The 136,241-nt window shown below is 37.0% G+C and overlaps 1 protein-coding gene across 1 annotated transcript; it reads right to left on the bottom strand.

Moving 5' to 3' along the window:
• Positions 1–15,621: 15,621 nt before the first annotated feature.
• On the bottom strand, positions 15,622–113,083 carry ENPEP (glutamyl aminopeptidase). The gene is made up of 20 exons (XM_024741950.1): positions 112,193–113,083; positions 97,957–98,098; positions 95,563–95,694; positions 72,288–72,408; positions 69,819–69,973; positions 69,276–69,389; positions 64,565–64,699; positions 62,571–62,636; positions 57,526–57,591; positions 57,238–57,389; positions 46,344–46,423; positions 36,189–36,325; positions 36,008–36,063; positions 29,113–29,263; positions 28,012–28,085; positions 27,796–27,900; positions 27,537–27,707; positions 25,511–25,651; positions 17,434–17,512; positions 15,622–16,400 (listed from the first exon to the last, which is right to left on the bottom strand). Exons 1-20 carry the CDS (start codon positions 112,846–112,848, stop codon positions 16,254–16,256), a joined length of 2,880 nt encoding a protein of 959 aa, XP_024597718.1. The 5' UTR covers positions 112,849–113,083; the 3' UTR covers positions 15,622–16,253.
• Positions 113,084–136,241: the final 23,158 nt, after the last annotated feature.

The following is a 136,241-nucleotide window of genomic DNA, read 5'->3' as shown; positions in this document are numbered from 1 at the left end:
GGGCGCCGGGCGCGGCTCGGGCCCCGCCAGCCTGCGCTCCTGTCGCGTCGCGACCCCGGCGCGGCCGGGCCAGGAAGGAGCGGAGCAGGCGGTGCTCTAGGCTTCAGAGAACGGGAAGGGTATCCATACACCGGGAAGGCGAGCGACGCTTGCGGCCTTCGCCGTCCCACACGTTCCCAAACGGTGGGGCCTGATTACAAGTCGAGGGAGGCGACCGACGTCCAACTGGGCGGAGAGTGACCTCCGTCTTACTCGGAGTCTGCAGTTCGTGTCACAGCTCGCAGTGACTTTCCCAATTCCCGGGCTCTGTCCTTTGTGGAAACTTAAAGAATGGCTGCCCCTGAACGTACTTAAAGCTTTCTGGTTGTCCCTGTGTGGAGTGTTGAACGTTGGTTTGCTCCAAAGCGGTTGAGCTATCACTATGGGCAAACCTCACATCCCAGCACCGCTCGTTGAGTGACGATGAGTGTCCAAAGGTGACATCGGTGCCTTTGTAGTAGTAACTGAGGAGGAAGAACATTTTATTTACTTATTTATTTAAATTTCATAAGTAGAGAGAAATCAAGGGTTTGGTTGAGTGTATAAGAGTTCAGAGGAAGGAGAAAGGCAGGGGTATAAAACCAGAAGACATTTATTTGGTATATTCCCGGTCTTTCTCTTGCACTGTCCGAGAAAAGGGCCCCCTTTGAAAAGATGAAATGAGATTCAGGAAAGTTCATTGTTTCTCAGATGGAGAAGATATTTATGTTTTCCTCAGAATATTTCTGCTTTTGATCACCCTTGATTTAGGGAGATAGAAAGGCTAAGTACGAATTGGACTTCATTTCATCAAACCTATCTGTCTTCATTGAGGTTTTGTTAGCCGTTTCGTTCCTTACAGTTAAATACGGCACCCCTCTCCCCCCACCAGTGGTTCAGATATAGCCCATTCAGTTAATAGTCTATCTCTGTCTACAAAGAATTTGATTTGGTTTTTAAAACTACACATACGGAAAAGAATACAAATAAAATAACTATTAAGACTCAAAGTGGGGGTGAAATTATTGTTGGCTAAAGTTGATTAGCATATTTGGCTCTGAGCTTCCCCATATTCCTTGGACGAAATGTATTGATACTTTCTGCTCAGACTGAATAGTAAAACAACTAGAAGGCATTTTGGTTTCTGCGAGGGCATTCTGTAACATCCTTAACCTGCCACTAGAGGCTGCTCTTAATTCTTAACATGAGAGGACTAATCACCGTCAATAAGGAACAGGAAGTTACTACTTTGGAAATTGCATTGCTTTGCTATTCACATGTTGATGTCTTTTTCCCACTAACAGTTCTTTCTTTTAAGAAATATTATTATTATCATATATTTTTGGACTCATATCAATTCTGTTTGTTTGGTTGTTGGTATCCAAATAGAAGATGAAGACAGTCTTACTTTTGGCTTATACTCTTGTATTTCAGCATGGTATGTAGGTAGGCCTGGGTTGCTTTTGGTTGCTATTACTGAATTTCCTTTTATGCAGTTAGAAAGAAAACTCACTTTTTATTAATGCACAATTCATGACCAAAATGCATTGTGTCTATCACTTTTCTTATTAACCATTATGGTGAATTAAATGGTTATTCTCATTTACCCGCTGTCTTTTTTAATAAAATAAGGGATATTCAGAAAGGACTTTTCAAATAGGCAAGATATAATTAGGTCTCAAATAAGCAAAGAACGAATGAGTACAAGGTGAAGACTTATGAAAAGTTCCGACAGCTGAGAGAGGCTTTATTTCTCATCAGAGGCATATTGCATTCAAAATATTTTAATTTCTGAGAAGTGAGATCCACCACTTAAGTGTCATATGGCAAAGTATTAAGCTGAAACATGAGTCTTAAAGTAAACATTCAGCTTTCTACATGATATACAAGACCTGCCCTTTTTGACTTCCAGGTCTCATTGCAACTTGCAAAGGGGATGGATTTTAGCATTTATTGAGCTCCTGCTATGTGCCAATTACTGTGCTAGGTGTTTTATGAACAGTTATTTCATTTTATCCTTACAAGTCTTATGGAGCAGATATTAGCACCTTTTTAAAATGAGGAGATAGGCTTAGTGAAGTTAAAAGTAACTTGTTCAGGATCCAGCAGCTATCGAGGGGCAAAGCTGAGATCAGATCTGGTCTGGTTGATGACAAAGCCATCTTTCTAATTCATCGTGCTTGAAGAAGTTTAGCAAGAACAAGGGTACTATTAAGGAATCATTCATATATTTGATAAATAGTTCTTAAATTTTATTTTCATCAGTTAAGTTCCATACTTATTCAGATTTCCTTCATTTTTATCTATTGCTCCTTTTCTGTGTCAGGATACCATATTGCATTGTTATATGTCCTTGAGGCTTCTCTTGGTTGTAACAATTTCTCAGACTTTTATTGTTTTTGATGCCTTTGACAGTTTTGAGTACCAGTCAGCTATCAATATTTTGTAGTCCGTCCCTCAGTTGCAATTTGCCCCATGTTTTTCTCATGATTAGATGAGGGTTTTGGATTTGGGGAGAATGACCAGAGCCGTGAAGTGCCACCTCATCACATCATATCAAAGGTGTATACTAACAGCATGATTTATCAGTGATGTTGACGTGGAACACCTGGCTGAGGTAGTGTTTGCCAGGGTCTCCACCTTAAAGTTGCCTTTTTTCTCCCTTTTCATGCTGTACTCTTTAGAAAGAAGTTATTATGCATATCCTGCACTTAAGGAGAGGGAAGCTATGCCCCACCTTCTTGAGGGTGGAGTATCTACATCAATTATGTGGACTTCTGTACAGGATATTTGTGTACTCTTCCCCATTTATTAATTTATTTAATCACTTATTTATGTCAGTGTGGACTCATGGTTATTTATTTTATACTTTGGGTTATAATTCAGTACTACTTCATCTATCAGTTAGTCCAGCTTTGGCCATTGGGAGCTCTTTCAGTTGGTTTCTGTGTCTCTCTCTTTTACATACCCCCATGATGGTGATGCGCTGTTTTGTTTTGTTTTTGAGCACTTCCTTACTTTCTGGCATTATAAGATGCTCCAGACTCATCTTGTATACTTCCTGCCCTAGTCCTAAGATCAGCCATTTTTCCAAGGAGTCCTGGTTTCTTTTCTTGGAGAACAGTATTAGAAATCAAGATATGGGTGCTAAATGTGCTCAGTACTACTGGGGTGTTGTTGCTTCTAGTCTGTCAGCTGACAGAACAAGGAAAGCTATGTGTGTATACTGACCTCTCTATATACACATATCTATAAATATCTCTATATGCAACCATCTGTCTCTGTATGAAGCTAAACATGAGTTCATACTGATGCCTCAAACTCGAATCCATTATCACATGGATCATTCTAGCCCCCTTCCCTTCCTTATTTGTAACCTCTCATTCCCATAGTGCAAAACCTGGCTCCCACCATCTGCCATCCATTTGCTTATTTGTTCAGTTCCACCAGATATGTATAGCAGAGTCAGAATTGTTAACCAGAACTTCTATGGGAAACAACTTTATCAACTAAAATACAGTGCTTATATATAGTTTCTTCTGCCCTTAGTCTTATAGAATCCACTCATTTTCATAGTTACAGAGGTCAGCATGTTTCCCTCCACCCCATTCATTGAGGTTGTAAATAAATTTGTAATTTTTGGTCACATTCTGTATTCAATCTGGCATCTTCTGACCTCCTAAAGGTTTTTTTTTTTCTAATTTGCACACGTTAATGTTTATTCTTTGTACTGTAAAGTTCTGTGGGATTTGATAAATGTAAGGGATATAGATTTTTCAGGTATAGATTTTGGAGGCATCTCTGTATATACAACAGTTAAAGTCATGCAGGCGTGGCACCCCAAAGGGTAACATGTGGAATAAAAAATAGGAAGGAGTACAGAACCTGGGAAACATCAACACTTAAGGGGCAGGTGGAGGAAGAGAAACCAGATAAAGAGAACAAGAAAGAGTGGTCAGAAATGTATGAGAGAGAGAGAGAGAGCTCTAAGGAAGCCCAGGGAGGAGGATGTCAAGAAGTAGGATGTTAGGGGTTCAGTTGTGTCACCCCAAAAATTCATATGTTGAAATTCTAACCCCCAGTACCTCAGAATGTGACCTTATTTGGAGATAGGATCTTTACAGAGGTAATCAAGTTAAAGTGAGATCTTTAGGGTGGGCCTAATCCAATATGACTGGTATCCTTTTAAAAAGGGGAAATTTGAACACAGAGATGCACAGGGAGAGTGCCATGTGAACATGAAGATAGCTATCTAAGCCGTCAAGAGAGGCTTGGGACAAATCATTCCTCCACAGCCCACAGAAGTAAACAACCCTGCGGACACCTTGATTTCAGACTCTAGCCTTCAAAACTATGAGACAACAAACTTCTGTTGTTTAAGCCACCCAGTTTGTAGTACTTTGTTATGACAGCTTTGGCAAACTAATACAGGAGTGGTCAGTTATCTTGGTTGTTAATGATTGTTCACGTAAGATAAGGAATGAAAACATGCCCATTGACTTAGCAGGAACGATTTCAGATGCAAAAATTATGATGTGGTGGATTGAGGAGTGAATAGTAGGTGACCAAGTAGAGACTAATCATAGGCTTTTGCTTTAAATAAAATTGGTGATGCAGGAAATGAAGGCAGTTTGTTGAGGCTCGCACCACTTCAAACTTCCCACTTAGTTGTACTTGATTCTCTTTCTACTTCTAAACACCTTACAGTAGAAAAATCAAATTAGTATTTCTAATTCTTTATTTTCAGTTTTTTTTTTTTTTTTTTTTTTTTGGGGTACGCGGGCCTCTCACTGTTGTGGCCTCTCCCGTTGCGGAGCACAGGCTCCGGACGCGCAGGCTCAGCGGCCATGGCTCACAGGCCCAGCAGCTCCGCGGCATGTGGGATCTTCCCAGATCGGGGCACGAACCCGTGTCCCCTGCATCGGCAGGCGGACTCTCAACCACTGCGCCACCAGGGAAGCCCGATTTTCAGTATTTTATTTCTCTATTAAAAAAATTTTAGTGGTTCTGCCATGACTTTGTTAAAGTAAAATTTGTTAAGTAGAGCACAGGGTGCTGGATGGTGAATCATGGTACAACAGACCAGTAGAGAAACTGGAAGAGAGGAGTATATTGCTCACAGGTCCTGGAGGAAATACAAGGCATGTCTTGAGGGGCCGCATGGGGAGGTCAAGGCAGAGTGCAGACAGAACAGTAGGAGCTGGGGAAAATGCTTTCGTAAGGGTTCATGGGTGGAGTGCTTTGGGGTTCCCTGGGCTAAGGCAGAATCGGTCAGTTCCGACCAAAAGAGCGGGGTTTTGGTAAATTCCATGGGGGTTTTATCTAAGAAACACACAGGGTCCTGGGAGGAGGGTAGACTGTTGCTTACAAGGGCTATTGAGGGAGTCATATCAGGAACTTAATTTGTGACTTTGTGGGTTGTTATCTAGGGTGTGTGCTTGCATGAGGGGCTTGTATCAGTTTAAGGTCCCTCTAGGCCACTTGGTCAAACAAAATGATGCCAAGGCAGCAGTACCATGAAGTAGTTTACCTGAACTCTTGACAGTTTCCTTAGTTGCCTGTGGGATAAAGGCCTCAGGTTAACTTTCAGGACTTCACGTATTCTGGACCCTATACATAAATTCAGGTTTGTGATCCTGCGTTGTGATCCTCGTCCCTTCCTCTCTTCTACATTATATCAAGTTTGTTAAAAACTCTGGCCTTTTCCCCCCAACTTTGTTGTGTTCCTCTAGCTGTATCTTACTCATCCTTCAAGGTAAAGTTTAAGGCCTAATTCAGTTAGGACTTGGCCAACTCTTTTTTTTTTTAGTTTAATTTAATTTTTTTTTTTTTGGGCTGCGTTGGGTCTTTGTTGCTGCACGCGGGCTTTTCTCTAGTTGTGGCGAGCAGGGGCTGCTCTTTGTTGCGGGGCGTGGGCTTCTCATTGCGGTGGCTTCTCTTGTTGTGGAGCACGGACTCTAGGCGCCCGGGCTTCAGTAGTTGTGGCACTCAGGCTCAGTAGTGGTGGCTTGTGGGCTCTAGAGTGCAGGCTCAGTAATTGCGGTGCACAGGCTTAGTTGCTCTGTGGCATGTAGGATCTTCCCGGACCAGAGCTCGAACCTGCGTCCCCTGCATTGGCAGGTAGATTCTTAACCACTGCGCCATCAGGGAAGTCTGGCCAACTCTTTAAATTACTGTTTAAGGCCAACTTTTGTTATTAAAATATCAGTTTAAAGCTAACAGCTTCTATTTACGAATATACATTTAAAGATGTATCTTCAGAGGCAAATAGTAGAAAATCGGGAATATTTCTGAAAAATGCTAGTCAAACAGCCCTACTTTTATCTAAAAACCTCACATAGTACATCGGTTTAGCTGATGTGGTTGAGCAGATATAGTTTCGTGCAGCCCTGGGAGGGACTTCATGTTGGTGTCAAGTTTCAATCCATCAGCAGTTTGTATGCCTCCTTCCTCCTAGCTGAATTCTCAGCCAACTGAGAGACAAATAAGGAGTTATTACAGATAAAGACTAGGTTGGAGGACATAGCTTCGTAAGCAGTAAAAATAACAAACCCAGAGAATTAGGTAGACGCACCACTCTGCCACGACTCCCTGGGCAACTTCATGTCCACTTCCCCTACCCCACAGGGAGCCTTTATTGCTAAGTTTGTTTTATTTCTGAAAATGTATCAGAACATTACACTCTCTGGACAGGTAGACTCCTAGAAGAGAAAAGAAGTATGAATTGACCCAGGTATGCCCCAAATATGAGGGGAGAAGTGAGTAAAGAGACAGAGAAGGGTCCTACTCCTAAATATGAGGGGAGAAGTAAAGGGGCAGAGAAGTGTCAGTACTTTTGCTCCGTTAGAAGATACCTCTGCATTGAAGGACACATTAGGTGTTGGAAATACATTCATTTCTAACATTTGGGGAGAAAGAAAAAGGGATTCTTGCCAGAGAAATTTCCTAGGGACTTATAGCACTTGCATCAATAGTCTTGAAAACTTCAAGAAAGACTCTTTCTCTTCTACCATCTCTGAAATAATCCAAAGATCACCCTAATTCTTTTTTTTTGGCTGCATTGGGTCTTTGTTGCTGTGCACGCACTTTATCTAGTTGCAGTGAGCGGGGGCTACTCTTTGTTGTGCTGCACAGGCTTCTCATTGCGGTGGCTTCTCTTATTGCAGGGCACAGGCTCCAGGCTCACGGGCTTCAGTAGTTGCAGTATGCGGGCTCAGTAGTTGCGGCACGCGGGCCCCTAGAGCACGTGGACTTCAGTAGTTGTGGCTCGCGGGCTCTAGAGTTTAATGTCCCCTGCATTGGCAGGCGGATTCTTAACCACTGCACCACCAGGGAAGTCCTTGTCACCCTAATTCTTGAGTTTGCTTTGTGGATAGCTACACCCTTGACTTAATATTTATAATTTCCTATTATCTATTGACAGTGTCTGGTTTGAAAAAGATTGGCAGTTAACAAAACAAGGCACAACTAAAACTATGGCCATATCTGTAAGGTGTATATGAAATCGAAGTGCCCATGTTGGAACTTGTATACTTAAATCTTATTCTTTATTGTTTCAAATTAAAGACCCTCCTTCCCCAATACCAACATGAAATATGAAAATAAAAACGTCCATGTGAGAAAATCTAAGCATGGCAGTCAGAACCAGAACTTAGGGTAGATTCTGGGGCAGTGTTACATGCAGCATGAATTTGGTGAATGAGGTTAGAAGATCAGATCCCAGTTGACCACTAGGACTCTTCTCAGCTAACTGCTGAAAATGTTGTAGATCCCATGTTGCTCTGTTCTATTCTCAAGTTATGACTGCACATTTGATTTAAAAGTTTAACCTAAACTTTGATAATTTATATACAGTCATTGACTAATCTTAGCTGGATCCAGAGTGTAGCCTATCACTGTATATTTGAAAGAAAAAAAAAAGCACAGCCTTTTACTTACCCCAAATTATGCATGTGTTAGTTTACCAGGAATTTTGTCTAAATTTTTTATAGCTTCCTTCTTGATAAATTTCAAGTTTAGACATTCCTGAAAAATCAGAGCATTGAATCTCCTTATTGTCATGTTGTGGGTAAATTTTTCAGGAACAGCATACATTTATTTGAGCTTTTATTGATTCTTATACCTAGACCTTTAATTCCTTGGGTAGGAATCATTTACACCACTCAGGGATAATCATTGTCATAATGTTGACATAGATCCTTCCAATTATAATACATCTTTAATTTATCTTGAAGTGTTGATTGCAAAGGTATATTAATTAAAGTTATAGATTTTATGATACTGTATCAAGAGTTGTTTTATTTTTTCCCCTAAGAGAAGATAGCTGAGGAGGAAGCTTAGCAATATTTTCTTTAAATCTTTTACAGGCTAAAACAACTGGAGCCATGCTCTACATCCTATAATTTTGGACCTTAATAATTAGCCTATGTGTTAGATGCAAAATTATCTATCTGGGAAAATCTTACCTTTGTACAGTGGTTCTACTTTTGGAATGGAAGTCTATTCATACAGCTGCTTCTCAACTTTCATAAGAATATGTCAACATTTCTCTCAGTTTGTCTGTCTGTTAAAATAACAAGAGAGAAAATCTGTATTCAGACTCACTACTATTTTGATAAAACTCAGTTGAAAATAGTATTTTGGAGAGGTTATCTGAAGAATATATAGTCCATTTCATTTGTCTAGAAGTCTTAAAATTTAACTTTGGATTAAGTCAGATATCAGTTAGCTGAGAATTGACTTTTGAATTTAGCAAGTCCTGACCTCAACAAGCACACTTTAAGTGGAATGGTGGGGATTAAAGCCCGATTAGAATGGGCTCAAGGGAGAAATTTTAGGTGAACCTAGACAATTGTTTTGTTTTGTTTTTGTCTTTTATTTGCTGATAAAATCTTGGACATAACAAATGCTGTATAATATTGGTTGAATGAATAAATGAATATCTCTAAGTATTTATCTAAAAGGGATCCCTGATATTGGAATCGCTAGGTCTGATGGCATACCCATTTAAAATCTGATAGTTTCTGCTAAATTCTCCTCTAAAAAAGAATGGACAACTCTTTAGAGAAATTTGCAGTAAGTAGGAGAGATCTGGAAAGAGAAATAGGGTTAAGAGATTTTGGGAGGGGAGGTTATTTTGGGGGAAAATAATACCATGGTTCTCTGCTGATGCAAAGAATCCAGTAGATAAGGAAACACTGATGGTATGAGAGAGGACGTAGATTTATTAGTGCAGTGCTTTGGGAAGTTGAACAAAGATGAGACCTAGTGCATTGGCCTTAGCTAGGAGCTCAGCTGTAATGGAGGAGAAGGTAGAGCATATGGGAATGGGAATGCTGGTATCTTATTCTGGTGTACGGGAACATCATAATTTATTTAACAAGTTTAGTAACTGCTATAAGTTTTTCACTTTCAGGAGCTCTGAGGTGAAAATCCTTTCATCCCTGTATACCATGTGAATGTCTTTATATAGCATCTGAAGGATAAATCTCTAGAAGCTGTATTGCTGGGTCAAAGGAAAAGCATATTTAAAATTGTAAAATATGTTGCCAAATTCCCATTTAAAACACTGTTCCAATCCACACTGCTACCAGCTGTGGTGAGAGGGCCACTTCCCCATCCCTGCATCAAAGTGAATTTTACCAATCTCTTTAGTTTTGGTTGATCTGGTAGGTGAAAAATGGTATCTCTGTTTTGATTTTGTGTATTTGGGGATATTCTTTCTCTATTTTCAATTTCTGGGTGGCTTTTAAAAACATATTATTGAGACATGATACACATACCATAAAATTCACCCGTTTAAAGTGTACAATTAAATGATTTTCAAAGTTCATATATGTTATATCATGTATCAGAATTTCATTCCTTTTCCATAATATTGCACTACGGGTATATATCATCTTTTTTTAAATCCATTCATAATTTGATTTGTTTCATTTTTGACTATTACGAATAATATTGCTATAAACATTTGCATACAGCTTTTTGTGTGGGCATATGTTTTCATTTTTCTTAGATATATACCTTGGAGTAAAATTGCTGGGTCCTATACTAGCTCTATGTCTACTATTTGGAAGAACTGCCAGACTTTTCCAAAGCAGCTGCAGCATTTTAAATTCCTACAAGCAATGTATGAAGGTTCCAATTTCTCCATATCCTTGCCAACAGTTGTTATTGTCTGTCTTTTTTAGTATTGCCATCCTAGTGGGTGTGAAGTGGTATCTCATTGTGGTTTTAATTTGCATTTCACTATTGGTTTGTAATGTTGAGCATCTTTTCATATACTTACTGGATATTTGTTTATCTTTAGAGAAATATTTATTCAATTCTTCTGCTCATTTTTTATGGGTCATTTGTCTTTTTATTATTGAGTGTAAGAGTTCTTTATATATTCTGCATACCAGTCCCTAATCAGATATTTGATTTACAGAAAGGATTGTCATCACTTTCCTGATCGATTTACTTGCATTTTTTATTTTTATTTTTTAGCAGTTTTGTAGTTTTATCTTTTAGGCCCATGATGCATTTTGAGTTAATTTTTGTGTATGGTGTAAGAAAGTGGTCCAACTTTATTTTTTTGCATGTGGATATCCAGTTTCCCAGCATCATTTATTGAAAAGACTATTTTTCCCCATTGTATTGTTTTGTCAAAAATCAAATGACCATATACATAAGTATTTATTTCTGGACTCTCAGTTCTATTCCATTGACCTATATATCTGTCCTTATGGCAGTATCACATTGTATTGGTCACTGTAGCTGTGTAGTAAGTTTTAAATTTGAGAAACGTGAGTTCTACAACTTTGTTCTTACTTTGAAGATTCTTTTATTTATTCTGTGTTCATTTCAAAATGAATTTTATGATCAGGTTTTCAGTTTTTGCAAAAAAGCAAGCTGGGAATTTTTAGGGATCATGTTGAATCTGTAGGTCAATTTGGGGAGTATTGCCGTTTTCACAGTATTAAGTCTTCCATTCTATGAACCTGAGATGTCTTTCTGTCTGTTTAGATCTTTACTTTTTTTTAACAGTGTTTCCTAGTGTTAGGTCTACGAGTCTTGAACTTCTTTTGTTAAATTTATTCCTAAGTAGTTTATACTTTTAGATGGTCTTGGAATGTAATTAATTTTAATTTCATTTTCTTATTTTTCATTGCTAGTATATAAAAATACAATTACTTTTTATATATTGACCTTGTATCCTGCAACTTTGCTGAACACATTTAGTGGTAATCGTGTGTGTGTGTGTGTGTGTGTGTGTGTGTGTGTATTCCTTAGGATTTTCTATGTGCAAGATCATGTCATCTGATAATAAAGATCATTCTCCTTTTTCCTTTTTCCAATTTCTATGTCTTTTATTTCTGTTCCTTACATAATTTCCCTTGCAAGAACTTCCACTACAGTGTTAAGTAAAGTTGCAAGCGAGAACATCCTTGTCCTGTTACTGATCTTAGGGGCAAAGCATTCAGTCTTTTACCTATATGTATGATGTTAGCTGTTGGTGTTTCTTTATTTATTTTTTTAATTAATTTATTTTTGTCTGCATTGGGTCTTTGTTGCTGTGCGTGGGCTTTCTCTAGTTGCGGCTAGCGGGGGCTATTCTTCGTTGTGGTATGCAGGCTTCTCATTGCGGTGGCTTCTCTTGTTGTGCAACATGGGCTCTAGGCACACAGGCTTCAGTAGTTGTGGCACATGGGCTCAGTAGTTGTGGCTCGCGGGCTCTAGAGCACAGCCTCAGTAGTTGTGGCCCATGGGCTTAATTGCTCCACAACATGTGGGATCTTCCCTGGGCATGGCTCGAACCCGTGTCCCCTGCATTGGCAGGCAGATTCTTAACCACTGCACCACCAGGGAGGCCCCCTGTTGGTGTTTCATAGGTGCCCTTCATCAGGTTGAGGAAGTTCCCTTCTATTCCTAGCTTGTTGATTGTTTTATCATGAAAGGGTGCTGGATTTTGTCAAATGCTTCTTTTGCACCATTGGTATGATTATGTGGTTTTTGTCCTTATTCCATCAACATAGTATATGATGTTGATTGATTTTCATATGTCAAAACAATCTTGCATTCTTGGGTAAATTCCAGTTGGCACTTGGTCATGGTCTTTCATCATTTTTCTTTGTTGCTAGATTTAGTTTGCTAATATTTTGTGGAGGATCTTTGTGTATACGTTCGAAAGGGATGTTGACCTGTAGTTTGGGGTTTTTTTTCCTTATGATGTCATTGCCTAGTTTTGGTATCAGTTTTGGTATCTGTGATCTCATAGAATGAATTGAGAAGTTCCCTCCTCTCCTATTTTTTGCAAGTTTATGAAGGATTGGTGCTAATTTTTCTTTAAATGTTTGGTAGAATTCATTAAGGAAGGCATCTGGTCCTGGGCTTTTCTTTGTGGGAAGTTTTTTGTTTTTTGTTTTTTTTTATTACTAAATCAATCTCTTCAGTTGTTATAGGTCTGTTCAGATTTTCTATTTCTTCTTGAGTCAGTTTGATAGTTTGTTTTTCTAGGAATTTGTTCATTTTGTCTAAGTTGTTGACAACACTAATTTGTTGGGGTATGGTTATGCATATTCTCTTTCTTTTTATCTCTGTAGGTTTGGTAATGATGCCTCCTCTTTCATTCCTGATATCAGTAATTTAAGTCTTCTCACTTTTTTCTTGGTCAGCCTAGCTAAAGGTTTGTCAATTTTGTCGTTCTTTTCAAAGAACCAATTTTCAGTTTCATTGTTTTCATTCTGAAATTCAGGCTAACAGAGCAGCCTCTATATGAAACATTGCTGGATGTAGGGTGGCAGAAGAAAAATGGCAAAACATGTGCTGACTCCGTATATTTCTGCCTGAAATCAACATAGATCACTTTCATTCATATTTCGCCAGCCAAAAGCAACATACCCATGTTAGACTTCAGTGGGGTAAGATAATGGAATTCTCTCCAGGGAGGGCCAGTGACTATTAATGAACAATAACATAATCTGACACACTGCCTTTCCTTAGTGCCTTTAGTTGCTTAGGTTTGGTTATTCTTGAACCCAACCTTATTCTCCAAACGGGTGTCTTAAATGGGGACTAGGAGATATCATAATAGTAACAATAATAGCATCTAATGTTGAGTGATTATCATTTCCCATACATGCGTCCTTTACATGTATTTTTGCATTTAATCCTCACAACAACGCAGTGAGGTAATGATTATTTTTATCCCCACTTTATAGATGAGGAAACTGAACAATAGAGAGATTAAAGGCAAGTAGTTGAGATTCAAACTCAGGTCACTTTAATTTTAAAATGCATGTTTCTACTTTAATATGTGGTTAAATACATAGATTCTGGTGATAAACTGACTAGGTTCAAATCCTGGCTTATGTCAGATACTATTTTTTGGCCTTGGGCAAGTTTTGTTACTTCTCTGTCTGTTTCTCCATCTGTAAAATGGGGATATTAGCAGTACCTACCTCATGGGGTTTTTGTAAAGTTTAAATATATAAATTGATGTATGTGGAGTGCTTGTGTTTAGAGCAGGGCTTGGTATAAAAAGGAGTTTGATATTATTAGCAGTATTAGTATTATTACTACTATCACTATTATCATTATTTAGCAGAGCTTTGGAAAGCTCCACTGGTTATCCTGCTTTCTTCCTTCTGTTCCCTGCTTCTTAATCCCCTTTGAGAATTACCATTCTAGATTTTTGTTCTCACCTTGTATTTATCTATTTTTGGATTAACACTTCACCAACATGGAGGGGAACTGTAGGAGTACCGTTGTCTTCAACCCAGCTGTATATCTCTGCTTCCCAGAACTTCCCTGCTGGTCACTTTTATATTCATAGTTTATTATTTAAACTCCTACTTTATATTTATGTGGATGCACAACAGTGATCTGCAATATAGAAGTAAACTGCCTAGGGGGAGGCAATCATTATTACTGGCACTGCTTCTTGCTACATGACTTTGCTGATCATTTCTTCCAGTTAATTCTTTAAAGTTGATGGTTTACCGTGGTCTAATTTTGGATACAACGTACTAAATTTTTTCGCTGTAAAAATCATGACACAACCAAGAAAGCACAGTAGCAAACTGTTCTTGGCATAGATCTGTCTACTGGTCATCAGCCCTTTAAAAACCAGATGCTGTTTGAGAAAGGCCTGATTAGCTAGTGGTGTCATAGCAAAGTGTGCACCGTTCTTTTTCACGTGGGCTAAAGAGAACTAAGCAGTTCATTCTCCGTTTTAGTGCTTAAACTAGAATGGAACAGAATGACTTATAGGCAAGTTGGAATCTGTTTCATTTACCATCCCCCTCAAATTTATATTTTTCTTTTAAGAATTTATTACATAAAGCAGAAGGATAAACGATCCCACTTCCTTATTGATACAATACATAGACTTCAAGTGCTAGTTTTTTTTTTTTTTTTTGCGTTACGCGGGCCTCTCACTGTTGTGGCCTCTCCCATTGCAGAGCACAGGCTCCGGACGCGCAGGCTCAGCGGCCATGGCTCACGGGCCCAGCCGCTCCGCGGCATGTGGGATCTTCCCGGACCGGGGCACGAACCCGTGTCCCCTGCATCGGCAGGCGGACTCTCAACCACTGCGCCACCAGGGAAGCCCTCAAGTGCTAGTTTTGATTGAGGTCAATTTGAAGTTAGGGTGTTAATCCCCATGAGGATAGTGGGATATATATATATTTTTTTTTTCCCTGATGATTTATGATGTTAATGTGTTTTTTTCTTCTGAAGTAATTTAAAATAATACTTTAAAAGTTTTAGTCTGAAAATTTCTTCTTTTTTTGTCTTTTTTTGCCCTCCAGTCTACATTTGAATTTGCCAGTTTAGCTATGTGGATTGAAACGTGATGATTAAGAGACAGCGATAGGAAAGGTTACAAAATTTGAGAGTCCTTGATTAGGGCACATTTTTATGTAAAGTCAAAGCTAAGATTTTGATTGTTCCCATGTGCTTCAATTATCATCAAACCAATCTTAAATTATCTTATACTTCTGAAGCTTCCAAATAAATTTAGATTTCCAGATATAGCAGATTGGAACATAGTAATTTACCATCTTTTCTGCCTATTGGACTTGTATTGTGGATCTGCTAGGCATCGAGTGCCATATTAAACATGTTCTTGCCACCAGCTTCTACAAAATTGATGTCTTTAATCAAGTCATGAATATAAATTTGATCAATGCTATTCTGTATGAATTAGGATCTAAGGATTTATGCATAGAAGTTATATATAAGAAGATATATCCTCACATATGCAGAGTCATGTTGGAGACATCCATGGGTTTCCTCATTTTCACACTTAGATTGCTAGGTTAGGTCAAAGCTAAATTCTAATTCCATATAGTTTTATGGAATAATCAGCCTTCTCTCTTTCCTAATCAGTTTCCAATTATTTAGCCCTTTTCCCCTAAAATCCATGGAGTAGAGTTAAGCACTATCTTCCCTTTAATTTCATAGCTTATTTGAAGGAGCTTTGTAGGGAATGGAGCAAGATGACAGAGTACCAAGCATGAAAAAGACTGGGTTCTTGAATCTTATTTGCCTCCAGCTAAATTATTTGGGGGATGCTGCAGTCATTATTATTCAAGAGTAAAGTGACACTGGAAAACAATGTATTTTTTCAAGGTAATCGTTCAGATTTATTTTAAAAAGGAGAGGAGAGTTCTTTTTTGATATTATGGGAACAAAGGCAACAGTCAGGCATTTCTTTGGCTAACTCATGCAATCCTAGAGTAAAATATAAGCCCAGGTTACTTTGATAGGATTTAAAGGAGTAAAAACATATGTGAATACAATGATACTAGATCTGTGTAATTCTGAATAATAAAATAAAGATTAAGATGATACTATTGGTCCCTCAAGTACTGGTATTTAAACTTTAAAAATCAATCAAGAGAGAAGATTAAGTGGTTTTTCTTTGGTACAAAAAAATGTAAAGCTAAGACCAAATTGTTCTATTTTCACAGATTTAAGATACAAAGAATGATATTTAAAGACATTAAAATGGCTCTTAAATTCTCTTCAGTTTGTAAAGAATCTCCTATGAAGTACACTTAGAAGAAATCCCTGAGTACATTAACTACTCTATTAGTATCTTCATAAACAAAGAGGAACAATTTAAAGTACTTAGCAAAAGCAGTATCTATGTATAAGACTCCCTCCAGAGTGCTTGTAAATTAGGCCACCAAATATTTAACGGGAGAAACAATACAGTCACAAAATTAAAATATGATAATTTGAACACATTAACCATTCAAATCAAAAAACCAGTCTCTTATGGTGTCTCTGTTTTGTTTTAGCCACTCGATATTGTTTTTCACTGTTTCCAGCACTTGCTGCCTACGTTTTTCTCCTGCTCCAGCTTCTGGATATCTTTTGAAAAAGCTCTCCATCTATAAAAGAGAAGGAAATAATTAAGAAAGTAATTTTAAGCCCAATTATTCTTCAAGGATTTTCTTTACACTCTGGATTTATTTCCTTCTTCCCTGGACATTCAGTATCACTGAATAACACTGAGATACATTTTCTGGTGAATCATTTAGATTGAGCCCATCTCTCAGATTAGCAATCATTACCCATGGCTTTTGGACACCTGGCAGCATGTCACACAAGAAAGGCCCTGATGTATTGGGGAAGGAGAGCAGCACACTGGTGGCTGGCATGCTCTTTCTGCTGCTTCGGGTTTCTCAATTTTCTGCACATTCCCCAAGGTGTTCCCTGGAAAATCTGGTCTGTGGAATGATGGCTTTGCTTAGCCTTTCATTCCAGGAATCTGGAGTATTTTATTACGCGTTCAGTTCATTTATTGAGGGCTCATCAAAAAATCTCTGTTAAACTTGGTTCATTTTCCCTCTTCCCTCCAAAAGCCTCCCCCAAACTCCACCATAGTAGTATTTGTTATTTATAAAAATAAGGATTATTCTGTTTCTTAATACAGAGGAATGTAACATTCCAGTATCTAATACAGGTACTGAAAATTCATACAATCTCTATTTGTGCAACATTAATGAACATTCCCTACCCCCCTGGGAATTGAGATATTTGAAATCTGAAAGATTTGGGCTTAGTTTTGAAATTCCAAAACTATGACTTCAGAAAGGAATCAAATCTTGACCAGCTTATCCCAGGATTACATTTACCTGGAAAGGGGAGACATACTGTTCATGCTTTGTTAAACCAAATGGTCTCATGGAGCCTTCTAATCCTCCCAAGGCCTCACGTTTCTCAACTTTTAAACTTTATTTATTTCTTGGTTGTTTGAATTTTTTTCAGTTTAGAAAAAACTAGGTGTACATTTAATTATATATAAGAATTATTTCTTTTTTCTTGTCTTCTGGGATCTGAATAGAGAAAATACCACTTCTCCTAGAAAAAAAATTAATTCTGTTCCTTCCTTGACAAGTATAGACGAATTTATCTTCATACCTGCCAGAGTTGTAGTTCAGTGTTGAATGGCTCTGCTATAGTGACAATCCGGCCAAGGTTTCTGTCATTGAGTGTATATCTGAAGAGAAATTTAGGGGAGGAAAAGGGTATGTAAGTGCCCAGAACTTTAAATATTTTCTCTAAATGCAGACATATACTTTTTATTTTGGGAGTTTTTTAAAAAGTAATTTTCAAAGTACAGAAAGTACAAAACACAGTAAGTAAACATATTTAATTTAAAATCCAATTCAGGAGAAATTCTCAGCAAATTCTACACTTCTTTTTGTAGACATATCCACACCACTTACTCAGAGATGGTAGACTGCTTGTTACATTCCCCAAATCTGTTCTCCTTTTTTCCTGCACACATGAGAACCACAGTCAGATGACATTTCTCAGCCTTCCTCATAGCTAGGTGCAGACAGGTGATCCAGTTCTCATCAGTGGAATATGAACAAAAATGATATATTCGGGGCTTCCTTGGTGGCGCAGTGGTTAAGAATCCGCCTGCCAATGCAGGGGGCACGGGTTCCAGCCCTGGTCCAGGAAGATCCCGCATGCTGCAGAGCAACTAAGCCCGTATGCCACAACTACTGAGCCTGTGCTCCAGAGACCACGAGCCACAACTACTGAAGCCTGTGTGCCTAGAGCCCATGCTGCACAACAAGAGAAGCCACCACAATGAGAAGCCCGCACACCACAACAAAGAGTAGCCCCTGCTCGCCACAACTAGAGAGAGCCCACGCACAACAACGAAGACCCAATGCAGCCAAAATAATAAATAAATGATTAATTTTTTAAAAAAAGAAGTGATATGTTCAACTTCCACCTCCTTGCTTAAGTAAAGGGAAATTGCTTGCCTTGGACTTTTTTTTTTTTTTCCCCTCCCCTTTTTCCAAACTTCAACCACACAGATAGAATAAGGTCAGACTACCCTAACAACATGGAATGCTCATTTCAGGAGACCAACCTGAGTGAGAAATAATTATTTATGTCCTTTAAACTGCTGCATTTCTGTGTTTCTATTACAGCAGAATATCTCTATCACCTTTATCCTAACTAACACTTCCTGTCTTCCTGCAGGTGCAGGAATTTGAATATAGGCTATTTATTCTGCTTTCAAAAAGCTTTATTAGCTGCTTGCATATTTGGGGTTATGATCTATATCAGTCTGCTAAGCAAAGACACTTGAAGCTGGGTGCAAAGATAGCACTTTAGAGATAATATTCTATTCCTATCTCTTTTGCATTTTCTCTCTTAAAGAACAAGAATCAGAAATTTCTTTATAGACCAAAATACAAATCATTGTAATACAGGTAAAAATTTCATCCCAATTAATCACAGTGTAAGAAAAATAATCACAAGAATTATGTATAAACCTTGAACTGTTGGAATGTTGGGGAAAGATAAAGGAAAATATATCAATATATAAAGAGGTAAACAAACAGGAGAAATTTTACATTTAAAATTTATCACATAACAGAAGCAGAAATCGTGAAATAAAAAGTAATAAAGTCTGTCACATACACATTACAAAATTTTATACTAAAGAAAAACTGCCATAAAATTAAAAATTTATTATTTTGTTTTAAAAAGGGCAAATATTTTCACTATAAAAAGAACCCTTACAGATTGATAATAGGGAGAAATATGCCAACATGAAATTAGTGAAGGAATGAATCAGCAGTTTTCAAAAGAAACATAAAGAGAAAATGTATTAATGGAAACAGATGAAATGTTCTAATAATTATCCACAATTTCAGTATACTAGGTCCAGTGTTCACTCTTATCACAGACACCATTGAATTTAAATCCATTATGTCTTTCATCTTTCTTCTCTTAGAAACCTAAGGCAAGCAGTTTCCCTTTACTTAATGTCATCAGCCATTATTCAAAATGTGAGAATCTCAGTCATCTATGCTCAACACTGTCCTTATAATGTGTGTACCTCCTTGCCTCTGACTTAGCTGTCTAGAGCTGCCCAACCTCTCAAACCCGCCACCTGACCCTCTGGAACTGCCCCTTTACAGGGAATACTACTTATTTGGAGAATGTTTATTTTCCCACATCCTCCATAGCACCAGGTCAGAAAGGGAATTGGTGTGGTCATGCTCCCCATTGTGGATTCCCAACCATTATTCCTCCACTCTCTCTTTAAGAACCTCTGTTCCTTCAGGTTATTCCCCTTCATCTCATTTATGATACACTTTGGCACCTGACTCCTATCATCCTTTCTACTTCAGGCCATGATTTCAAGGTCCACATGGATGAAGATATAACAGCTTAGTGCCTTAGTTTCTTGACCTCCTCATTTCCAATGGTATTTTCTCCACTCTACTCCAGCCACCAATTCCCATCATCATACCTTGTGATCATCCATAGGTACTCTGACTCTAAAATTATTAATTTATGCATGCTCCATGACATAATTTACCATTCACTTTCCACTATGACCATTCTTTGACGTTATCTGGATTTCTGACCCATTGACCATCCCTACCCCTACTTTCTTCTGGATCATCAGCTCTTCCTTTGCTTTCATTTGTTTCCTTATATAGTTTAGATTCCATGGTCTACCATTTTCGGTAACATTTTTGCCTAAGCCCTAAGCGCCCTTATATTTCAGTAATTTGAGTCTGGCAAAACTCCAGCTTTGGGTGAAATTAACTGCTCATTTCCTTTGTTTGTACCACCTAGACACATTCTGTCAAGGGAGGTCACCCAACATTCCCCATATTGTTTCACTATAAATTCATGGCTGTCAATCTTAAATGGGCCCTTCACATTGACAGTCCTGCATTATCCTGGTCAACTCATTCTCTTCCTCTTTGAATTGCCTTTTGCAAATGTTTTCACTCTCTTAAAACCTCCAAACACTCTCCCTCTTCCCTTCCTCCTCAGGTGATCTTGTCTTCTAATTCACGGAGAAAATACATAGTAACCTCTACATCTTTTAGCTTACAAACATATAAATATACCTATTTTCCTTCTATCATCTGTGCTTTGGTTCCTATTTCTCCCTCACTTTCTCAAAAACATTAATTTTCAAAAAATCTTTTTCCTGTCTTACATATTAAATCTCTCACTCTTCACTGGATCTGTCTCATCAGCTTTTAAGTATATTAAACATATTAAAATATCTTCCATATAAAAAAAGGGAAAATCCTCTCCCTTGATCTAGCATAGCTCTCTTAATATCTTCTCTCACCTCCCCATTCATAGTCAAACTTTTCAAGAGGCTTCTCTACATTTCTTGCCTCCATTGTCTTACTACTGACTGTTATTTGCTTCCATTTGAGTTTTGCCCCCACCACTCCACTGAAAGACTCTCTCTAAGTTATCAATAAGTTTAGTGAGCATTTTTATTCTTTGATTTATTCAAACCTTAAGCAGCATTTGGCAAGGGACTCTAACTTCCTTGAAACAATCTCTGCTTTAGCATCTCAAAGGAGACTCAAAAGGCAGATATATAGATAGATAGATAGATAGATAGATAGATAGATCTGAACTCATGGTTCTTCTGCAAACTTTTTCTGGAAATTTAGACATTTAATTCTTGTCACCTCACTTGCCTCCCATTTCTAATCTACCAAATTCTAAATGTTCTTATCTTTTCATCTTCACCATTACATCCATAGTACAGTGTCTCACTGTCTTTTGCTGGGACTACTCCAATAGCTCTGTAATTGCTTTCCTCAAATTCGCTCTGGTCTGTGCTTTACTTTACCACCAGAGCTTTCTTTTCAGAGTAAAATTGATCATTTTACTTTCTTACTTAAAACCCTGTAGTGACCTTATCATTGCTCTTAGAACAAAAGCCCAAATCTTAATGTGACCCTGAAAAACTTAACCCTTATCTTTCCTCTTTTCTGATAGTAGGCATTCAACCAGGAAAGCTTTGCCTCCTGTTCATATAATTCACTCCTGTCCTTCCTTCAGAATTCAGCTCAATCATCACTCCCTTAGGAAAGCCCTTAACCTTCAATTTCTCTTGACTTGGTCAGTTTCCCCATTACACTCTTTCAGTGTGTCCTGAACCTCTTCTATTTGTAGTTATTACAGTTTTAACTGTACTACATGTATTTGTGTGATTCTTTACTTAATATTGATCTTCATTATTAGACTCTAAGCTCCATGAGAACAGGGAACCAGATGTTTCTCCTTGTATACTGTTGTACTTTGAGTACCAAGCACTGTGCCTAGCACATAGTAGATGCTCCACAATATTTACAGGATGAAAGAATTATAATTTAAAATGAGATATCAGTTTTCATGTACTCAATTAGCAAGAATATTTTTAAATGACAGCACTGGGTATTGTCAGGGGTTGGAAAAATAGTCAAAGTTAATAGTAAATTTTGTTGTGGATGACAGTTTTGCAGCACTCATCAGAAACTCTAAAAATGAACACATCCTTTAACACAGCAATATTACTTCTACTATTATTTTTATCCTAAGGAAATTCTCAAGGATGTTCAAAGAGAACAGGGGTTCAGTTTCAAAGATGTTCATCAGTACATCATTTATACAGTGGAAAGTTTGGAACAATTTTATTATCCAACAGATGGAGACTGGCTAAGTAAACTAAGATGTATCTACACATTGAAATATGACTGAGAATTTAAAATAACATCGAAGAAGCATACTTAAAGACATGAAAAGATATCCACAATATAGGATAATGTAAGAAAAAGCAGGTTATAAAACCGTATGTCTGGGCTTCCCTGGTGGCACAGTGGTTGAGAGTCCGCCTGCCGATGCAGGGGACACGGGTTCGTGCCCGGTCCGGGAAGATCCTACGTGCCGCGGAGCGGCTGGGCCCGTGAGCCATGGCCGCTGAGCCTGCGCGTCCGGAGCCTGTGCTCCGCAACGGGAGAGGCCACAACAGTGAGAGGCCCGCGTGCCACAAACAAAACAAAACAAAACAAAAGCCATATGTCTAATATAATAAATAAATGAACAGCCATAGAAAAATGGCTCAAGGAGAAACAGTGTGACAACAGAGGTTATTTTTAGGTGGTGGGTTTATGGGTGATTTTTGTATCCTTATTTTTGCTTTTCTGCATTTTGTGCAAAACAATACACACCTATTTTATAATAAGAAAATTGAGATTTTAAAAAAGGAAATCACACTAAGTTCCTGTAATGATATTTTACAGATTCAAAGAAAGTCTGTTATTACAGGTAAGAAAACAGTTTTTCCAGTGACTTTCTATAATTTCTATAATATTTCTGTTCTTTGTGACTAAAAATTGAAGAATATATTTAGAAACTAGTAATGAATAGATTGAATAAAAACTGCAACTACCTGTATAAATATCAGAAATATAAAAACAAAATATGTTCATTCCAAGAAACCATCATATGAAGTGTACCATTTAAGGGGAAATATGCTGTATATTTATCATATTTGATTACTTTTAAAACTAAAATAAGGATTTAATTATATCTTAAATATTTTGAAAAATAATTATGTAAAAATAATCTTCTTGGATTTAATATGTATGTAAGTACTATTATGTTATCCAGAAGAAATGGTTTTGATGCACTTAAAACTTTTAGTTAAGTGCTTATTAAATTATCTTGTTTATGAGATACTGTTTAGATGACTTCAGTCATGTCCCATTGACTTAATTTTTCATTCATAGTCATAAATTTAAATCAAACTTTATCACACCACACTATATTGGCTTATTGAGTTCATTCAACTTCATAGTTTCATGTAAGAGTTTAATGGAATAAACAAAAGCAAATAATTTCTGAAGTATCTTTGGAACTTTGTGGTTAAGTTTCAAAGTGGAAAGGACATTAGTGGTGTGGCCATCAGCTGTCATAAAAATCACGTAACAACAGCTTTATAAAAAAGCAGCTTATTTATTTTAAGATGACAATAAATTGTTCAGAAACAAAGGCAATAAAACCACACATTCTGAAGTCTGGAAAACATTTAAGAGTTTGAAAATATTTGGCTAACGCTTGGATCATTTCTGTTTAATTTGTCTTATCCAATTTTAATGGGGAAATTATATATTTTTCAAACTAACCATAATTAATATTGGGCTTTTTTGTATCTGACATGTGGTTATTATATAATTTTATGTTTTAGGCTATTTGAAATGATATGAGACTTAGATCATTAGACTATGAAGAAATATTAAAAGCCTTGGGAGAGGGTTTTGGAACTAGCACTGCAAATACTTCATCAATTTGTTTTTCCTGAAAATTTCAACATTAGGTCTAATAGATTTAAGGCCAACTGTTTATGACTTTATGGCAATGTAACACCTATTCTTTTTCCTACTTCTTAATTCTCAAGAGGTATAACAATGAGCTAATTTTTAAAAATGAAATATGCATTATTTGAAATAACTCACATGACAGCAATTCAAATAAGCCTTGAGAAATATTCTGTTTAATAAACAATAAGGAAGTGCCCACTTTATTATGTAAAATATTATTTACTTATATTTTCACAATAATTTAATAGTAAGCATTTTTTTAATCTACATAGGCTTCTTACAGCATGTACCAAAAAAAAAGTTGCGTAGTCTTTTCGATTAAAACAAAATACACAGTACGTGTCATTAGCCATATATCTTTCAAAATGGAAAGTACTACCTTGCATAATATGAACTATTACCTCCAGATAACATGTTCTCAATAGGTAGATTTATTAATTCTAAACCAAATAGTTTATTGAAACAATTATAAACAGATGAACAGAGCATCATATACACACCACACACACACATACACAAGCATGCCAATCAATCTTCATAGAAATGGATGAGCAGTTACATTCAATAGTTGCAAGAATACAAAAGACAAAAATTGATCACAAGTAAGCAAAAGCAATGTAGGGTATCTTTGCTGAGAGCTAGAGATATAATTTGGATCTCAGAAGGATAAGAAATGTGAATGAACATAATGGCACACTGGTTAATTGTAGGGTAGAAAAGAGTATAGAAATAAAAAGTTATCTTTGCAGTTAGTATTTCTGATAAGGTGGTCATTATGCACTAGGCAGTGCTGAAGGGAAGACAGGAGAGATTAGGAGGAGATGACAGAGGCCATTTCTTGGTATGGGGATTATAGATGGTATAGTTCTTTGGTCAGTGTTTACATATTTGTTTGGGACATATAATCTATATTTTATACTCTGTCAAAGAAGTATCTTTTTAATGGAAATAAGCATTAAATTTAGAGGATCAAGACCAAGAGTAGCAACATTTCTTCCATATGAGGCGGAAGAAATAAGAAATTTAGGAAACCATCTCTTTAGCTCATTTGTTCATCTCTTGTCCTTGCTCCTTATTTTAAAACTGCTATTGCCCGGGAAATATAGTTTGCTTTTAAGAAGGGAGGAATTAGGAGATTGGGATTGACATATATACACTATTGATGCTATGTATAAAATAGACAACTAATGAGAACATACTGTATAGCACAGGGAACTCTACTTAATGCACTGTGGTGACCTAAATGGGAAGGAAATCCAAAAAAAGAGGGGATATATGTATATGTATAGCTGATTCGCTTTGCTGTACAGTAGAAACTAATACAACATTTTAAAACAACTATACTCCAATAAAAAATAATTAAAAAAAAAAGAAAATTTCAAAATACCTAAAGCTTAATTATCTGGTTAAGGGTGGCAAAAGTTATCCATATGAACTCAGTAAGATGTAGGGCTCTAATGGGAACCCAGGTCCAGGAATTATCATTTCGTTTTCATTAAAAATTAATTGAGAACTAAATATGTGCCTGGCATTATGCTAGGTGCTAGCACAATAGGCAGAATTAACTTGTTTTAACCAAACTAAAAATAATGCTTAGTCATCTTTGCAGATTTCAAAATTCTGTTGATCAGTTGGAAACGCTACTTTCCAGAAAATGAATTATGCTTAAAATTAACTAGTACATTGCTTCCCTGGAAGGAAAATACCATGATCCTTACCTCTGATAATATGCCATTTCAGATATCGTGTAGATGTCAGAGAAAGCACAGAAAAGAGAAAAAGAAAGAACTTGTAGGTGGTATCAGACAGAACAATAAACCATTATCTGATCATCCCACCTGTTGACTAGATATTCCCAGTTGAGCTGTATCCAATTCCAGGCCATAGTCTTCCCATAGCTATTATATGAGATGTATCGAATGACTGTAAACACATCCTGAGTTTTAATAAGATTTGAGTCCTTGAGCAAATCCAGATACCTAAGAGAAGCCAAACAGAAACACAATTCAAAATGAACTTTCAGTGTTCACCCTTAGCTAAATTCCAATAGAACATCGCTTTCATTCCAGTAATTCAATTCTTGAGTCACCAGTTGACACAGTCAATTAAGTAAGACAAATGATAAAACACAATTTAATATTTTCTAAAATATTTAACTTTTTAAAGAACAACCTATAATTTTGAGGACTAGTGTAATGTAAACTTTAGGAACATTTAAATTATTTTGGAGGTACTAAAAACAACCACAATTTCAACTATTAATTTAAAAAATTATTTGTATTTATTTAATAGAAGTACTTCATCCATTTTACCTGGTTATTCAATTATACTAAAAAACCCCCCAAAAACCAGCAAATTAAAGGAAAGTACTTATTATTTTATATGGGATTACAGTTGTCTTATTTGCTCTTCCCTAGATTGTAAAAAACAACTTTCTAATGTAACTTGTATGGTTGGATTAGTTGGCTATAATTATGGTATAATGCAAATAAGTGCAAGATAAATTAAGTGACCAAATCAATAGATTTTTATTAAATTTATGCCGTGGCTGTAGCCAGAGGGAATATCTGAACGTGCTCTGGTAAACTTCCAGAAACTGCACTGGTGTGGTGGGCTCCTGAAATTTGTACAATTTATCTCTTATCCTCTAGTTCACAAGAGTCTTAGTAAGGCATCTAAGTACTTGCTAATTTTCTCATCATATACAATAAGCACAATGCCATCAAAGTAATGAATCAATATAATGTTTTGTGGAATGTCAAGATGATCAAGTTCTTGATAGACTATCTTAGGGCAGAGAGAAGAATTCACATATAGCCCTAAGGTGAGATGGTGAAAGTGTATTGTTAGCCCTGCTAAGTAAAAGCAAACTGCTTCTGGTAGTCCTTACAGATTGGTTATTGCATTGTAATTTACTATTTATATTCTGCTTCTCCCAGGAACCTTTAAGTTTCTCAAGGATAGATTTCATTCTTGTTCATTTTTATTCCCACAACCTATATACCTGTACATAGAAAGGACATCTTAAGTGTTGTTTAAATGAATGAAGTAAATAACTCAGAAACCATAACTAAGCAAAAAATAAAAAAGGCAGAAGCTAGTTGATTTGGGACATAGATGTGGAGTGGGAGAACATTCATAAATGGGCTTCAAGCAGTCTTTGTACCTTCTGAGTGGAATGTAAATACCTTTTGGGTGTGTGTCTGTGCGTGTTGTGGCAGACACTCCTCTGCTGACAGAGACCAGTTTTGTTCTGGGCTTGGGTCAAGATATCCTTGATCCTAGGGAAGGTAAACTACTACCCCATCCTCAGAGTATCATGATTGACCCAAATCAGTCAAAGGAATTCAAGTTCATCCTAGTCAGCAAATGATCAAATGGTAGATCCAGAGTATAACCCAGAATGATCAAGGGTGACTTAGTTCTGGATTATGAGGGGAAGTGGAGATAACTGACCTCTTATCATAAAAGACAGAGCCTTGTGAGGAGGAGCTCTTTTGCTCCTGTCCTTCTTCCATTGAATGTATTTGTGTGAAGGCAAAATGCTTGGAGCTCTGGAAGTCATAAGACGTCCAACATGTAGAGGATGGCAGAAAAGAAAAAGAAAGAGCCTAGGTCTTGGATGAAAATGTTGAACCACTGTACACAACTGGAAGCTCCCTACCTCCAGAATTTTTTATATGAGATTACATGTCTTTATTTTTTAAGCAACTCTTACAGGGATATTTTGTTTCTTGCCAGGAAAATAATTATTTAATAGATTTTCTTGGAAACATATCATCCATAATTAGCATTTTAAAGAGACTGTGACATATAAATTATCAAGTACCAATCCACGTAATTTTTTCAAAAGTTCCAGCTTACCTTGACAAAATAGTAACATTCTTCACTGATGCTAATCCGTACAATAGCTTTTCTTTTTCTTGAGCTAATGAAGTTTTCTGGTATTGCTGAAGAGTGTAGTTCCATGAAGTCTCATTGCCAGAGTTCTGCATTCCATACCGATATACCAGAAGCCTGAGATTTACAGGAAGACTAGAAGAAGAAACAGTATTTCAGAGATTTTAATTCCTCATTTCTCAGTTTAAAGTCTTCCAGAAATGAAAACATGGTGAACAGTCACCTTACAGTCCCAGTTAGCCACGCCTGAAATAGCTGGGAAGCGTTGTTCAAGGCATCGCTGTCTCCCATCTTGCATGCGAGCCCTAATACAGAGGCACGGAGTAATCTAAGAAAAGAAACACACACAGAGCTGGGGCCTTGACCACTTTTCAACATGTCTTAACATATACAAACGAATACTAAATGAATATTAATTTTTAAAAAGGTAAAAAATAACTTTGTGAGGTGGTCTCCAGTATCATTCCATCCCAGAGAATCTGCAATGGGCTTCACTTGATCTCGGAAGTATTTCTGAAATAAAAGCACCATGCAGAGTGAGTAATAATTTACTATTTAGCAACAGTCTCCCGTTTATTATAATCCACAGTTCCCTGTGGTAATCTTTTCCCCTACTAGCTCAGAGAACTTTGGGCCTGTCCTAGGAAAGGGATGTATTAAAGTTTTTATAACATTGTAATTTTACTTCAGTCCCGAACATAAGAACATCCTGGATCACTCACTCTCTAATGTTTTATAGAACTTTGGGTAAGCCCCTTTTAACCTCCACTTCTTAGTTAACATGTGTAATAAATAGAATAACACCTAACATACTTACCTCACTAAGGAAGATTGCTCAAGTATCGATGAAATGATAACTAATATTTGTATATTGGCTTAGGATTTAAAAACGACATTTATATTATATGATTCTCACTATTCCATTACCATAGGCAGCCAACTGCTGACATTCCTATTGTACAAAGGAAACAAAGACTCACAAATATGAAAGCATTTGTCCAAGTTCTTTCATAAAGAAAGTGGAAGAGCTAGAGATTGGAATCCAGAATTTGTTTAAAATTACAAGTGTCCTGCAAAAGTGCTGCAGAAATCACAAAGCCAAGAAAAGCATTTAGAATGACTATCTTATAATAAAATCTCAATGTGGAAATAATAGCAGTAAGAATAAGGAAAAGTTATGTCATATTTTTATGAGAATAGATTCATTTTAACATAGATAAATCCATTAAAAATAGGATCTAGTTTGTATCTATGGTTTAAAATGTTGTTTATTTTAAATAAAATATTAACTATTGTATTGCTTCTAACACTAAAATACACCTTTAAGTGGTATACTGAACCAGAAATACTGATACATTTCAAGTTGAAAAAACAAATAGCATCTCTTTGATTTGATTAGTCAAGTGATTATAATTTCCTTTGATTTCACTTGGCAGGCAAGATATGCTTTTGTGTTTCCCAGGAGCTCCTTCTCTCAGAAATCTTCCTATTCTGCTAATGGCTAAACATCTCCTTTCATAAGATATAGCATTAACATTACCTCGATCATAGGGTATAGCTCTTTATCATCTTCAAACATGCTAATAATATAGGTTACAGCTGAAATGACTCTCTGCCATGGTAAAAATTCCTCTTCCATTTTGAGATACTTGGTCAAGTTCAGAGCCTCCTTGTAATTTAGAAGTTGAGCTCTAAGAAAGAAAAAGAAAGCCCACAGTAAATTAAAAACCACAGACTAGTTTCCTTCGACTGAAAGTACTAATATGGGGATCATAGACTTCAGTGTTAATGAGAACCCTTCCATTAAACAATTAAGAAAATGCATTACTGTTAAGGCCCAATCAAAGAGGTTTGTTCACAATGATGTATTAGTGCTTTCATATGTTCAGTAATAAAGGGGAAGAGAGAACATTAAGGTGTGCATTTGAAAAATTGCTATGGCAAAATTTTAGATAAAACAAAAGCCATTTAGCTATACAGTTAATATTGACAAATAGAAACTTTTAAATTTTAGGTTCACAAGCTGATTGTAGTATACAAATGCACCTTTATAAGTGTATTGTATTGAATTTTTTTACATTTGACATGAATAGGAAATATAACAGTACTCGAGAATCGTGAATGTTTAAAACATTCCAATTAAACTTATATTTACCATAAAAACATCTCCTTTTTATACATTTCCCAATAATATTGATAAATAAAAATAGATTTTGTTTCTCAAAAAAATGTGAAGTTACCATCGACATTTCAAAGTTTAAAGAGTTTGATTTCTTCCTCCTTAGAAAAGATTTTGGAACCTTTTGAAATAATGTTCTCAGAAATCTGTTATGCCTCAAATTTCAGCCTAGGTTTTGGAAAGAATCTTAGATAGGAATCCTGTCTTTCCAAATTACATTTTGAAAGTTAAAATTAAAGAATAAACTTTAAATTATTGAGAAAGTAATACTGATGCATTGAGTGCTAGTATATTTGAGGTCATTTTTTGTGAATGGCAAATAATGTAACCATATCTTGATTTTTCCCCTGAGAGTTGATAAGATAAACTGGTATTGGAGAGCTAGATAAGAATAAACACCTTTGGTATCATATGATTTGCACTAATGTGATATGATACAGTTTGTTTTCAGTTCAGAGAGCTGATTTCTTCTATTTTCTCAGTTCCTGATCTTATTTAGAAGAATTTATATTTTGGAGCATTCAGCCTGTCTTAATAAAAGTATAAATAATATTGAGAAATGGAGTGTTTTATTGAGAATGTTTGTTGAGTAAAAAAAAAAACTGTAGAGTTTTATGTTGACGGTTGAAACTTGAGAATTTTCTAATTTTAATGATTCTCTTATTTTCCCGGGTGGATAGCACAACAGTCAGTTGTGCCACAGTCCAGTCAGTATTTTCTTAGACTACTTATGAAGAATAATTGTTGCTCTGAGGATCAAATTAACGAAAAGGCTAATGAAAGTTCAGGAAGAATGGCAGGTAATTTGGTTAGAAACCTCGTGGGCTGCACATTTATAGTAGGTGAAAAAATTAGAAGGAGTGGGTCTTGGTTACAAAGGCCAAAAGAATTGGCTAAATTAGCATAAGTAGAAGTAAGGAAGTAATCCAAAAGTTAGAGGCCCTGATGAAATACTATATATTTAACTGTTGAAAAAATCAAGATCCTATCCTAGTGCCTTGTTTTTTCAACATACTTGATAGCTATGCAGTTGTTCCACTTTGGTATCACTTGTTTAAGTTTGAGTCACATGGTCAGAACACTGGACTGAGAGTGAATTTTTTGCTGGTTATTATAGAGATAATATTTCGAGAATTAAGTTGATGCACTTTTCATTTCTCACAAATCATGTTACTCTGTGGTATTTGATACTTCTGAGGAAGAGCAGTATCATGTAGAATCACGATTCTCAAGTTTGTGCATGTATCAGTAACACCTGGAAGGTTTGTTCATCACATACCCTTGGGCCCTATCCCTAGAATTTCTGATTCAGCAGGTCTGGAGTAGGGCCTAAGAAGTTGCATTTCTCATAAGTTCCTAGGCAATGCTGATACTACTGGGACGACGAGTGAAGAATCTGTTTTTAGAACAAAGACATGTATAGTGCCCTTCCCTCCCAGACCCCCTTACAGTGCTGCGTTGGCTCATAGCTGCACTTTCCTCAGAGAATAGCCCTTGGCCAAATACATCCATCTGGCTTAAAAGGTTATGGCCTTTAATTGTCTGATTTAGGAATGCAACAGGCCAGCCTGCTTCCCTCAAGTTGGATCCACTCTGTAGTACAATTCATGGATATGGCTTCCTACTGGAATCTGGCAAAGCTAGACTCCAGCTGAGACCATATTGTCGCTCAGCCTTTTTCCCTGCCCCAGCCTGCTTCTCGCACTCCCTATCTCACGAGAGTACTCTCTCAATAAACCACCTATTCGGGAACCTCCATTTCAGACTCTGCTTTGAGGGAACTCAACTTAAGACAGCATTTTTACTCAGCTTTGAGTCTCAAACTCTGTTAAATCCATAGACCAGCAGCAGCTCTGAAAGCCAGATTTGGTTGAGAATTTTCCTTGTTCAGAAATCTTCCATTTATAGTAAGAGTCCAACCTGAGGAACTTAAATCCTAGAATTGTCCTATAATCTATAGTGTGGAGAGGATGGAGGCTATAAACTTAAAGTTCTCACAAAATGCTGTAAAGAAGAAGAAAACAAAGAGGTCCTTTGAGGGAATTCTTACTTTCCTGTCTTGGCCTGAGGTACCCAGAAGATTGGGGAATCTGGAACAAAAGGTTTGTTTTTGCTTCCTCCGGTGTGACCTGGAAAGACTGCACAGTCCTTCTCCAAGAAGTTCAAATTAAACATAGTGTCATGGCTTTCGAATGGGACATTAGAAATGGTTGAGAGAGGTGGTTATGTGGATAGAACTGACTCCGTGGTCTCTCGTTCTTCAGCAGAGCCTTCAGATGGTGTGGAGACTTTTGAAAACTTCCCATGTGTCTGGTCTCTCGATGTTAACTTACTAATTAAATTCAGATTTCTGGCTTAAAACAGTCTCTTTGCAATCAGCTGGTTCCCTTTTGGAGTCTTTCCGCATTCCCCTACTTCTCCCTTCTTTAAAAGGCAGTCCTTGATAGGGTGGGAAAAGTTGCTTATCTAGTTCTGTGTTGTGGTCTGGTCAGCTCTGTTAGCACCTGTAAAATGGTAAATCTGGTGTACCTAGAAGTCTGTAATCTCGGTGTGGCTGATGTTCACCTTGTGGTCTTTATTTGCTAACCTGGCCCTCACCTTGGAAAGCACTGGAGCCACTACACCTTGAAGCCTGACCGAAAGTCTGTTTGGATCATTAGCTTAGGGGGCCTTTGAAGCCATCCTTTCTGCCACTCCTCCCTTGCTTAGGGACTCCTGGTCCCTCCCATGTGCCTGCTAGCCTGCACTCTCTGCTTTCCCTTGTGCTGTTCCTCACCCACTCTCTTTGTCACACAGTGGGCTGCAGAGTGCCATATAAGCTACTGAAAAGGTAAAAAATCTGTAACAGGTAGACAAAAAAAGGATTTTTTCTGTCTCAGTTTTGGCAAGGCCTCCAAACCAAGCCCCTTAACCTACACTCCAAAGTAAGATGCAGGCCCATCAAATTAGGACTGACATGGTTAGGAAGAGGTTTCTGTGACCCTTAGCTGATAGCCCACTACCAGCCTGCGAAAGAGATTGGAGCGGCAAAGGGGGAGAGGGAGACATTTTAGAAGAGGGCTTTTGGAGGATTCTGTCAGTGTACTGTGAATGCTGTCCTCCCACAGGGGACAGGAGGGTGTAGGATGCTTTTCCCCTCACATGAAGCCTAGAAAAGGGGCTTTAATGGAACCACCTGAAGAGTTTTATCTGTGTACCCTGGAGCTTGGGGGCACAGTGGTCTGGTGTCTGATACCCCAAGAAATCTAAAGGATGAGAGGCTGTGGTTGCTGCTGCTCTGACATCGGAGTGAAGACAAAGGACTGCATGAGGTTGCCCATCCTTCCAGACCTTGTCGGGGAAAGGATATATGAATACTTCCTGTAGACTGGATGCGGTTCAGAGGTTTTCACGTCCTCACCTCAAAGAACTGCAGGAGAAAGACCCTTGGCCGTGGAATGTGTGTGGATGGTACATATTCCGCGAAAGCACCACACAAGGAAAAGGATCAGTGTTAAACATCTGCAAAGTTCAGAGGGGACCAGAAGTAGACAGCATGTCAGGATCTTTCTTGCCTTCATCTGCCCTCCTTCTGCTCTCCTTGCCTTAACACTGGAGGAATCAGAGGCAGCATGGTGAGAAGTAGAAGTTCCATGCAGCAAAATGGAGAGGAAATCAAGCGCTTTATACCCATTGCAGGGGGCTGGCCTGAAACTAGCCTGAGCTGGGGGCTGGGAGGAACTTGAAATGAAGTTGAACATTTGAGGGTTTTACTGGGCAGGGCATATAGTTGAAGTGAGTCTGTTGTGGGGACTCAGAAGTGACTGGGTGAATTTTTACTCCTTATCTTCAACAAATGTGCCCAGCTGGATATTCCATCCAGGGCAGTAAGAGTACTAGCTCCTCAAACCTGGGGGCAGGGGTATCAAGCATATTTTTGTTTTTAGATCCGCCCTTTTAGTCTTGCTGATGAAACAATAGTTCCATTTCTTTTTGAATACCAGAGTAGAATTGTGTACATTCTAATGCAACCACATGCACTTACCCATCTAAGTACGCATTTCTGCTTTTCTCCAAAGTTTCAGAGTGATCTGGACCTGACTCTAACCAGCACAGGTGGGGTCTGTTTCTCTTTGAGTCCCTTTTCCCTCATGCATTACAGAAGGAAATTGGGTGATAACTCAGTAGCTCAGGCGATATTTCAGGTGATAGCTAAGGTATTTTCTGGATTGGTTGCTGTGTGATTCTACATGTTTCTTGGCTTTCAAATTTGTTTCACTTTCTACCTTTCTGAAGCTCTTCAAAATTGTATGGGCTATGGCCAAGGAGCTGAGCAAATGTGAGAAAGTCGTTTAATTGTGTGAGTTATCTGCTTTGTACACAGTTCCTCAGAGAAAGCTGTTCAAGAGGCTTTCACTGCTTAAAGCAAAAGAACTGTCTGCGTTGTGTTGTGATGGAAATTAAACTATAAGGTTATTACAGCTCTGTGTAATTTCTAACAGCCAAGATTCTAAGCTTTGGAAGAGATCACTATGTTTCCACAGGAGAGAGTTTTCCTGAAAAAGAAAAATCTAAATGGTCCTATTATGTTTTAAAATGTTTATTTTTTGGCTGCACCACATAGCTTTCGGGCTCTTAGTTCCTTGGCCAGGGATTGAACCCGTGCCCTCCACAGTGAAAGCGCGGAGTCCTAACCACTGGGCCGTCAGGAAATTCCCTAAAATGTTGATCATTTTCTTTCACCACTTAATTTCCCCAGTCTACACAGTACCAGGTACAGAGTAGGTGCTCAATAAATATTTATTAAATGAGTGATTGACATACCATAGCATAATGAAAATAATTAATGTTACATATCCAGGAGATTAAACTTGGAGATTCACCAAAGAGAATCAAGTTGTCTGTTACCTACAAAGGGAATCTAGATTGCAAATTCATAAGAGCTTTTCTTTGCTGCTACTAAACAATGGTGGATGCTTTTTCATCAAGTAATACAATCTACTGAGCACTTCCTAAAGACCAGACAATGTTTGGTGTCCCTTATGTGCATTATTTCATTTGCTCCTCATGAGAGTCTTATAAGGTCATCTCCATTTTACTAACAATAAAATTGAAGCAGAGACAGGTTAAACTTTCTCAAGGTTATTCAGAACGAGGATTTTAACCTGGTTTGAGAGCTTGTTTTTTAACCCTATAAATTCCCTCCTTAAAAATGTCACAAATGTTTTCTGACTTCCAGTATACTATCTAGGGAGTCCATGTAAGTCCCATGCCTTTAGTGCTGCTATAACTATCCTTCCAGCCATGTATTCAGCTCATATTTAATGAACATCTACTAGGGGCCGGGCACAGTTAGGAGCTGGGGATAAAATGAATAGGAACATGATCTAGGTGCCTACCTTTGTGAAACTTGCAGTTTGGTGGGTGAGATGGATAATTAATAAGCATTGACAATATAATATTATTGGAAATGCAGGACCCCATAAAAGGGACACCTAACACAGACAAAGGGGCCATGAGGCTTCCTGAGGAACTAGCATCTCATTCTCAGTACCTTGCTTATGTCTAAAATGAGGCCACTACAAAGCCAGCAGAGCAAGTTGGCTGTGTCCCTAGCTCCTACAAAAGTGCCAGAAATTCAAAAAATACTTGTTGAATTACTAGTGTTAGACTACCTGAGAAAAATGTCTCAAAGGTACTGTGGTTACTATTCTTACATTACCCCAATCTATGTTGATTATTTTTTTCAAAGTGTAGGTTGTTTTTTTTCTAAGTGTAAGTTACCTTCAGGCCATGAGAAAAAAATTCAAATTTCCTAAACAGTACCTTAATTCAATCCTAGGGTGCCATGTCTCATACTTCTTACCCCAGTGACCTGAATAAGATTTGGCAACTCTAACCATAAAATCTTACAATGGGCTTGGGCTCACAGAGATGAGTTAATGAAACACACTGTTCGTCTTTTTAATAAATCAAATTATGACAGTACACTTTTGTGCATTTGCAAGTGTCACTCCTAATTAGCTCAAGGACTCTGATTAGACAAACCCTATCTAACGTCAATAGGGTAGGTGAGTTTTTGTGTATGTTGAGTTGATATCAATATTTTAGCTATAAGGCTCATATTAGTTTTAAAAAAAGTTATGAAAAAATAATGTAAATAGTGGCTTCAGATATTTTAAACTATAAATTAGTACTTTGTTGTAATTCATTTTTAAAAAGATTTATGACAAGATCCACAGTATTTTAAACGATTGAATCTCATTCCAAAACCCACCTTGCCAAGGCAAAAGCGTCATCGATAAGACTTGCACGATCAGCAGAAGAAAAGTACTGGGAAGAGAAAGAAAAAAAGGTAAGAAACATGAATCTTAAAACGAAACGTGTTGAAAAATTAATGTCATTATGATGCTGTTCTTAGAACAAAAAGAAAACAATTCACAACCTGCTATTCTTACCTTGTGGTTGAGGGAAAGATTGGTAGCTATCCATTCCCAAGTTGATACTTCATAATTTACACGATAAAACCCAATATGGTCTGGGTTTATTTTGAGAAAAGTGTTTCCACTAGGTTTAGGAGAGTTCAAAGTGATTCCTGTGGTAGTAAATAAACACTAATGAGAAACATGTTGGCACATACTATAAACACAGAGAAACTAGACCCAGAGGGTAAAAAGAAAAGAAAAGAAATATTAGCTCAAGGAGTCAAGTTTGATTTGGATCCAAAGCCCCAAAGCCTAATTCTTATTTAGTTGCCTAACTTTAACATGTCATTGTAGTGTGTGAGCTGAAAAAGAAATAAGTAATGTAAATAAGTGTCCTGTAATTTGTGACTTATTATTATTTCTTACTGGCAGAAGCTTGTCATATGGGTGAAATAATTCTGTGCTTGTCAATCCTTCAATAAGTAAAACAATGCTTAAAGACAGAGAGGTCCATGCCCTTTGGGGGTAATCCATATATTCTTAATCGTGATGGATTAACTACACAAAGAATATTCACTGGGGCAGCCTGGGGAGGGGATAAAAATGTAAATATTTAAAAGAATACTTTGTTTATTAAAATCAACATTCAAATTGATGGAAATGGTGATTGCTAAGCAGAGCAATGATTTGAGGGTCAGTAATGCTTTTAAAATGTCAAGAAGGCTTGCAATAGGACTAAAATCCAGATAACAACATTCTTGATTTTGTGGTCCATTTCATGCTCGTTCTCCCAATTTTATTTATCTTTGTAAAGTCTTCTGCTTCCTTATTTCAACTGATTACATCAATGTTTTTTCATCAGTGGATTTACCAAATTAACTTTCTGAAGTAGCATTCAGAATTTACATAGGACTCTAGGAATAGATTTTGGAAGTTCAAGATTGAGGAACAAAGACTTATGTTTTAAGTAAAAACTACTCAAAATAATAGTTATGCTCTGACATGACCAGTGTTTGTTAGCATTAGCGAACGAACATTAGAATGTTTGTTAGCATCCTGTACTTTTATACTTATATACTCTTTTGTTTGTGTGGACAGTATGCAATTTAAATAATGATGTGGGAATACTTAGTATATTTAAATAATTTCAAATAGTTTAATGTAGTGATAATGTGGGATGTGATATTGGAAAATAGGAGATGAGGCTGGAAGTAAAAGTGAGGCCTCAGTGTGAAGAGCCACAAGCTGTGTTAAGTTCATCTTCTTTTTTTTTTTTTTAATTTATTTATATTTATTTTGGCTGCATTGGGTCTTTCGTTGCTGCATATGGGCTTTCTCTAGGTCTTTTGTTGCTGCGTACGGGCTTTCTCTAGTTGTGATGAGCAGGGGCCACTCTTCTTTGCAGTGCATGGGCTTCTCATTGCGACGGCTTCTCTTGTTGCAGAGCATGGGCTCTATGCACATGGGCTTCAGTAGTTGTGGCACGTGGGCTCAGTAGTTGTGGCTCATGGGCTTAGTTGCTCCACGGCATGTGGGATCTTCCCGGAGCAGGGCTCAAACCCGTGTCCCCTGCATTGGCAGGCAGATTCTTAACCACTGAGCCACCAGGGAAGCCCAAGAAGTCCATCTTCTGAGAGATGGTAAGAATAGAGAAGATTTTTAAGCAGGGAAATAATATGCTCCAGCCTGTTTCTAGAAAGATAATTTTGATGGTGGTATGGGAAGGAGATATTGGAAGGAGATCCTAGAGTCTACTGTAATAATCTAGGGCAAGAGAGAATGAGGGCTTACACTAATGTGGAGATGATGAAAATAGGTGATGTGTTCAAGGGACACATCACTGGTAAAATCAACACTGTCCTTTTTCTGAGTTGATGAGGACAGTTACAGGAGGGAAAAATAGCTTGCATTTTTTTTTGCATGATTGGATGAATAATGGTGTTGCCCTTACAGAATAGAGAAAGATGAGTCAGTTTGGGAGGAAAGATGATTTAAATTTTGGAAGCATTCACAAGGTTTGGAGGATATCCAGGACACAGTAGTTTTCCATAATATATAAGTAAACTCTTCAATAAAGTTTCTTTAGGAACATTCAGAGTAGGTTCTTGACAAATTGTAAACATTTACCTCACTCATATAGTATTTATCTTTCTTTGTCATCCTCCCATGGACATGTTGTTGAAAGGAAGCTAATCTTTTGGCAGCCATACACTTTGAATGTTTGTATTGGGAGGACAGCCTCTTGCTTAAGCACAGAGCCATATATTATAGGAGAAAGAGCATGAACTTTCCAGTCTGAGAGACTGAGGATAAAATCATTGCTCTATGACTTACTAGCTGTGTGATCTTGGCCAAATCACTTGACCTCTCTGTGTCTCAGTTCATCATGAGGGAAGTAGGGATAAAAATCCCTCACAGGGCTGTTGTGAAGATTAAATAAGATAACATAGGTAAAGTGTTGGTCACATAGTTATGTGTCCAACAGATGGTAGCTATCCCCATTATTATGAAAGGGGATATGCCGCCAGTTCTATAAATAGCAAAGCAAATATAAATAACGTTGAGAAGTTCCTGGCAATCCATCCAAATACTGCAGTATTTTATAAAGTGTGCTTTATATATACCTAGTTAAGCCTGTCTAGAGTTACAGTGATTTTTCTCACTTTATAGATGAGGAAGCTGAGATCCAGGAAGTCAGTAGTTACCAGACTTTCCAAGTTCATGTTACTCTTGGAACAGTTGTCAACAACAAAATACTGTTGGGTTGTTTAGTTATATAATGAAGTAAATAGGACTAAAATATTGATGCCTATTCCAGGTGGTGCATAGAAGTAAGGGTGTATGTTTCATTCTGTTTCTCCAATTACTATTAAGAATTTTCTGATTGTAACAGTAGTATGTGTTCTTTAGGTTCCAAATATGTATTTGGAAAATACAAAAAGAGTATAATGAAGAATACAGAAATTACCCACCACCAGTTGACATTATGTTTTTATCTTGTGTGCATGTATGTATCTTCCATATATATGTACATATGAACACACAATACACGTACTGGAACCTTACTGTGTTTATTATTATTAATCCTTTTCATTTGAAATTATATTGTAAGCACTTTGCAATTTCATTTTCTATATATGAAGATTTAAATTTAATGGCCATATAGTACTCTATCATTCAGTTTATAAATTGTTTTGTGCTATTTCTTGCTAGTTTTACACATAAAAGTGGTGAACGAATTCTTTCTGGGTAGGGGCTCTTTCTAGAAAAATTTTTTCCTTCTATTATTTGTCTGATAATTATCTTTTCAAAATTTCATCCAGAGGCTAGTTTCAACTCAGATTTCAATAACATAGCATGCATAATAGTTCTCTAATAGACTATTTTATATAAATAATTATAACAAGCTTCAGTCAACTAGACAGCTTGTGACAGCCTGAAATTTTTAGAGAAGGAAACATTTTTCATTGTGGACATAAATACTGTGTTGCATCGATCCTTTAAGCAAGTTATTTTTCTGTGTAAAATGACAGTTTATATCTATCTTATTAAATTTGTGTATCAGTTAGTAGTAAAACAGCTGAAATACACAAGAGTAGTATTTTTTGACTAATTACACACAAATTATATTTGGAGACCTAAAAATTTCAAGTAGGATGCACTGTCAGAATTTGGGGGCACTTCCCTGGCCGTCCAGTGGTTAAGACTTCACCTTGCAATGCAGAGGGTGTGGGTTCGATCCCTGGTCAGGGAGCTAAGATCCCACATGCCTTATGGCCAAAAAACCAACACATAAAACAGAAACAATAACAAATTCAATAAAGACTTTAAAAATGTCTCACATCAAAAATATCTTTAAAAAATTCCACTAGTATTCTGACTAGTTACAGTTTAAAAAAAAAAAAAAGGAATTTGGGGTCAAGGAAGAAAAGCTCAATCTCTGAAACGAAGACTAACATGACCCATTGTACAAATGGATTGGTTCCATTTGTGACAATGTTTTCAACAAATTACTTATTCAAGGAAATATTATTGATTGTGTTAATAATAATTATAGAGTCCTGTCTAAATCTCAGCAAGTAGCCTAGAGAATCTCCCTGAAAAGAAAGATGTAGGATTAATATGTAATGTATAATAAGTAGGAATCGGGAAAAAATGCAATCTATCATGATGAAGGATTATCATAGGCAATGGTTTTGGTGATTGTGAAGAAATAATTGCAAAGGAGAGTTGGATAGTGAAGATCTGTTGATGTGTCCCTAGTCTGCCTAGGAAAGCAGGTGCCCAACTTAGTTGGTACATGTGTTCCAGATAATTTGACAGATCTGCTCTTATAGAGAACAGTGTATATGGAGAAACCTGTTGGTTGTTTGCCATACTGTTCCCTTTTCCTCCTGGGTACACAGCTAGACTATATTTATTAGCCTCCCTTGCAGTTAGGTGGTAACATATGATTGACACCGAGACATAAAGTGTGGGGAGAAATAATAGATGCATTTCTAGTTCTGGTCCCTCCATATCTTCCTCTGTATTCTGATCAGATGCAAAAGATTCAGCAGAGAATTATTTAAAAAGGATAACCAACAAGGACCTACTATAAAGCACAGGGAACTCTGCTAAATGTTATGTGGCAGCCTGGATGGGAGGGGAGTCTGGGGGAGAATGGATACATGTGTATGTATGGCTGAGTTACTTTGCTGTGCACCTGAAACTATTGCAACATTGTTAATCGGCTATAATCCAATATAAAATAAAAAGTTAAAAAAAAAAAAAAAGAGAAAAAGATCCAGCAGAGAAGTCCAAGATTGGGTCGAGGGGAGGGAGGAGGTGGAGCCATGAGAAAGAAAAAGCCAGGAATTCTAAGTCATTATCTGAGAGTGAGCTACCTAGGAGAGATGGTAGGTCAGGAACACCTCCATTGGAGTGTTGCATGAATAAGAAATTTTTATTGCATGGAGCCACCCCTGATAGCCTCTCAATGCAATAATCAGACTCCCCTAGTTAATGCAGTATATATACAAAGCAGTCACAGCTTGTGACCTCTTTAAAATAATTAATATACCCCAACTCTCTATGTACCCTTATTAAGTAAATTTTCTTCCTGGAAGAGATATCTAATTAGCTGAAGTGAATATTCTGTTTCACCTTGGCCAGTATGTTTTTATTTGTGTAAATTAACAAATTAGCATTCTTATATGTATGGTTCACGTGAATAAGATTTCTGAGACTTGGTTGACCAGGGCTGAATTAAACAAACTGAGCTTCTGAATCTGCAAAACGGAATCCGTAATGATTCAATCAAAATTCGAAGATTCCATGAGGCTCAGTTTGGAGGAATGAAGAAAGTTTCTCTCTCTCTCTCCCCTGCCCTATTTGCCATTAAATTAAAAAATATATGCCCATCATTATTTTGATATGAAATATTTAAGTATAACTACCATCAAATTTTAGTAATATCTTATTTATATGATAGTCAGAATTTGGTTATCTAAACCAGCCAGAATGCATCCTCAATCTGAAAGAGTTATGAAAACAGTCATCACAAAATCTATTCCACCTCCTATGCCCTAAACTGTCTTTTAGACCCTATGTGCTTATGAACCCCTCTTTTTATTTATTTATTTTTTTATAAATATTTTTTAAAGCAATTAAAAATTTTTTTTCCTTTTTTAAAAAAATTAATGAATTTACTTTTTGGCTGTGTTGGGTCTTCGCTGCAGTGCATGGGCTTTCTCTAGTTGCAGCGACTGGGGGCTACTCTTCATTGCAGTGCGCAGGCTTCTCATTGTGGTGGCTTCTCTTTGTTGTGGATCACAGACTCTAGGCGTGCCGGCTTCAGTAGTTGTGGGTCGTGGGCTCAGTAGTTGTGGCTTGTGGGCTCTAGAGCGCAGGCTCAGAAGTTGTGGCGCACGGGCTTAGTTGCTCTGCAGCATGTGGGATCTTCCCGGAGCAGGGATTGAACCCATGTCCCCTGCATTGGCAGGCAGATCCTTTTTTTCTTTAATACATTTATTTATTTATTTGGCTGTGTTGGGTCTTCATTCCTGTGCGAGGGCTTTCTCTAGTTGCGGCGAGCGGAGGCCACTCTTCATCGCGGTGTGCGGGCCTCTCACTGTCGCGGCTTCTCTTGTTACAGAGCACAGGATCCAGATGCGCAGGCTCAGTAGGTGTGGCTCATGGGCCCACTTGCTCCGCGGCATGTGGGATCTTCCCAGACCAGGGCTCGAACCCGTGTCCCCTGCATTGGTAGGCAGATTCTCGACCACTGCATCACCAGGGAAGCCCCGAGTTAGATTCTTAACCACTGTGCCACCGGGGAAGTCCCCAGTCCCTATTTTTAAATACTATGTTTTAGCAAGATTGGTTGTCTGATATCATGTGATAATCTACAAGTCTTCTAAATGTTAGAAAGCAGCAAATTAGAAACAAAAAGGTGGTATACTACTAAATGTAGGTGCACTGACAGTAGCCAAAATAGTAGCTGATGCTAAAGTTAGAGGCATTACTATACACAGTCAGCCTCTAGAAGCACAGCGGTCTGCAGGCAAACAAACGTTCATTAAGCAAGGACTTCCTGAACTCTTAGTAACTCTTAGGGTGCACACAGAACCTTGTTGGGAATAGGGGAGCAGGAGACAAGGAGTATGATGTGTAGTTCATATCTTCAAAGAGCTTATAATTTACTTTAAAAAGAAAAGACAGAGCATATGAATCGTAAATAACCATGCTGCTGCTTAAAATCTAAGGAATAATACTAAGAACAAGGATTGATGAAACTAATAGCATAAAATATACTCTCAACAATGAGAGGAGAGATTATTCAGGGTAGGTTAGAATAGCCAGAGAAGCATCTGAGATGGAGATCCTCTTCTTTTGTTATAAAGTACATGTTTAATTTAAAATACCGTGTGTAACACAAATGTAAATAAACGACCTTAGGGGAAGTCCCACTCTTGCCTGGGAAATTTCTAACTGATGAATCACCAAAGAAAACGAGAAGAGGAAGGTGGGGCTGGTAACCTGAGCTGATTGCCCATTCAGTACACTCAGGACATGTCATCTGTGCTCTGAGCTGAGAGCTGAAGATGTCCCCAAACAGGAAACCGGAACTTATTGCATAGCCTAAAAATGGAGCAGGCACTTTGAAGTAGGAAGGGATGTCTAGTTTGCTTCTGGCTAAGTGACCAGTCATGATTCTGAAGTTGCAGATAAAGATAGGTTTGTCATCAAAGCTCTGTGAACATTAGAGCCACTTCATTCATTCATTCATTCAATAAACAATTACTAGGTACCTGCTGGAGATATAGAACAACCACACAACAACAAAAAATAAGCTCCATTTCTCAAGGAATATTCTACAGAGAGGGGAGAGACAGATAAAGTCAATAGTTACAGCAAAAAATGTCTTAAATGTAATGACAGAGGGATAGAGCTTCCCCTAAGAGCCCTTTGCTTTCTCACTTTCATACTAGCATTTTCTGTCTGTAGCACTATTTCAGTCTATACTCAGTCAATCCTGTCATCCACTTAAACTCTACCTTTAGCCCCCCCTAACTCTGAGACTAGATGTCCCTTTCTTTAGTAACTTTCCTCAACCCTTAAATCTCCGCTGGTGCTTCTCCTGCAAGTGCCTTTGGCTGTTACCACACCAGGCCCTTATGACATGGTATTATGTTTGCCTGACTCGTCCACACCCTCCCTAGACAGTAAGTACCACAAGGTAAGGATTGTGGGTTCCCCCCCACCCAGCATTATCTCCATACCTATCCCTGTGTTTGGCCCATAAGTTAGTTCTCAGTAAATACTTGTTTGAAATAATTAATTTAATTCATTATTTAATTCATTATTCAAATATTCTGTCTAATAAGTACATAATACATACAAGAAGAATGTTTATTGTTAACTTCTGAAATCTATTTTACAAAGCACTTGAATAAGCTTTAGTTATCTGGAAAATTTACTTTTGTGGAAACCTCATTTCATGAAAATGCTAGGTACATTGTGTTAGTGTATATTATAAATTACTCATGCTTTTAAATTTGTAAACAACAAATCAAGCAGCTTCCCAGACATTCCCCCAACCCTCAGTTAACCAATGGTGACCAATGGGGAAAATATGTAGTAATATTTAAACCAGATCCACTGAAAACCTCCCAAGGGAATCCTAGCCTCATTATGCCTTTTATCGGTGCTGTTGCACATTTTTAAAACTTTTTTTCTGTCTTCTCCATTTTCCTTTGGCTTGAGTAATGTACTTGAGTAAGAAAATGGTCAGAAGACGGCCCACAAAAGATAGAGCTTGGTACTCAAACACAAAATTATTCTATATAAAATACTAAGACAAAATGGCATTGATCTGGGTATTCTAAAAGAATTCAAGAGAAATTGCTGACTACATCAGTTAAGGTTAGCCTAAATGACCAAAAGAAAGTTTTGTTGTAAAGGCAACAGAAAGGGGTCTTACCTCGACTATAGCAAAGCTGATAGAGTTTATAGTAAAAATTAAAACTCACAAAATAATTTATAGTAAAAACCAAAGCTGAAAAAACTATATCGGAGCCACATAAAACCTTGTTCACAAATGTTTATAGCAATATTATTCATAACAGCCAAAAGGCAGAAACAATTCATATGCCCATCAACTGATGAACAGATAAACAAAAGGTAGTATCAATATGATACTACCTTTGTAATATCAATATGATATTACAAAAGGTAATATCAATATGATGTGAATATAATTTGGCAATAAAAAAGAATGAAGTACTGATACATGCTATGACATGGATGAACTTGAAAACATTATGTTAGGTGAAAGAAGCTATCACAAAATGCTACATGTATCATTCCATTTATGTGAAATGTCTAAAATAGCCAAATCTATGCAGATAGAAAGTAGATTAGTGGTTGCTTAGGGCTGGGGTTATAGGAGAATAGAGGAGTTGATAGCTAAAGGATATGGTGTTTCTTTTTGAGGTGATTGAAATGCTCTAAAATTTACTGTGATGATGGTTAGAAGTATCTGTGAATGTAATAAAAACCATTGGATTGCACACTTTAAATGGGGGAATTTCCTAGTATGTGAATTATATCTCAATAAAGTTGTTTTTTAAAAAAAATCTACTGGAAATAGTGTAAAAACTTACTTGCCAGAGGAAATTAATTACTATTTTAGAATATCTTACAGGAGCAAATAGGCATATGTAAATAGAGGATAGATGATCTACTTTTATCCCTGAGAAGCCATGGGGGAAAGTCCATGCCAAATGCTATTCTGAAACCAAGTCCTCATGGGAAGGGATGAAGAAGAGTCTCATTTGTCTTAGATAAGAAGTGATTTTGAAACACAAAACAAGCACAATAGCAAAAGTATAAAAAGCAAGATTCTTCTGGGATGGTTGCAAAAACCTGTCTTATTTTTTCAGCGATCTGTAGTAGAGAACATGTGATAAGGTCTCCCATGTTTTTATGTAACTCTAAAATTTTTCAAGAAGGGAAAAGACAAATAAATGGAGATAGAATACAGAAATATATTTCTAGTTGGTTTAAGTGAGCAGAACAGTCACAGCTGAATTTAACACAGGCAAGTGCCAAGTCATTCACTTAGGGAGATGGTTAGATGGATGGATATAGATATAGGTAATGCCTTGAGCTACTGGTGACAACTTGACAGCTTAGAAAAAATGATTTGGAGTCATTAAAGATTCTAATGTTGTGCTAGTTGAAAAAATGATAGGTCTAATTTAATGGCAGCATTTTAAAAATCAGGCTTGTTACATAACATTCTAAGAAATTCAGTGGCTTATCTGATATTTAAAAAGAAGAAAGGAAAAGAGAAGGAACAAAGGAAGGAAGGAGAAAAAGCGAGGAAAGAAGGAAGGGAGCAAAGAAAGGATGAAAATTGATACATTGATCTTCCAGTGGTTGGGTATCGGACCCTTCTCCTTTGGATATGGGTATTTATTATTGTACCAGTCATGGTAAATCATTACAAAGAATTTCTTAAGGTAAAAAAAGTTCTCATTATTATAGATAAGGATTTTGGCTCACCAGTTAATTACTTAAAAGGTTTCTTTTTGCTGAAGTTTACATCATACGTTCCATCTTTATTGTTGTTTCTTTACACTTCTATTCATTTAATGTAGTACATTAATTCAAAGAAGAAATAAATCAATTGATGATATTTACCTCTTGTTTCTGACCTATTGTAGAACGTAATCCTTGATTCGTTATCTTCAGTCCATTTAACTGGAATATTCCATGTGTAACTAAAGTTTTTTAAAAAGAAAAATTTTAACTTTTATTACTAAAAAATAAAAACATTTCCAAAGTAAAAATAGACAAGCATAAAAAGCAATAGACAAGCATATTTTCCTCATAAGCAATTGTCCAGTGTATAGTATACAATTAATACAGTTAATACAGTACTCTTTTGTGGTGAAGATAGGCTATGTAATTGCTTTCAATTTATATAAATCTCTAAAATTTGGAACTTTGTATCAAAAATTAGCTAAGGATGAAGAAGATTATTTCAAGAAAAATGGCTTGAAGCTTTGGAATAAAGATATTGCATAAATATAACACATATAAAATTGAGCATTCACATACATACTTGCACAGACTTTAATATGCTATAGTTTCTGTCAAGGAACACAATACATTTTTAGAATTCAGAAGACAATATTAAAATGCTGTGAAGGAAATAATGCATTTTAGAAATTATGTTGCAATGACACCACCACCATCATCCCTTAAAGCTTATCATGCTCTTTAAATATCTCCTATTTACAATCATGTGAACCAGTGTGTTGCAAAGAAAACTCACCAGGCAAGCATGTTTCAGTGGGTTTTAGTGTTCTTTTTAGCTTCTTAGTATTTTCTTGTAGAGCAGGGGGAGGAGGTTAGCTTTGTACTTTGATACAGTATATACTTAACATTTTAGTCTTGAAATCTCATAAAAGAGGTCTTAAATGTCTTTTAGATCGTTCTCATATCGTATCTTACCAGTCAGAAAACACAGGAGATCTAGAGAAAAGATGAATCTGTGTTTGGGTTTAGGTTTCAACTCAGAGTTGGCCTTGTTTTTCTTCATCTGTGATCATTCAAGTCCCTAACAGAGAATGGGGGAATGATATTTCTCCCTTTCAAGATACAATAAAATTTATGTAATTCAGGGAGAATATATATTTGCCATCTACATGAAAGAAGTCATCCTTTGTTGTCTAACTAGTGAAATGTTTTATAAATTGAACTTTTACTAGCTCTCTTGAAAGAGTTTATTGCAGTGGAATGTTTCTGGATGTAAGTTGCATAGAACCAGTACATAAATTGTTTCTTGGATCCTATAGGAGACATTGTCAGTGCTCCACCCTTATCCCCTTGAATTTCTTTGTCATTTTTGTACACTCTGGATTCCATTATGCTTTCCCTGCCCACAGCCAGCACCTGGGTCTCTCTGTTAGAGGACTGCCCTCTGGCTGCCTGAGCAAGGAAAGCTAGAAGTTCCTGGGAGTTTACATCCTTGGATGCAGCCCTTAGCCAATGATGGATGGGCATGGAAATGTTCTTTGCCCCATCTGCAGGACCACACTGAAGCACTGTCTCTAGAACTTCCCTGCAGGGTAGTCACCCTGGACAGAACCTGTTTATTGTTGCACCTTTTCTGTTTGATGTCCCTCTTGCCAATCCCCCTACCAGCCTTTCCTAGACTTCCTAATGAGTCACTTTCACTTGAACGATCACCTCAGGGTCTGATTTTAGTGAAGCCAACCTAAGAATGATCCCTTTACCAGACTAGTACTTGTAGTCTAGTAAAGTCTGTCTGTAGTTTAGATAGACTAGTAATATTGCCAGAGCTTCTCGACAGATAGACAAAGAAGCATTTTTTTAAAGTCACATTCTACCTACAGATTGCACTCTTTCACTGCTCTGCTGATGTGGTGTTGCCATGTAGACTAACATTTCATTCCTCCTCACCTTTCCCCAATGCCAACCCGACTGAAACAACAGAGTACGGAGTATCTTGATACACTATATGCACAGTTAGGATTTCACATTTCCACTGTCCCCTCTAAGACACGGTCTCTGGGACTAGGCTGTGCCTAAGAGTAGGCATAAGATATACTGCTAAGGTCATGTAAAAAATATTACTCTGAGGTCTGTAAGAGCATCATAAGACAAAAAAGGATGCAGGGTTGAGGCTATATAATTTTATAGTTTTGGAGCCACTTACAGGATCTAATGTGAGTAAAATTATAGATTGGAGAGTACAAAATGTCAAGAAATAGAAATTACATAAATGAAATGATAGCGTTTCCTATATGTTTTCTAAAATTCAAGAGTATCAGATTTAATTTTTTAAAGGTATAATTCACTTTTAAAATATCTAGCAATATAACAGTTTCTGACAGTATAAATATGGCCAATCTAATTTTCACTAATGAAACTGACTTTGCCCCAACATGACATACCTACTACCATTCTTCCACCGGTTTACATTGACTGGACTGCCAAAGACACGTAAACTTGTCCCATAGAGAACTCTCCCTGATGGAGATGTGAAACTGGCCCATTTCTAAGAGATGGTTGAAGCCATAGTGTAAGACAGTAACTTACAAATGTGTGGTCCATTTAAATTATAAAAAGTTTCTGGTCAGTAAGAATTCCCTAATATTGGAATATTTAAGCAGTGAGAAAAGGGAAGAGGCCGTTTAGTTTATAATACAACTTAACATTGTCTACCAGATAGTAATATACCTGAACAGAGAGCAGGTGAACACTAGGGTTGGGGAAAAAACTAATTCCTTTCTGGGGGCATTACGCCCCATATAATCTAATCTGTAATTAGATTATATTATGATCTAACTTTTTAATCAAATGGAAAAATAAGGAATGATAACTTTCTATATAATGTCTTTTTCTCTCTTATTTGTTCAAGAGCCACTACAGATTTTTAAGAAATGTTCTCAAGAGGATAGCCTGTCTTTTCTACGTTTATTTTCCTATGCATATATAACTTGTAACTTTTTTTAAAAAAACAGGGAACACGTAGATTGACTTTATGATAAATGGTCACTAAAAATCATGCATCTATGAATCTAAAATTTTTTTAAAGTCTCTGAAGGTTAAAACTAAAAAAAAATTAGAGAAAAGTGTAAGTGTTAGTATGGTTCCATGTTCTAAATCTTGATGAATACAATTTAAAGATTTATTATAACTTTAAAAGTGATTTTAGACCTGTTGATATGTTTAGTTCCCTTGGTAATAAAGTTTTTTGTTTGTGTGGAGAGGAATCTATAACCCAGGAGTAGTCTTTAAAAATGTAATCCCACAGGTTTAAGAACAGTGTTGGCTATGTCTCTGGCTTAACAAATCAGTGGATATGAAAGAGAAGGGAACAACTACTGTGAAGCTTTCCCAATGGAAGTTTGTTTCGCAAGAAAGAAATATATTTTTTAAATTTTATATGTGCAAACACTATTAAATAGCAGGGTTAAATATGGCCAGTCTGATTTGCTAGAACATAAAACAGTAACTGTAAAAAACAATTTATGGTTAACAGAATGATCACAGAAATTATGTTGATTTATGTAATTGAATTATCACCTGATAACAAGTCAGATCTAAGTTTCAAATCATTCATATATTATGAAGAGGAAAGAGTGAAAAACAGAGAAGTTTTCTCCATCATAGTCTTTCCTCTCCAAAATAAAGATAAAGAAGGAAATACAGACACTCCCTGACCGATTTCATTGGGTCTAAGACCTCAAATTTTCCTTTGTTTTGGCATGAACTATTAATTTTCAGAACCTGCATTCCAGCAAGATATCCAGTTTCTCTGAATTTCATTTACTGTGGAAGAGCTGAGTGAGGTTTCCAGGGGGAGAGGCTGGTAACAGGTTTCAACAAGGTGAGCACCACTGGCTTCTCCAGTTCAGGTGCCAACCAGTTTCTTTTTTATTTATTTATTTTTTACATCTTTATTGGAGTATAATTGCTTTACAATGGTGTGTTAGTTCTGCTTTTCTTCTCCCTTTTTTTCTTGATGAGCCTGGCTAATGGTTTATCAATTTTGTTTATCTTCTCAAAGAACCAGCTTTTAGTTTTATTGATCTTTGCTGTAATCCTTCATTTCTTCTTCATTTATTTCTGATCTGCTGTAGTTCCTGTTGTTTTTGATGTCTGTCCCCAGTGGCTAAAGTTGGTTCAATGGGTTGTGTAGGCTTCCTGGTGGAGGGGACTAGTGCCTGTATTCTGGTGGATGAGGCTGGATCTTGTCTTTCTGGCCAACCAGTTTCTAGAAGTAGCTAATTTAATATTTCTGAGTGTTCTTCATTTTCGATGACAGGGATAGAAAGTTTTTGGCAATTTGAATTTTTGGAATCATCTGAGTGTGCTGTTCACGTAACAATTCCCAAAGCCCTGAATTGGAAATCAGGAAACAGGTTCTGTTACCTGCTGCATGTAGTACGGTATCATAAAGTGGGTCTATAAAGATTTTTCAGTTCTCTAGAAATACGGCTATGAGCTATATAGAGCAAGATGAGAACAGTATTCTAAAAGGAGATTGTTCTCTGTAAATTCATCTGTTTCAATTCCCTGCACACTGTTTATTCTTTAATTGGAAATTTTAGCTCAACTCAATCTTTGGAACATATGCCACACATCCCCAGCCTGGCCGTTCTCCTAGGGCAGGCCCCATCAACTCCATCACCTCTCACATGGGTCACTAGCTACAATATCATCCTAACTGGTCTCCCTGCATCCACTCTTGTCCCACCTGATCTGTTCTCCATAGTGCAGCCAGAGGGGAACTTTGAAAAATGTAAACATGATCCTGCCAGTTCTCTCCTTAACATCCTTGAATTTTCACACTCTTTTGTTTAAAATCTTTAACATGGTCTGCATGCCTGCCCCTGCCTTCCCCTCCAACTTTATCTCCCACCAGTCTTCCCAGTGCCTCTCTGTTGTCTAGTTCTTGGAGCCAGACTGCCTGCATTCAAACCGAGGATCCATCACTTATACTCTGTGCAACCTTGAGTAAGTTATTTAAAAATTTTCTGCCTAAAGTTCTCTATCTGTTATAATAAAATACACTGAAGTACTTAGAATAGTGCCAGCTACTTAGTAAATGCTCAGTAAGCATTGCATATTATATGTATAATGCTCCTTTTAAACTTTAGAGCCTTCATATATGTTGCATTTTGTTTTGAAAACCCCAACAGTCATCCCTCAACACCAATTTACTCAGTTTAAATATCACTTCCTCAGGAAAGAAAGTCTTCTGTAGTCGTCTCTACTCCACCACACCTCCTGTCCCACAATTAATTCAGGCTCAGCATATCAGTGGGCACACGGCAGGAGAGAATTAATTCCTGTGAAACTTCCAAATGGAAGCTAGTTTTGCAAGAGAGAAATATTTTAAAAATTTTAGTATCCAAAGGCTCTAGCAGTATTAAAATGGGCCAAATTTAATTTGCTAGAACATAAAACAATAACTGTAAAAGAACCAGTTTATAGTTATTAAACGATTCCTGAGACACCTTCTACACTGTATTTCTCCTTTCTCATGTTATTTTAATTGCTACTGAATAATTGATCTTGTGATGATTTATATATGAGACTGTAAAATGAGGTCAGTGAGACTATTAAAAAAGGAAGAGGGTGAAAGGTCTTTTCGGTGGAAATCGGGTAGTGGAGATTAGAGGCCACCTGGAGTGTGGTGAGTGCAAAATTCTCTCCACCCAAAGCACGTATTAAGAAGTTAAAAGACAATTTAAATCGGCATGTGTGAAATTGGAATGTTGTCCAGGGGACCTAGGTGTTGCTCTCATTTAGCCAGGATCCTGTCTAGGAGGGGCCTCAGCTGGGCAATGAAGGTCGGAGATGACATCCCCAAAGTGGTACACCCAGGTTCCTGTGGCCAGCTACAGTGGCTAGGGGGGGCGTCTTGAGATTGTGATTTTGTTCTCTTCATTTGGGACCGGTTGGCACCCCGCAAATGTATACAGAAATAACTAGTTAGTTATACAGAAACGGCTATATTATTAATACTTTTGTAAAAGTTGTAGTCATACAAGTGTAATAAGTTTTGAAATCACTGGCTGTGTGGCACGTGTTTTCTCAGCTTTTACAATATTTGGTATGTTTTAAAAATCTGGCAAATTAGAGGAAATGATGTATTGGATTTGTAATTTTATCTGACATTCTTAGAATACCTTAACTCAGTAGTCATGTTTAAATGCCTATAAAAGTCTGATTTGGGTGAGGTTTTTTTGTTGTTGTTAATTTTATTGGAGTAGAGTTGATTTACAACGTTGTGTTAGTTTCAGGTATACAGCAAAGTGATTCAGTTATGCATATACATATATTCATTCTTTTTTCAGATTCTTTTCCCATATAGGTTATTACAGAATATTGAATAGAGTTCCCTGTGCTATATAGTAGGCCCTTGTTGGTTATCTATTTTATATATGGTAGTGTGTGTATGTTAATCCCAAACTCCTAATTTATCCCTCCCCTGCATGTTTCCCCTTTGGTAACCATAAGTTTGTTTTCGAAATCTGTGAGTTTGTTTCTGTTTTGTAAACAAGTTTATTTATATCATTTTTTAAATTAGATTCCACATGAGTGATATCATATGATATTTTGTCTTTCTCTGACTTACTTCACTCAGTGTGATAATCTCTAGGTCCATCCATGTTGCTGCAAATGACATTATTTCATTCTTTTTTATGGCTGAGTAATATTCCATTGTATACATGTACCACATCTTCTTTATCCATTCCTCTGTTGATGGATATTTAGATTGCTTCCATGTCTTGGCTATTGTAAATACTGCTGCAATGAACATTGGGCTGTGTGTATCTTTTTGAATTATGGTTTTCTCTGGAATATGCCCAGGAGTGGGATTGCTGGATCATATGGTAGTACTATTTTTTGTTTCTTAAGGAACCTCCATACCATTCTCCATAGTGGTTGTACCAATTTATATTCCCACCAACAGTGTAGGAAGTTTCCCTTTTCTCTACACCCTCTCTGGCATTTATTGTTTGTAGACTTTTTGATGCTGGTCATTCTGACTGGTGTGAGGTGATACCTCATTGTAGTTTTGATTTGCATTTCTTTGATATTTAGTTATGTTGAGCATCTTTTCATGTAATAGGAAATTCTGATTTTGTAAAGTTAAAGGTTTGATTCTTTTTTTTCCTTTTTGGTTTTTAAGGTTTAATGTGTTTGAAAATCCCAAGAAATTTGATATACTATATTTATGATTTTTAATTTGTTAGATTCATAAAAATGTATAGAAAACTCTTTTTAGAAATTAGATTCATAAAACTGTGTCTTTCGGTGTTTATATTTGAAATTATAAATGGAATTTAATAAAATTTTAAGTGGTGATGTTTAGAAGTCTCTTATAAAATATGCAAAATAATTTGATTGATTGAGTGTGTAATTGCTGTTAAAATGTTTGGAGAATTTCATTTATGCATTGTAAATAAAAACATCCTTAATCAAAAACTGGGAAAACCACTATTGAAAAGCTACTGTCTCCTACACCCTTTCCACAGACCAGCACCTCTCTCAGAAGGAGCCCCTTTTAAATGCTTCTGGTTTTGGTTCTTCTGATATCTAATACTGTAACTCTAAATACCTCTATATTTTTTAGATAGTATTTATTAACTCACCCATGAGAGAGGGTGACTTAGTTCACTTATACTACTTTCTTTTTCATTCCCCCTTTAACATTCAAATTATAATAAAGCAAAATTATTATTATTAGACTTTCTATAGGTTACAATTGTTCCTTTAAATAATATACCCATACTGCCTTTTCTTGTTTTATAAATTTTAGTATTGTTACTCTCTCCTAACTGTAGAATAAGGTTATCTTGTGCAGTGCTGATAAATGCTTAACAACCAGCTCTCAGGGCAGGGGTGGGAAGTGGAATGTAGTATTTGCTGATTTCCATTAACTCACATCATGACCAATTTCAGGCTACTGGAATGATGTCACTGAGTTGGGATTAAAGCCAGCTTCGGTCCACCACTGAACCAGTATCCAGTATCCTTTTTTTCCACCTTTTCTTCCTCTTCCACCTCCTTTCTTCTGTCAGCTGTTTTTTCTTGTTACAGTGTTAAGATTGTTTATATTTACAATCTAACCTGTCACTATAGCAAACATTAACATGTTATCCATTGGTTGATTATAAAATAACACAAACGAAGTTATGCTCTATACATATTGCTGGCCGAGAAGTGTGTTGGAGTCATATTTCCTTCTCAATGGTCTGATTTCATGGCCCTTGAGTCCCTTAAATGCAAATTTCCCCTAACAAACACCCTAACATAAGGGTAAAATAGACTCCTCTTCCTTATACTTTATCAATGGCATAAAATCATTCTACCTGCTTCTTATTTTTGGATCACAATTTTTACATACAGCCTTGATTTTGTTTTTTGCTAATTTTCTTCTTTATAGTTGGCCAGACTGATGGGCCTTCACCAATTCCCCAATTCTGCCATCCTCCCAATTATACTCTCTTTTCCCTGGGGATCACCTAACTCAGCCCCAGTCATCCTGCTCTTGCGGCACTGTGAGCCCACTGGATCGCTGTTGGTCTGCATTTCCTTTCATGGCTCTCCTAGGTTGGATGAACTGTTTCCTGGATCCTATGTCTTCCTCTTTTTTGGATTCATTCATATTTTTTTCTCTCCAGGCTCCAATCCCCCTGGACTGTAGCCTTAGTAACTTTCTAAGAAGTGCTGTGTGGAAAGCATTTTCTGGGGCTGCACGTCAGAAAATGTCTTCACTGTGCTTATACGTTTGGTTTAGGGAACTGCCTAGAGAATTAGAGGTTGAAAATATTTTTTGCATCCACGTTTTAAATGACTGCTTCATTTTCTTCTTGAGTTCAGAGTTGTTGTAAAGAAGTCTAATGCCACACTAACTCATGTACCCTTGTTTTCTGAAATTTCATGAGGCTATAGCTAGGTATGTTTTTGGTGGTTTTTTTTTTTTCCTTTTTGTACTGTGTAGTCAATGGGGCCTTTTTGCACTTTATTATTTCTTTGGTACAATTCGCCCCTTAAGTTTCTCTATTTTCTTTTTTTTGAGAGACTTCTATTAGTTGGGTGCTAGATTTTCCATATTTGTCTTCTGTTTCATATTTGCCAGTTCTATGTGTGTTTGTCCTGTACTTTTAGGGAATTCCCCAAATTTATTTCTAGTTGGTCTATTAATTTTTTTGACAACCAAAATTTAATCTTTCATAGCTCTTTTATATTCTCAGTTTGTCTTTTCGAAAACATTCTGCTCTTAGTTAATGGATATAATAGCTTCTTTGATCTCTTAATATATTTCATAAATTTATTTTTTATTTTAATTATGTCTCTTATAGAGATAGGTTTCTTTCTTTTTTTTTTTCGGTATGCGGGCCTCTGACTGTTGTGGCCTCTCCTGTTGCGGAGCGCAGGCTCAGTGGCCATGGCTCACGGGCCCAGCCGCTCTGCGGCATGTGGGATCTTCCCGGACTGGGGCACGAACCCGTGTCCCCTGCATCGGCAGGCGGACTCTCAACCGCTGCGCCACCAGGGAAGCCCAGAGATAGGTTTCTTGTTTGTTCATGTGAGATTTTACCTTTTATGCTTTTAGATTTCTTTCATGTGCCTTGCGATCCTTGATCATTCATATTTAAGAAAGAAGGACTAAATTGGTTATTCTTGGTGTCTTGTACGTAACCCCTCTACTGTTGAGAAGGGAGATATATATATATTTTAACATCTTTATTGGAGTATAATTGCTTTACAATGGTGTGTTAGTTTCTGCTGTATAACAAAGTGAATCAGTTATACATATATCCCCATATCTCTTCCCTCTCGCGTCTCCCTCCCTCCCACCCTCCCTATCCCACCCCTCTAGGTGGTCACAAACCACTGAGCTGATCTCCCTGTGCTATGCAGCTGCTTCCCACTAGCTATCTATTTTACATTTTATAGCGTATATATGTCCATGCCATTCTCTCACTTTGTCCCAGCTTACCCTTCCCCCTCCCCATATCCTCAAGTCCATTCTCTAGTAGGTCTGTGTCTTTATTCCCGTCTTACCCCTAGGTTCTTCATGACCTTTTTTTTTTTCTTAGATTCCATATATATGTGTTAGCGTACGGTATCTGTTTTTCCCTTTCTTATTTACTTCACTCTGTATGACAGACTCTAGGTCCATCCACCTCACCACAGATAACTCAATTTCATTTCTTTTTATGGCTGAGTAGAGAAGGGAGGTATATTTTTGAAACTGACTTCTCCGCTGAACAGGAAGTCTGACTAGAGGCTCTGTGTATGTATGAGGGGAGCTGGCAGCTCCAGCCCATTCATACTACAAATGCCACAAGGAGGAAAGCTTTACTTTGGGTGTCCCAACCAGATGGAAATCCTTAGCTCTCCTCTACGTCTTGGTCAATTTCTTTAGGAAAAAAAGTCCTCTGGATTTTTGCCTTGGGTCATTGCCAGACTTTTGAGAGCTCTATGCAGAAGAAAGAATGGCAGTCAATGAAGGGAAAGTGGAGGGGTAGGGGTCTGGCTGGCACAACTGTCCTGAATCCAGACTTCAAATTAATTGCCCTATTTTCAGCCTCACTCCTGCCTTCCACTCTGAGTGCCGACACTGAGCCCAGAGCCTGTCTACGGATAGGGGGAAATCAGCTTCCACCTCTACTGAAAGTCTCTTTTTATCTGGCTGCATCTTCCTCTGTTTGTTTTCTGTCTATATTTCTCCCTCTGCTTTTCTTCATCTAGAATTTTATGATACATTTAGCCCTTCCTATTTTCTTTGCTTCTCTGAGTTTATTTCTTTTAGTACTTCTGTTTCTTTATTCAGTGATTTCTGGGAAGAATAGTACTTGCATGCATGTGCTCAGTCCATCATTTGGAACCTGAAGACAACTGAGCTATTTCTGAATGCCTTTGTTTCCCCAAAAACACTGTGCTTAAGCATCAGGTACTGAAGAGCAAGGTCTAAACAAATGGCCAGTATTTCCATCAAATTTATGCTTTTCTTCTGAAATGCGTTATAGATTCTTACCCCAAAATTGAATGTGGCTCAGAAGAATTAACTCTCGAGTCCAACAGAAAGCGTTTCTGTGTGATGTTCCTCATATCTTCCACATTAAGTACAGGGTAACCCATCTGATTGGTCCAGGTGTCCATTACTTCTTTCACTGGTAGATGACTTGCCTAAGATATGTTTAAAAAATAGAGAATAATCAATCAACAAATAAGGGGAAATAAAAGGATAGAATAATCAGATAAAGAAATGATTGATAAATCATTTGTTAATCAAAGAAATGTTTGAGGATATACTCCTCCTTACCTCTTCAAGTGCTGCCCAAAAATCTGAAGTTTTGGCATTCTTAAATTTGTATTTTTGCAAGTAACTCTGCATGTGAAAGATAACAAGTATTTCAAAAGTCAATGTTTGCTTTTTGCATATTTCCACAACATGAGCTGAACCCTTCAACATGTCTCGCTCAATGAATAATATAGCAAATGTACCTAGAATGAAAATCAAATGATATGCCGTATGCAAAACATTTTGTAACCTATAAAAACACTGTACAAATAACGATTTATTTGTAAAGCATAAGGAATATTTTTTATTAATGAGATAATTCGCTTTTTTGTTGTTTTTTTTTAGTCTAATGGAATTGTGAACAGGTGAGGTAAAGAGTTTAATTTTTTCAGGACAACCAATATAAGATGCTTAAGGACCGTCAACTATTTAGCAAGCAGTCAACAGTCCAAAACATTTTTGATCCACTAGGAAAAAAGATCCATAATTCTATGATGTTCACTTATTGGTGTTAACCTGTCCACTGCTGGCTGCATCCCCTACCTTTATTTACACCAGTAGTGTTTTCTCATCTCACACACTAGATGACCCCATCACATATGAGTGATTGAAGTGATATGCAAAGATAAAACTGGTGAGCTTGGCTCTAAGCCAAGGCTCAGCAAACTTTTTCTGTAAAAAGCTGTATAATAAAGATTTTAAGTGTTGTGAGACATATAGTCTCTGTCACAACTACTCAACTCTGCCCAAATAGCACAAAAGCAGTCATAGATAATATGTAAGTGAATGAGAATGGCTGTTTCCCAATAAAATGTTATTTATGCACACTGATATTTGAATTGCATACAACTTTCACATGTCATGAAATACTCTTTTGAGTTTTTCCAACCGTTTAAAACTGTAGAAGTGATTTTCATTTGCAGACCTTACAAAAATGGGTGGTGGGCTGGATTTGGCCTGCAAGCTGTAATAGTAGTTTGCAGACTCCTGCTCTAAATAAATGAATATATAGTCTTCTGAATAATAATAATCATGATGATGATGGCTAAATTGGGAAAATTATTCACTCTAAAGAGTAAGATTTCATTTTTCAAATATTTTAAAAATACAAATCTTTTAACTACAAGGCTCCCTTTTTGTCAGTTCTAGTCACAAAACCTCTCTATATATGAGTTTTCAGGCATAATATGATATCCCTAGAGAAAATTCCTTGTCTTCTTCTAATCTCATAATTAGGCACTACTTATAGTTCTCCAGGAGACCTTCCAGAATTCCTGCTGTATAACTCCTCTGTTATGCTCTAGAATTGTCCTGCTTAAAATGTGGAAGTCTTTGATAGAAATCGAACCTTCTTAAGTGGTCTTTGAACCTTCAAAGAAAATAACCAGTGGTTGACTTTGCTCATATCATTTTCACTCTAAGTTGCTCTAATTTTCAGGAGGTGCTATACCTTAGTCCTGTTATCTTCTAAATTCCTCTTTTTAGGCATAGAGAGAGAAAACAATATTATCTGGACTGCTCCAAGATGCCTGGGAGAGGGTTGAGGCCAGTTTGGAATGCTGCCTTCATATTTGTTCTTTTGATTGGTTCACTGCTCAGCACTGCCACTGGAGGGCAGGCGAAGGAAGGGAGAAGAAATGAAAGGCACAGATTCTGTATCAAATTTAGGTGTTCGTTCCAGAGTTTTGCATAGATCATTCATTCCTTCTTAGTAAAATAATTGGATGCTCGGAATAGTAATAATTATAATCATAGCTACCTGGTAATGATGATTTCTAGTGAATAGTATCTTCTTAAAATTAATTTAGAGGAGCTTCTTTGTATATTCATGGTGACTTGTACTTAGAAACATGCAATCTTGGAACTGAAAGGAACCTTGAATACTATTTTATACAAGTCTCACATTTTGGGCATGAAGGAAACTGGTGTCTAGAGAGGTGAAGAGATTTGCCTGAGATTACGGTGAAGAGACTTCTGAATCCTGGATCAGTTTGTGTGGTTTTCGTCACTGTTGTTATTGTTACTGTTTTTTAAATTGCAGTTTCTTGCTTCACCTTAGCTAGAGGCTTATATAAACAGTATATTAAAAGGAACTAATTTTATTTTGTCTATATTAGTGCTTTTGAATATTCTATATTAAGAAATTTCCTTCTTCACCTTGCATAATCACGATGCAGTCATTCCAGTCAAAAGTTTACGATGACCTAGGTCCCCCAGTAATAGTCCCTCAGTTAGTATCAGTGTGCACAAAGGAAAGGAACAGTGTTTCTATGACTAGTATCTCAGGAACGGACAGGACATTTTCCAGTTGAACCATTCCTGTCTTATCAGCGATACTACTGATACTAGGAGAAAAAGAAAGGATGGATATATTTCTCAGCTTCTATTTCATGACCATACATTGTTATCAGCGCTCCATAATTTAATATGCTTTTTTACATACAAGCACAGCCTGAAAGATTTTCCAGTTGATGGTTTTACTCTTTTTTTTTTGCGGTACCCGGGCCTCTCACTGTTGTGGCCTCTCCCGTTGCGGAGCACAGGCTCCGGACGCGCAGGCTCAGCGGCCATGGCTCACGGGCCCAGCCGCTCCGCGGCATGTGGGATCTTCCCGGACCTGGGCACAAACCTGTGTCCCCTGCATCGGCAGGCGGACTCTCAACCACTGCGCCACCAGGGAAGCCCTGGTTTTACTCTTAATTCCCCTCACTCCGTACCTACTTTGCTGTCTGAGATTGGGTTTGGGGTTAAAGTGATGAGCATGAAGGAGAACAGAGAGCTGGCCATCCCCAGAGTTAGCACCACACCAGGTTAGCTAATGAAGAGTCACTTTTGGTAGAAAGTTAGTATTTGCAAGGGGAAAATCTTGGACAGTGTCACATATTGTGGGGTTTAGGGGCAGCAGTCATAGCATGATGATAAATCAAGGAGAGATACATTTGGATACTAGAATTATGTGAAGGGATGTTCCAATTGGTTTGAGAGCTTATTGAATGTGACCTATATTGATCATATATTATTTTCAGATATTAGCTAGTGTTTGAAGATTGAAGGCAAAAAATGAGTGTTTCAGTGTCTTTTTGTAAATTAATTCCATAGCACTATAATGATATGAAAATTAGTATCTATTCATTCTAGCGCCGTTTGTAGTCGCAGTTAGGGTGGAGGAAGATGGTTTTAACGTGAGAAATATTAGTTTTAGACTGGACTGGGTTTTTAATTAATTATATCACAGATATGAGATAAATAAAATGCAAGAGTATTATTAAATTATTAGAATAGGTATTCTCTTTTAAAGACTCTTTTGGTACTTCTCAAAAAAAGTTAATATAAAAAATAATTTGAAGTCCACTTTGAAGATTCCAAGAACGTGTTATTCATCAGTTTAATTTAGAATGAAAACTATGCAAATGAAATTTTAATTTACTTTTAAAAATGAATTGTCTTTGTTTATTTTTATATTCTATATTATTTATTATAGACCATTCATTCATTCAAGAGGCATTTTTTGGATCTTCTAACATCTGTAATGCATTCTCCTACTATATGCAAAAATATAGAAGACACAGTTCCTCACAAAAGGTGCTTACAGTTAGAGAAGTATGAAATTTGAGTCTGAAGCTGATGAAAAGTTTACAAGATGTTCTAATGTACACTTAAGAACAAACACATAGCTTCTCTCTTTCCACCTAATGTCCACACAGAATATTTTATTTATGGACAAAAGTAGTAAAATGTACTGATGTGCTCCCTGAATATTTCCTAAATCCTGCTTATTTTTTACTTTAATAATCACCTAGGAATTTAAGTATTGGGTAGAAGGGGACCATTTCCTTTTATGGTATTATGGAGAATGCTGATTGCCACATAAGAAGACTTGGCAGTAGTAAGAGCTGTAGGAATGGTGGGCAGGCACTGTCCTGGGGAATCACATCCAAAGGAAGTACTGGTACCCTTTGGGAAAGCTAGCAGGGCACTGCTCTCACCCATTTTCTATTTTATGGATTGGATACTATCAGCGCTGCTCTGCCTACTACCTGGGATGTCACAGTAGGGGGGATGGAGATGGAAGAGAAAGAGTAGGAAGACAGTTCCATCCCTAGCTACAACAGAGCCAACCTGCAGACAGGACAGTTACAGGGACATTGTAGCAATGGTGGTAATATAGATAATATAAAACCCTGAGAGAATTGGCTTATGGTCTAGAAGAACAGCAATGGAATTGAAACATCCACTGGAGGAATAAGCTTAACTGGGATGTGTGAAATGCTTTAAGGAATTGACTGTTATTTCTCTTTCCAAACAGAAGCAGGCCCTCTTTATTCACTGACTTTATCATAATAGGAATATGTGTGTTAACCATTTTATAATCTAATAATAAGGGAAAAGTCCTTTTAAAAACTATAATGGAAGAGCTTTATAGATAGATTTAAAATTTTATATTATGTTGCTATGGACTGAATTGTGTTCCCCCCAAATTCATACTTTGAAGGCCTAATGCCCAATGTGATGGTATTTGGAGATGAGGCTTTTGGGAGGTTTAGGGTGAGGTTTAGATGAGATCATGAGGGTGGGAGCCTCATGATGGGATCAGTGTCTTATAAGAAGAGGCATCAGAAGGTTCTCTCTCTCTCTGCTATGTGAGGACACAGCAAAAAGGTGACCATCTGGAAGCCAGAAAGAAAACTCTCACCGAAAACTGAGTCTGCCAGCACGTTGTTCTTGGACTTCTTAGTCTACAGAACTGTGAGAAAATAAATTTCTGTTGTTATGCCACCCAATCTATGGTGTTTTGTTATGGCAGACTGAGCTAATACACATATAAAGGGTGTAAAAAAATAAGTAATCTGTTTCACTTCTCTATGAAACTTTTGTTAAATGACAGTTACAGATACAACATAGGTAATAACCTGGATGTGATCACCTTTTTGTGTTCTGCAATATTATCCTTGAGCAAGGAAAAGAAAAGTAAAAAGGGAATTGTCCTTAATTAATCACATATCTTAACATTCATCAGCCATATATCAGTGTAGTTTTTAAATAATATTAAAAGTAATAAATCATACCTGACATCCTTTTTGAAATTTCTCTGGTGTCATCCAATCTTCAAGCATTCTCAGAATGGAAGCTCCCTATGATGGAAAAGAATGGCAAGTTAAATTAATAAAGGATATGTAAGAAACAAATATCAGTGATCACTATTGTGACTAGTATTTCATGATCATATATGTGAGATAATGTCTTTAAGATGATTATGCTAAATTATATGGCTACCAATTTGTGATTTTAGGATGAAAATACCACTTGGCATACCCCCTGTATCTATGCTTCTAAAATAACTGAAAGGCAAGGAGAAATTGATAAAATGGCCATCGTTTCAGTAACAAGGTTCAAATAATTATTGCACTTCACCACATGAACCAGTAGATGGGGCTTTCCTAATGAAAGAGAAACTGGAGAAAGTTTTAGAAAAGTCATGTTCTTTGATGAACAAGGAAAGCAACTTCAGGATAAAATTCTGGCTACTTCTTAAGTATATTGGAATATTTGGGAAAAATAATTATATTTTAACAGAGGGGGGTAGACAGTTGAGGAATTAATCTGGTCAAATAGTTTAATATAGATTGCATATATAATTTAGGCATAAAATGCTACTCTTCCAAAGTGGTTTATCTCATTTGATTTTATTTAGTCTGAAGAGTCTGATGAATACTTCTGCTGTCTACTTGCATTTCATATGTTATAAGATTAATTTTAAATGCATTATTCATAGATTTAAAAATCAATTTTCAAGTAACTGACCAGAAAAACATTGCTTCCCCATTTAAGTTAGCAATTTCTACTGTAATTTATTAAAATATGTTATTTTTGTACCTAGTATAAAGCTAAAGGCTTAGAAACATGTATTTATTTCTGACCTAATACCTTATACCCATGGAATATCTAGGACTTAGGAAGAAGCTGATTTAATAAATATAAATGTCTCTATGTGAATTATTAGAATATACTATAAGTGGATTAGAGATTCTCCTTTTAACAGAAAGATAAAAAGAATCATTGACAATATAAAAGAAAAATGAATAAAGGAAGCCTGAAATAATGCCATGAGAACATATGAGAGGGAAAGCCAAAAAATATGATGCTATAAACTTCAAATACTAATATATAGAAGGCTTTTTCACTAAAGCCAATTTTATCTAGTATTCATTTTCATAATTGTAATATTTTGTCTTAAATAAAACTTTGGGTATCCCCAGAACAGTAAAATGTATTAGTTTGCAGTGGCTTTTGAACAACTTAACCTAGTGGGTAAACCACAAGAGGCTGGGGTGGAAAATCGACTAAAATATGTTGCATACAGGTGTGGAATATGTTTAGAGGAGAAGCTATAGGAGAAGTTGTGGGAGAAAAATGGGTAGCATAAATCTTCAGGTCACTATGGGTTATTAGCAACTTTTCATAAAATTTTACTGGATAAAAATGCCCCATCTACATGGCTGCTGAGCCTGCGCGTCCGGAGCCTGTGCTCCGCCACGGGAGAGACCCGCATAAAAAAAAAAAAAAAATGCCCCATCTATGACATGCTAACAAATTCATCTTTAAATCGTATATAAAAATGGATGAAAGTAATTCCTTCAAACGGAATTGGATTTAAGTGCTTACTGGAAGCATTCTACTAGAAAAGGTGTCCACATATATGGTACTTCTCATTGACCATGGCAGAGAAGGAAGATTTACTGTGTTTTAAAAAATCAAGTCAAATAACTTTAAATTGGATGCCTAAAGGGTAAATGTTCAGTTATCAGAATGATAGCTGTTATAAACAAAAGTAAAAAGAGAAACTTTTAAAAATCTGCTTCAGAATTCTGTGACAATGACCAGCATTGATCATTTCCGCTGAAAATTACAAACTGTTGAATATTCAGCACTTGGAATAAGTTCTACACTGTTTCCCAAAGCCCATTAACATAGTATAACCATTCTTACCATTTGTAGGCATTTACTAAGAGAAAACCCACTAAACAGGAAGACATTCAAAACAGTGTTATATTTTCCGCACCTTGCTATAGGAAATCCCATCAAAAACAGATGTTATTTCATCAGGACTTGTCACAGTGACTATAATTGGGTGTGAAGATATCAAAGAATCATCCTCTTGTACAGGTAATACATCTTCAAGTAGCATCTGATCACGCTGAAATGACAGAATGAACCAAAGAAATCTAGCACTTCCTTTATAGTGGTTTATATGTCAAAATATCATTTATATAATACACATTGGGGGAAATAAATATAAATGACTCATATTTAAAATAAATATTAGATGTTCAAATTAATCATATTTTGCACTGATTTTTCTATACTGATTCCATTCCCTTCTACTTAAAATTCCCTTGACTTCACCCCTATATGGCAGGCCAAGAAGACAGAAGCATTTATAAATTCTGTTTCTGCTATTTCTGTGTGACTTTCAGACATGAGCCAAACTTTTCAAGCCCTATTTCATATGTGTGCAATAAGAATGATGATATCACCCCACAGATTTGTCTGAGACTTAAGGAAATGTGTTGATTTGTCAAAAATTGTTTTAGGGGTCTTTTTCCATTAATCATTGGAATTTGGATGATTCGTAATTAATTGAAGAAAACATTAACTTTTGCTTTAGTTCTAATAATTACCTTCTCATTCCTGTCCTAGGTTTTCTCAGCAAAATAGAGTGTTTGAGAGGTCTAGCACTATAGTCAAACTTCCTAGGTTCAAAGCTCAGTTTCTCCACTTTCTAGACATGTGAGTTTAAGTAATTTCCCTCACCCATGATGGCAGCTACGTTTTTAGAAACGTGCAGAGGATTTAATGAGATAATGCATGACAGGCATTTGGCATAGTACCTGGCACAGAGTGAAAACCTAACACACTAGCTGCTATTATTTTGATTCTTAATCAATTAGATTCTGAAATCTAGTTCTATTAAATCACTAATAATAAAAACCAAAAGCTTTATTGATCTTAATCAAAACTATTTCCCAAAAGGAGCATGCTATATTAGTTTACATTTTCCAACTTTGTGAATTCCACTTACAATAGGCAAGATACTATTGTCAAGTGATGACTGTCAATCAAGGTAATTTTGTCTTGGATTTTAATTTTTGTTCCCCTAAAATGTTTAGGTAAGAAGAAAGGATCTTAATCTCAGTGTCAGGAAATTTGACTCTCATCTTGGCTGTGCTACCAGTCGTCTGTGTGACATTTGGAAGGTACATTACCTTCCTGGGCATCAGATTTTTTCACCTGTAAAATGAGGCTCCGTTATTGTGGTTCTTATCAAGCTCTCTTACAATGTATCTTTGTTTATCTATTCCCTCCACCACCAGACCCTAAATTAGGAACTTCCTTAAGGGCAGGAAGTGTGTTTTATTCAGTTTTGGGTCCTCCGTAGTGTTCACTGAATGAAGAATGAATGAATAGATGAAGAATGAATGAGTTGGATCATATGATTAAATTTCATTTAAGAACTGCATACTAAATTTTTCCAATATTTAATTGTTTTTGAAACACTAAAAATGGAATTTTATAATATTACATATACAATATATTACATAAACAATACATCTTGATATAAGAAGGGTTACTGTATAGAAAATACAGGACAAAATAAAATTTCATTTATATAGTGTAATTTCAATAAATTATGAAATCAGCGATTTTCAACATAGAGGAATGGTCCTCAACTAGGGGACATTTTATCATTCACATGACATCTGGCAATATGTGGAGACATTTTTCTCTTGTTTTCTCTCTTTTTTTAATTGAAATATTGTTGATTTACAATGTCATGCTAATTTCTGCCGTACAGCAAAGTGACTCAGTTATACACATACATACATTATTTTTTATATTCTTTTCTGGCTCCGGACACACAGCTTCAGCGGCCATGGCTCACGGGCCCAGCGGCTCCGCGGCATGTGGGATCTTCCCGGACCGGGGCAAGAACCCGCGTCCCCTGCATTGGCAGGCGGACTCCCAACAACTGCGCCACCAGGGAAGCCCTCCATTATGGTTTATCCCAGGGGACTGGATATAGTTCCCTGTGCTATACAGTAGGACCTTTTTGTTTATCCATCCTAAATGTAATAGTTTGCATCTACTAACCCCAAACTCTCAGTCCATCCCTCTCCCTCTCCTACCACTTGGCAACCACAAGTCTGTTCTCTATGTCTGTGAGTCCGTTTCTGTTTTGTAGATAAGTTCATTGTGCCATATTTTAGATTCCACATATAAGTGATATCATATGGTATCTGTCTTTCTCTGGTCTGACTTACTTAGTGTGATCATCTCTAGTTGCATCCGTGTTGCTGCAAATGGCATTATTTCATTCTTTTTTATAGCTGAGTAATATTCCATTGTATATATGTACAACATCATCTTTATCCATTCATCTTTTGATGAACATTTAGGTTGTTTCCATGTGTTGGCTATTGTGAATAGTGCTGCTGTGAACATAGGGGTGCATGTATCTCTTTGATTTATGGTTTTGTCCAGGTATACGTCCAGGAGTGGGATTGCTGGAGCATGTGGTAGTTTTATTTTTAGTTTTCTGAGGAACTTCCATACTGTTTTCCATAGTGGCTGCACCAACTTTCATTCCCACCAACAGAGTAGGAGGGTTCTGTTTTCTCCACACCATCTTATGGAGACATTTTTGGTTTCACAGCTGGGGTGGAGGGTTACTGGCATCTAATAGATACAGGCCAGGGATGCTGCTAAATACCCTACAATACACAGGACAGTCCCCACAACAAAGAATTATCTGGCCCAAATGTCAATAGATCCATCCTTGAGAAACCACAATGTAGATTAAATTTTAAAGAAGCAATTGTTGCAAATTAACTTTTTCACTTTTTTTTTATCTTTCAGTTTTAATTTATAGACTAACTTGTTCTCAAAGTATACTTTTGTGATATGAGAAAATAATAAGGATGCAATACCAAATACTAATTGAACATTTTTTCAGTAATTTCAGTTTTTATAACCTGAAGACATTTATTAGAAGTTGATTGTTTAATTAATTTTATAATTTAATTAATGCTTTTCTTGGTCCATTTTTTAAATGTTGTTTTTTGAAATATAATTTACATTATTAAAAGTTACCCTCTTAAAGTAGACAGTTTGATGAGTTTTGACAGATATAAACAATCTTAACTACAATCATAGTCAAGATATGGAAAAATTTCTTACCCCCAAAAGTTCCCTTGAATCCTTTTTCAGTCTGTCTCCTCCTTTCACCTTAGTCCCTGACAACCAGTGATATATATTTTATTCCTATAGTTTTGTCTTTTCTATAATGTCAAATAAATGGACTCATTCAGTACGTAGTCATTCACAGATGCCTATTTCCACATAGCAAATGCTTTAGAGATTCATCCACAATGTTACTTTACCAGCAATTTGCTCCTTCTACTGTTGAGTAGTATTCTATTGTATCAATATGCTACAATTTATTTATAAATTTGAGTTGTTTCTAGCAGTTGGCTATTATGAATATTCCCATTATGTGCATTTACATGCAGGTTTTGTGTGGACAAGTGCTTTCATGTCTCTTGGAGTAGGATTGCTGGATTATATGATAAATGTATGTTTAACTTAAGTGGTCACACTATTTTCAAGGGTGACTGTATCATGTCTACCAGCAATGTATGTGACTTGAAATTGCTCCACAAATTTACCTACATTTGGTATTATCAGTCTTTTAAATTTTAGATATTTGGGATGGTTAATTTTATGTCACATTGATTGATGGGGCCATGGTGCCGAGGTATTTGCTCAAACATTATTGTGGGTGTTTCTGTGAGGGTGTTTTGAATGAGATTTACATTTAAATTGGTGGACTGCGTTCACCAGTTTAACTTTTTTCACTTTTTAAAGCAGGTTGTGAAAACGGCAAGGGCTGCGAGCATCTAACACTCTTCTTATTGTATCCAGTGGAGGGCAGTAGTCTATACAGTACACAACCTCCTGCAATGCTACTTTCACATAACCACACACTTATACTTTTATATATACAAACTGATAAGAATACACCACCTAAATACAGATGAAAACAGGTGTAGCTTTTTGGGAAAAATATCTGCAGAGTTCATAGAAGCCTCTGTTCCAGGCCCCTCAGAGACACAGAATAATAATAGTAATTACATGTACATTTTGGAAGCTTTTAAGCTTACAATACAGAGAACAGTGTTCTTCTTTCATAGAGGAGAGAACTGACTCAGAGAGGATATGTAACTTGCTCGAGGTCACATTCCCTGTAACGCATCTAAGAAATGATGTGTGCAAGATTTGAACCTGAGTCTAACTACTAAGTTTATGCATTTATCTCTTTACCGTGTCATTTCAGCAACCTGTGTAAGGGAAGTCATTTATAAAATTAGGCTTGGGCATTTTTCAAAGGGTTAGCACTACAGATAATTTCTTGAACACAGAGTTGGCATTGTCTAAGCTAGATATTTTTTTCCTGCCCTGGCACGTGTTGTTGAATGACTCTACCAACCACATTCTTGGCTCGTGGTGGTCAATTGCCCTCTAGGGCCTGGGCATAGGCTCTGAGCATGGTATAGTTCAGTGGAGGCAGCTGGTTCCACCCCAGCCTCCCAATGGAATTCCCAATTCGATACTGCACTTGGCCCCAAACTCAGGGCCACTGTTATAGTCCAAAGGCTTCAATCAGCTTGACATGAGGAAAACAGAGATTTGGAACTTATATGTTTAGGGCTCACCATTTGCCACTCTTTTTCTGCATGGTCTACTCCCAGGAACTCAAAGAAGGAAGCAAACCCTTCGTTTAACCACAAGTCTTCCCACCATTCCATGGTCACAGTATTTCCAAACCACTGAAATTATAAGCAAGAAAGAGGGTTAAATTCTCATGCCTTTGGTAGAAAGGCCTAGAAAATGTCAGTACATTCATTTGTTCATGCAAATTTTGTCACTTGACACAAAAGTGGCAGACATCATACTTAGCATTTATTTCCTGCTTTATTTCTCCTGGTTTTTAAGTGATCTGAAATTCTCCTTATTGTCTTCATTTTGGTAGTACTGGGAATATTTAAAGTTATAGGAAAACCTTGTGTATTTACTAAAGGCAGAACAATGTGTCTTAAAAGTTTCTTTATGGTAAAATGTTTATTAGCAGTAAGAAAGACTTTCAAGCAGGATTTTCTGGGTTGGCTACTTTTTATTTGCTAAGTTATAATTTCAATCATTCCTATGGTCTTAAGCCACTTTTTAAAATAAGCTAAGTTGGTGCTAAGATTCTATACCTGATGCACAAGTTCATGGGCAACCACAGTGGCCACCCTCTGTTGGTTTGATGAGGCTGATTCATTAGGGTCATAAAGCAGGTTTGTTTCTCTGTAAGTGATGAGTCCCCAGTTCTCCATAGCCCCAGTGCCAAAATCTGGAATAGCGATTTTATCTATGGAAAAAGAGTCCAGTGAGAAATACATTCTTTCCATTTTGTTCATAACACTTCTTACCAAATTAAGTTCTTTAGGTGAACGTTTTTTAAAAGACTAAAAATAATTTCTCAGAGTGAAAAACAGTCATCTATTTGTGTAAACTTTTCAGTCTTTAATGTACTCAGAATATCCATGGAACTCTTCCTGTTGGCTCCAGATATCAATGTGTCTTTTATTTTTTAAGAATACTATTGGCAATGCTCTGTTCAAGTCCTCTATAATTTTATGTCTTTTGTTCCTTTCTGTATTTCATTTTTATTTGCTTTTTTTCCCCATGACTTTCACTTAGATAATACCAATCTTCTGTTTGGAGGGGTACGCTGTAAGGAATAAGAGAATGAAGTTTTCAAATGAGGTCTTAGAAGTACAGAGCTTCCAAGTGTGTAGAAATATATTTCTGTCCAAGGAAACAGATTATTAGAGAACACAAAATTCCACTTTTTCCCTAATTCTGTGCAATTTGTGGTCAACCAGATTCCCTACTAATTGAATAGCTTACCATCCACTTGTATGTATGTATTAAATTAGTTGGATCAACATGGAATTGACTATATTCTCTGGAAATTCCCTTCCAGGTCTAAAATGTTGAATTCAATCTAGACTTTCTAGTCCTTATTTTTGCTGGGACCTATAATGGTAGACATGCTATCTGACAGAAAGAGGCAGTGTTGATCAGTTCTATGTTAAATCCCAAAACAGAAAAGGTTCAGTTGGATTGGTGGACAGAATGCAGCTTCTCCAGTTAATGAACTATAATAAGCATGGGATTTATTTATTATTACATATAATTTAAATTAGGCACATAAATGAAAATAAATTAAATTTTCATCTAACATAAAGAAAAGGTCCTTTCTTTATGGTTAAAATAAAGATTCTTAAAGCTTTTTATAAAAAGAATGAAAATGGATACATCTTAAATGGAGGTCAGAATTACAGCAGTAGTTTACTTTTAGTGTTCTTTTCATTCTTAGGTTTGGTTATTTTGTCACAGAGTACCTCTTAAAGTTTGGAGAAATATTCCCCCCAAGGGCCAGTATTTTCCATAATGTTACAGAGTGTAATTTGTACCTAACCCATGAACAAAAGGAATTTTTTTAAACCTCATTTCTTTGGTGAGTATTGACATAATAATTAACTCCAGTGCGTTTAATTTAGGGGGTGGATAAATGCAGTAATAAATTGTAAGGAAAGTCTAAGAGTCAATTCTGAAAGAGTTGAAAATGCATATAAAAGTATGAAGAAGAAGAAGGAATATGGGAGAGAAGGAGGAAGAAAAGAGAACAGAGAAATAAATTTGTGAGATTTCCACTTCCTAGGTTATCATGGGTGGTACAAGAGAGATAAAGAGAAAGAGACTTTTAAATTAATGTGATTAACATTTTATTAGATGTTATTCTGATTTTGTGGAAAGTTGTTTCTTTTCCTGTCTCCTTCTCTAATAGCTGTTAAGCAATAAAAAAAAAGGAAACAATCCAGAGCATCCACAAAGTTGCTCAGAGCCACAGACATTCCCATGTAGAGAATTTGACATTCCAGTTGCTTTGCATTGGTAATTTATTAAAGTAAGGGAAGAAACAGAAATAGAGAAGTCAACTGTTGGTTTGTTGGTTCTCTTGTTGCCTTCATTTCATCCCTACAGACATCTATATGGGTGTTACATTTAAAGTCTTTGCTAATACGACTCAAGCTTACTATTAAAGCATTTCTGCTTTTGATAGAAGTGTCATGTCCATACCATTTTGATTATAGCACTATTTTTATTTTAAAAAGAAAACATGTTCCCCACATCTTCCATATTAGAAAAAATACTTATGGAAGGAGCACCAGTTCGTTTTAACTGCTGAAGAATCTAGAATTAGTCTTGTACAACAGTGGAAAGACTGGAAGTACATGGGACTCTGACAGCATTATTTATCCCTATTATTTATTAATGTAAGCTATTGGGATGGGTACTAATTTTGAAATCAGCTGATCTAGGTTGCTCTTTCTGGTTCCATCATTATCAATGTCTGCAGTTTTATGTACATACTTCAATCTTTATTTGGAAATAAAATACTATACATTCATCAGGTAAGAACAGAGTATAGACATTATTCTTAGAGGAATCCAGAAAGAATCTTTCAGCATCTAGTAAGTATTAGATACATAATATAGGCATATGATGAAAAGACTAAGGGATGATTATTAACTAAGGATGCTAAAGCTGGAGGAAATGAGTTAAGTGAAAACAAAAGCAATATTAAAAACAAGAAAATAAAATATGGTTCTCACCTAATTTAGGAAGAGAATAATCCATAGCGAAGTAGTCTTCAAAATAATCAAACACACTTTTAGTTATATTTGCAGCATATTCAGCTGTGTGCTTTTGCTCTGGCTGGACATATATAGTGAGCTATTAAAATAAAAAAAATTCAGTGAAAATTTTTCATTTGAAAAAACACAAAAACTATGATACATGACATAGTACAGAAAAGGTGGGCTTTGGAGCCAGGTAAGTCTAATTGGAATCCCAGTTCTGCATGGTCTTGGACAAATCACTTCACGTCTCTGAGACTCATATGTAAAGGAAAAGAATACCGCATAACTCACTAAGTAATTTCAATGACTAGAAATAATGTAATAATTTATAAATAAATAATATATAAATAAAATATACTGTACATAATGTACAGTATATTTTTTAAATGTTATTACTTTTTTCTACTTAGAACATATATTGTCATCTTAATATTTGTGTATCTATGTATTTATCTCGCTTTGTGTAATTCGTCTTTGAAGAAATAAGGCATGTGATTTTTTTCTCATTTAAAGAGCCCTTAGATACGTGTTTTCCGTTTGCTTTTCTATCCATTGCTACCCACACTACCCTTTGATATATTAACTATTCTACTTCCAGAGTCTAAAATACAATGACTCAAAATTTTTTTGAGAGGGAGGCATCTTGATAAGCCAAATCTTGATAAGCTACATCTCTAAGTATCTAGAATATTATTTTTATGCCATGACATAATTTATAAATCAAACCAAGTATAGACTTTTTACTCCCCAATTCTAAGCATGTATAACCCCAAGTAGCCATCACAATATTGAAGGAGAAAAACAATATTGGAAGATTGATAATATCTGACTTCAAGACTTACTGTAAAGCTACAGTAATCAAGACAATGTGGTAACAAAACAATAGAAAAATAGATCAGTACAAGACAATAGAGAGCCCAGAAATAGACCCACATAAATATAGTCAACTGATCTTCGACAAAGGAGTAAAGGCAATACAATGGAGCAAAGACAGTATCTTCAATGAATGATGCTGGAATAACTGAACATCCATGTGCAAAAAAATAAATCTAGACACAGACCTTACACCCTTCACAAATATGAACTCAAAATTGATCACATACCTAAATGTAAAACACAAAACTATAAAACTCCTGGAAGATAACATAGGGGAAAATCTAGATGACTTTGGATATGAAGATGACTTCTTAGCTTTACCACCAAAGGCATAATCTATGAAAGAAATAACTGATAAGCTAGGCTTCATTAAAACTTTTGCTCTCTGAAAGACAATGTCAAGAGAATGAGAAGATAAGCTGCAGACTGGGAGGAAATATTTGTAGAAGGTCCATCTCATAAACAACAGTTATACAAAATATACAAAGAACTCTTAAAACTCAACAAGAAGAAAGGAAACAACCTGATTAAAAAATGGGCCAAAGACCTTAATAAGACACCTCACCAAAGAAGATATACAGATATCAAGTATGTATATGAAAAGATGCTTCATATCATATGTCATCAAGGAGATGCAAATTAAAATAACAAAGAGGTACCACAGCACACCTACTACAATGCCAAAATCCAAAACACTGACAACACCAAATGCTGGTGAGGATGTGGAGCAATAGGAATTCCCATACATTGCTGGTGGGAATGCAAGCTGGTACAGCCATTTTGGAGGATAGTTTGGCAGTTGCTTACAAAACTAAACATACTGTTAACATATGGCCCAAGAATTGTGCTCCTTTGTGTTTACCCAAAGGAGTTTAAAACATGTCCTGAGGTTGGTTCAAGATGACAGGATAGAAGGACATGCTCTACTCCCTCTTTCGAGAACACCGGAATCACAACTAACTGCTGAACAATCATAGACAGGAAGACACTGGAACTCACCAAAAAAGATACCCCACATGCAAAGACAAAGGAGAAGCCACAATGAGATGGTAGGAGGGACTCTATCACAATAAAATCAAATCCCATAACTGCTGGGTGGGTGACTCACAAACTGGAGAACACTTATACCACAGAAGTCACCCACTGGAGTGAAGGTTCTGAGCCCCACATCAGGCTTCCCAACCTGGGGGTCTGACAACAGTAGGAGGAATTCCTAGAGAATCAGACTTTGAAGGCAGAGGGATTTGATTGCAGGACTTCCACAGGACTGGGGGAAACAGAGACTCCACTCTTGGAGGACACACACAAAGTAGTGTGCACATTGGGATCCAGGGGAAGCAGCAGTGACCCCATAGGAGACTGAACCAGACCTACCTGCTAGTGTTGGAGGGTCTCCTGCAGAGGCAGGGGGCAACTGTGGCTCACCAAAGGACAAGGACACTGGCAGCAGAAGTTCTGGGAAGTACTCCTTGGCGTGAGCCCTCCCTGAGTCTGCCATTAGTTCCACCAAAGAGCCTGGGTAGGCTCCAGTATTGGGTCGCCTCAGGCCAAACAACCAACAGGGAGGGAACCCAGCCCCACACATCAGCAAACAAGTGGATTAAAGTTTTATTGAACCCTCCCCACCAGAGCAACAGACAGCTCTATCCACCACCAGTCCCTCCCATCAGGAACCTTCAACAAGCCTCTTAGATAGCCTCATCCACCAGAGGGCAGAGAGCAGAAGCAAGAAGAACTACAATCCTGCAGCCTGTGGGACAAAACCCACATTCACACAAAGATAGACAAGATGAAAAGGCAGAGGGCTGTGTACCAGATGAAGGAACAAGATAAAACCCCAGAAAAACAACCAAATGAAATTGAGATAGGCAATCTTCCAGAAAAAGAATTCAGAATAATGATAGTGAAGATGATCCAGGACCTTGGAAAAAGAATGGAGGCAAAGATTGAGAAGAGGCAAGAAATGTTTAACAAAGATCTAGAAGAAATAAAGAACAAACAAACAGATGAACAATACAATAACTGAAATGAAAACTACACTAGAAGGAATCAATAGCAGAATAACTGAGGCAGAAGAACGAATAAGTGACCTGGAAGACAGAATGGTAGAATTCACTGCTGCGGAAAAGAATAAAAAAAAAAGAATGAAAAGAAATGAAGACAGCTTAAGAGACCTCTGGGACAACATTAAATGCAACAACATTCGCATTATAGGGGACCCAGAAGGAGAAGAGAGAGAGAAAGGACCTGAGAAAACATTTTAAGAGATTATAGTTGAAAACTTCTGTAACATGGGAAAAGAAATAGCCACCCAGTCCAAGAAGCACAGAGAGTCCCATACATGATAAACCCAAGGAGAAACATGCCGAGACACATAGTAATCAAATTGGCAAAAATTAAAGACAAAAACATTATTAAAAGCATCAAGGGAAAAATGACAAATAACATACAAGGGAACTCCCATAAGGTTAACATAAGGTTAACAGAGGATTTCTCAGGAGAAACTCTACAAGCCAGAAGGGAGTGGCATGATAGAGTGATGAAAGGGAAGAACCTACAACCAAGATTACTCTGCCCAGTAAGGATCTCATTCAGATTTGGTGGAGAAATCAAAAGCTTTACAGAGAAGCAAAAGCTAAAAGAATTCAACACCACCAAACCAGCTCTACAGCAAATGCTAAAGGAACTTCTCTAAGTGGGAAACACAAGAGAAGAAAAGGATCTACAAAAACAGACCCAAAACAATTAAGAAAATGGTCATAGGAACATACGTATCGATAATGACCTTAAATGTGAATGGATTAAATGCTCCAACCAAAAGACACAGGCTTGCTGAATGGATACAAAAACAAGACCCGTATATATGCTGTCTATAAGAGACCCACTTCAGATCTAGGGACACATACAGACTGAAAGTGAGGGGTTGGAAAAAGATATTCCATGCAAATGGAAATCAAAAGAAAGCTGAAGTAGCAATAGTCATATCAAATAAAATAGACTTTAAAATAAAGAATATTACAAGAGATAAGGAAGGACACTACGTAATGATCAAGGGATGACTCCAAGAAGAATATAGAACAATTATAAATATATACACACCCAACATAGGAGCACCTCAATACGTAAGGCAACTGCTAACAGCTCTAAAAGAGGAAATTAACAGTAACACAGTAATAGTGAGGGACTTTAACACCTCACTAACACCAATGGACAGATCATCCAAACAAAATTAATAAGGAAACACAAGCTTTAAATGGCACAACAGACCAGATAGATTTAATTGGTATTTTTAGGACATTCCATCCAAAACCAGCAGATTACACTCTCTTCTCAAGTGTGCATAGAACATTCTCCAGGATAGATCACATTTTGGGTCACAAATCAAACCTCAGTAAATTTAACAAAACTGAAATCATATCAAGCATCTTTTCTGACCACAACGCTATGAGATTAGAAATGAATTACAGGGAAAAAGACATAAAAAACACAAACACATGGAGGCTAAACAATACGTTAACCAAGAGATCACTGAAGAAATCACAGAGGAAATCAAAATATACCTAGAGAAAAATGACAATGAAAACACAACGATCCAAAACCTATGGAATGCAGCAAAAGCAGTTCTAAGAGGGAAGTTTATAGCTATACAAGCCTACCTCAAGAAACAAGAAAAATCTCAAATAAACAATCTAACGTTACACCTAAAGGAACTAGAGAAAGAAGAACAAACAAAACCGAAAGTTAGCAGAAGGAAAGAAATCATAAAGATTGGAGCAGCAATAAATGAAATAGAAACAAAGAAAACAATAGCAAAGATCAGTAAAACTAAAAGCTGGTTCTTTGAGAAGGTAAACAAAATTGATAAACCATTAGCCAGACTCATCAAGAAAGAGAGGGAGAGGATTCAAATCAATAAAATTAGAAATGAAAAAGGAGAAGTTACAACAAACACGACAGAAATACAAAGCATCCTAAGAGGCTACTACAAGCAACTCTGTTCCTATAAAATGCACAACCTTCAAGAAATGGACAAATTCTTAGAAAGGTATAGCCTTCCAAGACTGAACAGGAAGAAACAGAAAATAGGAACAGACCAATCACAAGTAATGAAATTGAAACTGTGATTAAAAGTCTTCCAACAAACAAAAGTCCAGGACCAGATGGCTTCACAGGTGAATTCTATCAAACATTTAAAGAAGAGCTAACACCCATTCTTCTCAAACTCTTCTAAAATGTTGCAGAGGAAGGAAAACACCCAAACTCATTCTATGAGGCCACCATCACCCTGATACCAAAACCAGACAAAGATAGTACAAAAACAGAAAATTACAGACCAATATCACTGATGAATATAGATGAAAAAATCCTCAAGAAAACACTAGCAAACAGAATCCAACAACACATTAAAAGGATCATACACCATGATCAAGTGGAGTTTATCCCAGAGATGCAAGGATTCTTCAATATATGCAGATCAATCAATGTGATACACCGTATTAACAAATTGAAGAACAAAACCCATATGATCATCTCAGTAGATGCAGAAAAAGCTTTTGACAAAATTCAACACCCATTTATCATAAAAACTCTCCAGAAAGTGCGCATAGAAGGAAGCTACTTTAACATAGTAAAGGCCATATACAATAAACCCACAGTAAACATCATTCTCAATGGTGAAAAACTGAAAGCATTTCCTCTAAGATCAGGAACAAGACAAGGATGTCCACTCTCACCACTGGTATTCAACATAGTTTTGGAAGTCCTAGCCACGGCAATCAGAGAAGCAAAAAGTAAAAAAAGGAATACAAACTGGAAAAGAAGAAGTAAAACTGTCACTGTTTGCAGATGACATGATACTATACACAGAGAATCCTAATGATGCCACCAGAAAACTACTAGAGCTAATCAATGAATTTGGTTAAGTTGCAGGATACAAAATTAATGCACAGAAATATCTTGCATTCCTCTACACTAATGATGAAAGATCTGAAAGAGGAATTAAGGAAACACTCCCATTTAACACTGTAACAAAAAGAATAAGATACCTAGGAATAAACCTACCTAGGGAGACAAAATTCCTGTATGCAGAAAAGTGTAAGACACTGATGAAAGAAATTAAAGATGACACAAACAGATGGAGAAATATACCATGTTCTTGGATTGGAAGAATCAACATTGTGAAAATGAGTATACTACCGAGAGCAATCCCTATCAAATTACCAATGGCATTTTTTACAGAACTAGAACAAAAAGTCTTAAAATTTGTATGGAGACACAAAAGACCCCGAGTAGCCAGAGCAGTCTTGAGGGAAAACAGTGGAAATGGAGGAATCAGACTCCCTGACTTCAGACTATACTACAAAGCTACAGTAATCAAGACAGTATGGTACTGGCACAAAAACAGAAACATAGATCAATGGAACAGGATAGAAAGCCCAGAGAGAAACCCACACACCTATGGTTAACTAATCTATGACAAAGGAGGCAAGGTTGTACAATGGAGAAAAGACAGTCTCTTCAATAAGTGGTGCTGGGAAAACTGGACAGCTACATGTAAAAGAATGAAATTAGAACACTCCCTAATACCATACAGAAAAATAAACTCAAAATGGATTAGAGACCTAAATTTAAGACCGGACACTATAAAACTCTTAGAGAAAAACATAGGAAGAAAACTCTTTGACATAAATCACAGGAATATCTTTTTTGATCCACCTCATAGAGTAATGGAAATAAAAAGAAAAATAAATGGGACCTAATGAAACTTCAAAGCTTTTGCACAGCAAAGGAAACCATAAACAAGATGAAAAGACAACTCTCACAATGGGAGAAAATATTTGCAAAGGAATCAATGGACAAAGGATTAATCTCCAAAATATATAAACAGCTCATGCAGCTCAATATTAAAAAAACAACCAAATCCAAAAATGGGCAGAAGAGCTAAATAGGTATTTCTCCAAAGAAGACATACAGATGGCCAGGAAGTACATGAAAAGCTGCTCAACATAACTAATTATTAGAGAAATGCAAATCAGAGCTACAATGAGGTATCACCCCACACCAGTTAGAATGACATCATCAGAAAATCTATAAATAACAAATGCTGGAGAGGGTGTGGAGAAAAGGGAACCCTCTTGCACTGTTGGTGGGAATGTAAATTTATACAGCCACTATGAACAGTATGGAGGTTCCTTAAAGAACTAAAAATAGAATTACCATATGACCCAGCAATCCCACTACTGGGCATATACCTTGAGAAAACCATAATTCAAAAAGACACATGCAACCCAGTATTCATTGCAGCAGTATTTACAATAGCCAGGTCATGGAAGCAACCTAAATGCCCATCAACAGACGAATGGATAAAGAAGTTGTGGTACATATATACAATGGAATATTACTCAGCCATAAACAGGAACGAAATTGGGTCATTTTTAGATGTGGATGCATCTAGAAACTGTCATACAGAGTTAAGTAAGTCAGAAAGAGAGAAACAAATACCGTATATTAACGCATATATGTGGAATGTAGGAAATGGTACACATGAACCCATTTGCAGAGCAGAAATTGAGACACAGAAATAGAGAAAAACGTATGGACACCAAGTGGGGAAAGCGGCAAGGTGTTGGGGTTGTGGTGTGATGAATTGGGAGATTGGTATTGACATGTATACACTGATGTGCATAGAATGGATGACTAATAAAAAATTAATTAAAAAAAAAAGTCCTGCACGAGGATGTTTATAGTAGCTTTGTTTGTAATTGCCAAAACTTGGAAGCACCAAGATGTCTTTCATGTACCAGATAAACTGTGGGCAATGGAATATTACACAGTGCTAAAAAGAAAGAAGCTATGAAACCATGGAAAAACAGGGAGGAACCTTAAATGCATATTATCAATATTAAGTGAAAGAAATGAATCTGAAAGGGCTACACACTGTATGATACCACCTATTTGACATTTTGGAAGAGTCAAAAAGATGGAGACAATAAAGAGATCAGTGGGGCTTCCCTGGTGGCGCAGTGGTTGAGAGTTCGCCTGCCGAAGCAGGGGACATGGGTTCGTGCCCCAGTCCGGGAAGATCCCACATGCCGCGGAGCTGCAGGGGCCCGTGAGCCGTGGCCGTTGAGCCTGTGTGTCCAGAGCCTGTGCTCTGCAACGGGAGAGGCCACAACAGTGAGAGGCCCACATACCGCACACACACACACACACACAAAAATCAGTTGATGACATGCTGGGGTGTGAGAGGTGGCGAGATGAATAGGTAGAGCATAGAGGATTTTTAGGGCAGTGAAAATACTCTGTATGATATAGTAATGATGGATATATGCATACAACTTTAGCCATATTTTCTCAGAAGTGAAGAACAGCAGAAAGATCCAGTAATTTAAAGGATGAGTTTCTAAAAAGTATCCTTTGGAAGACCTTCAAGATGGCAGAGGAATAAGACGTGGAGATCCACTTTCTCCCCCAAAATACATCAAAAATGCATGTACATGTAGAACAACTACAGAACACCTACTGAACACTGGCAGAAGACTTCAGACTTCCCAAAAGGCAAGAAACTCCCTACATACCTGGGTAAGGCAAAAGGAAAAACAGAGACAAAAGAATAGTGATGGGACCTGCACATCAGGGAGGGAGCTGTGAAGGAGGAAAAGTTCCACACGCTGGAAAGCCCCTTCACTGGTGGAGATGAGGGGTGGGCGGGGGAGAAGCTTCGGAGCCATGGACGAGAATGCAGCAACAGGGGTGCGGAGGGCAAAGTGGAGAGATTCCCGCACAGAGGATCAGTGCCGACCAGCACTCACCAGCCCAAGAGGCTTGTCTGCTCACTCACCGGGGCAGGCGGGGCTGGGAGCTGAGGCTGAGGCTTCGGAGGTCAGACCCCAGGGAGAGGACTGGGGTTGGCTGTGTGAACACAGCCTGAAGGGGGCTAGTGCGCCACAGATAGCACAGAGAGAGTCTGGGAAAAAGTCCAGAACTGCCTACGAGGAGAGGGGATTCAGAGCACCGCCTAAATGAGCTCCAGAGGTGGGCGTGAGCTGTGGCTATCAGCGCAGATACAAGAGACGGGCATGAGATGCTAAGGCTGAGTCTGCAGCCACTAAGAATCCTGTGTGCCAGCACAGGTAACTATCCACACATCCCCTACCAGGAGCCTGTGCAGCCCGCCACTGCCAGGGTCCTGTAATCCAGGGCCAGCTTCCCCAGGAGAACACATGGTGCGCCTCAGGCTGGTGCAATGTCACACCAACCTCTGTTGCCACAGGCTCTCCCCGCATTCTGTACCCTTCCCTCCCCCTGGCCTGAGTGAGCCAGAGCCCCCTAATCAGCTGCTATTTTAACCCTGTCCTGTCTGGGCAAAGAACAGACGCCCTCAGTCAACCTACATGCAGAGGCGGGTCCAAATCCAAAGCTGAACCCCAGGAGCTGTGCAAACAAAGAAGAGAAATTTCTCCCAGCAGCCTCAGGAGCAGTGGATGAAATCTCCACAATCAACTTGACGTACCCTGCATCTGTGGAATACCTGAATAGACAACAAATCATCCCAAAATTGAGGTGGTGGACTTTGGGAGCAACTGCAGACTTGGGGTTTTCTTTCTGAATCTAATTTGTTTCTGGTTTTATGTTTATCTCAATTTAGTATTTAGAGCTTATTATCACTGGTAGATGTGTTGATTTGGTTGCACTCTTCCTTTTTTCTTTATATGTATATATATTTTTCTTCCTTTTTTTCTGATTGTATACGTGTATGCTTCTTTGTGTGATTTTGTCTGTATAGCTTTTCTTTGATGGTTTGTCCTAGGGTTATGTCTGTCCGTTTTTTCTTTTTTTTTTTTCATATAGTTTTTAGCACTTGTTATCATTGGTGGATTTGTTTTTTGGTTTGGTCATTCTCTTGTTTCTTTCTTTTTTTTATTACGTCTTTAATTTTTATTTTTAATAATATATTTTTTTATTTTAGTAACTATTTTATTTTTTCCTTTCTTTCTTTTTCTTCTCCCTTTTCTTCTGAGCCGAGTAGCTGACAGGGTCTTGGTGCTCTGGCGGGTGTCAGGCCTGAGCCTCTGAGGTGGGAGAGCCGAGTTCAGGACATTGGTCCACCAGAGACTGCATTGCCCACATAATGTCAAACGGCAAAAGCTCTCCCAGAGATGTCCATCTCAATGCTAAGACCCAGCTCCACGTAACAACCAGCAAGTGACAGTGCTGGACACCCTATGCCAAACAACTAGCAGGACAGGAACACAGCCCCACCCATTAGCAGAGAGGCTGCCTAAAATCATAATAAGTTCACAGACACACCAAAACACACAACTGGACATGGTCCTGCCCACCAGAAAGATGAGATCCAGCCTCATCCACCAGAACACAGGCACTAGTCGCCTCCACCAGGAAGCCTACACAAACCACTGAAACAACCTTACCCATGGGGCACAGACACCAAAAACAATGTGAATACGAACCTGCAGCTTTTGAAAAGGAGACTCCAAACACAGTAAGTTAAGCAACATGAGAAGACAGAGAAATATGCAGCAGATGAAGGAGCAAGGTAAAAACCCACCACGCCAAACAAATGAAGAGGAAATAGGCAGTCTACCTAAAAAAGAATTCAGGGTAATGATAGTAAAGATGATCCAAATCTTGGAAATAGAATGGAGAAAATACAAGAAACGTTTAACAAGGACCTACAAGAACTAAAGAGCAAACCAATGATGAACAACACAATAAATGAAATGAAAAATTCTCTAGAAGGAATCAATAGCAGAATAACTGAGGCAGAAGAATGGATAAGTACCCTGGAAGATAAAATAGTGGAAATAACTACCACAGGGCAGAATAAAGAAAAAAAATGAAAAGAATTGAGGACAGTCTCAGAGACCTCTGGGACAACATTAAATGCACCAACATTTGAATTATAGGGGTCCCAGAGGAAGAAGAGGAAAAAAAAGAACTGAGAAAATATTTGAAGAGATCATAGTTGAAAACTTCCCTAATATGGGAAAGGGAATAGTCAATCAAGTCCAGAAGCACAGAGAGTCCCACACAGGATAAATCCAAGGAGAAACATGCCAAGACACGTATTAATCAAACTACCAAAAATTAAATACAAAGAAAAAATATTAAAAGCAGCAAGGGAAAGGCAACAAATAACATACATGGGGATCCACATAAGTTTAACAGCTGATGTTTCAGAAGAAACTTGCAAGCCAGAAGGGAGTGGCAGGACATACTTAAAGTGATGAAAGGGAAAAACCTAACAACCAAGATTACTCTACCCAGCAAGGATCTCATTCAGATTCCACAGAGAAATTAACACCTTTACAGACAAAAGCTAAGAGAATTCAGCACCACCAAACCAGCCCTACAACAAATGCTAAAGGAACTTCTCTAGGCAGGAAACACAAGAGAAGGAAAAGACCTACAATAACAAACCCAAAACAAGAAAATGGTAATAGCAACATTAATAACTACCTTAAATGTAAATGGATTAAATGCCCCAATCAAAAGACATAGAGTGGCTGAATGGATATAAAAACAAGACCCGTATATATGCTGTCTACAAGAGACCCACTTCAGACCTAGGGACACATACAGACTGAAAGTGAGGGGATGGAAAAAGATATTCCATGCAAATGGAAATCAAAAGAAAGCTGGAGTAACAATTCTCATATCAGACAAAATAGACTTTAAGATAAAGACTATTACAAGAGACAAAGAAGTACACTACATAATGATCAAGGGATCAATCCAAGAAGATATAAGAATTGTAAATATTTATGCACCAAACATAGGAGCACCTCAATACATAAGGCATTGCTAACAGCCATAAAAGAGGAAATTGACAGTAACACAACAGTAGGGGACTTTAACACCCCACTTTCAATCTTCACAGGTGAATTCTATTGGACATTTAGAGAAGAGCTAACACCTATCCTTCTCAAACTCTTCCAAAATATAGCAGAGGGAGGAGCACTCCCAAACTTATTCTATGAGACCACCATCACTCTGATACCAAAACCAGACAAGATGTCACAAAGAAAGAAAACTACAGGCCAATATCACTGATGAAAATAGATGCAGAAATCCTCAACAAAATACTAGCAAAGAGAATCCAACAGCACATTAAAGGGATCATACACCATGATCAAGTGGTGTTTATCCCAGGAATTCAAGGATTCTTCAGTATATGCAAATCAATCAATGTGATACACCATATAACAAACTGAAGGATAAAAACCATATGATCATCTGAATAGGTGCAGAAAAAGCTTTTGTCAAAATTCAACATGCATTTTTGATAAAAACCCTCCAGAAAGTGTGCATGGATGGAACTTACCTCAATAAAATAAAGGCCATAATTGACAAACGCACAGCCAGCATTGTTTTCAGTGGTGAAAAACTGAAACCATTTCTACTAGGATGAGGAAAAAGAGAAGGTTGCCCACTCTCACCACTAGTATTTAAAACAGTTTTGGAAGTTTTAGCCACAGCAATCAGAGAAGAAAATGAAATGAAAGAAATCCAAATCAGAAAAGAAGAAGTAAAACTGTCACTGTTTGCAAATGACATGCTTCTATATACATAGAGAATCCTAAAGATGCTACCAGAAAACTACTAGAGCTAATCAAGGAATTTGGTAAAGTAGCAAGATACAAAATTAATGCACAGAAATATCTTGCATTCCTATACACTAATGATGAAAAATCTGAAAGAGAACTTAAGGAAACACTCCCATTTACCATTGCAACAAAAAAGAATAAAATATCTAGGAATAAACCTACCTAAGGAGACAAAAGACCTATATGCAGAAAACTGTAAGACACTGATGAAAGAAATTAAAGATGATACAAACAGATAGAGAGATACACAGTGTTATTGGATTGGAAGAGTCAACATTGTGAAAATGACTATAATACCCAAAGCAATCTACAGATTCAATGCAATCCCTATCAAACTACCAATGGCATTTTTCACAGAACTAGAACAAAAAATTTCACAATTTGTGTGTAAACACAAAAGATGTTGAATAGCCAAAGCAATCTTGAGAAAGAAAAACAGAGCTGGCGGAATCAGGCTCCCTGACTTCAGACTATATTACAAAGCTACAGTAATCAAGACAGTATGCTACTGGCACAAAAACAGAAATATAGATCAATGGAACAGGCTAGAAAGCCTAGACATAAACCTATGCACATATGGTCACCTTATCTTTGATAAAGGAGGCAAAAATATACAATGGAGAAAAGACAGCCTCTTCAATAGGTGGTGCTGGGAAAATTGGACAGCTACATTGAAAAGAATGAAATTAAAACACTACCTAACACTATACACAAAAATAAACTCAAAATGGTTTAAAGACCTAAATATAAGGCCAGACACTATAAAACTCTTAGTGGAAAACATAGAACACTCTATGACATAAATCACAGCAAAATCCTTTTTGACTCACCTCGTAGAGAAATGGAAATAAAAACAAAAATAAACAAATGGGACCTAATGAAACTTAAAAGCTTTTTCACAGCAAAGGAAACCATAAGCAAGATGAAAAGCAACCTTTAGAATGGGAGAAGATATTTGCAAACGAAGCAACTGACAAAGGATTAATCTCCAAAATATACAAGCAGCTCATGCAGCTTAATATCAAAAAAACAACCCAATCCAAAAATGGGCAGAAGACTTAAGTAGGCATTTCTCCAGAGAAGATATACAGATTGCCAACAAACACACGAAAGGATACTCCACATCACTAATCATTAGAGAAATGCAAATCAAAACTACAATGAGGTATCACCTCACACTGGTCAGAATGGCCATCATCAAAAAATCTACTAACAAGTGCTGGAGCGGATGTGGAGAGAAAGGAGCCCTGTTGCACTGTTGGTGGGAATGTAAATTGATACAGCTACTATGGAGAACAGTATGGAGGTTCCTTAAAATACTAAAAATAGAACTACCATGTGACCCAGCAATCCCACTACTGGGCATATACCCTGAGAAAACCATAATTCAAAAAGGGTCATGTACTACAATGTTCATTTCAGCACTATTTTGAATAGTCAGGACATGGCAGCAATCTAAGTGATAAAGAAGATGTGGCACATATATACAATGGAATATTACAGAGTGAAGTAAGTCAGAGAGAAAGAAATATATGCTAACACATATATATGGAATGTAAAAAAAATGGTTTTGAAGAAACTAGGGATAGGGCAGGAATAAAGATGCAGATGTAGAGAATGGACTTAAGGACATGAGGAGGGGGAAGGGTAAGCTGGGAGAAGTGAGAGAGTGGTGTGGACATATATACACTACCAAATGTAAAATAGATAGCTAATGGGAAACAGCTGTATGGCACAGGGAGATCAGCTTGGTGCTTTGTGTCCACCTAGAGGGGTGGGATAGGGAGGCCTGGAGGGAGATGCAAGAGCGAGGAGAAATGGGAGTGTATGTATATGTATAGCTGATTCACTTTGTTATACAGCAGAAACTAACACACCATTGTAAAGCAATTATACTCCAATAAAGATGTTAGAAAACAAAAACACTGTAGTGCTTCAATATGGCATAATGGTATGCTTTAACAAATAAAATGGTAGTTTTTGAATATATATATATAATTATATATATATATAAAACCACATTAAATCATGAATTTTAAAGCACATGCAAAGATGCTCAACATCACTAATCATCAGAGAAATGCAAATCAACACCACAATGAGGTATCACATCACACCAGTCAGAATGGCCATCATCACAAAATCTACAAACAATAAATGCTGGAGAGGGTGTGGAGAAAAGGGAACCCTCCTGCACTGTTGGTGGGAATGTAAATTGATACAGCCACTATGGAGAGCAGTATGGCGGTTCCTTAAAAAACTAAATATAGGGCTACCATATGACTCAGCAATCCCACTACTGGGCATATACTCTGAGAAAACCATAATTCAGAAAGATACACGTACCACAGTGTTCACTGCCGCACTATTTACAATAACCAGGACATGGAAGCAACCTAAATGTCCTTCAGCAGATAAATGGATAAAGAAGATGTGGCACATATATACAGTGGAATATTAGCCATAAAAAGACACCAAACTGAGTTATTTGTAATGAGGTGGATGGACCTAGTGTCTGTCATACAGAGTGAAGTTAAGTCAGAAAGAGAAAAACAAATACCATATGCTAACGCACATATATGGAATCTAAAAAAAAACGGTACTGATCCACCTAGTGTCAGGGCAGGAATAAAGACACAGACGTAGACAACGGACTTGAGGATACGGGGTTTGAGCGGGGGAAGGGGAAGCTGGGATGAAAGGAGAAAGCAGCACTGACATATATACACTACCAAATGTGAAATGGATGGCTCGTGGGAAGCAGCTGCATAGCACAGGGAGATCAGGTTGATGCTTTGTGTTGACCTAGAGGGGTGGGATAGAGGGTGGGAGTAAGGCTCAAGAGGGAGGGGATATGGGGATATATGTATACATATACCTGATTTACTTTGTTGTACAGCAGAAACTAACACAACATTGTAAAGCAATTATACTCCAATAAAGATAATAAAAAAATAAATAAAAATAAAAAGAATCCCTTAAATTACTATCGCTGACTCACTGTTCTCCCAAGCTACTGGGTGATTGACATTCTTGCTTTATTTGTCTAAGTAAAGATGTGTTCATCTCCAAAGGCTACAAAATTCACTCATTTATCATCCCCTTTCTTTTAAAGTTTGTTTTGTTTTATTTATTTATTTATTTTTGCTTTCTAGAAGAAGTGATACATTTCCTCACCGCCCTCCTGTTCTCTTTGTGAACAACATGCGTTTTCCAAGAAGTTAAGTGAAACTAAGGATCCAGTTGGTGGCCACTGAACAGAGAGAAGGTAATTGCCCCCTATGAAATCAAAACTATCACGTTCATATAGCATTGTCATGTTGTAAACTGAGATTCTCAGAATTTCCACCACATCTGTTAAAAACTTCAGAAAGGGTAGTTCCTCTTGCCTCACTCTGCTGTTGTGTACACACTCTGTACTTTTGTGTTGCACGTAATATTTGGAGAGTGAAAGAGGGTTGAAAAAGAGGAAGAAGAGATAACAGTGAGGTCTCCCAACTTAGGTGGAGCAATGGGGAGGAGAAAGACTATGTGCTTTTTCTGTCAATATGTTCACATTGCCCATGCTGGTTGATTGACTCCGTTCAATCAGAATGCTTCTGAGACAATATAATCAGGTTTTTCTTCCTCTCCATATTTCTATTGTTGGCAGCAACAGGAATGCAGTGTCCTTAAATAGGATTGGTGTTAGTGTAAATTCGATCCAAATAAAAGCAATGCCTTCCTTTTTTGTTTCTGAGAAACTCAACACCACAGAGAAGTATGTTCTGTCTTTACAGTCTGGCCAGTCTGCAGATCACATGTGATCGATGACCCTTATTTTGATATATAATCCATTATATTTTATGACCACTGCTTTGATCAGCTGAGCTAAGCAATCACAGAATATATAGATACAGCCTGTTAACCTTGTAACATTATTAGCCAAAGCATATCTATGTGTCCTATCTGCCATATATCAGAAACATTTTTATGTTAAAGATTACTTTCTATGGGCGTCGGTAGAAGCTGCTAACCCACCTCCCTCATTTGCTGAGCCTCAGCACTTCTGTCCATGACAAAATTCAGTAAATTACTCCTGAATTGTCATTGCTTTGTAATAATTACTATCATTCTAGTTTACATGCTTGCTTTACTGAGATGATTTTTTTAAAGCCTGTGATAACCATATTGAAATAGCATGGGGTGAGGAAGGAGATATGCATGCATATTGTTTCTTCTTCTTACTTTCTGAAAAGTCATATATGCCTTTATTATTCAAAGACTCTATTAAAGGTTAAATATAAAGGTTTTTATATAAGCTTTATAACTATATATATATATATATATATATATATATGAAGTTTGTAAGGCTTCAAGAACTTAACTTGAATGCATATATTTAGTTTTTAAAGATACTAAGTTTCCTAAGTGAATTAAGTTACCTAGATATACCACTGTTGGATACTATTTTTTAAATTTATTTATTTTTGGCCACACTGCACAACTTCTGGGATCTTAGCTCCCTGACGAGGGATTGAACCCATGCCCCCTGCATTGGAAGCGCAGAGTCTTAACCACTGGGCTGCCAGGGAGGTCCATGGGTACTTTTAGTCATAACTCAAAGCACTGCATCTATTGAGCTAGTGTCAGGTGTAAAATCTGTGCTTTCTGAAGCTTATATGCAGCTGATTATTCTTTTAGGAAGTGTGATACATCTTACATCTGCTTTATCACTGTTGTTGTTGTTGCCTTTCTTTTATCATATGGCAACCTACTGTAAAGGATGCTTTTAGAATTGTTAATATTGTCCTTTTAATTAAGGGTCTCCAGGAATTTGAGAGATGGAATGTAAGTCCACGACAATTTATTCTAATTGGTTGCTGTCACTTCTTTTATGTGTAATCATTATGATTAACTATTAGTCTTACTGGATACTTAAAAATTCCCAGGTAATGTGATAAGCACTTACCATGCAATGTCTCACTCTACACACCAATTCTATGAATCTGGCACTATTAATAATAATAAAATATAATGTTTTGCATCACTGATGATATCTTTACCCCAATCCTTTCATTAGCCCAGTTTTCACAATTATAAAGTCCAAAGAGTTCTGAAAATCAAAAGTTGTTTTATATGTTCTAAGCAAACAAATTTGTCAGTAACATCTGACCTGAACTGATAGGAGTTTTTAAAAATAATTTTTATTTTCTCACTAAAAAATATTGCTGCAGAAATACTACTGTTTGATTATAAGGTGCTGCCCTAGAGCCCATTGTAGTTACTCAATAATACTCAATATTCGTACCATATTACTATTCACAAATCTGAAAATTTCTGACGTCAAACATACAACTAGACACAAAGGTTTTAGGTAAGGATTGTAGAGTTCTATTTCAAATTTTAGAGTTGGAAGAGTTTTAAAAATAAACTTCCTCATTGTGTACATTGTGTGCGTGAGAAAAATGTGTACATGAGAAAAACGAAGTAAGACAAAACTGACACTAAACTTCAGCACAAAGTTTGTTTTTTACTGTATCATACTTCTTCTTTTCTCTACTCCTAAGAATGAAACCTGACTTTCCCTAGCTACAAAATAGAGGTAACAACAGTACCTATCTGATAATGTGAGCAGTTAATAAGCTAATGTGTAAGCAATTCTTGACACATGATAGCTCTGTGTGTCCCATCAAGAACATTAATATCATTAGAGATAATACATTGAATGATTAACCTCTGTAATTTTCTTTGTCTGCACTTCCTTATATGTGGGTGGTATCCACATTACCATTAGGAACACTAGGAGAATGAAGGGGGAAAAAATAGAAGTTAAGTTTTTGAAGTCCAGAATAGGCTTTTCATGCCTACACAATAAATTTGACCATGTGAACAGAAAGGAATCAGATTGAACAGATGCTACCCACCACTACCACCATCACCCTAGTCAGAAGCCCAGTCAGGGCCTACAGGGTTCCCACTACCACCTGGCAGCCCTGCAGGTCTGCTGTGTCCTGTGTCCATGTTTTTGTTGTCCTTGTCTGCTGAGCATCTTCCATTGACAAAGGTGACCAAACATCCAGGTTTGCCCAGAATGTCCTAGGAATGTAAGTCTGTTGCTTATCTGCTTACACCTCTTATGCCAGCATAATTAATAACACCTTCTCTATTATTTATATTTTATAAATGATAAAAATGTATGATCACTCTCCCCATTGACAACAGTCTGCCTTTCCACTGCCGATCATCCAGCAGAGTTAGCACCTGTTCATCTCTTGAGGTTTTTGTATCTTATCTCTACTGTTCCAAATAGACACACCCCTTTAAATGGCCCAGGACCCTTGCAGGGGCCCCTAAAGCAGAAGATGAGATCTTTGGCACTCAAAAATGGCATGATCAGCAGAGACCTTAAAACACAGTTGGGAGACACTGGACAGTGGTGACCACTTATGTTTCACATCTTAATTGAAGTGCAGACACCTTAGCATATTTCACTCCCTTCAGGGCTTAGCATCCTCCTTGTGCACATAGTATGTGCTCAACAAAGACTGATAAAACATTCTGATTGGAGGAACCCTCAATTTTATTATCAATGCTGATGTAACCAGGATGAGAAAGAGAAAAGAACTTGATATTGTTTTTAATTCTATAAATGCGTGTTTAAGATACATGGTTGATATTACAGGAGGTCATCAATGTGTTTAATTTTTTATAAGTTTATGTTCTTCTAAATATTCTTCCAGCAGTAGGCAGAAATTTGGGGGAAGGGGAATACTTAGTAGAAAAGAATAGTGATACTTTGGGGTTTTTTTCAACTTTTCTTTGTGACTGCCTTATCACAGGAATGTGATATACACTTCCTAAATTTTAGATTGCCCCTTATCCATAGATAAATTATTATAAATATGCAGAACCTTGGCTTGAAGTTTGGGTGACTAAGGACTGTAATTTCGCTGTGGCTTTGAAGTTTCACAATGTGTTCAGAACTTTGAGTTCCAGAGCTCAGCTGCCATGAGGTGTTGTTTGAGAAGAAACCCAGCATCGTCACTTAGGTTACACAAAACATTTGTTGACAGCTTACTTCTCATTTAACTCAAAATTTGAGTTGTTTGATGCTTGGTGATTATCATTCCTGCAGTAGAATTTTTCAAAACAAATAATAAACATTAAAAAATCTAACTTATAGAATTTTATATTCTTTTTTATTTTTGTATATTTAAATAAAGAATAAGGATCATTAGCAATCTTCTGTGGCTTCCTGAATTAAATACATTCCTTCAAGGAAGATTAAGAGACCTTAATTTAGAATAGTCCTTCCAGAAAAGAAAGAAATTTTTAAAAAATTCATTAAAATGTTATAAAAATCAAACTCATTCTGAAAACTTGGCATCAAAAAGACCACAAATAAAAATGCTGGAGAGGGTGTGGAGAAAAGGGAACACTTGTACACTGTCAGTGGGAATATAAATTTGTGCAGCCACCATGGAAAACAGTATGGAAGTTTCTCAAAAAACTAAAAATAGAACTACCATATGACCCAGCAATTCCACTGCTGGGTATACATCCAAAGAAAACAAAAACATTAATTCAAAAAGGTATATGGATTGGGTTGTTTGTTTTTTTGATATTGAGCTACATGAGCTGCTTGTATATTTTGGAGATTAATCCTTTGTCAGTTGCTTTGTTTGCAAATATCTCCTCCCATTTTGAGGGTTGTCTTTTTGTCAACCTTTTTGTCAAAGGGTTTCCTTTGCTGTGCAAAAGCTTTTAAGTTTCATTAGGTCCCATTTGTTTATTTTTGTTTTTATTTCTGTTTCTCTAGGATGTGGGTCAGAAAGGATCTTGCCCTGATTTGGGATATGGGGATATATGTATACATATAGCTGATTCACTTTGTTATACAGCAGAAACTAACACAACACTGTGAAGCAATTATACTCCAATAAAGATGTTAAAAAGAAAAAGGTATATGCACTGCAGCGTTCATAGTAGCATATTTACAATAGCCAAGATATGGAAGCAAACTAAGTGTCCATCAATGAATGGAGACGATGTGGTGTATATATATATATATACAATGAAATACTACACAGCCAAAAAATAATGAAAATTTGACATTTGCAACAACATGGATGGACTTGGAGGGTATTATACTTAGTGAAATAAGTCAGACAGAGAGAGACAAATACTGTATGATATCACTTATATGTGGAATCTGAAAAATAAAACAAACTAATGAATATAACATAAAAGAAACAGACTCACAGATATAGAGAACAAACTAGTGGTTACCGGTGGGGAGGGGGAGGGGAGGGGCAAAATACAGGTAAGGGATTAAGAGGTACAAACAGCTATGTGTAATATAAATAAGCTATAAGGACATATTGTACAGCCCAGGGAATATAGCCAATATTTTATAATGGCTATGAATGGAGTATAACCTTTAAAAGTTGTGAACTGCTGTGTTGCACATCTGAACTTCATTGTTAACCAACTATATCTCAATAAAAAAAATGTAATGCAACTAATATTCAAAAAAGGAAATAAGCAGAGTTAAGTCTTTTGAGCTACTTTCCAAACTTGGTTACCTTTTTTCCTAACAATTTTTTAGGGTTGAGTCCTCTAATCTTCATGAGCAACAAGGACATTTTAAGCATAGTGAATGGTTCAAGTACTAATATCTGCTACTCCAGGTAAACAGTTAAGAAGAACATAGGCCTCGATTCAGTATTTACTGACATAAAGGATTCTTGCCAGAATGGTGAGTTCAGTCAGGGTATTATAGATTTTTGGACTGCACAGTATAATCTGACTATGAATAGCAGGTGATAAATATACCAGAATAATACTGTCAGAAACAGAGTGGATAAGAATAGTTTTTTGATTCATGAAATTTCTCTTAAAAATGTTGTATTACACAAAAAGTAACTAGCTTAATCTTTTTTTTTAGCTGAACAAGTAATATAGAGATTTTGGCTCTAGATCATGCAGAATATTGATGCTTTAATGTACTCCCACTGCAAACAAACAGAAATGATAGTTGCAATATAAAAGTGGAAAACCCACGAGACGTATCAGGGCTTCAAACAATATAAGCATCTCCGTGGAGTTGATAAAGACACAAAGAAGTTGGCAGGAACTAAAGCTATTCGCTTATTGGGCTCTGGTTTTTGAAGGAATTAGCAACAAATTCCTGGAGGTTAGAGTAAGGTCATGCTTTGGAAATTATTTTTTTTAAACTCTGACTACTATTGCTGATTGTTTTATCATAGTTTCCTGTTTTTATTTTATGGTGATCATATCTTCTTGAATCTCTGAGTGTAATAATTAAAGGTTGTGTTGTCAGAATATGTTTAATTTTTTATGGCTTTTTTTTTGTTTCCCTAACTATTTTTATTTACTCACACTGTGCTTTTCTGTTGGTCTTGGATTTTCTCTTTTATGTTGCTTGTTTTCCTCATATGTCTGTCTTAGGCTGTCTGTTTAGCTCTAAGAATATAGTACTGTGAGACTGGTGTGGGTTCCCACCGATGTTACTTTCAAGTAGATATAAGTAGTGTGGTTTTCCTGTAATTCCCTCTGGAGTGGGAAATTGTACTGGAGCATTTGTGCTTGGGTGTTAAGGGCTAGATTTCAATTTAGAGTGAATGGGTAGGGAGCCAATCAAATGCCAAAGAGGTGAAATTTACCTTGAATTGACATTCACATTAGATGCCTTTAAGTTCTCCTGCAAGGTTCTGTTCAGTTGTGAAGAAAAGAACCCCACAGGTTTTTGCAGGAGGGAAACTCTGGTTGCCTGTCTTCTGTAGATGGGGTGGAGGGAGGAGCATCTCTCCCCTCCAGTGAGGTAAAGATATTTTTCAGAATATCACATTTCAGAACGTTTAGCAGGGCACATTGTTTGAAAAGAATCTGGAATTTGAGTCTCCACCACTTGCCAGTTGGGTGATCTTGAGCAAATTAATTAAACTCATTATTTCAGTTTTCTCATCTGTAAAGTAGGAGCGATGATTTCTTCCTTATAAAATTATATTGCAAAGATTATAATGTTTTATATATATAATATGTATCACAGAGGCAGACTAACGGTTAGACAGCTTAGCAAGTGTTCAGGGCATGAGCAAATTGGGGGCCCCCCAAAAGAGAAAAATAATTAGGTAAAAGTATTTAGAATTACTTTTCTAATTTAGAATCTAATTTAGAATCTACTTTTCTAAGAAAATTATTCAGTTCATCATTTTGATTTAAAAAAAGCTTATTTGTGTTTTCTTACACTTTTAGAAAATGCTTTTTGATACTTTGCTGTTGTCCTATGTTGAATTACATATTGGAATGGCACCACAAACATCTCAGTGCTTAGTTACTTGAAGGATTTTCATCTCCCTCTGGTTTCCTCCTCTCCCTCTGGTCTTCATCTGGGACCCCCAAACACATACACCCAATCATTTTACTAAATTAAGCATGTGCAAATATTTAATACCTTTGTGCTGATATACTTAGGAGCTAGCTTTGGACTTATAGTGAATTTTCACCTTAAATAATTCAAGACTATCCATTCCTATGGCTGTTTTGTTTGTTTAATTTTCACCTGGGTCCTTTCAGCTTACATTTTTCTATATTATTCAGTGTATCATCAGGCTCACAGAGCCCGGTGACTAAAGGGCTTTTCTGGTCTGTTGTGTGAAAAAAAAAAAAAACTATTCAAAAAAATTATAAAATCACAAATGCATAGGTGGTAAATTTAAAAAATATATAATGGTACTCACAGGTATCCCCCTATTTGATATCCTCATTATGGAGTCAAATTGATGTACAGCAAAGCACACCAGGTAAGTGCTCATGGGAACAGACTTCTGGAAAGTTGTTCGATTCCATTTATCATCCACCGACTCTTCTTTCTGTTGAAAACAAAAAATAATCTTTTATTTAGAAAAAGATCAATCATGGACAAGACAAACAAAAAATTACTCCAAACCTAGCTTTCCAGTCAGAAGTCCTTTGTCAAAGCTTAGGTGTAAAAAGAAATTTTACCCCCAACTGGCGATGTTGAAAAAAACTAGAGGAAAATTCATTTTATTTTTAGTACTGTGAAAGAGTGATTGAACTATATACCATATGAGGTTTCTCAGGGAGAAATACAACTTTGTGATATAAACTGGACAGGAGTTTATCTTTCTACATTAAACACACAATCCTGGCCATAATATTTGAGCAGGTACTGTGGCCTCTTAATGAAGAACAGGCTAGTGCTCAGTGCCTTGCACACAGGAAGAACTGAGCAGGTATTTGCTGATTTGACTATGTGCAAGAGGGTAATAGCTGTACCAGGCATAGCAAGATGTCAGGTTGTCTTTTTCATCTCTGGTTGTCTCCATCTGAGACCCAGGGTATGGTCACTAAAGTCACTGCTTTGGTTACCGTGGAGAGAGAGAAGGATTGCATTACTTCATGCAACTACCGACCCCATCTGTCTGGTTTTCTGTCCATGCCAGCTTTGCCTTCCTCTCAGCCAGTCATCAGTCCTAATACTTCATCCATGAATAGTTGCCTAATTCCTGCTACCCAATGTTTAAACATTTCCACATGCCCTGCAGCCACACAGTGAGTCACTCTACAGTGGAAAGCTTTAAAAAAGGATTTAAGAGAGGGAGGCTAGACTAGAACTTGATGCATCATCGGCAAGGCAAGCATGTTATGTGCACATGCTTATAGAGAAGAGTTGGAGCCCCAGCAAAGTTACTCTATGATAAAAACCTAGTAGTAGTTTTGATCTCCTAAAGACCCAGATTATTCACCTTCTTCCAGGACTAGTTTCTGGAACTAGGTGAAAGTGAAGAAGTATATACTCTGCAAAACAAAAAGGTCATGTGAGGAAACTGTAAACAGAGGTTAGTAAAGTTTGCATTCTTACTACTCCCACCTTCATTTTCTCTGTTCTATGCCAAAAAATTCTGATGGCACTTTATTCTGATCCAGTCTTCTGGATTAGAGTGTCATAGTTTAGGTTTATCCTTTCCTCTTTCTTCTCCAATCAAAACCCAATTGCCCAGGTGTCTGACACCAGAAGAAAAGTTGATAAGCTTACACCAACAGTTTACTTTTTAACCTTCTTAAAGCTTTGGTTTGCTTTTTCAAGGAATATTTGTAATTAAAGAGGATGAATTTCAGTGATGATATTTCACAAAGTGGATCAGAAAGATGGGAGTTGTAAAGTAGGCACAATGCTTTTCTGGTATTAGATAGGTGACAGTTATATCTAAGGATGAGCTTCACCCTTTTATTTTATTTTATTTTTTTTTGCGGTATGCGGGCCTCTCACTGTTGTGGCCTCTCCCGTTGTGGAGCACAGGCTCCAGACGTGCAGGCTGCAGCCATGGCTCACGGGCCCAGCTGCTCCGCGGCATGTGGGATCCTCCCGGACCGGGGCACGAACCCGTGTCCCCTGCATCGGCAGGCGGACTTTCAACCACTGCGCCACCAGGGAAGCCCCAAGCTTCATCCTTTTACATGTCAAAAGTATAAGGAATAATAAACCTCAACCTTGAGGTAATGATGCTTTAGTTAACTGCGTTACCCATTCTGGAGAGGAGGAGCAGTAACAGAGGAAAGAGTCATGTTAATAATTATACAAACAGAACTTATTGTAGCCTATTTTTTTTTTTAACATTTAATGAGTACTTCTTGTTCACTAGAATACCTACAGGCATGGTGTTTCCTGGAGTTGTGGCTATATTCCAATATTTAAGTGATGATTTTTTGTAGTAGCCCTATATTAAAAACTGGGTTTATATTCAACTGAAAACCAAGAATAGTAACTAGGCCCTTGAATATTTTTAAATCTGTAATTCCATTAGTTTGCCTTTAATTTCTCATGATTAGGGGTTTCTTTCATTTAAGCAGAACCCAGCTAATGTATGTCTACTGTATCCATTCTTGCTTAGAAAACTAACATGGTGTTTTGATTGGAATGTGATATCTTGAATTAAAGATGTCTAGTACTCAAAGAAAAGAGATTGCCCAAATGTATTTTCAAGCCTCTAAATAAGCTATTAGAACACATTTATTTTAGAATTCAGTAGGTTCTTTCATAGAAAAGCAGGTAATTTACCTGATATTATAAACAGACTATCTGCATAAATTAAAAAATTTAAAATACTCACCTCCACTGGCATGTTTGAAAGTGCCTTATATTCTTTGGGGTGGACGATAGATATTGTATAAGTTGCCTTTTTGTTGGGCTCATCAAAACAAGGGAAGGATTTCCTGGCATCTGTTGGTTCATGATCAGTGGCTGCTATGCTCCTTAGAAATAAACACACAAACAAAATATATGTTGCCTCTTCTGATAGCCCCTATGTTTCTATTCCTACAGAAAAGAATCAGCTATGTAATTATAACTACTGCATTTCTTAAAATGAGTTTCCATCCAGAAAACTATCAAATAGTTGTCAAAGTCTTTCCTGGAATTGTTAGGTTAACAAATAAATGAAAATTCAGAAACTGCTTCGGATATTTTATATGAGTAGTTAGGTATTTTGTTGCCATAACTAAAAATCTGTGAACTCTAAATGAGCAAAAATCAATCCGATTCTGAGCTATCACTCTTCCATCCTAAAGCCATCAAGCAACAAGTAGATAAACACAAAGCCAAACTCAAAGGCCTGCTTGTACCTGTCCTTGTGAGTGTGAACAGCTGTGTCCTGTCACGGAGTAGAGGAGTATATTCCAGAGTCCACAGCTCCTGTCCCTAATAGTACATTCTTTCTTACTTATGTTACACCAGGGACAAATCCCTTAGTTTTCATTTTCATGCAAAGTCAGTCCCTGAGCAATCTCCCAGTGAAGCAACCTTTGGCCAGGTTTAAAGTCCACTTTTGGAAAGAGACAGTATTCCTTTATAGCTCTAACTTAATGCTTATTAAGCTAAAATGTTAATGTTTCCATCATTTCAAAGTGGAAATATTTTTTTCTGAGTAATTGCTCAAAACAAATCAATGAATGTAAACTTTTTACATGTAGTTATATTACAGTAAGATATTGTACATTTGCTCATTAGAAGAGTAAGCAGAGTAAAAAGTGTAAAAGGAAAGAAATGTTGACTTATATTCATTAATAATTTGTGTAAGGAAAATATTTCATCCTTCAGAATTCTCAGAGACTAAGGAACATATTTCATAAAGAATAACAAATTGTTACATTGTTCATTGATCCAATAAATATTAATTGAACCCCTTCCTACAGACACACACATACACACACACACACACACACATCTACCAGGCATTATTCTAGGTTCTGAGGGAATAACAAAGAATAAGTAAATAAATAGATAAATAAGGAGAGTGTTAAGAGCTATATAGAAAATGAAACAGGGGAAGTGACAGAAAATGACTCAGGAAAAGTGGTGAGCAATATTAGGTAGAGTAGTCAGGGACAGTCTCTTGGAGTAGGTGATGGTTTGCTGAGATCCGAATGATGAGAAAAACCCAGACAGGTGAAGATTAGGGAAAATGTGTTTCCTTAACAGAGGGAACAGCAAGTGCACAGTCTCTAAAGTGGAAAAGAATTTAATGCGGTTGAGACCTGAAAGATGTCCAGTGTAGCTGAAGTACAGTGAACTGGAGGGACTAAGGGGTCAGCAGAGGCCATGGTAAGTGTCTTCATTTCATTTGGGTTCAAGGATGCATTATATACATTAACTTATATAAAAACTAATATGTCATAGGTCAACATCCAACTACAAGAAATTAAAATATTTTTGAATTTCTTTTAAAACCCCTCTGGATACAAAAATTAGTTGTTAAAAACTCAGCCAAAAAAACTAATCTGTAAAAAATAAAACTGGAAAAGGTCTGTCTTTTAGGACACTGTTGACTGAGGGGGACAACTTTCTGGGATGACTGAAAAAATCTATACCTTATGTATAGCTGATTCATTTTGTTATAAAGCAGAAACTAACACACCATTGTAAAGCAATTATACTCCAATAAAGATGTTTTTAAAAAAAGCTATACCTTTTTATGGGTGTGGTTAACAAAGATGTGTGCATTTGTCAGAATTCATTGAATTGTTCCCATTAGATTTGTGCATTTAATGTATATAAATTTTACCTAAAAATAACTGTAAATCAATATTGAGCTCCAGTAAATAGATTTAGATTTGGATTGTTGCAGTGGCATGAGTTAACAGTTCAGAAACAATCTCTTCTGTATCCCAAGCTTGAGCAAATGAAAAAAAATGAGGATAACAGAAGGCAGGTTTCTCACAGCTGGGGAAGAGAGTTATAAATTTGTGAAAAAGGAAGACTAGACCTTGGTATTGAACTGTAACTGCAGGTTCAGTGTATACTCAATGATTTTTCACATACACATGTATCTATATATGTAAATGGATATAAAAATACACAGAGACATGTATTTCCTAGTTTTGTCTGCTGAACAGGACTAAAAGAAATGACAAGCTTGTAGCAATGAGCACAACTAGTTCCCATTACCACTCTCCAATAAAAGGAACCAGAACTCTTCATAAAAATGGCTGATTCCAGTGCTGGATCAGAAAGGTCCAAAATGATCCTGGAACATCTTGCTTTGCCAAAAAGTAAGGAAGTTTTCAAAGAATCATAAGAATAAGTCAAAAGGACACAAAAGTCAGCTGGAGGGGACTACCCCTGGCCAGATCTGGGGGAACATCAAAATAAGTAATGGAATTATAAACTATTGATTAAAATAAGAATCCATGATAAAACATATGAATAAATAAATAAGTGGGGCAAAGGAAAGCTCTTCTTTACAGTAGATTGCCTACTAATAATTTTAGGAGGAATGATGGATTTAGAAAGTCATCAGTGGATGCCAAAACAAAGTGGATGAAAGTTTGTTGAGGAAAGGGGTATCTGAATAGTTTCAAACACTTTCTCTGAAAATTACTTACAAATAAAAAAATTATAACTTTACAATGAAAAAAACTGTTGGATACCGCCTTAAACAAGTAATCAAAGATCACTAATAATTGTACGGATCAACATAACGTGTCTCCTGATGTGACTTCCTGAGAGGGACTAAGTATCACTTCTCTGAAATTCCTGACAAAAATGCTTGACTTGCATTTTTAAATCATGAGGAAAACCAGACAAACTAAAACTGAGGGATATTCTCAAAATAACTGGCCTGTGCTCTTCAAAAATATCAAGGTTGTGAAAGACAAAGAAAGGCAAGGGACTGTTCCAGTTTAAAGGAGTCTAAAAAGGCATGACATTAAATGCATTGCATGAATCCAAACTGGATACTGGACTGGGAAAAAAATACTGGGTTAATTGATGAAATTTGATTATGACTGTGGATTAGATGATTATCATATCAATGTTAAATGTTCTGATTCTGATAACTGTTCTGTGGTTATGTTAGAAAATGTCCCTGTACTTAAGAAATATATACTGAATGTGAAGAGGTAAAGGGAGACAATGTTTCAATATACTCTAAAGGTCTAGAGAGAGACAGAGACATGGGGTTGCTGGGGAGAGAGGAAATAGGACAAAATGTAAACAATTGGTAGTGTTCCTAGGAGTTTCTTGTATTGTTCTTGTAACTGTTCTGTTAAGTTTGAAATTATTTCAAAATAAAGTTACCCAAAAAGTCCCAGCCAAGAATTTATTCTTCAGTATTACTGATCAGTTTTTGTGATAACAGTTTAACTAATCAATTGAAGTTTCTAACACATGTAGACTGTAGTGAATTGCAAATGCATCAGAATATAAAGAAGCCTGTACACTTCCCCAGTGTACTAAGGATTTATAAGAAGATCCACCAGGCTCCAACCCCATGTTTAGTCAGCTGCTTTTTTCTTTTGAATTCCTCTGGATTCTGATTTCTCCCCCAGGCAAAGGAAGAGGAAAAGTCACTCTCTGCAAGAATGTTTCAATTTAGTCACACCTCAGAAATAAGCCAGATAACTAATTTGGGAATATGAGTGTGATTAACAGACAAGGGAGAGATTGACAATAATACAATAATAGTAGGGGACTTGATCACACCACTTACATCAATGGACAGTCATCCAGATAGAATCATCAGATAGAAAACCATTAAGAAATCAGTGGTCTTAAATGACACATTAGACCAGTTGGACTTAACATGTATCTACAGGACATTCCATCCCAAAACAGCAGAATACACATTCTTTTCAAGAGCCCATGCAACATTCTCCAGGATAGATTGTATGCTAGGCCACAAAACAAGTCTCAGCAAATTTAAGAGGATAGAAATTATATCAAGCATTTTTTCTGACTACAATGGTATGAAAGTAGAAATCATTTACAGGAAGAAAAAGAGGAAAAACACAAACAGGTGGAGACTAAACAACATGCTACTAAAAAACCAATGGGTCGGGCTTCCCTGGTGGCACAGTGGTTGAGAGGCCGCCTGCCGATGCAGGGACACGGGTTCGTGCCCCGGTCCAGGAAGATCCCATCTGTCGCGGAGTGGCTAGGCCTGTGAGCCATGGCTGCTGAGCCTGCGCGTCCGGAGCCTGTGCTCTGCAACAGGAGAGGCCACAACAGTGAGAGGCCCGCGTACCACAAAAAAAACAAAAAAAAACAAAAAAAAAACACCAATGGGTCAATCAAGAAATCAAAGAGGAAATTAGAAAATACCTTGAGACAAATGGAAATAAAAACATAACTATCCAAAATCTATGGGATGCCTCAAAAGCAGTTTTAAGAGAGAAATTTATAGCAACACAGGCTTACCTCAAGAAACAAGAAAAGTTTCACATAAACAACCTAACCTACCAACTAAAAGACTTAGAAAAAGAAGAACAAACAGAGCCCAAAGTCAGCAGAAAGAAGGAAATAATAAAGATCAGAAAGGAAATAAATAGACACTGAAAAAAAATAGAAAAGATCAATAAAACCAAGAGCTGGGTTTTTTGGAAAGATAAACAAACTTTATAAGTGTTTAGCCAGGCTCACCAAGAAAAAAGAGAGAGGACCCAAATTAACAAAATGAGAAATGAAAGAGGAGAAATTACAACCAATATAACAGAGATTTAAAAAAATAAGAGAATATTATGAACAGCAATAAAGCAATAACATAGACAACCTAGAAGAAATGGATAAATTTCTAGAGACATAAGATCTTCCAAGACTGCATCAGGAAGAAATAGACAATCTGAACAGACCAATCTAAAAAAAACTCCTAGCAAACAAAAGTCCAGGACCAGAGAGCATCACAGGGGAATTCTACCAAACATATAGAGAAGAGCTAATATCTATCCTTCTCAAACTATTCTAAAAAAATTGAAGAGGAGGGAACACTTTCAAATTCACTCCATGAGGCCACCGTTACTCTGATACTGAAAGTAGGCAAAAATACTACAAAAAAAAGAAAATTACAAGCCAATATCTCTGATGAATATAGATATAAAAATCCTCAATGAAATATCAGCAAACTGAATTCAACAATATATAAAAAGGATCAGACATCATGATCAAGTAGGATTTATTCCAGGGATGCAGTGATGGTTCAAGATCCACAAATCAATCAGTGTGATACACCACATTAACAACAGGAAACATAAAAATCACATGATTATCTCAATAGCTGTAGGAAAATTTAACAGAATTCAACATCCACTCATGATAAAAACTCTCATTGAAGTTGGTATAAAGGGAACATATCTCAACATAATAAAGCCCATACATGACAAACCCACAGCTAACATCATACTCAGTGGTGGAAAGCTGAAAGCTTTTCCTCTAAAATCAGGAACAAGACAAGGATGCCCATTCTTGTCAATTATTTACATAGTATTGGAGATCCTAGCCACAGCAATCATACAAGAAGAAAAAACAAAAGGCATCCAAATAGGAAAGAAAGAAGTAAAATTGTCACTATTTGCATGATACTATATATAGAAAACCCTAGTCTCCACTAAAAAACTATTAGAACTAATAAATGAAGTCAGTAAACTTGCAAGATACAAGATTAGTATACAGAAATCTGTTGCTTTGTCTATACACTAATAATGAACCAAAAGAAAGAGAAAGCAAGAAAATAATCCTGTTTAAAATCATATCAAAAAGAATAAAATGCCTAGGAATAAACTTAACCAAGGAGGTGAGAAACCTATACTCTGAAAAGTGTAAGACATTGATGAAGGAAATTGAAGGTGATGCAAAGAAATGGAAAGATATCCTAGGTTCATGGATTAGAAGAATTGATACTGTTAAAATGTCCACACTACCCAAAGCAATCTACAGATTTAATGCAATCCCTATCAAAATACTTGTGACGTTTTTCACAGAACTGGAACAAATAATTCTGAAATTCATATGGAACCACAAAAGACCCCAATTTTCCAAAGCAATCTTGAGAAAAGAGAACAAAGGTGGAGATATCACTCTCTGGCTTCAGACTTTAGACTACAAAGCTACAGTAACCAAAATAGTGTGATACTGGCACAAAATCAGACACGTAGATCAATAGAGCAGAACAGAGAGCCCAGAAATAAACACACGCACTTATAGTCAATTAATCTATGACAAAGGAGGCAAGAATATACAATGGGGAAAAGACAGTTTCTTTAATAAATGGTGCTCAGAAACCTGGACAACTACATGTAAAAGAATGAAATTAGAACATTTTCTCACACCATATACAAAAATCAACTCAAAATAAATTAAAGACCTAAATGTAAGACCAGAAATCATAAAATCCCTAGAAGAAAACATAGGCAGAACACTCTTTCACATAAATTGTAGCAATATATTTTTAGATCTGTCTTCTAAGGCAAAGGAAACAAAATAAAAAATAAACAAATGGGGTCTAATTAAACTTAAAAGCTTTTGCACAGCAAAGGGAATCATCAACAAAACAAAAAGACAGCCTATGAAATGGGAGAAAAGATTAGCAAATGATATGACCAGTAAGGGGGTAATATCCATAATATATAAACAGCTTATACAACTCAATACCCAAAAAATGAACAACCTGAATAAAAATGGCAGAAGACCTGAATAGACAATTTTCCAAAGAAGACATACAGATGGGGAACAGGCACACAGAAATATGCTCAACATCACTAATCATCAGAGAAATGTAAATCAAAGCAGTGAGATATCACCTCACACCTGTCAGAATGGCTTTTATCAAAAAACACAAATAATAAATGTTAGTAAGGATGTGGAGAAAAGGGAACCCTGGTACACTGTTGGTGGGAATGCAAATTGGTACAGTCACTATGGAAAACAGTATGGAGGTTCCTCATAAAACTAAAAATTGGACTACCATATAATCCAGCAATTCCAGTCCTGGGTATCTATCTGGAAAAAAAAGGAAAACACTGATTTGAAAAGATACATGCACTCCAATGTTCGTAGACAAGATATGGAAGCAACCTAAGTGTCCATCAACAAATGAATGGATAAAGAGGATGTAGTATCTATGTATACAATGGATATTACTCAGCCATAAAAAAGAATGAAAGTCTGCCATTTGCAATAATATGCATAGACCTGAAGGGTATTATGCTTAATGAAATGTCAGACAGAGAAAGACAAATATTGTATGTTATCACTTATATGTGGAATCTAAAAAATAAACAAATATAACAAAACAGAAATAGACGCACAGATATAGAGAACAAACTAGTGGTTACCAGTGGGGATAGGGAAGGGGGGAGGGGCAAGATGTGGTAGGGGATTAAGAGGTACAAACTACTATGTATAAAATAAATAAGCTACAAGGATATATTGTACAGCACAGGGAATATAGCTAATATTTTATAGTAACTTTAAATGGAGTATAATCTATAAAAATATTGAAACTAATATAATATCATAAATCAACTATACTTCAATTATTTAAAAAGGCCCTATTTGTATATGCTAAATTCCATCCAGAGTTACTAAAGTTTTCTAAATATATGCAGATTTGAAAACAACGTATATGAGATAGCAATACAAAACCATTTTAGATCACAACTTTGGGGAAGTTTTATTCAGTGATTAAAACAAGTTAGATGAATTGATTTGCAAATTAATGGAAAAGGCCTGGCTAATCTCACAGTATGTTCAGGAGTAACTCTTGGGTATGTCCTAAATAATTATAATGCCAGGCAAATGTGCTGAGGTAAACCATTTTTACATAGGGGCCTCTCTGTGTTGTAAGTCACCTACTAGACCCAGCACATTAAAAGTATAATTCTGTGTAGCTTGTTAATTTACAAAAGGGAAGGCATTCCTCTGACTTCTCTGAGTGCATCAGATCAAGCTGACCTTAGAGAACGCTGAAGAGAGAGGAAGTAATGATTGCAAGCACCAACCGTTCACTCTGAATCAACTTTAAAAAAACCAACTACTTGATTACCTCATAAATCATCTGGCCTACTGTTTCCAATGAAGACTCTCAGGCTATGTTCAGCAGTTTAATATCTTGAGCCAGAAAAATAAACAGCAAGATCTGAGTGAAAAACTTAAATGAAAGACTTCTGATGCAGGCGAGGCAGCCACAATGAAGTATCTTTGCAGACTAGTAAAGGGTTCCAAAATTCAGTAGAGGAGCTGATCAGTGCAAGACAACCCATCTAGATTATTCAAACTCCAACCAATTTTTTTTTTTTTTTTTTGCGGTACCCGGGCCTCTCACTGCCGCGGCCCCTCCCGTTGCGGAGCACAGGCTCCGGACGCGCAGGCTCAGCGGCCATGGCTCACGGGCCCAGCTGCTCCACGGCATGTGGGATCTTCCCGGACCGGGGCACGAACCCGTGTCCTCTGCATCGGCAGGCGGACTCTCAACCACTGCGCCACCAGGGAAGCCCCTCCAACCTATTTTTATGGTGGTTTGAACCAATTAATTATTTAAATTTATTTTCCAAATGCTTTTTTTCTATGCAGAGGATACTCAAGGTCAAGTAAAATTTCTTATTGTTTCCTTGCTTCCAAAATAAAGGAAATTACTATGCATCCTGCAACAAGTAAACAAGACACCCCTGCTGAAGCTGTTCTTTGTTTATAATGGGTATACTGATAGCTCGACATATCAATATAATGAATAAACTGACATACAATTAAAATTTCAAGATCAAAACTACAAATAAGTATACATATCTGTGCGTGAGGATATAATGCACACACACGTGCACACACACACACACACACACACACACTCTTAATTATGACCTTCTCAATGATTTCTGCTCTGTTTCCACTTAACTGCTAAATCTTTATCACAAGCCCTAACCTTGTGCTTCAGATTTAATTATCCAAATGCCTACTAGACATCTCTTCCTAGATATCTGACAGGCATTCAACACATCTGCCACCGAACTCATGACCTTCCCTTCTAAACCTGGTTCTTCTATTTTCAATATCAGTGAAAGTTGTGGGCTGTCAGATCAGATATCTGGAGCATCCTAGATCTATAACTCATCTCTTCCTCACAGCCAGTCAGTCTTCAAATCCTGACTGCGTTACCTGCAAGCTATTTTCTCCATTATGTTCTCTTCTGACTGTCCTGAAATCACTGTCCTACCTGATCCTCATCGTCTTCTCTTTCCTGGATAACTGCAGTTTCTCTCATACACTCATGTACAGATTTAGTTCTTTCCTCCCCATGTAAATAGTCATTGGTTAACTTTTCCTGCATAATGCCTGTCATTAATTATCCTTTTTTTTTCCCTGTGGGTTTTCCAGAGTTATCTCTAGCTAACCTCTTCATATAAACCTCTCCTACAAACTTATTTCTTCTCCCGACTATGCTTTTTTGACCTAATGCCTTTCCTGTTTGCCTGCTTTTTAACTTCTTGCTTGCCTCTGCCTATTGAAATCCCACCATTACATCAAAATTCAACTTCAATCCCAGCAATGCTGTAAAAACCCAGAAAACCCAAACCGGAAACCATGTGTCCCTCTTTTAAATTCTTGTAATTCCTGTCAGTTCCAATGGTTCTCAGTCCTTAAAGTATGAAGACTGCATTCCTAAGTCAAAAAAAGATTCTACTGACTTCTCTTGCCTTTGACAAGATGGGGAGAAAAGGAACCACGGGAAGTTTTCCATCCTGACTGAGTGGGAAGGTGGAGCTGTCATTGGTGGAAATTGGAGTCCTCTATGAGAAAGGGGCTGTGGCAATGCAGCATGTCCCAGCATGTTCCAGAGGACACTAGTGTGAGAGCCTATATGAAAATTTCTATATATTCATTTAATAATCATTAAGTTCTCTCTGTGTGCTAGGTAGTGAACAAGAGAGACACAGGGACCCTACTCTCAGGGACCCACAGAAGATTCCACAGTCTCATGCAGTTGGGAAACTACATACTATGGCAGCTTCTAGAGGTTCATAATGAGCATTATCATATAAAAGTCTCTGAAAAGTCCCACCATTTTAAAAAAACTTTAAAGTTTAAAAAACTTTAACATATTTTTGTGTTTAGTATTATTTCCCAAAGAAATTTGGCCACAGAATCCCTCCCTTGCATTTTTCTGACAATATCTATTAATATCCCATGCAACTAGAACTCTCTGGAACAGATAATTAGGAAATGCTATGTAAGAGCAATCCAAATGCAGAGAAGGAAATGCTGAACCTTGGAGAGGAGAGAACATTGTTATATACTTCGGAGATGTGAGTAGAGGGGAACTCTGAGAACAACTGGAAATCCTACATAACTATTGAGAAGGAGTGTTGAAGTGGTTTGGTGGTGTGGGCAGGAAAATATTCCAAAGGTTCCAATCCTTCGAAGTGGTTTTCCTCAGACCCGAAGGAACAGACCAGAGTAGGAAAAGTGGCTGTTAAGTTTCCCAAACTTTCTTCTCCTGAGCCTCACTATAGCTGTCTCCCCGGTGAGATGATACGGTTATTATGGCTAGGGAACTCTAAACTTGCTCTACCTTCTCCAAGTCTCCATTTGCCTCTGAATTTTGAGGGAAAGAAGCTCAGATAGTTGTCTCTTCTCCGTGAAGTTCAAGTGTCGGTTGTATTTACAGAAATCAAGTAATTTTGGCTACTGTTGAGTGCACTAATGTTTATTTGCATTGTGGTTGCGACGGTCATATCCCATACCGCATATGGTATGGGATATGGGTAACTCAATCCTGGAGTTAATTTTACAATAAGGCAGAAGGGTTGGAAAGTATAATCTTGATGGTATACATAAAATATATTACTCTGATGGCATTTGAAATTGCATGAGCATCAAATATTACAAAGTTCACTCTATAATCTGAAAGGACGGTGCTCTTCCCCCTGAACTCACGCTTGTGGCCCTCCTCTGCACTCTGTAGTTGAGACCCACTAAAGAGGCCTGCGCTGTCAAAATGTTATTCACAGGCTTGAAAGAAAACAATGCACTTTTCTCATATGCTTGAAATATTTCAGAATAAGAAAAACAAAAAGTATTCCATTGAGCCTAAATGAGGTTATTATGTTCCAGAACCATTCCAAAACCATGTGTGCAGTGCAAAACTGGCTGCATCCTGTGTAATGTGAGAGCCTCATCTGCTACCAATGAAAACAGACAAACCTGGTGACACCAGTCCTCCATGGGAGCCTAATTGAGCACCAGCCTTCCTCCCCAACCTTGCATCACTTAGTATTTCTGAGTATTTTAGCAACTAAGACAGCTAAGTTTCAGAATGTCATCTCTCAAGTATATATCTTATCATAAAACTAACTCATACAGTAAAATAATCCAAAGAGTTAGAATTAATAATATATATTTTAGCATATAGTAATTTTTTGTACTTATAAAATATATAACAGAAACTTATTAGTGGAACTGTGTTCCATATTTTTTGGCCTTCCTGTAGTGTATAGAATTTTATAAAGTATTTTGATGGCTTTACCCAGATGCAATTTCTGTTGTTTTCACAACCCAAAAAGCAGTTTTAAACTCAGCAATAATCATTTAAAAGTTTTGACTTGTTTTCACTTTACACTAACAGATTTTTAGAATCTCTTGAAAGTAGATATTCTTTATTATTCCTTTACCAAATTGCAAACACTTAAAAAAATCATCTTATCGTTAGTAAGGCTCAGAGAAATCAGTTCTTTCATTCATTGTTTGTGGAAATGTAATTTGGGACATATTTTTGGAAGTCAGTTTGGAGATACACACATATACATATGTGCATGCACATGTGTTATATATGTGTAGATGTGTGTATATATACACACACATGCATGCACTCGTACATGGGTAGTTTGAGCCAATTTCCTAAGAAATTTCCTATAGAAATGTTAGAAAATACTATTCATAGTTTTTTATAAGGCTGTTCATTACATTTTATAGGTGTTTATAGGTAAAAAAGTAGAAGCAATTTAAGTGCCCAAATCTAATGGGAAAGTTGAATGAATTACATTTTATTGGTACAATGGGCTATCATATATCCATTAAATCATTTGTGGAAGAATACCAAATTATATGTTAAAGTGTTGATATATTGTAAAAACATGTTACACAATACTATATACAGCATAAGAATGCCATGTTTATCTGTATCCAGAAAAAATAACTAGAAGAATGTCGGCCTAACTGCTAACAATGACTATGCTTGAGTGATGGACTTATAGATGGATTTTTTTTCTTATAATTTTCTGTTTCTCAAGTTTTCTGTAGTGAATGTGTCTTATTTATGAAATAATTAAACAAAATAAATGTTACATGTTTCTTGACATATTTGTACCCTTTGACCCAGCAATTCTATTTTTCAGACCATATCCTAACATGAGAAAATAAACAGATACACACTTACAGAGGTACTTACAACTATGTTCTTTCTGACTTGTTTATAGTAATAAAACACTGGAAGCTACTTGAATGTCCAACATTAGGGAATTGGTTTTAAAAAAATAACTGCATTCATGCAGTGAAATATTGCACAGTCTTTAAAATCAGATTCTTGAAAATATTTAACAAAAGGAAATGCTTACAGTATATTCAGTTAAAAGGTATATGGACAGAGAGATATGTAGACATAATATAATTACAATTTTGATTACCTAAAAATATTTAGAATATACATTAGTGTTTTAACAGGGCTAACCACTGGGTGGTGAAATTATTTATAGGTTCTTTTTTTCCTTTTTATAATTTTCTATGCTTTCAACATTTGTAATTTTTATAAACAGAAAGAATATGTAAACAATAAAGAAGCTTGTTTTTTGCAAGTAATATTAAGATACAGTATCTATATGAACATGATCCCTCCAAATATTTTTTCAGACTATCATTTCTACTCAGTTTATTGCTGTACTACACAGTGAGATAAGAATGTATAATATTTTATTTTAATCCCTGGGTCTCTCTGACAAACAATAGGAAGAATTCTGACCAAAAGATTTGCTTTGCTCTATAAAATGCTTAAAACAACATAGGAAAGGAATATTCAGAGGGCTGGCCTCAGTCTCACTCTGAACAGTGATATAAGGTTTCTTAATCATTTACTTGTTCAGAATCTAAGTAGGCAAAGGTCAAAGCAGTTTCAAGTTCAGTGTTACCTCAGGTGTAGCCTTCCTCTGTGATGCAAGGACCACACCCACAGAGTGAAGGTTTTTTGAGTTCATTGAGAGAGTTTATGCCTTTGACAAAGCTCTAGTAATAGCCTCTGATTGAGCGACAAGGCAAGTAACCATTTGGCTAGACTCAGGGAATGCAAGTATATATACATGTATACTAGGAGGGCTGTGTCGGGGGGATATATTTATGTTCTTAATTGCTTAAGGCTTAGCATAACCATTGCATACTGCATGATAGATAATAAGCCTGAAGAGTTATCCGTGTGCTACCACTAATGTATGGACTCAATGAGTATTTATTGAAAGCTTATCTGTAAAACATGGTTCTGGCCATATGAGATTAAAAAGACATAGTCCTACCTTCCTTCCTAAATGAAAACACAAAAACAATTGCGTGAATTTTACATACTGTCAATGTTTCTTCTCCAATAAAACAGACAAAATTATAATTGATATTTACTGATTTTCACTTAAATTTAGTGTGATATAATTTTAAAAGTTCACTTTAAAATCATTGCCACATAGCCCAAGAATATCACCAGTGAAATTTACCAGACACATGTATTTTTAAAGTTTCAGGTAGTTCATGTAAATATTAAGGATAGAATGCAGTATATTATGATTTTTCCTGATGAAATAAAGGACTTACACTGATTTTTTAGACTCCATGCAGCTCATTCAATACTTTCAAATTTTGTGATAGGCTTTGAAAATATAAATGGGCAAGAATTTTTGCTTCCCAGATGAACAGGCAGAAATGAAACCAAGTTTAGACAAAGATCAAACCATCAATATAATTGAAAGGTGGAAAGTGAAAGGGAAGGAGAAGAAATGGAAAGCAAATATATAGCTTTGGAGAAATAAAGCAAAAGAAATAAAAAAATTTACTTGATTTGTCCTTTCTCCACGTATGTTGTTCTATAAAACCCCACAAGCGAGCCGTTCAGCCAGCCGGCGAACTCCATGGTCAACTGGTAGAGACCCTTGCCACCGTTGGGTGCAAGCTCTTCTTCTGTCTCCACTACCACATACTCCTGCTTTTTGTATTCGAAGCACCGCCTGACTTTCACCTGCTCCCCAGAGGGCTTCCTCAGCACCGGGAGCTGGGTGATCCTCGTCTCCCGGAGGTGTAGCCACAGGTTCCGGGTGGGTGAGCTCACGTTGATGGAGATGTTCACGCTGCCTGTGTACGTGTCCTCCTCCAACAGGGGCTTCACCTCCAGGTCGTAGTGCACTGGGTTGATGAAGTCCGGCAGCCTGAAATCTTTCCAGCCTCCACTTTCATCTTCACTGGCAGGGCAGACCCCCTGGTCCTGTGGAGGGCTCAAAGTGGGAGGCCTCGAAGTGGGAGGCCTCGAAGTGGGAGGCCTGTGGGAAGGAGCCTGGGTTGTGCCCTGTCCTCCGTCGGTAGAGTCACACGATCTGGTCAAGCCCACGGAAAGTCCTACTATTAATCCGACACCCACCACCACCGCACAGATAATGGCCACATGTTTCCTTTTAATGCAGTATCTCTTAGAGCCTTCTCCCTCCTCCAAGATCATTTTTGTTTCCAAAGTCAAATGTTACACATAAAAGGTCGTTAAATTTAACTAACTAACGTCAGCAGTCTTCCTTTTTCAATTGGAAGGAATTCCCTGGTTTGGCAGCCTGCTTTCGCCTTTCCCACACCTCTCTCTCTCTGGCTGCTTGAATCTTTTCCTTTCCCTTCACGTTCCCACTAGACACTCAAGGATGAATGTGGAATCAAGGGGGTGGAGTAAGGACTCCAGAAGAGGAGCTGAGCTGGAGGAAGAGAACTGACGAGAATATTGTCACGGCTCCTCTTAAAAACAACGCATCCCCCACTCCACCCCTCCTACTGGAGTGAGTTAAATATAAAACAGGGCTTTGCTTATCAGCCAGTGGGAGGATGATCCTTTGCCAAAGCTCTGTCAGCAGCTTTCGAGGAGAGAGCGTTTGGGAAGAGGTGTGCTTGTGATGGAAAATCTCACCCTTTGCCACTGAGTCTGTGGCTTCTTCCTGTTGTGTGCACAGTCTCTCTCTCCTAACCAAAGGGCTTTTTGCATCTCAGCTATTTTTTAGGTAGCTGTGTTTTCTTTTCATTCTTTTTCCTCATCTTATGTAAACATTCAGATTCTGCCTTTTGCCAAAGTCAGGTCCTGGAGTTCCGTGCACAGAGTGATACATAAATTCAAGGACCACTTAGGTAGTGTGTAAATATTTGTTGAATTGGTGGATTAGTAAAACATGGCCAGGTCACCCTAAATCAGTTCAGTTGATGCTGGATGAAAGAGAAAAGGAAACATAAATTAGTCAAAGCAGTACTGGAGCTCAAAAGCATAAGAAGAAAAAAGAGAGACAGAAAAGTAATGGGTTGGAAGGACAGAAGGACAAGGAAGATAAACTTGATTAACTTGTTAGGTTAAATAACTAAACTCTTAGATAATCTTGTCTAAGTGAGATTGAATTCTTTAGCCTAGAGTGTGGTAGATGACATTTGGAGGAGATTCCAGATGCAAAGTTGGCTGTTGAAAGATCTGTTATCTGCCCAAACCTATTGCCTCTGAATGAAAAGCTCAAGATGATAGAAATCACAATAATGACTTCCATGTTTATGAGTAGCTAAGATGTATACATCCAAGCCATCTCTAATAGTAGCAGTACAATCATAAATATAAAAAATTAGAGAGATTTCTATATGCCAGGCACTATGCTAGGTACTTTATAGAAGTTATCATTTAAGACTTACCAGCAACTCTATGAGACTGATACTATTATGATGCCCATTTTAGAGGTGGAAGGACTGACATTCAAAGAGGTAAGTCATTTGCTCAAGGTCACAGAATTGGACCTTGAACTCAGGTTATCTGAGTCCAAAATCCAAATATCTAACTGTACTGCCTCTGTTCTCTGAAGAGGAAAAATGTTTAAGGGTTAAGTAACCATGAAAAACTTGGTCAATATTTCCCAAAGTGCAATCCATGGATAATATTAATAGATATAATTGCAAAGCAGGCAGTGCTGCGGTAGATAGAGTTAAGAATATTCTTTCACTACTTTCCATTCTGTCAGAGCTTCCAGATGGCACTACCATCACACTGTGAATCTCCCAGATAGGATATACTATTGTGTGATTTCTATATTTAGTTGATGAGAGAGTTTGTTTAGTGAGATACCTTTTGAGGGTCTTGTGTTCCCACACTCTGAAAAATCCTACTTTAAACTGTTCCAAGTTATAAATTAAACACACGGATAAAAAGAGAAGATTTTAAGAATGAAAGGGTCGACTTTGCTGTACGCATTTCTATTGTTTTCTCATAAAATAGTAGTAAGAGAAATAAAGTTAAAGGCAAGAGGTATATTTTTCTAAATCATAGGTTCATCTTGTTTATTAATTTCACATTCTGAAGTAATCCTAAACTTTAATCATAGTATGTTTAATTTTGGTAAATCAACTTTATGAATTTTAGCCTTGAAATCCCTTTTTTATCAGAAATATCATCTGATGTTTCACTAAATGTTTCACAGGGCAAACATTTTAATGTGTTCTCCATAAATTAAAAGGAAAGTGTGGATCAAATTTATCTCAGCATAATGACTGAAAAAAAATGAAAAAGAAAAGGATTTTGAAGAATGTACATAAAATTATATTAAACTGGAAGCATTTTTAAAAATTCTCAGCTAAGGCAAACATATATAAAACTCTTAAACTCAATTTTGTCTAGAAAGTCAGCAGTCTTATCACCAGGTCCCATGTTTGCACTAAACTGAACAAAGAAGATAATAGACCTTTGGAATAAGGTACACTTAAGGGGGTTTGAGAATGGCCACCTGCTATCAAATATCTCTCCTGTTTTACCTGAAATTCCACCATAAGGGGTTCATTATTTATAGATAAATGCAATTTTTTGCTAGCAGAAATAAAATACCTAAAATCCATGGACTGTGTGTGTGTGTGTGTGTGTGTGTGTGTGTGAACACGTGCATAAATTTTTAGTCTAAGGCCCAACCACAGCATTTTATTAGTACCAACCTAAAAGAGCCGCCTGTATCCAGTGAAGGGCATCACATCTTATCCATGTCAGCATATTAGGGTTGCCTGAGGTGATAGAGGTAAAACCTCCAGCCAGACAAGTGGGAGTAGCAGAGCCAGCCTGTGCACTAAACACATTTAGGGTCACCATATTAGGGTTTACTAAATATAAAGCCCCAGCTTTCATAGTTGGTAATGCTGCACTCCATTGCAGCAGTTCTTGCTGTCCTTCTCCCTGACACTGGAACACTGAGTCTGTGGCAGGAGGCTCTTGATCTTGAAGGCCCTTGTTCCAGATCCAATCCACAGTGAAGGTCAAGGCAGCCACTGGTTTTACACACACACACACACACACACACACACACACACACACACACACAGAATCTACTCCTATAATGAGACCAAGGAACCATCATAGGCACTCACCTAGTTAAACAGTTTATATTGATTAATCTTATGTTGAAAAATCTACATTACATGTAACTACTTTGGAAAGGCTACCTCTGGTCAGTTTCCATGTAGGTTCAAGCCAGAGGAGTGAATGCACGGCCATTCACTGTAGATCATAAACCACACTCCCCCATAGCTTTTGACAATGTGTATTACCATCTTGTACCCCAAGTACAAATCCAATATCTCTCCCATATATGACACTCAATAAATGTTCATTGATTGCTTTTTGAATAAACAAATGAATGTATAAATAAAAAGGAGGAAAAAGAACACCAAGAATCCAGAATGGGAAGGGTTAGTGGGCATAATATGCCAAAAATGTTGAGATAAAATAAATTCAGTTCAAATTGCAATAATGACTAGAAAGAAGTTCCCTGGAGGTGAGGACTTGAAAATCATTCCTGATCTTGAGAAGATAAGGAACTTCCTGGCTAATTCCTTCCCACAGCAGGTAGATTGATGCAGGAGACCCACCATAATACTGAATACACAGCATATACCTCCCTTTTTCACTTGGAGCTTCAGTTTAAAGCTCTTCTGTTAAGTCTCAGGAATTACACATACCCTTCTATGTACATGGGGTGCTATTGGCTGACCAGAGAACTCAGAGCATCACCAGAAATGTTGTCAATAACTAACACCACAATGTGATTATTTGACTGGCTCTTCACTCCTATTAGTTGATCATAGCTGAATGGTTCAGGAGAAAAAACAAAAATGACAAGCTAGAATCACAATAGAAGAAGCAGAATCTGCAAATTGGGCTATATTATATAAGGAACAGGGAGAATCAGAATGAGTTTCTTTCCATCTTGCCACAGGGTCTCAATTATCAACCATGTCAATTCTATAAACCCCATGGTCAATCCAAGTATTTCCAGACTTTAAAGGTTTGGTTGGAATTACAAAAGGAGAGTACCATTGCATTTGATTTGGACGACCATGCATTCTAAATCCATATTGGCAATGTTCATTGTGATCCTGGTCAATTATATTTTATTTTATTTTCTATTCGTCATCTTTTGTGTGGTCTCAGCAACTGTTTTAAAATGTTCAGTTGGTCTTAAGACCTAAGTGATCTCTTCTGACTTTTTCCAAGAGCTGAAAATAGCTGCAGATGTCAGGCAGAAAGTGTTCATCAGGCCACATCTAACTTTTGTTGGTTGATTAATGATGAATTTGTCCAATGATAGCACAATAAGAGGAACTACACAGTAGGGAAGACAAGGAGGAAAAGAGTGAGGAAGAGGGTCAAGAGGTAAGAAAGAGGAGGGGAAGAAACATTTTCAGAGAAACTGATGAGAATAAACTTCCAAAATACATTCAAACATAATTCAATAAAAAATAAAAATAAATGAAACAGGGCTTCCCTGGTGGCGCAGTGGTTGAGAGTCCGCCTGCCGATGCAGGGGACACGGGTTCGTGCCCCGGTCCTGGAAGATCCCACATGCCGCGGAGCAGCTGGGCCCATGAGCCATGGCCGCTGAGCCTGTGCGTCCGGAGCCTGTGCTCCATAATGGGAGAGGCCACAACAGTGAGAGGCCCGCGTACGGCAAAAAAAAAAAAAAAAAAAAAAAAAAAAAAAAAAAGAAAAAAGAAACAATACGTTTATGTCTTCTCTATTTTTGTTGTTTCCAGACTGATTTGAGAATCCTTCTGTAGGCTTTTCTGGACACACAGACTGTGCTCATGATATTCCCCACCTACATAGTCCGTGGGCACCAGCGTTTCATAAGTCACAAGCAAGAATCACATTCCTGCTTCTCATTTGGATGGCTCTAGGTAGAATTGGTGTACTTTACCTACCTCTGAAAAAGTGTCTGTGAGCCACTGTTCATTCATTTGCCTTTCAGTCATTCAGCAAATATTCAACCACTCAAAAAATGTATATTAACTCAATAAGTATTTACTTTTCAACAAATATTTACTGGATAAGGAATTCTAGAATAAACTTTAAAATGTGGACATTAAAAGAAATGTTAATAAATACTCATAAAGACGTGTGTAAACCCCTGCTTTGTTCTTATAATGTATCAATAGAAGTTTTGAAAATATTCAGAAAAGCAAAGAAAATAAAATGAAAGGATTTTTGTTATTTCTATAATTTTAAACTGCTTTTATATTGGGTTCCCTAATGTGCAATAATACGTTGGGAGACAGTGGCAGGATATAGAAACAGCAGAAGAAAAATAATAGTGATAATATAGTCTAGATTTCTGTTCTAAGAATGTCAAAATTATCAATTTTCTCAGTGCACTAAACAATAGCTCTATATTCTGAGTTTTAAAACTCCCTGAAATGCTTAATTCATTCAACATTTCCTTTCAGCCTTTTGTATTGTCAAAATTCTTGGCAATATTTTCTTCTCTCTCCTCTCCTATCTGCAGAAGTCTGCAAAAATAATGTTGGTGTAGAGAAAATATCTCAACCAATGTTCTTTTATCCCACGAAGAATCCAAGTGAATTATACTAGTAATGGTGATTTTGGATCTCATTCCCCAGAAAAATTCTATTAGACCCATTCTTCATCTTAAGTAATATTATTTCTTTCAGGGGAAGGGCCTGTAATTTTCCAATTTTTATTTATTAGCACTGACTGTTTGGTTTGAAAATTTCTTTATTACCACATTAATTTTTTTAACATCTTTATTAGAGTATAATTGCTTTAAAATGTTGTGTTAGTTGCTGTTGTATAACAGAGTGAATCAGCTATAGGTGTACATATATCCCCATATCCCCTCCCTCTTGCATCTCTCTCCCACCCTCCCTATCCCACCCCTCTAGGTACCACATTAATTTTAATAAAGTTACCTTTAATTTTTGTTTTTTTGGAAGTGAAGATTTTAGCTGCATTGAGATGATCCAAGACATCCATATGAGCAACGGAATGTTTCTCTATTGGAGCTCTGTTTTCTTGGCATATATTCTGTTTTTCGTTTATTACTTTCTTTGTATGCTTGTGCCTTAAGCTGAAAAATTGCCCCCCTAAAACTTATCCACGTTCTAATCCCTGGAACCTGTGAATGTTACTGTACATGGTTTAAAAGAAAATGGTCTTTGTCGATGTGATTAAAGAATCTTGAGATGGGGGCATTATTTTGGGATTATCAGGTATCAGGGTGGGTTTGAAATGCAATCTCACATGTTCTTATAAAAGGGAGGCAGAGAGATTTTATGCACAGACACACAGGTGATGTGAAGATAGAGCAGAGAAAGATTTGAAGATGCTGGTCTTGAAGATTGTAGTGATGCAGCCACAAACCAAGGAATGCTGGCAGCTACTAGAAGCTTTTGTAAGAGACAAGGACCAGATTCTTCCTTATAGCTTCTGGAGGAAGAGTCGCCATGCTGACACCTTGATTTTGGCCCAGTGATACAGATTTTGAACTTCTGGCTTTCAAAAATGTGAGAGAGTAAATTTCTGCCATTTTTAAGCCACAAGCTTGTGGTAATTTGTTATAGAAGCCACAGGAAATTACTACAACAGTCTTTAGGTATTCATTCAACATTTATTGAGAACCACAATGTGCCATATATTTCAACTGATTGAAAAGCACTAAGAATACAAATGAAAACAGTCTCAGAGTAGAAGAGTTTTTCTCAAGTAGAAAGAGTGTTGGAATAAGAATATTGGCTTTTGGGACAAGGCATACTCTCTTCTTTCATTCACTTCTGATTTTCTAGAGATACACTTAAGAACTCTGTTTTTGTTCTTCGGGAGCATATATAGCTCTTACTCAAGGTTTTAAAGGATTTTAATACATTTATTTTCCAGTTGCCTTCACCATGGAATATTTGTTAAGAGGGTCCATAAATTATTTCTTCAGTGAATAGGATGTATGTGTTTCTATAAAAACATTATGACTCCTGGTAATTCCCTGGCGGTCCAGTGGTTAGGACTCAATGCTTTCACTGCTGTGGGTCCAGGTTGGATCCTGATCAGGGAACTAACATCCTGCAAGCTGCGTGGCATGGCCAAAAAAAAAAAAAAATCCTGACTCCCACTGAATTTATCTGAATCATTTATTAAGTTTATATCTGGGGGGAAATTTATATTTACTTTTGATTTGGAAGCTTTAATTCTAGATGCTTTTCTTGGTCAGTAATGTTGCAAATCCAGGGCAAAATAATACTGGATAACTATAAATATAACTGGATAATTATAAATAACTATAATAATACTGTTTCTTGTGGATGTAACAATTCCTTCTATCTTCTGAATACGTTGCCTCATTTACTTCTGCTCTTGTCATTGATGGTAATCTGGTGAATTATTTAACTTCTACATTTAGACACTTTCCTTTGATGTCTTGATTTTCATTAGCTTTTAAAGGGCTTTCAGGTGACTTTTATTCTTGGTTTATCTGATATCTTTTGCATCTGTGGTTAAGATATTTATATGCATATATTGCAACGGTTAACTTGATTGCTTAAAATCTCTATTCAGGATTCGGACACATCTCCAAGTGTGAAATCATCAGGTATAGCCTACCATGGGTTGGAGCATATGAAAATTTCAGATGTCTTTTGGAGAAAGAATTTCTTTTGGAATGTATAAGTCAGGGATGCTTTTAGTTCCAAGTAAAGAAAACTTAGCTAACTATGGCTTAATCTATAAAGACGTCTAATGACCTCCCATAACAAGAAGTCTGGAGGTAGGGAGTAGCATCTTGGTTTGGCAGCTCTGAAAATGTCATCAGGAAACTAATATGTGACTATCTATTCATTCCGTCACCTTTATTATGGGATCCCAAGCTGGTTGTCACAGTTACGGCTATGACAATCACTTTCAAAAGCAAGATGTGGAGGGTGGAAGAAAGAGTAAGTTTCTTTCCCTTAAGAGTTCTTTCCTTTTATCAGTGAAGAAAATAATTTCCCAGCGGTCCTCAGCAGGCTTCCCCTGACATTTCATTCAGGAGTCCTGACTCACCTGGCCCTTCTGTAGCTTCACCTGGTTGAGAGGTTTGTGATAGAAAGACTGACTTGAAACAACACCAGTTTATCTCTAGAACGGCACACATTGCTGGCGCAAACTCAAGATATTTGTTGGCAAATAAGAATGGAGAAATGGCTGTTGGCTAGACAATAAAGACTGCCGGCATGTAGCAAGGAGCACAAACACTGCCTGAATAGATCTTATCTGTGGAGAGGGGAAGGACAAATCTGAGAAGAGCAGAAAGTTTGTGCTTCCTACTTATTTTCTACCTGCTGGCTCCATCCTCCCAGCATCTCAACTTAAGGTTTTTTGTTCTGTTTTCTTATTTTTGTTGTTGGTGGTGGTTTTTTGGTGTTTTTTTTTTTTTGTTGGTTTTTTTTTGGCTCTCCTATTTCCTGTCTCCACGCAACTTCCTAAAATCATCTCCGTAGCACTATGGAAAATTTTTCAATAAGTCCCATTCACCGACAGGATCAAGTTCATGACATGGTATTCAAAGCCCCAATTCCCTTCACTCCAGAAAGTTCCTGACATCTCAGAATCCTTTTTCAAATTTACCCCAAGCCAAAATGGTCTGTTGATTATCTTGCAAACATACATTACCCACTGCTGTCATGACACATTTGCTTGTGCTGATGCTCCTGCCTGGGTTTCCCTTTTTCCTTCCTCTTCTCTTTTTAATCATTCTCAGGACCCAGCTTACCTCTCTTCTCAAGTAAACAAACATTCACTGATCCAGATGGACCAAAATGGTCAATCCTCTTTACCTCCTGTAAACACACTAGATGTCATTCATTTGTCATTTATTTTTAGTCCAATCCTCAAATGGCCGATTATTCTGTGTATTAGTAAATGTAGTCTAACTGCCCAAACAAGCAGTACCAGTATGTTATTTATTTCTCACACAGGCCATATCCAAAGTGGATATTTTTGTCAGTGAGCTCTCCTAAATAGCACTCCTCCAAGTCAGGAATTTAGGCTCCTTCCATCTTGTGGTGTTGCCCTCTTCAATATATGGCTCCAAGGTTGCCCCAGGAAGAGAGGAGAATCCGGGGCACGAACCCGTGTCCCCTGCATCGGCAGGAGGACTCTCAACCACTGCGCCACCAGGGAAGCCCTCATACTGGATTTTTAATCACCTTAGCCTGGAAGTTACTTTCACTCACAACCATTGGCAGAACTAGTCACACAGCTCTTCATAAAAGCAAAGGGGCTGGGACAGGCAGGCGGCAGCAACGACTCTAGCCTTCAGGAGAGGAGCATGTGTCTTTGGTGGTCAGCTAGCCATGACTGCCGCATGCTGGCCTCCCCTCATTTTAGGATGATTTTGCTAGTATGCTGTAGTGACTCAGAAGGAGAAGCAGGTCATACGTAGAAGAACAATGCTGTGCCATTTGCTATGATTTTTATCGAGTCCTAAGGCCGTATCCAAGGCAAAGTGCCTTCTCTGTTCAATTCTTCTCTCTCAATAATTTCATGTATAAAAATTATTCACCTACATGCTCATAGTTTATACTTATTTCCATCACCACTGCTCTAAATATTTATTTTGACTTGATTTTTCCTGAACAGACTTGTACTGTGAGGGGGATGCACATAAAGTGATTTACTCTAGGTTCCACACTGCTTCTAGGGATGGCTTAGGTACAGCAACTCCCTATTTTGTTTTCCAAAGGTCAGTTTATTGGCACTTCAGAATACCATAGAAACAAATGGAAGTAAAGGTAATTGCATTCAGGTGGAAGGAGAGGAGAAGGAAATGGAATGAAAAAGAACCAACCTTCATGATACATACTTGGTACCAGATGTCTTTTATTTGCTGTCTTTTTAATGCATCCAGCAATGCTATGAGTTAGTTATTATGGGTCTCAGCTACTACTAACCATACCATGCTATCTCCAAATCTAATAGAAGGAATTTAGTACTATTTATGGGCTAGTCCAGACTTCTCCATGAATAATTTTTTATTTTAGGTACATTATGGACTATCTAGGTCTTTGCAGCTAGCCTAAGCAACAAATCATATTTATAATATTGTTTTTAAGTAAAAATGTACTACAAGAGCCAACACATAAGACCTACTTATTTTTCTGGTCGTCAGGCCTGTCAGGACACTGGGAGAGTCCCCTTCCCAACATGCACACTGCATTGCATGGTGCCAAATTCGTAGAAGATATTATACAGGTAGAGTGAGTGGTTAAGTGATAATCAGATAAAATTTAAGTTGAAAGAGAAACTAATTTCCTCTTTTAATTATAAATTTAAAATTGAACTGTTTATATAACAGCATTTTCTCAGATTTTCTCTCTAGAATATTAACCAGTTTTGATTATGATACCACATATAACTGTTTTAATTAGAATCTAATATAGGTTTATGGTAGGAAAAAAGAAAATGCACAAAATGTAATATATGTGGCCTTACATTAACTGATAAAAGCAGACAACAAAGTGATATATACAATACGAAACTCCTGTTGTAAAATATGTATACATAGAAAAAGACTGGAAAGCATAAATCAAAGTGTTAAAAGCAGTGATTTTCTTTGGTGGTATATAAAATTATGGGAAATTTCTTTTGCAATTTTGTGTTATTCTTATTTTGTTTGTGTAGAGTATTTTCCTGAAGATATGTTATTTAGTATTTAGGAAAAAAACACGCATATATATATTGTTATACAGGGTCAAGTCTTTCATGGAAAAATCTAGATATTTATCTGCATCTGTTACTTCCCTGTAGTGTAATAATTGTCCTCCTAAATCTTGATCCGTTAAGTTAAATAAACTAAGAAAAGATGTTTATACTGTCTCTAGAAAGTACAAATCCATTTCCTGTCATCATTTCATATTTCTAGTTTATTAGGATACGTTAAATTATGTGGGTTCCCCTTTTTGCACTTTTCCATAAATCACATTTTTGATTGCTGACCTCCTATTTCGGCTGAGATTTCCACTCCATGTATTATCCACTTCCTTCCAATCTTCTTTCCCACATCTCACCCACCCTGCCCATCCTGAGGCCCTCTTTCAGACATTGTTAAGCATTATTCCTCCTCTTGGAGACTGTGTTTTACAACATGGATTACAAGACAGACAAATAACAAATATACCTTATTAAGCCTTTATTAAAGACATCTTCACATGCAGACACATATGTAGATAAAGCAAACGTTTCACGTTTTAAAATCAGATTTTTTCTTCAAGAAAAGCTTTATGAATTTTTTTTATTTTTAAAATTTTTTTTATAAAGTTTACTTTTCTCATTCCCGAACAATATGATTTACACCAAGGCATAGTAATCTTTTAAAAATATAAGTCAGATTATTTCCCTGCTTATAACTTTCAATGGCTTCCCAATGCAGTTGAAACAACATTGAGACACTTTTCTACGGCCTGCAAGTACCTCCAAGATATCTTTTCTTTTTATCCCTCAGGCTCCATTTTTCAAGAACTTTCTGTTCCTTAAACGCTCCGGAGTCCCATTTTGGGACTATTTCCTTACTTAAAACACGTCTTCCCAACACCTTTGTAAGGCTGCCTCCTTCTCACAATTCATGCCTCATCTCCAATGCCTCTTCCTCAGACAGGGCCTCGCTGACTACCTTAGCTTCATTATCACTGCTCTTCTCCCTCTTCTTTCACACTGTCTATTCCATTACATTAGTTCTCATAGCCTTCTCTCCACTAAGATATTTCACTTAAGTTTTCATTAATGTGTATTGTTTGTCTTGCCAAGTAGAATATAAGCTCCACAGCATAGGAACTTTTTCTTGTATCCCTATTGCTAGAAGTGTGCCAGGCACATGGTAGGCACAAAATAAATATCTCTTGTTTGGGGATCTAAACAAAAATTGGCTTTGAATCATACACAGTACCTTGCCTTGTTGGCTCCAAAAATGGCTGCAGGATCTGCAGCTCAGGACGTAAGGAGCACACCTTCTATCTTTGAGCAGGGAAAGTCCTTTCTCCCAATTCCTTTAGCCTCTATTTATCACCATTCTTGAACTGTCAGTGCCTTTTCAGGCCACCACCAAAAGGGCAATTGTCCTGATTCCACTTTTACCTTCTGACTTTCAACAAGTTCCTGAAAACTGTAAGTTTCTGTAATGGAAAATCAGCCTAAATCCATGAATCTCGCGGTTGTTCTTTGGTCTACAAAGGTGAAACTATGGTGCTGTCATCAGCAGGGTGTGTGCTTTTAGTTGGATTGTCACTTATCTATCACGTCCATGCCTTACCCCTGCTGAATCACAGCATTTTTCTGCAAGGTTGATCAGTAGGACTTAGTACTGAGTCTGCTTAAGAACTTAGGTCAAAATGGCAATTATGGAAATTAGCATGATTTCATTAGCATCACAGCCTAACCAGTTTTTCTAATTCATCTTAAAATTGTATTCAGCCATAACTTATTTAAAAATAAAGATAAATTTATCTTTCATAAGAACATGGGAATTTAGAGCTGCATTGCAATTTAGGTATGATCTAGTTTATAGATAAGAATATTAAAACCCAGGGTGAGGCTAAGTAACCTTTCAAAGGTCAGTGAGCCAGGTGAAGGCAGAGCCACATTTAGACACCCAGTCCAACGCTCTTTCTACTACATCTAGTGAAAGTCAATGTTCATTAGTTATCAGATTAACTATTTTGCAATATTTAATAATTTTTCTCATCATAGTACCTGGCACATAGAAGGCAATCAATAAAATTGGCAATACATGAATGAACCATTAACATGAAGTTCTTAAAAACATTTTTAAGGCTTTTGACTTCAATATGGAATAGTGATTATTATGTCTTGTTGCTTTTCATTTATCTCTGTCTTTTGAGGTTGTAAAACACAAGCATGGCTGTTATACACAGTGACTTAAACAATATGAATTTACATAGTTCTCTGATTCTCACATGTTTCATTTCACACACCTCTGCCTGATGAACACACCCTGGGATGTGTATCCATCTTTGTATTCATAATGCATATATATAATTCCACTTCTGATGTGAATAGCATAGAAATGTTATTTTATTTACATATTGGTAGTTATTTCTAAAAGGAAAAAGGTGGAATTCCTGGATTTAATTATCAATACTTATTCTTCACACAGAAGTGACTTTAAAGTATTTTGCACTGGAATAATGACAAAGATTTGGCATTATAGTTGAAAAAAAATCTTTGAATCCTCTATGCACTCATAATATTCAAAAATTTATATGATAGGGCTTCCCTGGTGGCGTGCAGTGGTTGAGAGTCCGCCTGCCGATGCAGGGGACATGGGTTCATGCTCCGGTCTGGGAAGATCCCACATGCCGCGGAGTGGCTGGGCCCGTGAGCCATGGCCGCTGAGCCTGCGTGTCCGGAGCCTGTGCTCCGCAACGGGAGAGGCCACAACAGTGAGAGGCCCGCGTACCGCAAAAAAAAAAAAAAAAAAAAAAAAAGACGACTTCCTTAAATTTCAATCTGAAGATTAATTATAATGGAGACAATAATTTTATGAAATACATTGCCAAACTTCATTTAAGATGTTTTGAAATTACACTTTATATTTTGAATATAAATCGAGCCAATTCAGGAAAAGGTCCCATAATCCAAGAGAATGTTTGGCTTTCACTTATAAGCCATGCACTGGAGGGTTCATCTATTATGTTCTAAATGTAATGACCACTTTTCAGTGCTTTCACCTCCCTGGTTGCATGTACCTCTCTTTAACTTGCCCCAGTTTACCTTTGTGCTGTAGGAGAGCACGCAGCATTATATTTACCTTCTTCATGGGTTTAATTTTTTTCGTTTGTCCAATTCCATGAGTCTTAACTTTCACTAGCTCTATTTAACACTTCTCTTGATATATGTAGAACATTATTGCTTTTCTGTGTCCTGGGGGAGGGAGGAGTAAATAGCACACTCCCTCTGCTTCAATGACAAGCAGTTCCACATTCAGCAATTTTCTAGCATCCAGTCTATAGGATACTTCCACAGACAGCAGAAAAATGATGCTACCAATCTTGCATGAACATACACAGCAGTATCGAAACAACTTTGTCTCATTTAGTCACGTTCACTGAATCAGGTAATGATCAGAATGATGGGCAATTCTTCGCGCTATTACATACTCAATGAAACAGTACCTGCCTTATGAACGATGTCTCTTCCTCCCCATCTTGGTGAAAGAAGAGTTTAGAAGCTATTTTGTGGGACCATCACAACTGGAGAGCCCAGGAGAAGCTGGGATTCAGCTCTCTCTAGGATGTAATGCTTCAGAGTTTCTACTGTAGGGAGTGCTGAATTTTATAATTGTTTACACCTTCCCTTTCTTGAAACTTTTCCTTTACCTTTGAAGGTGAATCTGTGAAGTGAAAGTTATAACAAAATGAGTCATAATGAACCTTGTAGAAGAAAAAATTCAAAATCTGTTTACCGAAATCCTATTAAGCACATCACAAGTCCCACTTCTTCCACGAGACCTTTTTAAACCAACCCAGTTAGTGATTACACATCCCTCTGAACTTAAGAATATGATTGTTTTCTCTCCCACTTGTTTTATAACCCATGACATTTGTTCTATTGGCACTTCATATTGTTATTTACCTCTTATTTACCTTTCCTTCCCTTGTGCTACTCTTAATAAATACATGACTTACTTCCCCACTAGATCATAGGCACTTCCTTGTCAGATACTTCTGTATTCTTTGAAGCACCTAAAACTATCATTTTTGTGAAGTTAATTAATTAAAAGATGAATTTATTTCCATGTGGGTGTGTATAGGTTCTTGAAAAATACAATATCTGCTTTAGACAGTAGCCTTTGTAAGAACTCAGAGGGGGAGCGAGGGTTTCTTAGATTGGTGCATCTTCATGCATGGCAGGTAGAATAAGATATCTTTCTCTACAACCCTGCTCTGGAGAATCACCCAGGCCTCATGGAGGCATGTGCTGGGCTGCTTTGTATCCACTTGAAGTATGGGTAGTGAAATAAATCTGGCAAACGTGACCATGTATTTTCAGCAGGGGTGTTCTTGTTAGCTTTATCCCACTCCTGAACTAGCCCACAGTGTGTCCCTTTTGTATTCCACGCCAGATCCACAAGTAAGCAGGCAGACTGTGCAAAGTTCCACAGCAGAAGTACTTGCTATGTTTTTATGTTCTGTGAGGCATTCTCCTTCTCATGGGTTGAATTGTTGAGAAGAGGTGGGTAGAGTTTTAATTATGTGTGGGTAAACACTTTTCATATATGGTGTTTGAACCTGATGTAAAGATTTAGGACAGATTTGCCTAAAAATCCCAAGAGTTGTATTGGTAAAAAAGAGATTGAGACCCCAACCCGAAGGCAAAACCAACCAGGTTTATGCCCCTCCCCATAATCTCCCTCATTTTTTGATAGACTGTGGATTATTTCAGTATTATGTAATCTGCTGTGCAAACACAGCTTTAAGTCCCTTCTTCCAATAAGATTGCCATCTATAAACCTGTCTTGTTTAGTGCCACTTCTTCAAAGTGCCACTTCTTCAAATCATTCCTCTCAAGATGGAAAATTATTGAAGTCTGTCTGATATTCAAAATTTGGATGTACTTCCATTTATAGCCAGGATTGAATAACAGGGACCAAATTTATCCTTCCATCTGAAACTACAAAGAAAAGGAAAATAATACATGCAATTATATGGTTTTCAGGACACCAAACATCAGGCAACATAAGACAGTTTTATCCTTGAAAGACAGGAAACAAATTAAATGAGTCCTACTTTTGCCCCAGCTTACTGCTTTAAAAGAGTTTCCAGGCTGTGGTGCAAATAGGAGGAACACAGGAGGAGTTAGCAGACTCCTTGAGTTGTGTTGATGGAGCTGAGAATCCAGGGGGACAAAGGCAGCTAGAGTTCAAAAAACAGAGTACTAAAGAGGAGGGAGAATCCAGAGATATACAGAATGTTCCCCTGACTATGCAACAGTATACTCATTACTGTATATGTGTGAGGAAACTATCAGAGGCAAGGAAATCCCCCAGAAGACTTAGAGAGATGAGTGTGAGCACTCACACAGGGCTGGGTATAGTTCCTTTTCTAGCCAGCCAGTTGGGAAAACCTCAATGTGCCCAGGACATAAGATAGATTGTTCAGAAGGGTTTAGCCTCAGCAGTGGGAAAAAATTAGCCAAACACTGAACATGGCTCTGGTCCCACCTAATAAATCTTAAAAGCAAGACCCAAAGGGATAAAAATGTTTCCTACTATCTTAATTGTATCCCAGAACGAAGCTCAATATTGATAGGAATAAAAAAATATCCAACATTCAACATGAAAAAATTCACAATGTCTGACATCCAATCAAAGATTACAAGGCATGCAAAGAAGCAGGAAATTAGAATATTTAAATAGGTGGAAAATCAATCAATTGAAACCAGAACTGACATATTAGAATTAGCAGATAAAAATACTAAAACAATTATTATAACTGTATTCTCTATTTTTAAAAAAAGTTAAGTAGACATGGAAAAAATAAAAATAGCCAAACTGAACTTCTAGAGATAAAAACTATGATGTCTGAGTTGAAAAATACACTGGATGAGATAAATAGTAGCTTAGACACTGCAGAAGCAAAAGATTAGTGAAGACATGGTAATAGAAACTATTCAAAATTAATGGATCCATGTATAATGACTGGGTTGAGGGAAGGCATGGAAGCTCCTAGGGAAAAAAGTTTCCATGAGGGTAGAAAGAGGCAGAATTGGTGAGCTGATCCTTGGTCTGAGTGTATAGTCAAGGGGGAACTATGGTTTTGGGTCTGTGGGGTCGCAGACACCAGAACCACTCCCAAATTAGTCATCCACCTTGGTGGGGTAAGGGGTAGGGAGCCTTTGTACTTAGGGTGGTCTGAGTGAATTAAGAACTGTCACGTTGGAGGCTCAGACCAATTTTAATGCTAACATTATGGCTGTGTGATGACTTTCCTATCTTGTACCTGAAGAACCACTCTGGTGATTGCAGCAACCATCACTGTGAAGACAGTAGTAACATGCTCCAGTGCAGGCTGTGATGAATGGAGAATTTTCTTGGACTCTACAGGTTTCAGCTGCATTAACAGGCAGAAGCCATGTAGCCTATTCTGCACACTTAGCTTCTCATAGCCTTTGTGGAATTCATCATTCTCAGAGAGGATACAATCAATTCTGGTTCTATCTGCAAGCCAAAGGCAAACATGGCTGGTCTTTCATAATAAGTAAGCATTCTGAGGGATTTGGGGGCATATTAAGGGAGGGAGAACCTAGCAGAGAAGAGACTATGGTGTTCCTTTTAGTGTGGGCGTGTGTGTTTTACTTTAAACTATCTCTTATTGCTCCTAATGGATAGTTATGCTCCAAATTGAAACTTAAACACTCCAGTTACATAGGAGAAGTTGAGGTATATTTCTTAGCTCTTTATCTGCTAAAATGTTTCTAGAAAAAAGTAACCAAATAAAAAGGAACAAATAATCCTAGAATAGAGATTTTATGGAAATTCTGCCCAGTTTAAACTTTGCCTTCAGATTCCACTAAACTTCATGTATTATTTTGCTTTGTCGTGAGTGACAAAGAGGAAGTTATTGAGATGACTTTGCAACTCTTACCCAATTCCATAACCCCTTTTTATCTACCACTATTCTGAGTGGTTATAGCTAATACATATGTGGATTTATCATGTGCCAAGTACTGTTCTACACATTGAGTTAACTCATTAAGCACAGTTCACTTATGTCTCAAATCTACCCTTTTCTATTCCTAAAAATAAAAACACCATTAGCATGTGAAACATTTCCTGTGGGAAAAATATGGGGTGTAATACAAATATATGCTGTCTGTACAAGACTTAACTTGATGTAGAATTAAAATTACTTACTTGTAGAGTTCACATGATGAAACTTTATTTGGATTGTCTTTTCCAAAAACCTTAGTATTCAGACGTGCTTGCACTTGAATGTAATGATTTAGGGCCTGTTACACAAAAATAGTTGTAACTATATATAAAGCCATGTAAAACATTAGATCTATAAAAATACTTTTCCCTAAAGTTCATAAAAGAAATGAGAGGGAGTGGTAGAAAGAGATTGTACCAATTTGAACAGAATTGCCCATACATGCAAACCTGAAAGATTCCAATAGTTTGTTACTTTCAAGTAAATCTGTTTCCAGAAATACAGTGTCTTCTGTCTCATTGCAGTGGAACTCTACTCAATAGTCTGTAATGGCCTATATGGGAAAAGAATCTAAAAGAGAGTGGATCTATGTACATGTATAACTGAGTCACTTTGCTGTACACCTGAAACTAACACGACATTGTAAATCAACTGTACTCTAATAAAAATTTTTAGAAAATAAAACAGAGATTAATCCTTTGTCAGTTGCTTCATTTGAAAATATTTTCTCCCATTCTGAAGGTTGTCTTTTCCTCTCGTTTATGGTTTCCTTTGCTGTGCAAAAGCTTTTAAGTTTCATTAGGTCCCATTTGTTTATTTTTGTTTTTATTTCCATTTCTCTAGGAGGTGGGTCAAAAAGGATCTTGCTGTGATTTATGTCATAGAGTGTTCTGCCTATGTTTTCCTCTAAGAGTTTGATAGTGTCTGGCCTTACATTTAGGGCTTTAATTTACCTAAGTGTCCATCAACAGATGAATGGATAAAGAAGATGTGGCCCATATATACAATGGAATATTACTCAGCCATAAAAAGAAATGAAATTGAGTTATTTGTAATGAGGTGGATGGACCTAGAGTCTGTCATACAGAGTGAATTAAGTGAGAAAGAGAAAAACAAATACTGTATGTTAACACATATATATGGAATCTAAAAAACAAACAAAAAAAATGGTCATGAAGAACCTAGGGGCAAGACGGGAATAAAGACGCATATCTACTAGAGAATGTACTTGAGGATACGGGAAGGGGGAAGGGTAAGCTGGGACAAAGTGAGAGAGTGGCATAGACATATATACACTACCAGATGTAAAATAGATAGGTAGTGGGAAGCAGCTGCATAGCACAGGGAGATCAGCTCTGTGCTTTGTGACCACCTAGAGGGTTGGGATAGGGAGGATGGGAGGGAGGGAGATGCAAGAGGGAAGAGATATGGGGATATATGTTTATGTATAACTGATTCACTTTGTTGTAAAGCAGAAACTAACACACCATTGTAAAGGAATTATACTCCAATAAAGATGTTAAAAAAATAATAAAATAGAGGCTTTATTTTTAACAACTCCTTTTACTTCTGTCTCTTCTTTAACATGTTTTTCACTTTTCACTAAGTATTTAGATAAGGATAAGGATATAATGATCTAAATGTATATCTGTGTCTAAATCCATATCTATATCCTTATCCATATCTTTGTCTCTCTCTATTTTATCTCTGTCTCCATCTATTCACAATGTAATAGATTACTGGCATGGCAAGATGATTGAAATAATTCTTCTGTCCCTATATGCTTGCCACTTAGCACTATAGCTTTTTATCACTCTTCCCATCAAGAGGTAAGGCCTATTTCCCCATCCTCAGAATATGTTTACGCTTCTGACTTGCTATGATCAACAGAATAAAGCAGAGGTGACATTGTGTGGCTTCAAGGGCTAAGTCTTAAAAAGCCTCGCAGGAGACAGAACCTCATAAGGAAGGTTCTCTTTTCTCCAGAAGGAAGCTTAGCACATACTCTCCAAAAAAAGTAATGATAAAACTGGATAAAAATTTTCAAAAACAATAATTTAAAGACTCTGGAAATTGACCAGAGACACACAATTTAAGCAGTATTGATGCAGGAAAAATGACTGAACTGCTGTAAGAACAGTGAGAGTCTGTGGAGTTTTAGACTGGGGGTGCTTCCGTTCTGCATTCCATACCCCATCAGCTCCATAGCACAGAGTCTACCAGAGTGGCGCACACTGTGAGAACAGGCAGCCTAAGTGCCTGAATGGGCCAATTGATTTGGAACAGAATGCAAAAAACATATGCCCAAGGGGGTATTGATAAAAATAACGCTTTCTGGCAAATATGCAGGAAGGCCAACATTGCAGTTAGTCTGAGATCGCACTGGTTGGAACAAGTAACAGATCAGCAGATCAGCCAGAAATTTAACAAGGAGATATAGGAAATGAGATAGCTAAAGTGGGTTTGATAAGCTCCCACATATCCCTAGAGCTCAGGAATGTTGCATGTGTGCACAAGGACATAAATACACACAGGAGAGACTGGAAAGCATTCAAGCTATCTAGTTATCGTTGGCTGAACATGGGGCCGTGAGGCCTTATGCATGCGAAAGTAAAATAAGGAACAAATTTCTAAACTGACTGAAGTTTCAAAGTATTCCCCAAGCCACACATAGAGCCAATGGCAAAGGGTAGAAGCCTTACTGACTCTAAGCAAAATCTCTGATCAATCATTAGCTGCCTACTGAGTTACTCTAATTCAGGAGAAATCCTAGGGAGCCAGATTTAAAAGTAAAAAAAATTTAAAAAGAAAAGAAAAGAAAAGAAAGCTGAGACATTAGTGGCCATACACTGCAGGTGGAACAGACTTCAAAGACTTAGTCCAGGGAAGTCGTTGAACAAACTAATAAATAAACAACAGCAATGCTTTCCAGAGGGAAGAAATCAGAATTGAAAGTTGCTATAGTATATTCTCTAAAGTGCCCAATTTTCAACAAAATTTATGCGACAGCAAAAAAATACATCTAGGAAAGTGTGACCCATTCACAGGGAAAAAATAAGCCAATAGAAACTATCTTGAGAAGGACCAGATGCTAGACTTAGAAGATAAAGACTTCAAAGCAAAGCAACTGTCATAAATATATTCAAAGAACTAATGAAAAGTATGATTAAAGAATTAAAAGAAGTATGATGTCAGGGACCTATCAAGTAGAGATTAGCAATAGAAAAAATAAATTATTTTTAAAAAGAAGCAAATGGAAAATCTGGAGTTGAAAAATATAAAAACTTTAATGAAAAGTTTACTAGAGGATCTCGAAAGCAAATTTGAGCTGGCAGAAAAAATGAATCAGGAAACTTGAAGCTAGGTCAATACAGATGCTCCAATCTGAAGAAAAGATAGAAAAAGGAATAAGGAAAAATGAACAGAGCCTCTGAGACCTGTGGGATACATTAAACATACCCACATATGTATAATGGGAGTCCCAGAAGGAAAGGAGAGAGAATGTACACAATTTTGGAAGAAATAATAGCCGAAAATTTCTCAGATTTGATAGAAATCATTACTTTTCACATCCAAGAAGATTAAAGAACTCCATGGGGTAAACAGAAAGATTTCAACATCTGGACATATCAAATTGCCAAAAGACAAAGAGAAAATCTTGAAAGCAACAAGAGAAGAGCAACTTATCATGTACAAGAGAACCATATTAATATGAATAGCTAACTTCTCATTAGAAAGAGTGGTGACCAAAAGGCAATGGCATAACATCGTCAAAATTCTAAAAGAAAAAATCTCTCAATGAAGAATTATATCCAGCCATGCCATGCCAAGCTTATGGGAGCCTGAGACAAAGAAAAATGAGTAATACTGATCCTGTCTTTAATTTTTTTTATAAAATGGCAATTCTAATCAATAAGAAAAGACCAATTATTCAATAAATGATATTCAGAAAACTGGATAATTAAAAAATATTCTTACACGAAAATCAATTCCAGATGAATCAAGTATTTAAACACATAAAGGACAAAATTAGACATCTTTGAAGAAATTATGAACTTTTTTTCATTATTTTGAAATGAAGAAGGACTTTCTTTTTGTTGCTGTTGTTTCCTTTTTTGTTTTTCTTTTTATTGAAATATAGTTGATTTGCAATGTTTCAGGCGTACAGCAAAGTGATTCAGTTATACATATTCTTTTACATATTCTTTTCTATTATAGGTTATATTGAATAAGATATTGAATATAGTTCTCTGTGCTATACAATGGGTCCTTGTTGTTTATCAATTTTATACATAATAGTCTGTATCTGTTAACCCCAAATTCCAAATTTATCTCTCACCCCCTTTCCTCTTTGGTAACCATAAGTTTGTTTTTTATGTATGCGAGTCTATTTCTGTTTTGTAAGTAAGTTCATTTGTATTTTTTTTATACTCCACATATAAGTGGTATCATATGACATTTGTCTTTCTTTGTCTGACTTACTTTACTTAGTATGATAATCTCTAGGTAGGTGTAGAAAAAAGGGAACCCTCCTACACTGTTGGTGGGAATGTAAATTGGTGCAGCCATTATGGAGAACAGTATGGAGGTTCCTTAAAAAACTAAAAATAGAGTTACCATATGATCCAGCAATCCCACCCCTGGGCATATATCTGAAGAAAACTCTAACTCAAAAAGATACATGCACCCCAATGTTCATAGCAGCACTATTTAAAATAGCCAAGACATGCAAGCAACCTAAATGTCCATTCACAGATGAGTGGATAAAGAATATGTGGTACATATATACAATGGAATACTACTCAGCCATAAAAAAGAATGAAATAAAATTTTTATATTTTACTCTTCATGGATTTTATTGCATCAATTTTGATTTTAAAATATTGCATTAAAATAGTAAAAATTTTTAAATTTTTAAAATATTAAAATTTAAAAATATTAAAATTAAATATTAAATTTTTAAAATATTAAAATTAAAATCTCTTGATTACTGAGATTTTTGGTTTCTCTTAAATTTTGTCCCCAAGGTGAGTGTCTTATTTGCCTCACACCAGTTCCAGTCCTAACCACAAAAACTGTTTCAAAAATGAAGGTGAAATAAAGACATCACGGATAAACAAAGACTGAGCATATTTGTTGCTAGTAGACCTGGCTTACAAGAAATACTAAATAAGCCTGAAAGGAAAAACAGAATATGGAAACTCAAATCCATATCAATAAATAAAGAACACTGGTACTTACATAGGTAAATATATAAAAGTCAGTATAAATATACTTTTTCCCTTTCTTCTCTTACTTATTTAAAATATCATTGCATGAAACTATAATTATAAAAATATATTGTTGGGGGGCTTCCCTGGTGGCGCGGTGGTTGGGAGTCCGCCTGCCGATGCGGGGGACACGGGTTCGTGCCCCGATCCGGGAGGATCCCACGTGCCGCGGAGGGGTTGGGCCCATGAGCCATGGTCGCTGATCCTGCGCGTCCAGAGCCTGTGCTTCGCAACGGGAGAGGCCCGCATACCGCAAAAAAAAAAAAAAAATATTGTTGGGCAAATAGCACATAAAGATCTAATATGTATGACGATAATAGTTCAAAGTGGGGTGGGGGATAGAGATATATTCAAACAAGGAAATGAGATCAAACAGTAACTAAAATCCATAGACAGAAGTGAGCATCAGAAATGGTAAATATGTGAATTAATGTAAAAGACTATATGTTTCTCCTTTCTTTTAACTTCTTTAAAAGACATGAAAATGTACGAAGAAATAATTATGACATATAAGACAATAATAGCACAGAACAGGGGAGAGAGAATTCAGTTACACTGGAACAAAGTTTAACTTTTACTGTCCTCC

This window comes from Neophocaena asiaeorientalis, unplaced genomic scaffold (genome assembly GCF_003031525.2).
Source record: "Neophocaena asiaeorientalis asiaeorientalis breed wild unplaced genomic scaffold, Neophocaena_asiaeorientalis_V1.1 scaffold534, whole genome shotgun sequence".
NCBI classification, from domain to species: Eukaryota; Metazoa; Chordata; class Mammalia; order Artiodactyla; family Phocoenidae; genus Neophocaena; species Neophocaena asiaeorientalis.
The sequence above is the reverse complement of the archived record's forward strand: the minus strand, read 5'-3'. Positions and strand labels throughout refer to the sequence as shown.

Excerpts from the sequence above, each read along its gene's own strand:
- ENPEP (XM_024741950.1), bottom strand. The coding sequence starts at position 112,848 with ATGATCTTGGAGGAGGGAGAAGGCTCTAAGAGATACTGCATTAAAAGG. Across the intron at positions 46,424-57,237 it reads GAGCCACATTCAATTTTGGG|TTACACATGGAATATTCCAG; the intron begins GTAAGAATCTAT and ends AAAAAACTTTAG. Across the intron at positions 36,326-46,343 it reads CAATAGGTCAGAAACAAGAG|GAATCACTTTGAACTCTCCT; the intron begins GTAAATATCATC and ends TTACTACCACAG.